The following is a 137,735-nucleotide window of genomic DNA, read 5'->3' on the forward strand; positions in this document are numbered from 1 at the left end:
CCCCTTGTTTCGATGGCCGACCGAGTGCTCCCATCGATAACGGTTGCGTGGTGGTTACGGTCCGGAGTTTCCTTTCGCTTCGTCATCGCTGTTTTGACGTTCACTCGGCCCGACCACCGGCTATACGGTGCGGTGCCCTCACTCATGTTGCCCGCCAGACTATGACGATCAACGGGAGCTACGGAAAAACCAATCTGCACAATGAGTGCGAAAAGGTATAGGACACAGGTATCAGATCCGCCTAATTGGAATGCGATTTCGAGCGTTTCTGGAGAAACATCTTCGCGAAACAAACCACTCCAACGATGGCGTGGCGAATTAATGACCCGGTGAACGCTTCCCATTAGAGGGTGTCGTGAAAGCGATTCCAACGGTTCACGGGCACCGATGCCAGTGACGACTTATTATGGCGTTTGAGATAAAATTTATCAGCCGAAAAGCCGCTGCTGATTTATGGTCCGAAATTGCTAAATCACATGTTTGTCCAAGGAAAGTGAACGATGTTTAAACTAATTGTTTAATTACTGCATTACGTTGCATAACAGACCATTGCCATAGCTAGAAAAGGAAGGTAAGAGCCAATTTCTTATCTGCCTTTTTGGTATGGGTATTTTGGTTTTTGGTACAAACAAGAAACACGTTAAATTTGGCTGCCCATATAGTCTGCACTCCACCGTTACATGGAACCTAACACTAAGGCTTCTTTTAATCGTGGACTTAAGGGCAAAATGACACATTTTGATTCAGCTACCTGTAATTTCTGTCTGCCATTTCAAGCTGTTCCAAAATGAAACTACTTTTCTATTGCTGTGTTTTCGCGAATAAAAAGCGGTTATTAATATTCAACACATTCTGTTCTCTTCGACTGAATCGTTCTGCATCCACCATTTGTAATTTTCATCTCATAAACACTTTTCAGCGCAATCAAACCCGTTTTTTGTTCGTTTCGTCTTCCCGGCCGCCGCCGTAAGCCAGTCCGGGGCAGGGATAATGTTTATGAAGTAGATTGAAGGAAAAAGTAAAAAATATGCTTTTCCTGCGAACCGTCCCAAACCCGTCGACAATGGCAGTGAAAGAGGGGAGAACAACAAAACTACTCGCATAATACGCTCCCGACTTTCCCCGGGATCGGACCGTGCCGTGGAACGTGCCATCTTCCCCAAGCACCGACGATGGTGACGATGGTTGAAGAAAATTGTTTTCCTGTTTCCTTTGCGCGCTGTCGGATGCGAAAAACAGAAACTCTGTCACCATGCAGGAAAAACATTCGTCACCATCTTGATCACCACCACTCGGCCACGGACGAATCCACCGTTTGTCCGCGCTTGGCTGTTCCTATTCTCCTTTTCGCCACTAGAAGGTGATACCGATTGTGAGTGTTTTTCCTCGTTTTCCGGGTTCCCTTTTCATCTACACGTCTACAATCTTCTCTCGTTCCGAAGGGTGTATAAACGGCCAAGGCATAAATAGCGCTGAAATGAGTCGGTACGCTGCTGTCACTATTCTTTTCAAATTTTTATCGTTGCCAAAAATTTGCTATTAGTTGTAAACGTTAGCTTGATGAAAGGACGAAAAATGGATTGGGCACACGTAGGCAAACCGTAACCGAGGTATACGCTAATCCAGTAAGGATTCTTTCCATTTCCTCTTCGAAGCTGGTGTCGTCGTTGTGGTAGTTGTTTCGTTTACATAACACGAAGCCGAACAAACACCGATAGAGGCTGTCGAGAACTGGCAAAGCCCTGGTGTGGCGCCATAAGAGGCCACAAACAGTGCTGTTAAAACACGCACAAAAACTATTTACAATCAAGTTGACTCTTGCAATTTTGCCGTGCAATCAACAAATTCTCGCGCATATTGTTTTAGCGGCAGAGGCCACCATACACTCCGAAGCCTACGAACCGTCCATAGCTGAAACCATCGGGTTCGGGGTGTGGAACTTTTATTTTCCCTTTTCTTGTCGCCACTTGGTGCCACTTTTCGACACCGACGGCTAAAACTGCTGCATCAGCGTGCAACGGCGTACAAAGATCCTTTTCTCGTCCTGTGGCCCCAGCACACGCAAACACCGCCACTTTGGCCCATTCTTCTGTGGCCTCGCCCCCTGATACGGCGGTGTCAGCGTTATATTTGCCCAAGGATTTGATTAAATTTATCTCCACCACCCTAAATCCGCTAGCTCCGCCGCCGCCGCCGGCGAAGAGCGTTCGGTCTACAGAAAATGGACGCTTCTCGCGAATTTGGCAAAAAACCGGATCCCGTTTGGGTACGACAATCCCGACAATCGGTTAGAAAATTGCTTCACCCGCGTGTCGGTGGCAGAGGGAGAGTGAAAAGCTAATGAAAATTTGTAATACATTGGTTGGTGAACCTTTAAGGTTACGTATCGAGCATAAAATTGGCCAAGGGTCCGGAGACCCCCAGGACGGCATTCGAGGGACACTGAACCGACCGGTGGAGATAAGGATTACGATATTTTAAATAAGCAGTTATATTTTGACATTTTTTATAAAATATGTACAGATATGTTTTGTCAAAGTTTCATTATTCGGAACAAGCTATTTGGTTACCAATCTCCTTCACGAATTGCATGCGATATTTCTGTAGTAATAGATAAAATAGTTCTCCAAACTTTTGCCCAACCAACACTGGTCGAACACATGAAAATAAAGCGTGGAAAACAGTACAGAACGCTGCGCTCCAACAATGTACGCAGGGGGATGACTCAGTCCACGGAAGCGCATCTGGCCGCCCTTTTCCCGTCATCGCCGATCGCCACACCGTTGAATTCTCGCCGAGCGTCCCACAGGATTGCAAACATTAATCTACACTCCACAAACGCGTTTACAAACGCAATTCTTGTCCATGATTTCGTCCTTTTTTCTTCCGCTTCACTCAGTCCACAACCCGTTCCAGAGTCGCCCGGGAAATCTTCGCGCCACCGGAATCGTTCACCATGACAAAGGATACTAGCCCCCGCGGCGCCACCCGGGGTTGCCTGCTTGGGTTCCCCCGGTTGTGTGTCGGGTGGTGACGCACGACATCTTACAAAAGATGACTCCCGCACAGGGACGCCATTATTCCACGGGTACAGAAAAAGCAATACCCCCGCAGACACACGGCGCGTTGGCGCAAACCGATCCACAGCCTTCCGCTGTGGAAAGGTAAATAGATAACCTACAAATCAATTCTATTACTTCGCCTGTATGTGCTCTCACATTGTTGGGCTTAATGCGAAAATTTTCACAACAAATTTCATTACACCTCACTTCGGCTTCGATTTGCGCTTGTAAACGTGCTGCCATGTCCTGGCGGTTGGCCGCTGGTGCCGCCCTATCTCCCGCCTGAACGCGCCGCCCTATGTACTCTACGATCCTGCGAACCCGACAATCATGGCACCCGGTTTACAGCGCGTTGCACATAACGAAAGTCACAGGACCTAGTGTAAGTGTCCTTTCGCTGTTCTTCGCTGCACGTGTGTGGGTTTGGCCATACGGCCACAGGACGAAAGTGGCCAGCCAATAAGAAGCCCTCTTGTAACAAGGATTACGGATGGATGGGTCTCGTCCTACTCCAGTGCGAGTGAGTGAATAGAAACGAGACCACTTTCCCGCAGTCGCGATACACATGTATTGGTGTGGCAAGAGAGACACGCTGGCCCACAATCCTTGCCAACACCATTTGGCCAGACATTTTGGATCCATTAAGACGGCTCCACCGATCGGGCGGACGACACGGGCTCCAGGATGGGCTGCTACGAAGGCGTAGATAAAAATAATAACAAAATTTTTGCCCTGCGCAAATTTTTGTACCCTTGTCTGTTGTCACTTCCGTTTCCGCTTCGTCGGGCGCGTTCGGTGGGCAAAGTTTCTCTGTTATCGCCACACACCACCTATTCCGTTGTGTCCGTAAAACTAAAAGGGGAGAAAGTATTCGTACACACATGCCCACACGGGTCGGTAGATGCAAATACTTTTTTCTTATTCCGGGAGATTTGCCGGAACGAAAAACTAAGAAAAGCTAAAAACGGAAAAGCGTAGCTGGCGAATAAATTCCAATCCGGATCCGCCCGTGTGGGACTAAACCCACTGTTGTTTAATGGGATAATATTTAAACAGCGCACCCAGCGGAGAAAGCGAATTTCGAACGCTCCCCACGGCGGTGGCGAAAATGGATGAGAAACAATGGGTGGAAGGCAGAAAAGTTGAAATGTGCGGTGACGCCATCGTCGTTTCGCAAAGGACGCCGCGGTACGGATAATTCGTTTCGGTTGCTTGATACTTTTGATTGTGCACGAAAGAAGCGGCGAAAAGTTGCTTATTGGGTCGTGCGAAAAGTAAGCTTTTAGCAGTTATTTTATGTGTTCATCGTTGGTCCATTTTGCTACAGAGTCAATTAGTGTTCTTTGCACGTCAAACCGCGCATCGAACATTTTAAGAAGCCGTCGGCAGCTCCGATTCTTTTCATCTCACCCATGGTAACAAGGACAACTTACCGTTTGGCACCGTTCACCGTCTGCCGATTTTCTCTTCAATCAATATTAGTTTTAAAAGGTGAAATATTTACTCCACACGGCTAGGTCCTAAAAGCAGACGAAAGAGAGTGAAATTACAAATTAAATTATAAGAGTTTAGTTTGAAGCAAACTATCCTAGTGCAAATTCTGATTAAGAATGCTGTTAGCAGCATACCATCATCAATCGCAGGAAGGGGCAACAATCCTGTATAACATTCCTGTTCTCTGCGCTCTAACCATAGCAACCTGCGCCTTACTACTAACACAAACCAGCCAACACCAACCAGCCAAAAAAAGGATGGCTGAGGTTCCTTCCGGTCCCTTGTCTCTGCTCAGCCGAATACGGCACGTGTCGGAATCGATTATGAGCTGCATATTGTCACGCCGTGCCGTCTCACGCTTGACTTACTTTATTGAGTAGCCCTTATCCCTTCCGGTTGCCAGGAGCAACCGGCGCCCACGAATGCCGTCACGAACAAAGTGTGTCCCGCAAAACAAGCAATAATTATTCGCACCATTTGGCTACTGCGATTTCGTCGTCATCGTCGTCGAGCATTCAGGCAGCGAGGAGCACCAACGTGCGTTGGCTTTCTGACAGATACTCGCCTCGTGCAGCTTCTTCTGCTCATTCGGCTGAGAAGCGGCTCGCTGGCGACCGGAAAAGCGTCAGCGTTCGACTCGCACAGCTCTCATACGTTTTTCTTTCATTATGGCATCAAAAGGCCGCTTCCATCAACGCGACCGCTTGTGCTTTCGTTTGATGTTGGGCTTGCAACTCGTTTTGCTGCTCCTTGAACGGAGCAGCAAAACAAAAGAGCCATTTTGCCGAGAAAATGAGAAACGAACACATTTACGCTACCACATACACAGGCCCACAAGTGCCCCGGTCTAGGACACTAATAGTTTTAATAATTTGCTAATGTTCTTCGCCATGCCGGGGCGGAATTGCTTGGCCACAGAGTACGTGAGGAGATCCTTGGGTGATGAATTACCGCGGTGATGATGGTGGCAATGGTGCAGTAATAATAGATTTAAGTGCCAGTTGTGCCAGGACCCAGTGAAGGCATCGGCAACCGCAATAAACGTCTGTTTTTTTTCGTCTTCTTCAAAACAACCCATAAAAGGCCGCTTGTTGGTGAGGGAGTGACAACACGAGTCCCTTCGGCCGGCGACGGACGCTCATGTTTATAATTAAATACTTACTTTATTTTCATATTTGTTTTATGACACTTTGCCGCGGCCACTGGCCCTTAATCGTTGCCACTGGCGGGCGTAAAAAGGGTGCGCTTCGGAAGGGCCAACTTCGTCGAGCAATCGAGAAGGACAATAACGAAAGCGCCGGGAACTGGGTGCCGGGGATTAGAGCGGGACCAAGCGGTGCTTGGTTTTTGATACCGGTTTTACGCTTAATGGTTACGATGATGGTACCGGGAGCCCTCGCGGATGGCTTTCTGGATTTTACGGATGTCCCTTGCGGGCAAACAGAGGGACGGATGATCGGAACCCAGGAGGAAAGTGGTTAATGATTTATGCCGCTTTATTAAATTTCCTAATCGTCGGTAATCCTGTTGACAAATAGTTGATCGAGAGGGTGCGACGGCCAACCAAGCCGAACCGTGCCCTCACCCACACCGAGGACACTATTTGCACAGCCCATCCGCTTCCAGGGCACTTCCTTCTTTGTCTTCCCCGGGGCTTGGACTTTAGCCGGGGACGAAGTGCTATTTGTATCAAATATTCAACCCAAAACAGGGTCAAAAGCGCTTCCCGTGTTGATCAACATAATACGGACGATTGTTGAGCTGCTCTTTTATCGGGAATCTCGCCATATGGAATCGATTGCTCAGGTGACGGTTTTCGCTGGTTTAGGTTGGGTTTTATTGCCAAGCGTATGTTGAGTTCGCTCCCGCGGACCACGGCACAAGAATCGAGATGAATTTCGGAAGAATGCTCATTACTTGAGAATTTTTTTTTTTTGATTTTTGGGCACTTCCGAAAGCTCTAACGCTCATAAATGGGGAATGTTTTATGTATTTTAATGCTTTAAAAATCCAAACCCAGCGAGGGCAAGAAAATGAACACACGAAAGCCTCCAATCGGGCAACATCAGTGCACACAAACCTCGTTTTGAAGATAAAGTAAAAGTAAAGCGTGAGCTACACATGAGGGTACTAAAATCAACACGACTAATCTCTTGATGAGAGCGAAGAAAAACAAAACACGGGGCTAAAAGGACATTCTGCGCCCCCCGAGCACCGTTACACCGATTCTGTTACCGATACCAAAGTCCCGGAGCGCCCGTTCCGAACAAAGGTCTTACAAGAGTTTTATTTTTCTTTGACTGCTTACACTCGATGTTGGCTGTCACATACAATCCCCGGCACCACTCGAGTCTCTTTGCTGCGTGCTGTTTTCGTCCCACCGAAGGACGAAGAAAGAGACCGGCTCTTTAGCCAGCACCGACCGGTGTACGGCACAAAACACAAGCTAAGCGAGGCAATCAGGATGAGCAGGGAAGGTGGATACGAAATGTGCTATGTCTTTGGCAACAACGTCCGTATAAGCGCGTGCTTGCTGCTAGAGAGTGTGGACGGGCGAACAAAGTGGCAAGAATTGTAATCCGCTGAAAGTTCAAAAGCGGAAGCAGCTTAGGTGAAGTTGTGTAACATTTCACAGAGACACTGGTGGGGACAGATCGTGAAGGGACGATGAAAAATGTGTGCGTGAATCGTTACGATATTTTCCATTAGTTTTACTGATCACAGAAAAGCCAACAATTTGAATAAAAATATGTTGCATGAGTCTGAAATTAGTACGAAGGGTGAATATTTTGAATTATTTTGAAACGAGAACATGAGCTCCATTGTACGCAAATGCCCCTCACAACCAAATGCTTAGCTAAAAGTTTATTTGTTTGTCCAAACTGCCCACTTCACTTGACTCTTCGCCGGCACCCATCATCCTTTTCCCTCCGCTTAACGGAAACATCGCCCTGCAAATGCCGGAAACATCGTTCAACATCCCCGGCAACGTTCGAAGGCCCGTAGTCCGCCGTTCCGAGGTGCGCAAGTTTAAAATACCTTGGTGTAATTTAAAGGTTGTTATGATCGTTTGTTTTGTTCTTAAGCGGCCCTCGGCCCATTTCGACAGGACATCCAGGACATGGGACGCCCCTCGAATGATGGTGTTCTCCAAAGGATGGACCTTTTTTTGTGTGCTTTGCACAACAATTTCTCGACTCAGACAACACTACTCAGTCGGGCGATCAAGTGCAAGTGGAGAGGATTTTCCGGCCACACAAAGAAACAATCGAACGGCTTCGGTTTCGATCGGCAGGGCTAAGCCGCAAGGTAAACAAGGTATTTTCTTGAGCATATAGACACGCTTCACAAATCTGCTTTGCTCACGAAGTAAGCGCCGCGGGCGGGATGATGAGCGAGTCCTCGTTGCGATGGGAACGCACAAAGTTGGTGCGCAAACGTAAAAAATATTGTGAACGCTATCGACCGCTCGACACATTCCACAGCAAGTTTTGTGCACAATTATGCTCTGTTTTAGCAAATGTTTTAACCATCAAAGACAAGCGTGACAAAAAGAGCATGAAAGCATAGCAATCGGTTTTCGAGTGCATTTCAAACGAGTGAATCGCTTATGTAAATACACCTTGCAGCATAAAGGGTCCCCGGCACCGGAACTTACCCGCGGTTGAAAAGATTTTAAACAAATTCATTTCTATTCATCCACACCCAGACACTTGACCACGGCTGCTGCCGGTGGCATATAATTGAAATAATTTGAACGAATCGTGGTTTCAAAACTCAACAACCATCCATCTCTATCGGCGGGTCATCGTCGGCGTCTTCAAACCGTGGCCCATCATTATGCTCCTAAACCAACTGTTATACTTTTGCAGCCCCGGAAACCTGCGGCAAGCGTTGCGTTCGATTCGACCATGCACCGGTGCAGCATAAATCCACCCAGCACGGCGGCGCGCATAGAAATATTATTCCGCCATTAGCGGCTCACCGTTCGTCCCGGGCAAGGGGTGCATACAATGAGGGGTATTCTCTCGGCCTGCGACTTCCGGCGTTTGTGGGGCGCAAATTTTTCGAGCACACTCCTTTAGCTGGCGTTATTGTTCCGGCGAGTGTGGTAGAATCGCACAAAATTTCACCATATGATAAGCACCCTGTTGTGCCGGTTGAGAGATGGATCAGAGTTTATCTTTTTCCTTTATTACAAAAAAAGAGCGAAATTAACCGTCTCTCCAATTGTTTATCGAGCATATTTGTGCATCAATTCGCCCAGGAAGACATAATACTTTCGCCCGATTTATGAAAAATAAATATTGAAAATATTATTTCAAAAACTGAAAAAGAGAAGTCGGCAAAATGAAGCTCGAGGCTTAACAATTTTTACAGCACACCATCAAAGAGAAAAGGCACCACAAAACGGGAATCGTGACGAACCGGTGCAGAATGCGATGCGCGAAGCACGCACCGCACGCAAAGCAATGAATGGAAAATCGTCCCCACACACTCGAGGAACCGGGTTCTTGTTGCGTTTTTAAGTAGGATAGGATTATCGCTTTTATTTTGGACGAACGAGGGGACCGCAACGTGGAAGATGTTTGGCAGTTCCAAATACCCATCATCATCCCGAAAGGGCCGGAAATGGTCCCGGTGACCGAAATCGAGCGGAAAACATTACTCCGCTCGAAGCGGAGGGTTGGTCCGGCCGGTTGTTATCCTTGTCGGCTGGCGATTGTTTCCAAAGTGGTACACCGACGCGGCGCGAGAGGCCGCACGGTTGAGCGCGGCTGGAAATGGCGGCGGTTTGCGTGATTCGGGGCCTTTTTTATCACCCTGCTGCTGCTGGGCACTGGGCAAGGATCGGTCGATTTTTTCTATTGTTCCGTGTTGCGTAAGGTACGACGAACGAGGATTAACTTTAAATGTGCAGCCAATGTGTGTTTTTGTGTTTTTTGTCCTGCTCCGGTTTAGGGTTTGGTCCACACAGCTTTCGGATACGGATTCGCTCAATAATCCTTCCGGTGGTTGCAGGTTTTCAGGCATTTAACGATACTTTGTCCGAGAAGGCTATCATGCGGATAAGCTGGCGGGTGATCTTCGGGTTCGACAGTGACCACAGGCGATTTAATGCAATGTTTTGGAACTTTAGCATCATACTGTATGAGTGCAACCTGACAGACAATCCATAAAGCTCCATGGCGGAACTGTGCTCCAAAAGTCATACGGTCATACGTTTCACTGACACGTGAATCAATCAGTGGCCGGGTATCGAATTTCTAATTTGTTCCCAATCCGGTGAACCGTTATCTGCTACCGCTACTGCTGCGGTTAGGAATGAGCCCCGCAATCGGAGGGCTCTTCACCGGGAAGAAAAAAGGCCCAAAAAGACCCACTTCCTTTCGGGGCCAACCATGCCGCCAGCATTGCGCAATCGGCGGCTACATTCGAAGCGAGTGGCTGCGGTACGCTCTCTACTGCTACGGCTACGGATTATTTGACAACCTCTCGAAAACCAATAGTTCCTGCCGGCCGGCTTCGGCTGGGTTATTGGTTCGTTCCGACGAGTTTGCTCGCAATTCCGGACCGGAGCAGCGACGCGGTTCCTGGCCCCCACTCCTACCCCACCGGGCGTTGCGCAAATAGCGCCATCACCGGGAAACACGCGTTCCGATGCGCAATCGCGCATCCCGTTCGGTATTAGTTTCTATTCAATTTAGACAAATGCGAAATCGAATTTCCCCCAAATGAAGGGATGAACGGGCCTACGGGGTGGGCGGGCACGCACCGGTGCCGTGTTTAGCGAATCGCTGCGGACCGGCCGAGCAATCAAACTAAATTTCGTCGAAAGGTACCGTCGCCGACGGTCCTGGCGGATCCGTTCCCGCCATTGGTGGGCAATTGGATTGGAAGCGACGAATATTTGAATATTTGTACACACTCCCCAACGACCAAAGGCACACTCCCCGTCAAGGATGCGGCGTTTAGAATGGCGGGAACCGGGTGGTTGCGCTCGAGCTGGTGCGAAATTTATTCAAATCAGACACTTTTGTGCGGCACAATTGGGACCTCTGTGCGACATTGATTGAGAGGTCCCGTCCCGTTAAAAGCCTCTCCAAACCACCAAAATTCAAATCTTCCAACCATCCCGGCGGTGTTTGTCAATGTGCAAAATCAATCCGCTCTCGAATCATATCGCTTTTCATTTTCGGCTCCCTTTCGCCTGACCAACGGCTCACCCTGCGAAGGCGGCCACTCTGGGCGCAGGGATTAGAATCCCGAACAGTACCGCCAGCAGCAGCAGCAGGTGAAGCACGTTAAGGTGAAGAGCTCGGCGCAGCGACGGGCTGCGGGGCTTGGCCCCGGTGGCCGCGGTAGAATAGTTATTTAATTAAGTGCGATTTAGAATTTCCTCTCCGTCCGAATTCGATTTACGACAATCAAAGCCACCGGCGGGGGGTGCAATTGATTTAATTCGTTTCTCGTTACCTCGCGCTCGCGGTCCCGGTCACGCCGTCGTTTATTGCGTGGAAATGAAATCGGGGTGTCGGTCGTGAAGTGGTTTCATTCGGAGCTCCCGCTGTGTCGCGCAATGCGCACCGTGTCCGCCCGATGGAATTATTAGGCAATATCTCGAGAGTCGAGAGTGTCAGCTCTAACAACCAGGTCCGGCCCAGGGTAAGCTCCTTACACGGCCCACCGTAGGAAAGAAACAGTCTACTGGTCCACTCGAACCTGTTAACGCGAGCTGTCGCTTTTAATTTGTCCTATCGCGCCACACGATCCGCTCGTTTTGTGGGACAAGAATTTAATATTAAACCTTTTCCCGCTGAAGGCCAATCATCCGGCCGCGAGAGAGAGAGAGAGAGAGAGAGAGGGTGCGAGCTGGTACCGGTAGAGAGGGAGCCAGCACGGCAGGCAACACGTGGCGTGATAGCCGTTGCGTGAAATGATATGTTTATTTTCACACCCATGATGTGCGGCCCAATAACGAAGGTCGATTTCCGGCCGGCCGTGCGGGCCGTGAGAATGTAACCGAATGACACAAAAAGAAATGAGTCGTGGAAGGACCTGAAAAAAAAGAAAAAACCTGCGTCTCGAGTGCAAATTTGGTGTGTTGTTTGGTGTAAACATTATCTCAAGCATCGGCACGTGGACTCGGTGTCACGGTGCCGCTCGACTTCGACACGTGGACACGGTTGATGGCGGGCAATCGGGTGTTGATGAGTTGTATTGCATATCCTTGCCGCGCGCGCCGGAAGACTACGGAAAACAACGGCCCACTGTTGCCACAGCGCCCACATGCCTCTTGAGGGGGTTAAATAAAATAAATACGTACGCAGCGAAGAAAACGCATCCGGGTGACGATCGGGCGCGTGTTTGTTGTTGGACGTGATTGTTGAACAGGACGTAGCGGTGGGCAAACACCAATCACGTCATCCGAGCTTGCGCCGAGCCCTCGAAGAAGATCAAAGAAATGCTTCTTTGCAATCAGTGGGCGATAATCGGTTTTTAACATTTGTTTTCCTTGTTTGAAGAACTGTAAATCGTTCGGGCAAACATAAAATGATTACAATTTACTGATTACAGTCCAGTGGCTGTGCCAGTTGTGGGCACCCACAAAAGGATTATGTCGTGTTTCGTTTGCTGTGTTTAGCTTATTTTATTAATTCAGCAAAAAAGACATTTTCAATTTATTGATCTTAACTAACCTCAAAATCAAACCTCGGCACCCTTCGAGGTTGATAGAGCAGTCGGTAACGCTCGTCGCTGTCACGCAGCTGGTCGTCGGTTCGATTCCCGAGACCGGCATGGTAAGATTGTTGGCGCGAGGTCAAAATCTCCCTGTAAAAATACAACGTTACAGAAATCAATACAGAGGCATTTACACTGTCTCTGGAGCAGTCCCCAACACCACTTGGCGGTTGTAATTGTCGGATAAGAACTTCAAAATTAATAAGGTGAACATAAGCAGGCTTATATTATAAGATAGATACGCTTTGATTTTGGCTTTACTGGCTTTGAGTCAAAAGTACGGTTACTGCATCAAAGTAGACATGGCTCCGACCAGTGACTTTTGCTTCATTTTGCTGATTTAGTGTTTTCGCCCGCAACCGGTACATTCGGTGGAGCTTTATCAAAATTCCCCATCACCCGTTATGTCGTCGGGCGTTACGCTTACGGCCACTACCTTTGGCTCGCTAACGGACAGTGCCGGACGAAGCGTGGAAGTGAAAAAATTCACCTGGCAAACGAAAGCCGGCCTCAAGCTGGCCATCCTCAGCCTGGACGCGGCCATCGTCGAACTGTGGGTGCCGGATCGCGATCGGCAGTCGGCCAACATTCTTCTCGGTCCCGACACGCTCGAGGAGTACCTCCAGCTCGATTCCGACCTCATTTGCGGCGCTTGTTTCGAGCACGAAGGCATCGAATCCGGCGAGGCGAAGAAGCGACCGATTGCTGATCGAGTTTGGCAACCGTTCGTTGACGGAACGCGGCTCCACCTGAGTGTGCTGCTGCGATGCGGTCGGAAAAATACGGTAGCCACCGTTAGCGTGTCGGTCGACCCGACGAACGCGGTGCACTGCCACTATCAGACCTGCAGCACCGGGAAAGTGGTCCGACTGGCCCACCGGCTGCTGGTAAACCTTGCGGGCCGAGATGCAGGACCCGCCGGCACGTACGCACATGTTGTCCAGCTTAATGCCAATTCGTACGTCGATGGCCGCCGCAACTTGCGAGATGCCTCCGACGATGTGGCCGATCTACGTGTTGCGCAACATCTTGGCTTTTCCCTCCACCGGGCGAACGGGGGCACTAAGAACTTGGCCGGCGTTTACTCACTGCAAACCGGGTCCAGCACCGGTCGAGGACCACTGACCCGTGGGGGTCAAACCTTCGGTCTGCGACTGATCCACGGCGGAACTGGTCGCGTTGTGGAGCTTTATTGTGATTTTCCTTGGCTGCGCTTCAACACCCTCAACCACCTGCCGGACACGGAGGACTCGATATCGTCCTACTATCCGCGGCACGGGTTACGTCAATTGTCGCTCTTGTTCGATTTGAATCACTTCATCATGTCCATCGTCAACGCTATCGAGGGAGGCCCGGAGGTCCTCATCCAGGATAACAAACATGACAACAACAAGGAAAAATTCAATCCCGACGGACGGTTTGTTAAGCACTGCGGTTTCCTGGTGCACCCACTGGGCAACATCGTCATGATCGGGCCAGGAGGCGGCACGCGGACGGCGGAAACAGATCCGAAGTCACGCCCCACATACTTCAATGCACATGTGAGCCTGAAGTTTGGGCTCTGCAGGGAGATGCGATCCCGATCAGCGGTTCGTAAATCGGTCAAGTCCGTGAAAAAGGGCCGTGTTTAAAGCTGGTGAACTTCCAGACACAGGTTTAGTTCCACCGGAGTGCCACGGAATGGAATTCAACAGGAAAAGTGAATCTGAGCGTCTGAGGTCGAAATCGAGTCCGTCGATGGGATTCGAAACCAATCATCTCAGTTCCGTCGCTTTTGGCTATGAATGGTGTTGCCAGATGGCTAACTTCCTTTGCTTTACTGGGCTACAACCGACACATAATAACATTTGAACCCCTTTTAAAACTAAATCCAATTCCCATCGATAAAAAATAAAATGATGCCAATTTTTAGGTTTTATAACCTTTCATCGGCATTACTTGGTTATCTGTTACCTATACCTTTTATTTGAAACTGATCGTATTTTCGAATAATTTAATTACAATTGGAAAGTTTTCATTCCATTTCCTTTTCCACGGGTTAGAGCACACAACGGACACCAGTGTGTGCGGCAATAACTGCCGGATAAATCAGAAACGCTTCTCTGGAATTCGATTCCTGTCGGGTCACCATGCGTCTCCATCGAGGACGCCAGCATCGGCATAGCGTCACTCTGGACGGTGCCCGTACCCAGGAATGCTGTGGCCCTCTGTTAATATTGGTGTTGTCTGTATCAACAGTAATAGAAGCTCGAGTTTCGTGGTGGCTTCACTGACTCTGGCCAACAACTCCGGGGCATAATATAAAGTTCGTTCGATTTGTGTGCATACCAAACGAAGGGCCCAGCTTAGGATCGAAATCGAAATTGAACGGTGCGATCCGATTCCTTCCAACGATAGTGCTTCGAACCTTGCGCATTGTCGACCGGACGAACATCAATCCTTCCCGTCCCATTCGTCCATTTATTACCCCTCTTGGTCCAATAGAAATGGTGGCACGATACGGTCGACTTCAGAAAACCGATATTGAAATGAAGGCAGCGAAACTCACGGCATTTGGGCACGGTTTCGAATCAATTCCCCTCTCTAGCCGGACGGTTTTGCTTGGCAAACCAAAAACTTTCCATGAACCATTGTGTAAGTCGACCAAAGGATTCGTCGTTCCTCCGAGAGCGGGATTGGAAAACTTTTCCAATCGATCCTGGGCGTCGCAGAAGAGCTTGGTTGTACAAGTGCTGGACGCTACGCTGTTGGCAATCGTAGTCTAAATACCTCACCAGTGTGTGTGGCTAGGTTTGGTTAACTGATTGGCTTTACGCGTGGTTTGCTTACACGAATCGGGTTGATTCCAAAACCGAGAGGAATAAATCGAAATTTAAAACTCCTTTTGTGGATTTTAATGTTACTCAAAAACTGTTACCTGCTTTGATCAGGAGAATGCTCACGTGTGCTTTCAGTAATATAACTGCCCGAAGCAGAATCCGTAAGAACAATGTAATGTACGTTAAATATGTAAACTTCGTAAATTCGTTTATCATGTCGATAAACAGTTTTGCTTGTCGCTGCCAGTCGCGTTCGCGTCCAGACAACCTATGGCTCCGCCATGCAGCCGTAACATTCCCAGGCAACGAAGATAAGTGCTACGATATGCTGCAATGGAGGGCTCAAGCAAGTTGACAGGTTTTTCGTGCGCTACCAAACTCAGCATCCTGGCTGCTAGGTGCCATTTGGGCAGAGCAAAAAATCTCCACAAACAGCTGGCTTCGTTCACAGACCTCGGAATTGCGTCGCCTTGCGCGTCCGGCGCTCTGTAAACATTCCAGCCAGCACTTCCATCAACGCATGTTACGACCTTAAACTGCTGCATAAGAGGGCGCTTTCCGAATTGGGAAGAAAGAACCGGCGTGGGCCTTCGGGGCTCGATCACACCGCCGTTAATTGTGGAGACAGAAACGAAGTAAGCCATTGTTGACGGACTATTTGCACAACTGACATTTCGATCGTGCCAAACTTCTGTTCGCACACAACGGCGATTTACGCATACAATTTTGTTGGTCCTTTATCGAGTGGACGATAAGGGCAGGACATTTTGCGCGTTTTGCTTTATGGGTTGATTCCGATAACCCCATATTACGCGAATATTTTGTGTGATTCCATCTCGTTTCATCTGAGGCTCATCATATACTGCTGGCCACTGGAACAATAAATCGGGATGTTTAAAATGTACACATTCTTGTACGTTTGTATCGTATGGCAGCAGACAATTTTCTTCCTTCGAACAAATCTGTGAAATGCGACCAAAACACCACAATCGTGAAATATCCTTTCCCAAACGAGATCATCAATCTAATCCCGTTTGGTTGCCAGTACTTATCGAACGTTGCGTCGCAGGCTAAAGGTGAGTGAAATGTTTTATGAAGCAAAAAATCATCCCTTTTTGCATAGGGCTTCGAGTCCGGGCGGGTTTGCCCGAGCGTTTATTTACCGGACGGATCGTGGGCCCTTTGTGGCCCTGCATTGGCACAAGTTCTGTGCCAGGGCTGCGCTCTCGACAACAGTGTCCTGGGCAAATAGCCGCCGGATATTGTGTGACAAAATCATAATCCGGGCAAAATGATAATGTTGCAGCCGTGTGCGTACATGTTCGGTGTTCGTTTGCTTTTTCTCTGCCCATTGCCAGCCCTCGGGAGCAGCGTTCAAGCTTAAAACGGTTTCTCCTTTCAACGGCGAACAATGTTGTGTCTATTTACACATTTTCTTCATAAACCACTCAACTCTTTCGCATAGATAAAGGCGGCTGCTCGGTGTCAGATCCCGGTCGTCTAGCTGCGGGGCTCGGCCAGCAAACGGATGCTGTGAATCTATGTCAGTTTTCGTGCGTTAGCGCACGGCCAACGAAATCCTCTTTTAATTCCTCTTCCACTCGACGTCTGAATCCTTGTTAATGAAATATCCAACAATTATGTAATCATCGCCATATTTCATTGCCAGGGATTTATTGTACTAATTTATGTGGTGTTACAGTGATATAGATAAAATCAAAAAACGAAGATCGAATCACTAATTTGCTTATTCGTACAACACGGGCACTCCGAATCAACCAACGGACCAAAGAAACCAGTGAAGTCCGGAAACATCTTCAGAGTGCACACTTCAGAAAACCTTGAAGAGGTCGAAAAGCTTACGGACGACTTGTGTAGTTCATCGTGGCAAAAGGGCCACGAGGATCTTGAGCTCTTCTCGTTCGGCACGCTTGAATGTTTTTTTCCGCATCATGTCCATTTGTCATTTTTCCCTAATTCTGCCTGCCATCGGAGCCAAACTAAACCGAACGGAAAGCGTTCGTCCTCCGACCCAACAACTTTATCTATTTCGGTGCTCGGGACGCTCCCAACTTTGTCCGCTTCGAGCTGCCATGTTATGAAATTCACCGAAATTGCCGAATAAAAGTCAAAGCAACCGTTGTTGATACTTTCACTCCGTTGCTATGGGCCTGCCGAGATGGGATGTATTGTCCTGTCGGCCAAACGGTGAAGCGATGAATGCTTACATCTATTGGTATCAAACAATTACCCTGACGTTCCGACCGGCGCAGAGCAATTCAATCCGATGTGAATTCGTCCCTCGTCCGAGGACGTTCTTCGTGTTATGTTGTGCATAGGTTCAAGGACGTGGAAAAAATGTGAACCAATCGGGGTAAAGCAAGGGATTATTGTTGAATAAATGAACATATAACTAAGCAGTTTCTGACAAATTCCTTCAACAAACTTTGCCACCGCTTTACTGTGACACCGACGGCTACGCAAAGGACTACACAGCCAGGTGTATTCTACCAGCGATGAAAATGTTGTGCAAAATTCTGTTAAATAGACCTACAAACGCCTTCACACAGGGGCGTAATTGGTTTTAGCATCCTGGCCATTCCAGCACCGTCCCATGCGCTGCAACAAAGCGGAACAAAATTACTATCTTTTTTCAGTGAACAGCAACCAGCTGGCCGCTGGGACATTGTTTCGTTCCCGCAGCAATACCCGTCCTTACATGGCACGATCCGGCTGGGTTCCGACTCTTTTCATTTTCATCCCCAGCATACAAATTATCACATGTCGTCAAATTGAATTACTTCCAACAACGTGCACCTCTGAGGACACCGCTGCTCCGCACCTGACGACGATGCCAATTCGTGTACGTCCTGCACCCTTCCGTGCGCTTTAAGAGCTTTGTTGTGCTTTGCCTGGCGTGGAGCTGGCCGGAGTAGCTCCCTTTTTCCGATGATGGCCTAATGTAAGGCCTATGTGGCAGCAGCACGGGTTTTCCCTCTGTAACGCATAGAATCGCAAGGATCGTTGGAAAACTCGACACAACTACACGCGCAAGAACGCCCTTTGTGTGAGCGTAACACATCCTTATGTACTCCCCGGCCCGGAAAAGCACCTTCTGGTGGTCTCACTCACGCACAGTAGGTTCTCTTTTCTGCTCTACACGGTGTAGCGACTGAAGGGAGAGTATTAGGACACTTAGGACACACCCCGAACTCGCCGAACAGGATGTGGCTCTCTCGCACACATACACCGACCATCCACGGGTCAGTAACACGCACTCACACAGGCGCCTCGTGCTTCCGGAAGCCAACAGTATCGCTCTCACTTTCATCCGTACGGCGAGCGTGGCGTGGTTTGGCCAAAATAAATGTTTTACTTGCCAAGGAACACAGTTTGTACAACTTTTTTCCACCGTGCCGCGGCCACCGCCAGGGAGGAGATGCGGGGCACGGTGGAAACTCGCGTGCTTTGCTGGTGTGTGTTTGTGGCGCAGTGGTGCAAGTGAAACTGTCGAGAGGACGTGGAGAGACCTGATTATCACATTACAAGCGAACTTCTTGACGAAGGACCTTCGGATCAGAGAAGGCCATGCGAGGTTTGTATACCTCGGCACACAACTACAGCAGCAGCCCCGAACCATCCACGGAGCCATTGGGCGAGTGAGCGAGAAAAGCGAGTGAGACGGCGCCATTTTTTCTCCGTCTCCCTTCGGCGCGCGCCACATGCAAACTGGCACTGGAGTTCTGCGCGCTTTTCTCCGCCCTTCAACCACCCATCCGACACGACGTGGCCGCGGAAGGATGTGTAGCAGCGCGCGTGCAAAATTTTCACAATTTTCCACAAAGTTAAAATAACATTTTCATTCTTGCCGTCGTCGGTGCCGGTCGCAGAGACGTCGGTCGGACGGTTGCGCTTATCACATCCCGTTATCACGTCAACCCGGTCCGTTCGCGGTCACGTTCCGGTGCAAAGTGGAGTTGGAGTAGCTTTTCCCAACATCCTTCCGACGGGTTTTCCGACATTTATTACGAAATTGGTCGGTTCAGGCTGTATGTGAATGTGTCGTGCAAAGTCAAATTTGTCGTGATTCGAAGTGATTCGATAAAATGTGCCCCGCCATTTAAGGAACCGACAATGAGCTGTTCGAAGACCAAGATTCGTTCCAAGCAAATTCGAGCAAGTTGCGTTACGGAATGCGTAAAGAAGCGTGAATAAAGTGCAAACTACCGTGCAATTTCCGATTCCCAGAAAGCGCTGGAAATAAGGTGACGATCAAGTGACGAGTATGAAATGGCCAACCAGACAAGAACGCAAGGAGAAGTGTAAAAGTCTAGTGAAAAAATCGGCAACCGAAGACACTGCTACTGACTGAGAGACTAAGGACCGGTCGAAAAAAATGATGCATCCGGCAATGGCCTCCCCACTGGATCTACGGCCGGCGGGATTACTGTCCATCAGTTCGGCCGCTGCGAATAACGGCCCGCTGGGGTCGCTGGCGGTGGATCCAGCAAACACCTCGCATCAGCAACACCATCATCATCACCTGCAGCAACAGCAGAGCCATCAGGCACCGTCGAACCGGATCGGTGGTGGATCGTCACGTAACCGGAGCCGCAGTAGCAGTAGCTCGGAAAACGGTGCTACCGGGCATTCGGGCCTTCTGGCTGCCGAATCGGAAGGAGCCAACGGTGAAGGAGTTCCGTCGGCCGGCGGCGGCCCTAGTGGTGGCTCGACGAGTGGCAAATCGGGAAGCCACCGATCGCAGAGTCTCGTGAAGCCCCCGTACTCCTACATTGCCCTCATCACGATGGCCATCCTGCAGTCGCCCCAGAAAAAGCTGACCCTCAGCGGCATCTGCGAGTTCATTATGACTAGGTAAATTATTCGCTGTTATCCGTTTAGGGCACGGCGCGATTCAGATTTACAATGAAACCTCAAACGCCTAGTCAGTACGTTGAATGGTGTTACTTTAAAACTAAAGACCCATGGTGTAATTCAAAATGTAATAGCTAAAAACGCCCGTTGGCCATTGGGCATCCGTTCGTTCCATCTCCCCTCGACAGGTTTCCGTACTACAAAGAAAAGTTCCCGGCGTGGCAGAACTCGATCCGACACAACCTCAGTCTGAACGATTGTTTTATCAAAATTCCTCGCGAACCAGGCAACCCCGGGAAGGGCAACTTTTGGACTCTCGATCCGCTGGCGGAGGATATGTTCGACAACGGTAGCTTCTTGAGGCGCCGGAAGCGCTACAAGCGCACTACGCTCGCCCAGAGCATGGCGTTTCCGGGTGTGTTCGGCCCGTTCGCCCCGTTCTGGATACGCAAACCGGTGCCGGTCATTCCGATGCACCAGTTTGGCCCGGCGCACGCCGGGTCGCCCGCCATGACGCCCGGGTTCGGTGCGGAGGGTCCCGGAGGGCCGTTAACCTCGCTGGGGGCCGGTCGGACGGCGAGTGACTTCCTGTTGGACAGCAAGCTCAACCTCTTCGGCACGGTCAAGATGGACGATCTCAATGTGGCCATGATGGAGAACAGTGACTTTCTGCAGCGAAACGTCGACAGTTTGAAGATCTCGAGCGCCATGAACAAGTTCTTTCACGGCTACCACCAGAGTCAGGGTGGCGGGGGCGGCCCGGTGCTCGATCTGTACGACGATGGCGTCCACCATGGGCCGCTCGGTGGAGTGCATCACTGCAATGGTCGCGACGGAGCGAGCTACTATGGAGGGGCGGCTAAGGGAGGAAGCCTCCTGCCTGGGGGCCTCCCAGCCGGGGCGATGCTGCCGGGAGCCGCTGAAGTGGACTCAGCCGGTGGCAGTCGCCGGGGGCACGAATTTCCCGACGCCGATTTGGATGTTTCCAGTGACGACCGCATTGACGTGGAGAGTGAAGACGATTACAAGTCACCGGCAGAGAGAGGAAGTGGCCTGGTCTATCACGAGCTGCTTTTGGATAGGCACAAGTCGGAAACACCCACCAGTATTGCACCCCCATCGCAACACCTACCTAGCTCCCCCCAGCATCTCGGGCGACCATCTTCCGCCGATGGTCCACCGGTGGATCCGGAGGGCTATTCGCCACGCTGTAGCCCTTCCCGCGCTGGGCGTGATCCGGACGAGTATTATGTGGACGAAGACGAACAGTCGGACAAGGTTAGCAGCGGCTCGGTCGAGGAACGAGGATCCCAGCACGAACAGTCGGTCCGGAGTCACTTGTACGATGACGTACACCGCTTACCGACACCAACGGAACCGTTACCGGATGGGACGGGTTCCAACAATGGCACGGATGGCGATTATCCCGCGCTGAGAAGCGACAGCTACACCGAGACGGCAAAGATGCTCGAGACGACGTTTGCGACACGAAAGCGCAAATTTGGCAACACGAAAGGTTTCAGCATAGAGAACCTCATCGGCTGCAGCGTGGAGGACAGATGAATCCGATGTGCCGCGGCAATCGGTGGATCGGTGGATTAGCCAACAGAAACCAAAGAATTTCGGATTTTACGGTGTGTAAATACGGCCAATGTTGCGAGCCAAACGCCGTCTAGCTTTAGGGGGGGTTAGTACCATTTTCATTTTGTACAGAACCGGTTTTAGAATGCCGAATGTCCTATCGCGAAAGCGACCACGTCAGATGCTATGGTGTATAAATAAATCGGCAAGATGGTTTTAGTATTTTGACTACTCTGTGCGTGGCTCGAGAAAAGCAATTCATCCCCAACGGTTTCCGTAGCTCCAACTAAAAATTTAATGGCTATTTTTTCGCCGCAGGCATTTCATTACTCAGATTTTTACGTGCCGCTTCGGTGGTACTTTTACCTAGCCCCGGCGGATTCATTCTGGCCGGGCACACGCTTCCCGATCGGAACACTTTCTCCGGCGGGGCCACCTTTGTGTGACACCCTCCGGAATGTCTGGCTAAAGTTGTTCGAATCGATGGAACAGACTTCCTTGAGGCAGGTACGGTACTGCGGTTAGTTTGAAAGGTGGTCCGAATTCCGCACGTCAAGCAGTTGATTGATTCCGATGTGGCAACCTTAGCTCCTGTCACCGACACAGCGGCCGAAGGTCCGCAGCTGGCCAAACTGGGTTGTGTCGCCGAAAACGAGCGTATGTTTTTCTCGATTTGCTGACATCGACCGTGCAGCTTAAACAACTGCCTCCGCATCTCTGTTAGGTCCTGTGCTGAAGCTTTGACGGTAAGCCCCGTCGTTAGCTGGTAGTGTACCGTCTTAAGGTTTTCTTCCACGCTGTGCACTTGCTCCTGAAGCTGCGTCAACATCCTGGAGAGATCACGCACCGTGTCGTTGTACTGAGCGAATGGAACACGCAACGCCACATCGGTTACCAGCGCGCGATGCTGGAGCTCTGTCTGCAGTTCTGCTTTGCTTGCCTTGACGGTATCGACGTCATTTAGCCGTTTGCTGAGAGCATGCATCTTTTCGTTGGCCACATCATGATTTTTTTCAATACGCTTAAACGTCCAATCGATCTCGCGCACTTTGGAGTCGTGTTGCTCGAGCTGCGTCTTAATTTGGGTGAAATCTACTTCGTAGTCCGACACTAGCATCCCGAAGCAGCGTGTGTCCGTTTCCAGCTTGTCTATCTTCGGATCTAGGATTGCAAAGCGACCCAACAGGTTGTCTAGCCCGTCGGCCAGTTGGAGCGAATGTTCCTGCTGGGTCTTCCATCGGGTTTTTAGCGAAATGATTTCCTCCTTCAGTGTTTCCATGTGACTCTTACAGCCTTCCAAAATGGCGATATAATCGTGTGGCTGTGCTGGCAAGCTGGACTTTGGTTCATCGTCATGAGTAAGCTTCGAACGGGAAGTAGTTCCGGGTGAGCTACGATCGGACACATTTCGTAAAGTGTCTTCTCCGGCGTACAGGTCAGGCATTGTTGGATAAGAGTTTTCATCGTTCCCTTCAGCAAAAGTACTCTGCTGGGTAGCATTGTTAGATAGTGATTCACTTATAATGGGCTGTACACGGGAACCAGATGCACTTCGAGTGAGACTGTTTGCTTCCGAATTGGAGTCAGCTGAAGAAACTTCCTTCGAGATATTTGCATCCGACGGCGTTTTCAAAATGTTACATTCACCAGAAGAGGCAACCGACGGAATGTTTTCTTGGCTAGGCTGAGTACCGTTCGTTTCTTTTCCAATGGGATGCTCAACCTCGGTATCGTTATTACTTTCCGACTGTATATCCTTTGAAACATTATCACTCGAATCTTCTGGTTCGCCGATCCTGGTGGTGTTCGCTAAAATCTGACCACTAGTGTCGATCGGATTTGAAACAGTGTCCTCACTGTTAGGATCTTGTTGAATAATTGTTTTCGGGGCGATGGTAGTGCCTCTCAATAGTGGCAGGCTGGCAGGCTCAATTCCTGCAGCTGGGGACAACGTTGCTTTGTTCTCAGCTTCAACCATGTACTGTTCGTGCAAGCTGATCAAACCGGTAAGTAGTTTTTCCAGTTCACAAATATTAATTATTCTGTTGCCGGAAACACAGCATAGTGCCGCGCCAAGGTATGCCTTCAGGTGTTCAACAGCTTCCCTCTTTGTGCCATTACCTAACGCCGCCATTTCCACGATTTAATCCGCGTGCAGCTGCAGCTCATAGCTTACTACCATCCAAGCGGTGTCTGCCAGCTGTTGAGTGTAGACTAAAAATAATACAGTCACCGTACAGTCCCTGCCGGAAAATGGTATATCTGGTCCATTCTGTCCTTCTCCCAGTCACCCAGGCACACCGTAGTGGTTCGGTAGTTAAATATTAAAATATTATTTGCCCTCCGATGCGCCAAGCGTGACCGTAACGCTGTATGTACTAACGGAGAACAATAGCACGGCGACGGTTTATTGCATTTCGTGCATGTTAATGCGTCCCGCTGTGAACAATCAAATCGCGGAAATCCTCCAACCGCCAACCAGCACGAAACCGGGGAGGAATGTGCTCCTAGAGTCCTAGAGTGCGGCCCGATTCGGATTAAGCGAAGGACGGCCCGCAGACAGGACAATGTCGGGACGGACCGTGGCATGACAGTGAACGCACAGGATGGTAACGCGTAATCGCAACACGCTGACAAAACCCTCCCGGGGCCTGGCATTCTCAGCCGTACCTGACAAATCGAAAGGGAGGTCAGTCGAAAGTCGTCCAAAGACGAACCACAGCCCACACCTTTTCTGAGCAATCTTACTTAACTCTATAAAATCATCCACCTTTTAGCTATCTCGTTCATTCGCGTTGTCTCGCCCGTTGCAAGCAGTGCAATGCGAGAGTGAAACTTGATTGTTATTTAAATTACACTTCAATTAAACGCTCGATTGCAGATCAAAATATTTTCCTCTCGGTGTGCCTCATTTCGGCTCAATGCGGATGCGGATTACGGTGTGTGGTGTTCCGAATTCAGCACCCTGCCATGGCATGACTTGACTCAGCGGGACCAAGCGGAACCAAGCGGACCCTGTGCTTAATCCTTGAAACCTGCCCTAACGATTGGAGTGCCATCTTTGATGTTCTGCTGCTCCCTATTGTGCGAACACCCTTCGTTTGGTGCTACAGACGGCGAACCGACGTCAAGGATATTTCGACCATGAGACGGGATAATCGGTTGGATTTACCGGGTCCAAAGTGGGCCAATCGACGGCGATTCGACGGTGATCGAAGGCAGTCTGATACGGATTGTTACACACTTGATTAGCGACGAAGAATAATAAAAGGATTCTCGGGTAAATTCCCAAATTAATTTTTAGCCTGCCGAAACTGCACGTTTGCGCGGAAATGAATCAATAAATTGTTGAATTACATTTGTTTTGGAACGTAAATTTATCAAATTTCAAAACCTTAACTATGCAGGATCCACCATCAAATCTGTATAGTTCATCGTAACTTTCATTGGTTGCCAAAATGCCGGAACCGGTACTTCAGATGTTCAATTAAACCCACCGCTGGCGTCGGTTGTGATAAATTATCACGCCCTAATTGTGTTCCCTTTTTCGCACTACGAACCAATTGACTTATCATCCTCTCGCCGTGTGAAAACCTCTCTAAACAGGAGTAAATAGGTTAACATATTGCGGGCTGATCCTTTTTAATGTGGCCCCTAATTCCCGATGCCTTGCCGTCGTCAATCGGTCGCCTAAAACCACAATAAATTGGTTTCCCTTTCCCGGATCGGCTGGGGCCCTGTTTGCGGGAGAAATGTAAATAAATATCACTGGTACCGGAGCGAAGCTGAATCCCTAGTCCACAGAAAAGCAATATGTCACGCGAGTCGGTCGTTTATTCGGTTTCTCTCCGGTGCCCCGTCAGCAAACGGTAATCACTCATTCTCGCTGATACCAATATTAGTTGGCACCCCCTACGCTCCAAAGCGCTAAATGTCGCATTTATGAAAACTGTGCATGAATGAAAAACTGCACCCACTGATGACGATGGTAATCCGTGCCATAACCTCGGCTGATGCACACGGTAGTGCAGCATGCACAACTTTTGTTGCTTATCCTTTTGTGAGCTCGCCCAATGATCGGCCCATCTGTGAACCACAACGTAGTCCAACGGCACGGAGGGGCTTCTTCATGGACAAAAGGATTACGGTCGAAAACAAACACCCGGTACTTACTCGCTTGTCCTAGAATTCGTCTTGCGCCGTCACACTAGCGAGTGGATTGAACCGAGGATTCATTCACACCCGGCATTTCGATGCGTCGTCAATAAAACGGAATGGAGGGCGGCGATGTTCACGCTTTTTGGACACTTTATCCACTCGCAAAACAATCGACCACGAATCTACGCCACCTTTGTTTACTGCTGCGCTTCACTGAACCATTTGTCATACAATCATTCTCTCAACGCTACGGCAAAGTCTCTCTAATTTATTAAGTAAATTTACTTTGAGGTTAATCAAAAACGAACGAATAGTACAGTACATTAACTTAGTGAGAACAATGAATTTCAAAAAACGTATAGAAAAGGTCGGCGCAGGGCTCTTCTACTGTTTGGCATCACAATGCCAAAACTCACCTGCTCTGGGGTGCTATAGTAACCTTGGTTTTCCAGACGTCAAACGAAGCGGGATCAAAACATTGTTTCCCATTTCTCGCAATTGAGTCGCAAACTGTAGGAAGTTGCCGTGCCACGGGTTTGTAAGTTCGCGCAGCCAAAAAGTTTAGCAAACAATGAGCCAACCGGCGGAGGAAAAGATGGACGTGGACAGTGAAGGAGTTTTGGCCACCGCCAGTACATCAGCCGCAGCGGCCGCTGTTCCTGCGATCGCTTCAACCTCACAGGCGGTTCCATCGCCGGCCCCGGCCGCCGCCGGTACTAGCGGTCTGGGTGGGAAAGCATTAGCGGAGGGCAAAAATGTAATGGCCGGCAGTGCCACTGTGCCGTCCGTGACGTGCTCGCTTCACCCACTGGTCATTATGAACATTTCCGACCACTGGACGCGTACTCGGGCGCAGAAAGGCAGCAAGCCGCTGGCCTTCGGGGCGCTCATCGGGAAGCAGAAAGGACGAAATATCGAGGTGATGAACTCTTTCGAGCTCAAGTACGATGTGCTCAACGACGATGACATAGTGATCATGATGGATTACTATCACGTAAAGGAAGAACAGTGTAAGTAGTGCGCCTCGAACCTGGCGATGGCCGATGCTGTTCACGATTTCCGTTGTTTCGTCCCCTCAGACAAGCAGGTGTTTAGTGATCTCGATTTTCTCGGCTGGTACACGACCGATGCGATTCCCACCGACAAGCACATCAACATTCATAAACAGATCTGCGAAATCAACGAATGCCCCATAATGCTCCTGTTAGATCCGCTCAGTCGAAACATGAACGTAAGCACTTCTGGCAGCGGCCACGCTGGTGTCGTCAATCATTGTTCTGCTTTACTGATTGTCCCCCTGCAGCAACTGCCCATCTCAGTGTACGAATCTGTGATCGACATAGTACAAGGTGAGGCCATGATGTTGTTCGTACCGCTCAGCTACACATTGGCCACCGAAGAAGCGGAGCGTATCGGCGTTGATCACGTTGCCCGCATGTCCACCAATGAGTCGGACGAAAACTCCACCGTGGCCGAACATCTGTTGGCGCAGTACAGCGCGATTAAGATGCTAAACTCGCGGGTGAAGATCGTCTTGGCCTACATTAAAGCTGTTGAGAGCGGTCAGCTGGAACCGAACCAGGAGATACTGCGTATGGCCTATTCATTGAGTCGCCGGTTGCCCGTGGTGCAGAATCCTTCATTTAAAGAGGAATTCTATACGGTAAGCTTTACTATTTAAACAATATTATTCCGAATATTTATATTCTTTCGGTTTCTGCTTTCCCAGCAATCGAATGATGTCGGACTGATCACTTACCTCGGGGCACTGACGAAGGTTTCGAACGATATGAACCAACTGGTGAACAAATTCAACGTCCTGTATGACCGGCAAGGAATGGGCCGACGTTTAAGAGGAATGTTCTTTTAGGCGTTTTGAACGTCAGCCGCTGCCGCAGGTTCATTTTTCTTTTGTTCAATCACCCTCTTAGTTGCCTTCAAAATATTCATTTTTTTTTATTACAATCTGCTAGCCCACAAAATTCCCGGCCAAAGCCTAGCGCAATCAATAAACGCTCCCAACTCGTCTACGATTGGTGCCGCACATAATTACTAGCTTACTGAAAGAAACCATTTGCGTAGAGGAACGGGCGGACCAAACTGGAGGAGCTATGTTTTCTTCTGCGCCCCACTGGTGCTGGCGGATTCTTTATCCGATTCTCCGCTCGTCGTCGACTCTGACTCGTCGTCGTCATCGTAATCTTCATCTGAAGAACTATCCGAAACCTCGTCGTACTTGTTCCGGTACGCCGTGTACTCATCGTCGTACGCATAATCACCGTCCTCTCCTTCATCATCCAGCCGTTTCCTTCCGTACTTGTGACTGCGAACTTCAGGTTGAGAAAAGAAAGAATGTCTGTTAGCAACCTATACCGCTGTATTCCGCCGATCAACATGATCGTACCCGACATGCTAAGATCCTTCGTTTGGCTCGTCTCGTAGTTACACTTGGGACACGGTATCGGTTTGTTCTTGTCGTACTTGAAACCTTTCCGCCGAATGTGATCGTCGCAATAGCACGTCTTGCACCGCAGACACGAGTACTGGCCAAGCTTGTTGCACGACTGACACTTGTAGGATTCGGATTCCAACACCTGGCAGGAGGCCTGATGCTCAAACTGGTCGTCCTCGCACAGGAAGTTGTCACAGAAGCTGCACTTGTACATCCGTCCTCCGTGATCCCAAACGCCACGCTCGCATTCAATGCACACAGCGTCCATAAGTGGACAAACGCAGGCATGCGTCTGCAGACACTTCCTGCCGTGGCAGATCCAGGCCTCGCAGTGATCACAGATCGCTCCCACCATCTGCAGGCCTGTCGTAAACACGCCAGGATGCTTGATCACACAATCCCCCGTCTTCAGCATGCACTTTTGCTTCCCACACTGCGCACAGACCGGTAACCGCTGGACACTCTGGCAGAAGTAGCAGAAAGCTCGGGATTTTTGTTTCCTTTTCGAAGGGTGCAATAAAAGGGAACCATGGAAAGAGAGAGTAGATACACAAGCTCAAATATCGAGAACGGCACTTCTCGGCCAACACGTACTTGCCACACTTTTCGCAATCCATCGCTACGTTGCATGGTTGCTCCGGGAGTTGAGATTCGCGGTTCCGGATCTCCTTCTGGCGCAGCTTCTGCTTTTCGGCCTTCTTCCGCTGGCCTGTCTTCTTCTTCGGCATCTCGGGCTACTACGATCGATACGGATGGATGACGATGCTTGGCCTTTGGTCAGTGTTGCAGTAGCATTATTCAATTATTGGACACCGGATCGGCCGAAAGAAATTACGCACGAAAAGGCCACCACACCGAAAAGAAACCCTGAAAGATTGACAGTTTGCCGTTTTGACAGCTCGCGGGTGACAGTTGGGTTGGCGCGTGAAAACTCCGGTTTTGCACCAAGGACCAACGCCTCGCCATATAACTCGATCCTTTTTGCAGTTGCAGTTCGTGGTCTCGAAAAATCGCCTAAATGGAAGATAATATCTCTGCCGCAGCAGCGGTGCAGTCGCCGAAGGACAACTACAAACGAAGGGACACCATCGATTGGACCGAGTACTTTATGGCGATGGCTTTTCTGGCGGCAAAACGAAGCAAAGATCCGTCGACCCAGGTCGGTGCCTGCATCGTGAACGAAGAGAAGCGAGTGGTTGGCCTCGGGTACAATGGTTTTCCCACCGGCTGCAACGATGATGACTTCCCCTGGTCGAAAACATCGGACGATCCGTTGGAAACGAAGTACCTCTACGTGTGCCACGCGGAGGTGAACGCAATCCTGAACAAAAATAGTGCGGACGTGAAAAACTGCACCATGTACGTGGCCCTGTTTCCGTGCAACGAGTGCGCAAAGATCATTATCCAGTCGGCGATCAAGGAGGTGGTGTACATGAGCGATAAGCATGCGCTCAAATATCAAACGATCGCGGCGAAGCGGATGTTCGATGCGGCGGGCGTTAAGTACACACAGTACAAACCGCGCCACAGTCGAATTTTGATCGATTTCTCCGAGATCGATTGGGACAGCATGAATCAGCTGCCAGCGACACCGATGAAGAACGATGGGACAACAATTTGAACTTGTTTGTATATTTCCAGTTTACAAATCGCCCATTTTAGTTCGAGATCAACCAATTTGAGCGATGCAGTTAATAAATCCTTTGCTTTGTGATACGCTACACAAAAGTTTAAAATTTCTTCGTCACCGCCTTCCTAATGACACCCTTTGCCGAACGTATCACCTTCCGGCGTTCTTCTTTGTGTTTCTTAAGTGCCGCCTGATAACGCGACCGATCCCGTTCTTCGTCCTTACCGCCACGCGATCGGGCTGCCGTAGTGAAAGTGATTTCTCGCTTTCCGATACCATTATCAAACTGAGCGGTTGTCGTGGTGTGATCCAGTTTCGTAACGCGCTTGCCAAGTGATACACTGAAAGCATGCCAGAAAGCGGAGCATATTAGGACAATTATGAATTACGAAAAGGCCGTCAGTTACTAACGTTTGCAGTTTCCTCGATGGCTGAATGATATTAAAGTTGGCACCTTCTTCCACGTCTAGAGAAAATTCAGCTTCATCACCTTCTTCGTCATTCCGAACACCACTCGATTCTTTCCCGCGACCATTGCCAAGTTTTTGTGGTCGAACATTTGCCTTTCCATTTCTGGCACCCTTTCCGGGACGTTCTTCGTCCATTCCTTCGTCTTCCTTATCGCCCTCCCGCTCACTTTCGCTTTTTTCGCTGTACAGATCATCGTCCGTGCTCTGCTCATCGTTCTGCTCTTCCTCCGGATCGACAACCACATTCTCCTTGCGCCGTGCCTTGTCCCGTTCTGAGCGCTGCAGAACGGCACTAAGGATACGGTACTCGTTTGCTTCCTTATCCACTTCGAAATCGGGATTTTGGAACATGCCCTTGAATCGATCGTCTCTTAGCAGCCCTTTGGCAATGGCGCTTCGTTTAGCATTTCGCATGTGTTCCTCTTCCATCAGCTGCTGGGCAAGGTCACGATTTACCTCGGGCAGGGCAGACTTCAGCTGAATACGAGCCGGACGTGCGGCTTCAATCTGCTTGCGTATCTTCTCCTTTCGGAATCCATCGAAAGCAAACGTGTCGGAGACCGATTTGGCCTGTTTGTACAATCGTATGTCGATAAAGAACCTAAAATTGAGCAATAGAAACAGGAATAGTGGGGCATTCAACACTCGTTTGAGTCTTTTCCATTCGCTCACCCATGCATGTACGCTCGAAGCATTGACGTGCCCTCCAGATGGTCGAGCTTCAAGTCGGCCAGTTCCTGTTTCGTAACAAACTTGTAATCGTCGTACAAATTGTGTACCGTTTCCGACTCAATGTCCTCCACGAGATTGTCGAGGAACGAGCACCAGCGCGGTGCGGGTCCCTCGCTCGGCACGTAGTACGGAAGCATCTTGGTGTCCTCCTCTGCAAACAGAAACAACCCGCTGCCGGGAAAGTGTGCGAAATCGTTGAAATTGCTACTCGATTCCACGCATGCCTTCTGCTTTAGCGTGCTTTCGTCCCAAATCTTCAGCATGGCCGCATCGAGCGAGTAGACCGATTTTTGTTCTCCCTGGAAGCGTATCTTTTTAATCGGCAGCTGGTTGAGATGGTCCTTCACGGCGATTGGACTGCGACCACGAATGTCGTAAAGTAGCACGTGGCCCGTCGATGTGCCGGCCGCTATCGTAAGTCCATTTTTGAACTCTAGCGCAGTAATTGATGGTACCTCTTTACTTGGCGGTAAGTTCCGGGCAACATCCAGTGTTCCACAGCACGCTTTATCACGATAGTCCCACGCCTCGATCGTACCTTCCTGAGTGCCGACGCATATCATTTGGTGTTCGCGATTCACCGTGACGCTATCAATTGCACTGGCTGCGGTAGTGTAAGGCAACAGGAATTGTCCGCGCTCCAAATTCAACCGGTAAATGTCCGCCGACGTACCAACCAGCAGGAGATCGCAGGTCGGCTTGTGGTACACTATATCTCTGCCGAAACGAGGAATCCGCAACCGATAGTGTCGGCCGGGTGCTGCGTGTATCTCAACGTATCGGTCCGCGTGAAGAAAGGCCATCTTGCTGTAGTCATCGCTAAGGATTTCGAACTTTTCCACCTCCGAATCGAAGCAGCGCTCAAACTTTAGAGACAAATTGCTCACTTCGAAGCACTTGACACGTGGTTTGTATGTTCCCGTTGCCAGGACGTACTGTCCATCTGGAGTTATCGCTATGGCCGTTGCAACGCCGGGCATATCGAAATCCTGTATTAGCTCTATGCGGCGATCCGAACTGGCCTGCTTCTTTTTCGAGCCTTGTTTTCGCTTCCGATCGACTAGCCACTATGGCGCAATGAAATCATCGTAATGGAATGTAAGTATTGCCCGAACTAAGCCAGTCAGATGTTGTACTTACTTCCGGAATTGATTTGCCACCGCTGAGGTTATAGATTTTAACATTATTTATGTCGGTTACCAACATTTTTTAAACATTCAGCCACACACCGTTTCGAAGAGGACTTTCGCATCCAAGCACACACCGCAAAACGTGAACACATTTGTAAACATCGCGTTTGACAGCCATCGGACCAAGATGCATAGAACTTGCGGTAGTAGCAGAATGTCAGGAAGAAGCTTGCTTTACAAGATAATGGAACCACAGAGAATTGGTTTGGTAGGCAAATTAATGCAGTTTTTGTTGTTGTTTAGATGAAAATATGTTTATTTTTCGGTAAAATTAAACCACTACCGTTCTTATTGTAGGAGGTGTTCTAAGTGGTGAACTCTAAGCATCTTTCTCAGCGGAACATTTCCTACGCTATGCTACACAATTTCTTTTTTTAACATTTTGCAGAATTATAATGTTTCAATAACTTTCGTTATTACTCCCTTACACTTATGTATACTTTCACAAACAGAATATTCGATGAGAATAAGCTTACGTACAATATGAAATCCTCCCATTGTTCCGTCGGCGTTACAAAAAATTTTGCTCAGCTTTGCTCAGGTTGTCAATGATTCACAAAACAACGACAAATGGGGCAAAATGCTCGAAAAGAAAACGGGTAAAATTTCGAAAAATTATAACTGAAGCAAAGATAGAAAAAACGGCTCGTAACAAAGTTCCTCGACTCGACTTATCTCAAACTACAAAAAAAAAATTTCGTCGAAAAGCTTACATTTAAAGTAAAATATAAAATATTATGACTTGGTATATGCCGCCATATCCGGCATATCTGTTACTCTCTTTTTAGATAGAATTACTACAACAAAACTTTGCGACATCTAGGCAAAATAAATCAAGCTTGTATACCTATGTATGCTCCATTACGTATGCTAATTTAGATTTTACCGGCACAAATATTAGTACAGTATGTACGTGTCCACACATGAGGTTTTTGGTTAGTTTTATGCGCTCCTCTTTGTCTACCGTATGTTGGACGAAATGAAAACTCATAGTTGGGAGTTACCGCTACTAAATCAAATTGAACCAAATTGCGCCGCGTATGATGCACGACGGCAAACTCCTTTACATTGTAGTTCCTTTCCGTCCCTTTCGAACTTACGCTACATGTATTGGTGATTTAATTTCTAACTTCTTCCTGAAAGCGCCCGACTGCTGCACCTGGGTACACTATAATGATTTCATGTTGACATGAAATCACTCATTGCATCTGCGATGGCCTTATGGGGATTGGTACGAATCATCAATCCACGCTCACGTGAGCTTATTTATAAAAGTTCAAAGAGCGTGGCTGAAGAGACGTTTTCTTGAGACAGTTGTGCGCCTGCTGGGCAATGGTTTGCTGGTCACGTGTTTTGCCACACGCGTACTTCAACCATTTGTGGTCGACGGACTAAATGAGACAAACAAAGAAAATGATGAACCACTTGCAATGGGGGACATTGCGCAGCACTCACCGTTGGTGTTGTGGGTTTGTTTTGCAACCTGTTGTCCGCAGAATTACCAGCGGTTTCGTGCAACCCAGTGTAATCGTCAAGCAGTACTTCCGAATCGCCCAGCCGATCGCGGATTGACGGAGAGTAGGGTACACCCGTTTCTGAGATGACCGACTTGCTCTACAGCCAGAAGAAGCAGAAAACATGATGTTAGTCTTGCACTGAGCCTCAAAAAGCCTGGATTATGGAGGTGTCATTCACTTACAGGTGTTTCCGCAAAGAAACTCATGTCCGAGTTATCCCATTGCTGCGAGAAGACTGAGCTGGAACCCTTTTTGTGCATCCGTGGCGAAGAGGGCGGAATTTTGTTTTCCTTCAACTGCACCTTGCTTGCGTCCTGTGTACCATTACTGGCCGTCGTTTTGTTGGCGGCGGACGATGAGTCACTCACCAGCGACGATTCGGACAAGCTTTCCTTTTCCCGCTCCTGGTGCATGATTTCCGCGATGTCCTCTCCGATACCGGCAGGGCTTGGTGGTACGTAGCTAAGCAGGAGCGACAATCGAAAATAAGTTTCTGCGATTTTCTTCTGAATCAATAAATTCTCAGCCCAAGCTTCAAACACTTACACTTCCGATCGTCGTTTGCCCACTTCAGCCATTGCATTTTTAAACGGCGTTGGTGTACGTGGTTCAAACAATCGCTTTGCATCTTTCAACGGGGTTTTGTTCTTCTCCTCGTCTTTGTCCCCGCTCTCCTGCTGCTTCGTCGACGACGGAGGTTCTTTTTTGATCATGGAAAGACCAGTGTCCTTCGCTGGAACCGGGGTACTCAATAGACTAGTGTCGTTCTGTGTAAAGCATACGATCGTTAGTAAAAAATCGACCTTTTTCATCTCCTCAAATACCACAGCCGTATAAAAAAAGTGATCAATCAATGGCAAAAACGTACTTTAAGTGCGGCCCGTTTGACGGGTGTACTAGCGGGAATCTGATCAAAGGACACATTCAAGCTGGGAGAGTTCAGGAACTGACTCGGCGAGAACGGAAGCGGCTTAATGGGCGTGATGGACGGCGAGAGAATGTGGGAACCAAAGCCGGGCGCCCCATAGCCATAGCCATTGCCACCGCCGGCCGCTGCGCCTCTTGCGATGTGATCGTCGTCGATCGGATTACCAGCACTATCGACCTGGTATTGCGCCTGTGCTCGCAGCATTTGCAGCTCGTTCTAATCGAGTGGAAGGAAATAGTTATTCAAATGGTGAACGTTGACATTTCAGTTACAAAAGGCTAAGGTGCCATTAACATCGCTTACCATTTCATCCCCAACATGTTTCCTCTTGCGCCGCAGGATGTTGGGGGTTACCTTGCTGTCCATCGGTTCAACATCCTCGCAAACCTTTTTCGGTGAGTTGATCAGTTCGTGTAGATCGATATTGGCTGGAATACACTGAGCCAACTGCTGAATCCCACCATGGTGCTTCTGTACGAGCAAGGTGGTGCCCAACACGTGCCTTGTTCCCGGCGCCGTCGGAGCATTTCCTTCGGCGATTGTGTTATTGTTGTTCAGCGGCATTTTTCCCGACTGATTATACAGGAGCTTCAAATCCAGCTTCGCTGAGTACAACGGTTCGATAACGTAATGCTTCTTACGATCGGCGACGGGGCTGACGAGGAAATCGCCCCGTTCCGTCGACACCGCGACAGTTCCATCAATAATGCTCTCTTCCGCCGGAAGGTTGTCGTGGAGCATGCTATCATCAAGCGTCGATTTTTTGCGATTATTGCGGATAATGTTCTGCAGACTTTCGCGCTTTGGGAGTGGTTGTGGGCCACTGCTGGCGTTTCCATCCGAACCGTCGCCACAAGTGCTGCCACCGGACAGCGGTGCCGAATAGGACAAGCTTGGCAGTTTTCCCCGGCGTCGTGTTGCTTCGGGGCCTTCATATTTGCGGCGCATGGTCGAATTCCAGTGGTTTTTGATGGCGTTATCCGTCCGGCCGGGCAGAAGTTTCGCTATCTTGGCCCACTGGTTGCCCCACTTCTGGTGCGCCGTATAGATCATCAAGTCCTCTTCCTCCGTCCAGGCCGACTTGATAATATCCGGGTTCAGGTGGTTATGCCACCGTTCGCGACACTGCTTCCCGATGCGTCCGCGCAGGTGCCGTGCGATGACCGTCCACTTTTTTGGTCCATATTTTTGCACCAGAGACACCACTTTGTCGTCCTCCTATGGTAATGAGCAAAGACGGTTCGTTACTTATTGCAAGCATAAGACATACGATTTAGTCAATATTTTCGACAGAGAAATACATTTGATTGAAATTTTGGAAACAAGATCCACCTGTTTACGCGGTCTATGCCACAGCCGGCCAGTGGTAGGTACGCATCCTATAACAAATAAACGCACCTAAGGCAAAAACAAAAGCGCTGCATCATCGGAAATAGGATCGGCTCCAAACGCCACTATGCCGATCGTATGATTTGGGTTAGTTTGAACGATGGTGCCCAAGCACCAAGCGCCGCGATGACCGATGGAATTATCGTAATGATCCAGTTCCGGCATAGCTACTCCCATCACATATCGTTATGCTCTGCATGAAGGCAAGGGCTTAACAACTCCGTTTCCTGTACTGCTTTAAGCTTTTCGATGTACCTCGCCTCTACCCATTGCAAGGAGAGATCGATACTGTAATTCACACGCATCCAAAGTTCTTCAAAAATTTTATGTCAACATTTCGTGTCACAGCTCGGTGACCGTATTTCATAACTACGACACGGTTGCGTGCTGGTTCCCGGTGACGGCGAAACAAAGAACAACAACCACAGAAACCAACCAACCAGCAGAAAGTTGGTGGAGGAACTTCTTGTCGTTTCCTGTCGCTGGGGTCTACGGGCGTTACGGTCCAGTAGGATCCTTGGTCCTGGGGGAAAAAGAACATCGTCGTCGCACCACACACCTTGTGCGGCAATCTTAAACCTGTGCCCTGGGAGCGGGCCACACTAAGGGAAGTACATAAAATACGATCGACGAACACATGGGAGGAAGAAGCAGAGCTAGAAAGTGAAAAAAAACCGAAAGGGGTACACCGCCGAGAAATCTTCTTACCCTCTTTCGTAGGGCAATTTGTAGGATTGTGCAATTTGCCCCCTATCTTCATACGCAAGGGGTAAAGACAAAAAAGGCGAAAAGATATTTCTCCGTTGGGACGCTTCGGTGACTCACGATGAAACGGGGTGTGTTTTCGAAATCATTTTAAAATTCGGGCATACCCCAAGACACTGTCGACGTGTCCTGGCGAAGCCGACCAGCAATCATTGTAGCGATTAGATGGTTAGATTTACCTGAGGCTCAGAGATATCTTTGCTTTCACCCTTACCTCTTTCGTCCAAGGGCCCTTGATTAAATCCGGGTTGACCACCTTGGTCCAACGTTGCTGGCATTGCACATCGGTCCGGTCCTTCAGCAGTCTCGAAACGATTTCCCACCGTTCACCGTACTGCTCCACGAGTGTTTTCAGTGCGGCATCCTGCGGACAGGGATCAACACCATGGTTAGGCTATGACTCACGCAACACTTTTCTGGCGCCTTTCTGCTGCGGTATCTGCGAAATTCCAAAGCCTTACCTCGTGCTTGCTCCAACGCGTTTTGCTCAACCTATCTCCCTGCGAGTGCTCCGAGTTATCGTCGTCCGAAGAGTCCATTGTGGTGGTGCACAGGCCCTACCGCTTCAAGGGGAGTCGGTGAAAGCAGTTCCCCTAAGTTCCCAGCGAGATATTGGAACGCACAAGAGTTCAATCAACTTTCTACAATGCGGCGGATCGTCCTATCCTTTCATCACAAGCCTGTGACTATACAAATTCGGGCGTCTCACATACAAACAACTGAGACTTCGTCTTTGGGCCAAGAAGGGATCAAATGATCCTGGACTGTGTTGTTGCTGCTTTATTCGATTCTTGCGTATGCCGCCGTCGGGATGCGCCTGGCGCCCGGGTGCGTGTCCCGGACCGGAGACACGATCTCCACGTCTTCACCCTCACGACCGACTGGTTCGCCCGTATCCTTTGCTGTCTTCCTGCGCACCACTACCAGTGCAGTCGCCACCTAGCACATATGCAGCATAATCATCGTGCCGTGCCGTGTGTTTAATTATTATTTCCACGGCAGATGTTTTGTTTCCGCTCGCGTTCTCATCTCCCTCCCGGTGTGGCACTTCAGCGCGCTGCCGTCTGTTGTGTTTTGCTTCCTCTTTGGCCCATCAATTCACCCACTAGCACTGTCCCGGTCGCGCACACGCAACCGTAGGGCACTTATCCCTCGCACTCACCTAGGCTACGCAATGGCTCACCCCGTCACGTTCCTCATCGAAGGGCGCGCCTATGTTGTGTCTCTTTCCCCCGTAAACGCACACACGCGCACACGAATGGGTCACTGTTGCCAGGACTTGATCCCCTGGCCCGCACGTGCAGCAGGGTTCGGTTCTTTTTTTATGCTGCCTCAGCACTGCGCACACACCTAAACACGGTGTAAGCGCACACAAAGTGGGTCCCGTTTTCCGAGGGTACCGCGAGTCCGTGGGCCGAGAACCGACGAGGGATGCGACACTATTCAAATTTATGAACGGCGCTAAAGTGGCTGGCGCATGCCCGCGCGGATGAAGCGGATAGTAGAAGTAACTAGTAACCGCAGATCACATCCATCTCTAGCAGGTCGGCGACTTCAGACCGTGTTATTTTATTTTATTTCATTGCGCTCCCAGTTGTCCCAGCAAAAGATGCCTCGCCGTACGCCGCACAAATCGAATCGAATCGCAACGACGACGTAACGAGGGTCGCACCGTTTTTACTTCCTCCGTCCGTGAAAATGTGTCCCTTTCTTCCGGCCACAGCCAGGGGTGCCGAGCATAGCCCGCGGCCTACGGAGACGAATGGCAAAGTTCCCCCTCCTCCCTCGGACCGAGCTCGGTCATTGATGGTGGTAGCCGCTGCTACTAGGCGCTGTTTACGCCCAACCCTTCGAGGGGGGTTCGGAGCACGGCGGGAAGGTACTTGTTCGATGGTGCGGCACTAGAACTTTGGGATGCTTTGCCAGACAAGTGCGATTAAGCGAGCCCGGTTCGCTCGCTAGCCTTATCAAACACGATATTTAGTAGCACTCTATCGTTTCCTTCGCTCTTGCTCTCTGTTTTTCTCTCTTTCTCGCACACACTCTAGCAATCGTTGCAACTACGCTAGAGGAAAGAGGCCAGAGTTGCGCAAGCTTCCGTACGGATTCTTACGTTACACTACACACTTTGCCGTTCAAATTCGAACGAAAGGTAAACATTCACGAGATTCCCACGAGATGAGCCGAGGAACGGAGGGGCTTATCGGTAGCAGTGTTAAAAAGGGTTACGCACGTAACACACGACAAAAACACCCGACGGACAGTAAACACGCACGCTGTGGGGGGCGGGGCGGCTTCAGGAAACACACATATTCCGTTTGACTAAATTCCGCTCTCGGAGTCGAGAACACTGCGGGGAACGATTCCGCCCGTGACGAAACGACCAAAAGTGGATCACAAACACTGAGTTTTCACTTCACGCAACACCGTCCGGCAGCTGCTACTGTCGCAAGGGCCGAGCACTATTCTACCATTCTGCGTCCGTGGAGAAGACCATATTCGTCATTCGAAAGCCAGCCGAAACTGTCCGCGACACTTGCACACGTCGCGTAAAGTAACCAACGACGCACTTCCGGTAGAATGCCGTGCGTGTGACGCAGATAGGACTGATAATTTTGCGAAAAACTTTCGCGTCGTTATGCGTTTTCCGACCGTTTTCGCTTTCCGTTCTGAACTGGCTGGGTTTCAATTTATTTGACAGCAGCCAGCAGCAACATCAACAGGGAGCATCTTCGAGTTCGAACATCGCAAAGCCTTTTCGAAAAGCCTCTCACGGTAGACGGACGCTTTTTCGTGAAAATGGTCCACAAATCTAGCTCATTAGCAGTTTGGAACGAATGCAAATGGAAAATTTAATAATACACAAAATCTCCAGCAATCAAACAGCATTCGAAAAGTTTTGTTTTCGTCGGAAAACTAGTGCATCCATTTTCGAAACTGTACGCACCCGTGGGCCGCACCTTTTTCATAGGGCGTGTCGAAAATTTGGCGCCGTGATCGAGTTTTGTTTTCTCTCCAATCCTCCGATATATTTTTGTCGCAATGTCTAATAACAAGTTCTTTTTTGTTTTAAAAGGTAATTTAACACTCAAAACTAACCGCATTCCGGAAAATTCTCAACTATCATGTGTTCTTGTTACAGATTCCCTCATTGGAAGTGGTGGCTCCAGTTTACAAATCGTAGCTCTACGAAATCCGGCCACGACGAAGGCATCAAAATATCTGTTACACCGGGGAGGGCCTCAGGGACAGAGCACTCTGTATGAAGTGAATTGTTTTAATGAGCACCACAGGTCCTGGTTCATTAACCAGTCCGTATGTTCTAATGGAAGGATATTTTTACCCACGCTTATCGACCCGCTGTTTCTGGTTCTTCCGTATTTGGAGCAGCATTGCACGAAACGAGCGGTTCCGCTAGAGCAAGCATTGATGGACGATGAATTTCCACACCTTTCTCTACTAGCCGATGTTCTGAGCCCGGTTGGGTTGGGTTTGATATCGGACGAAAAGCGTGCCGGTGACATCATTGCTTACAGATACAGTGAAGCAAAGGCTTTGGCCTGGTTGGTCAGCAAATGCCAGCGGTTAAGCGGAGCCGTCAGTAAACAGGATGGTTCCGCGGCACGCTCCAAAAATTTTGTCAAAGAGGAAAAGGAGAACGCAGCGGATTTAGATGAGAAAGAAGCGTTGCACACGGCGTACGGCATCGTTAGTGATTATCTCTCGCTGGATATGTGTAAAAAGCTGTCCATAGCGCTCGGTTTTCCGGAGGATGAGAACGTTTCGAAAAAAAGAAAATCCATCGCTGATCTGGAATCGGCGGTGTTGAAGAAAATTAAAAAGGAAGAACAACACGACACCACTCCCATCAAGTTGCAAGCACCGGAAAGGAAAGTTTCTGCCAAGTCCAAAGCGTTGGCGAAGGCCGCCAGTGGGTCGAAAAGTATTTCAAGCTTCTTCAAGAAATAAACGCACTCAGTACCATTGACGAATGTTTAATGAGATGTACAGTACAATTATAGCTATTTCAATCACGCGCCTAGTTCATCAGAGAGTCGAAATTTATGGCTCGGCCGTTCCGGGATCTACTGTTTGTAGCTCCTGCTGCTGGCAAAGCAGCAATAATCTTTCTTGAGCACCTTGCAAAATGTTCATAATCACCACCACTTTTTGCTTTATGCGCACCATTCGCTTAAAGTATTCATGCAGCACAGGATCGTTCTCAAAGTTGAGGTTCTTCATTTCACCAGACAAATCATCGAGCACGGACCGGAGCTCATTCTGCGTGCTGCTTGCGTCCCGAATTTTGTTATCCAGATCGTCTATCACGGGCTTAAACAGACGAAAAAAGCCTTCGGTCAGGATGTCGCGGGTCGGGTTTTCACAGAGGTTTTCGGTGTTGTCGGTACGTTCCTCGTCGTCGATGGACGTTAGCGAGCTGTCCGAGTGCTCCTCTGCCATGGTTTGTGTCGCTAATCTGCTGATAACACAACCTTTGTTATGCAAATGCATGCACGCAAATTAATGTTGGTAATGCATTCCGCTGCAACTATGGCACTGAAGAACGACAAAGAAATCTACAAAGATCGCCTACGAAACAGTGGTAATTCACTTGATTCTACTAAATAATATGCGATGCTTGTCTGTGACCTTTACTAGCGAATTTCGTAGCAAATAAGGAAAAGGGTTAAATTGCAAACCCCTGGAAAAGGCTGCAACTTAGGGATGGGCTGTTTGGGTGACGAAGAGCAATCAACTGTGGCTTTGAAATGTCAACCACGAACAGCGTGCTTTTGTTGCCGGAATGTCAAAAGCATTCGAAAACACATTTTATCGCAAGCGGCCAATGAAGCTACGAGCAGAGGCTTTGCATTAAAGTGTTAAGCCTATATTACCTCATTCTACATTGCATTCCTTGTGCTATTTTCTCTCGAAAACTCAAAATGGTGAGTACTTTCCGTAGCAGGCGAAATGAAACATGCGGAACGCACTTAATCATCGGTGTGGACGAAGGTGAAATTCTAACCTCGTGGCGGCATGTTTTTTTCCACAGACGGAGGAAGTTAACCCGAAAGCCTATCCTTTGGCGGATCAGGCGCTTACGTCGAAGATCATGACGCTGATCCAGCAGGCCGTCAGCTACAAGCAGCTACGCCGTGGAGCCAACGAAGCCACGAAAACGCTGAACCGCGGTCTGTCGGAGTTCATTGTAATGGCAGCCGACGCCGAACCAATTGAAATCATCCTACACCTTCCTCTGTTGTGTGAGGATAAAAACGTGCCGTACGTGTTTGTGCGCTCTAAGCAGGCCCTGGGTCGTGCCTGTGGCGTTTCGCGTCCTATCGTAGCTTGCTCAGTTACGATCGACGAGGGCTCGCAACTGAAATCGCAGATCGTATCGATCCAGCAAGAAATCGAAAGATTGCTCGTCTAGAAAGACAAGGGACGGACAAGTGCTGGATTACCAAGTACAAAACGTATTCCGATGCACTTCCTGCTCTTAAAGGTTGATGTGCGGGGATTATTATTGCTAGATTTATTTTACGAATAAAACGGTTCGTATGATGCGGAATCGAAACGCATTTTGCACATGAAGGAAAAGATCTGCGAAATTTTATTTATTTTCCTCTTGTTCGAACGGTCCCTAATCGTCGTCATCATCGTCAAACTTGATGTGGCTATTGATCTTACGAATCAACTTCGTACGCCCACGAACCTTCTCCGTTTTAACGCGTTTGTTCAGTTTGTCCTCTCGATCGCGCAACATCTTGTGCCAATACTGTTGCTCTAGCTCGCCACTGAGTATCAGAGCGCTGTGTTCCGCGGAGTTGTATTCCTGTACTAGCGCGTTGGCGTTGGTTTTACTATCGACGCGAACGAACGCCTCAAAGTCACCTTCTTTCAAGTCCACGTATTTCACATACGCATATTGTCTTAGCTCGGCTCGGAAGTCCTTTATGTCGACACATGGTTCCCGAAACTTTATGCCCACTATAAGCCCCGGTTCGAAGGAGAATAGGGGATGCTTGGACATAGCGGCACTCGTCTCAGTGACCTCCGGCTCATCATTACATCCTTCTGCTCCGGGATGCTCCTCATCGACAGGCATGGCACCATAGAAGTTGACCCGTGGGGACGACTTAATCGATTTCATTCCACCGCTTCCCGATTTTCCATTTCCTACTCCGGAAGCGTTCGATTTGGACTGCCCACGTTGGTGATGCTTTTCGGACTGCGCAAATAGTCGCTTGAGCTTAATGGCTTCATCGCGTTGTAAGTTGAGATATTTGTTCCGTAATCGTCGCCATTCTTTCCTATGCGAGGGCGAAAGATGAGTTAAAATTTTAAAACTCGGAGTCCGTTAACAAGTTATGACGTGAACTGCAGAAAATAGAGGGAATGAACTCACTTTGTCATTATTTTCAACTCATAAACCTTATCGTCCAACTGCAACTCTTTCTGCATGGTACTGCATCCTTTCCTTTGGCGGCATTTTTTCTTCCCATGAGCGATCGTAACATCGTCCACCGGTTCCAGTTTTTGTTCGTTGACTTGCTCAACCGAATCAACGCTTTTGTGTGGCTCCACTTCTGCCTGAGGTCCGTCCTGTGACTCATCTTCGTCACAATCTGTATCCGTTTTAATTCTTTTCGGTGGTGGCTCAACGCTGTCTTCTTCATCCGGAACAACGGATTGTTCTGCGGATTGGGCGAGTTCTGGATTACTTTCCGGCTTCACTTCAACGTTTACTGTTGTTGTTGAACCGCCTTCATTCTGCACGATCGTTTCCGCACCAGTCTGCAGTTGCGCTAGTTTGTCCTGTTCGTAGCTTTTGATGCTGGCCATCTTTCCCGCGTCCGCTGCCTCGTAGGCGAGAACTCCTCCGAACGTCTCGAACGTCTTAAGTGCCTTCTGAACGCTGGTTTCCTCTTCAAACTCGACGAAGCCAAATTCTTTGATTTTCTTTGAGTGCTTAAATTTTGGTAGCGACACGTACGCTACCTTGCCGTAGCTGGAGAACACATTACGCACCCAATCGTGGTTTGCCTTCGGTGGCAAACTTTCGACGTACAGCGTACATTCTTCGCAGTTCGCACGCGCTACTAGCTCGTTTTGACGACGCACCTTCAGATTATCGTCCGATAGTGTGAGAAAACTTGACTTTTTGAGTGCAGTAGCAATCTCCTCCACGCTCGTGGTAAGTGCCTTGATTTTGTTAAACTTCAGGAACTCTTCTACTGGTATGACTGCAAGGTGAACAAATATTTGGTCAAGAAACTGGTTGGTTTGGATAATATTTTATTCCTTACACGAATCGTTGCGCAGCAGCTGTCCCATGTAACGGTCCTTGCTCAGATTGGCATCGGAGAAATAAAACTCAATCTGTGTCCTTATTGCGTTGTACGTATGTTTCTTCCGATGACGTCCTTTCTTCTTATCATCGTTATCTTTAGCACTCTTGGTGGGCGTCTGTTTTTCCGACTCCATTATCGAAACAAACCAGTAATACACGGCTTCGAAAGCAATTTTTGCAAATCCAAATTCGTGCACGGTTTACGCTTCCAATGTTTATGTTTCGCTTGTTTGGCGTGGACGTCACAATTCAAATGTACGTGAACTCGGCCCCGAAGCGCCTGACAGCGCAACTGACAAGCGGGTTATCAGCGAAAGCGAAATTGCCTACTTGTCTCCGTAAACAAATCGGGCACCAATCAATTTCTACCACGATTACCGATGGATGTTTCGTCTTACTAGGATAGTGCGAAATTTCGGAGTGATTGGAATAAACATGGAGCTACTGTTTCTACTTACTCTGCTGGTGGCGTTCCCGCTGCTGCTGGTCAGGAGCCACGATTTGAAGGGTTTCGACGATTCGGTACTTTTCAATCTTGTTTGGCACACCAAGGATGAGCTGGTGGTGAGACTCAAATCGTCGGCGCAACCAAAAATACAAGCCTTTAGTGTGTCCGTTTCTCCACAGCCATCTGCGCCCGATGCGGAAGAGGTTGTGATAACGTCGGCTAACAAGGAGAAGTATCGCTGCATGATCCCGTCGATCACGGCCAAGGAAAGTACCAGTGACGTCGAGTATAGTGGCCCTACGCCGTTGGAGCTGCTGGAGCCTCTGTTTTTGTCGACCAGCTGCTCGTACCGCATCGAGAGTTATTGGTCGTATGAAGTGTGCCACGGCAACTACATTAAGCAGTACCACGAGGAGCGACATGAGAAAACGAGCAAATTGCAAGAGTACTTCCTCGGCCGCTGGGACAAACAGAAAACGGAAGCATTGAAAGCTCGGCTAGCGCAATCGGACGCGCAAAACGAACAGTTAAAGTACAAAAAAATCGAGGGCTTCAATCTGCCGTACCTGGAGCTAGAAATGGACTCCGGAACGGTCTGCGATCTTAACGGGGAGCCGCGCGTAACGAAGGTGCTGTACGTGTGCTATATGTTTGGCAAAAACGAGGTGTATTCGCTGAAGGAAACTTCCACCTGCAACTATGAAGTAATCATTCTGACCGCTGTACTGTGCACTCATCCAAAGTATAAGCCGCAGGATACGGAGGAAAACAAAATCAACTGTAGTCCGATTGGGGACTCGCCCCGTAAACCGAAGGCCCTGCTGGAGATGGAAATTGAAAAACTGAAACAAAAATATCAACAGCTTTCTGTAAGTTTTCGTCAGTTGGAGACGTTTTACTCCCTCACTTTTCGTTTTCCCCATAAGTTACTCATTTGTGTGTGTCTCCTACTTGCTTTGTATCGAATTGGGCGCAATTTCTATCGTTTCTTAGCTGATTGACTGCCAATCATTGCTGATGCTTTAGTTTGTTGCGTGTCTTACATTATCCATTTCCTTAGCTTACCACTTTGGTTCATCTTTTGTACGTATTTTTTCTTTCGTTTTCCGTTTCGTTTCCTATTTTATCAGGTGACTATAAGCGACGTGTTGGGATTTGAAATGCCAGAATTGAACGAGGTTGGTTTCTATTTTCTTCAGCTTTGGGTCGCACTCGGTGCCAAGGGTGTGACGCTTGTTGAGTGATACAATTTTGCTAACACTGTGGCGCAAGAAGTTCATCGCTGTTGCTCATATGCAACTTAATGTTACATTTTGTGCGTTTGCAGGACGGCTCGGCGCGAGGCGAGCCGATACGGAAGGACACTTCGTACTCGTTCGATTGGAAAGTGGTCGATGTGGCGGACGAGGGCACTACGCCCGTTTCATCGATGACCAGACGTCCGAAAAAGTCTAAGGAACTAACTTCGCTGCTGGAATTCTTGGACGGAGCATACTGTTTACCGGGAGTGAGTAACATTGGATAATGAAACTAATCGTTGAGAGAGCGCGATTGTAATGTTCCTGTCCCGCAGGGTTCTGGTTGGTGGAAGTTTGAGCTTTGCTTTGGCAAACACGTGCGTCAGTATCACAAGGATACGTCGATCTATTTGGGATACTTTGACGTGGACAAACACCGCGAGTGGCTGGAAAAGAATCCGCTAGTGCGCTTCACGCGAAAGAACGACAATCAGATCAGCCACTTCTACACTGGGGGCGATGTTTGCGACAAAACCAATCAGCCTCGTCACGTGGAGGTAAAGCTCAAGTGCACGGAACACTCGGCCACGTCGGACGCGATTGGCCTCTATCTGCTCGAGCCGCGGCCGTGCGAGTACGTATTGAACGTGGAATCGTCCAAGATTTGTGATATCTTGCCACTGGCATCGGACGACATGCTGCTACCGGAAAACTTGCAGCATCTCGATGAAGAAACCCTTCTGGTCATGGATAGTTCCAACAGTAATAGTAATGTTAATGATTGAATAAATTTACCACCACCTTAAAGCTAGTTCCCTTCACCATAAGAAACGCCGCGTTAGTTGCTAAACTCGGCAACGGGTGCCTTCGTTTCGGTACTTATTTTAACCGACAGCTGAGTAAACAGTTGGTCCCAGCTCCACACTTCGTCCGGCTCCTCGATGTCTTCTTCGCTTTCCAAGCACTCGGTTAGGATGGAAATGTTGATCTCGTCTAGATTACCGAGTGCCGAAGCTTTCCCGTTTGCAAAAATATCCGAACCAAGATCTTTGTACGTCGTTACACTAAAAATGAGTGAAAACAAGTGGAATCCATTGTTGGTTTTGCCATTTCTTTCTCCAGTCAGTGTAGAGTCAATTGTTTGATCCACAGTGAAACGTACGTCGGCAGATTAGGACTCTCGTTGTACAGTAAACTCTCGTGAATATCGTCCGCATCGGGCAACACGGGAATATCATCAATTGGATTGTGCTCTACGACGGCGTTGCTTTCGTCCAAGGACTCCACGTTACTGTTGCTAAAACGCTCCCTGTAACGGATCCACGCGGTCGTTAGTGGTACCTTTCACCGATCGTCGACCGTCGGTTACTTACATCTCCAGAATGTTTAAGAATTTGCGTCCGCTCCTGAAAGACAGTGAAATCAAAGTGCATTCGTTAATGCAGTTCCCGCGGGACGTGTTTGATCAATAATCAGCGTGAAAGCGCGTACGTACTTCGTGGTAGCGCTCGTTAAGGTCGACAGTGATCGACCAATCGAGGCGTCTTCCATCCAACTGTCCGTTTTTACCTTCGCTGGTGTGGCAGCAGTCGGGGACGGTTTTTCCTGCATCCTGCCGAGGAGGTGTGCCGTGTTTCTTTATTGACGACCCGTCAATTACCACCGTGCTCGTTAATTATTGTCACCCGAGCGGAAAAACGTAACCCTAGCTGCTAATTCAATATTGATGTTACGATTTGGTGAGCAGATAGCATCACAATTCTGCCGTTATGTTTTGGTTACGATGGCAGAATCGTTGTCAAGGCAACGCTGAAAGCTTGAGCTGTCAAACGACGCACACAATATAAACAAAACGCCTGAACCTGTTTTTGCTACTCATTTTATTAAGTCTTCTAATCACATTCAACCCTTATCCTACCAGCTTCCGAGCATCGACAATTCCTCTGCTAATATCGCGTTTTGTTATGCAAAGGCTGTGGCCGTAAAATAATGAAGCTACCTTCACCGCAAGACTAACTTTTATTGCAACGAAGAAAGGTCTTCGGTTCAGCATTTACAGCCAAAGTCACGCACCATTCGAGATTTAGGATAAATAAATAATAACAAGCTAGTCAAACAAACTTGAAGGAACAGTTTAAAATATCCCTGGTACAGCTCTTTCCCGCATTGTTGGGATTTGTGCTTCAGCTAGCGGACTGAAAAGGTACACCATCAATGGCGCGCAATTGACGATCAGGCCCGTTCCTCTACACGGGACACGCCGACTTCTTCATCTTTTTCACGGTCTGGAAAAATAGGAAAATTGTGGATTATTATCAGGTTACGATTGCATTTCTTTAAACCTACGGCATGCGATTAGAGTGCAATAAAAGTTTCGAGGGAATATGATTACAATGGATAAATGAAAAATGCCCGGACTGAAAACACATGCTTATCCGGACCCAACGATACCATAACAGCGACATGAATCATCTTGGAGGGTATACTGTTCTAGTTCAACGGGGTTTATGCTATGCAACGGCCAGCTACTGAAAGAGTGAATTGCCATTCGCACGTACTTACGCGAATGCATGTGCGTTTCAGAAGTCTAACCAAACCACTTGCTAGCGTTTGCCTCGAAGGCCAACCGATACCAAGCCACGTACGATCTCTACACTACATACTCCCGATCGCTAATGACCTTAATGCCGTGTTCGGTGAAAACAAACTTGATCATATCGTCGTAGCTACGCGACGGACTGATTCGCCCAGTCGAAGCAGTCGGCGATGCGATCGGACGATCGGTGGTGCTGGTGCATAACGTAGCCCCTAGACTGTTGGTCGTTTTGGTGCTCGGTTTGGTCGTGGCAGAGGCAGTGTTCTTGTTTGCTGGCGACACACTGGCGACTGTGCTGGGAAGGGTTGTGCGTTTGATCGAAGTCGTGCGTGTCGCACTGTCATCGTTGGTGCTGGTTTTAGCGCGTGTACTAGACCTGCCCACAACCGGCGAGGTTGCTGGTCGAGGGGATATTTCTGCTGCCGCATTATCACCCACCTTCTTAGCACTCATCCTGCGGTCTTGTCCATCGTCCAAGGTAATATGTTGTGCGGGTTTTGTGGTCCCGTCCGGCGATGTTACCGATGGTGGGGCAGGCGTAGGCGCTGAAGTCGTTATTATTTGCACCGCACTTCCTGGCCGACCCGTGCGAAACAGTCCGTTGGAACTGATACTGTTCGGAGGCGCCGATTTGGTGTCATTGGCGCAGCAGAAGACTTTGTTTATGGTGACTCCGGTGGCCGGAGCCGGAGGCGAGGGAAAGTCCGTCTCATCCATCGCTTCGCACGACGAACCGAGTTGATTTCTCCGATTCTGGTGCTCAATGTATAGGTCCGGATCGTTGATTGGCGATATTGGCGAAATGCTCATTGCCTCCGCTGTGCTACCCGGTGTTAGAATATACTTACTGCTTGGCATCCCCAAACGAACCAGTGGTACAGACATGTGGGAAAGCGGATTACGATTAGGGGTTTGTAATGGGATGTGTTTTGGACGAGGTAGTTTGGCCAGTTAGAACTGCACACGCGAGCGCACACACAAACTATCCTTTTCGCTGTGTGGAATGGATGATCGATCGAAATACGAAATCATTTTCCATGGACTCTTTTCCCCATAGAGACCGCGAATAGCTGTTATGACAAGAGCGACCTTTATACGGCACCCGCGGTACTTACGTGTCATTGTTGCAACCGAACAGGCCAAATTTTTTTATGTACTCCGTAACATGCTCATCCAGCAGGTACTTTACCGACAGTCCGCGACTCAACAGACGCCGGATTAGGGTGGAACTGACATCGTTGGTCACCCAGTTCGTAACGATCGTAATGTTACGCTGCAGTTCGAATGATAGACGAAAGTAAGTACGAAGTGTTGGCAAGATGCTACGTTTACGGAGAACTTACACGATAGCGACTTAGCAGATCCGAGTTGAAAATGAACTGCTCCGGATTGGAACCTGCTCGGGAAATCACCACAATGCCGTGATAGCCAAGAATGGCTTCTAGGTCCTCGTCTTTCCATAGTCCCGGTGTGGCAAACGATTCCAGCAGGTCTGCACCACACAGAAGCTTCAGGTGCACTTGGCCGGCCGTTTTCTTGATGCCTTCCGGTATCCAAGCGGGTATGTGCTGATTGTTGATGGTCCCATTGGCGTCTTTCAAGTAGGAATTTATGAAGTTCTGTAAAGAAATGTCAGCATGTCAGCATGCGAACTAGGTTCATTCGGAGGGCCAACCTACCTGGTGGTATTGCAGCACCTGCCGCGTACGGGTCCACTCTTCCTGTTGCGTTTCCCAGTCGGACAAATTGATCCATTCCGATGACTTCAATCCGATCTTTACCATGGCACACCGGTGTGTGGCCGACACGAGTCCTTTCTTCGCGTACGAGTCATGCACCGGCGACACTATCCCGCCAACCACCTGCCCCAAGCCCATCTGCTGAATGTGGTCCCGGGCAATTTCTGCGTAACAGGAAACGTCCCGGTTCAAGCAAACCTCCGCTGAGAACGGTCACCGTGATTCAGACTTACCAAACATTCGGAAGTGCATCGGAGTAGGCGGACTAAACGACCCGCAGGCTATCAGCATTATTTTCGTCGACGATGTCATTCTCATTTGTTTAGGTTTGAAGGGACTGGAACTTGCACAACTTGCCGCACGTGTGGGTTTTGCTCGGCAACACTAGGAACCGCTCGCCACTATCTCTTCAGGTGCTTAGTGATTCAACATGATGCGGGAATGTTTGTTATCGGCAGACACGAACACGCGATTTGTTTACTGCAGTAAAACCTGAATGTGCGCAAGCAGAATCCGTTGTTACATCAATAACTTTCTCCTTTTGCAGTCTCTCCCTTCCCTCCTCTGACTAGACGCCGAGCGAAACGGTCTCGGGGAATGTGATGGAAGAAATCCGCGTTGATGCTTAAAAGTGTCCTTTGCGAGGACAGGAAACAAAAAGCACAGCACTAACAAAACACAAATAGAGTAATTTCTTCCTGCAATTTCGGCATCGCCTTCTTTACACACAACGAGTGATGAACTAGCACGTATAAACGATGCGAAATTTGACAGTTCATTGTTCAGGACAGTGCACACTCGTTTGTTTTCGGTGATTTGAAATTGATTCGTTTTCTGCAATAGAATTGTGGAAGTTTTTCATAAAAGAATTCTTCAAACCTCTGGATAATTGGAACTGAATAAATGGTTTACGTATTAACTTTTTTCACAATCCACCTTTCGTTTTGAACTCGTGTTCATTCTCGAGCTCGTGAACTCGAGCGACGGGCATGGTTCGATTGAAACTAAGCATCTCCTAGTCCGTTTTGTTGGCTAGAATTTATTCCAGCCACATAAGTGAGTTCATTTCAAGAAAGGCAAACGGCTTATCCTTGATTATTCATTATCTTAACCCTTCGCTCGTTTCAGGTCGAGAACATGAGCGCAACACTAGCCGGTGGAACTACCAATGCCGACCCTTCCGGCAACTGTGAACTATATTTACCGCTCCTCATCCTTTGCTGCAGTTCCGATTTAATTTCAGATTATGCTTCCCCTTTTCCCGAGATGCATTGGGTACGCAGGGTAAACATTTTGACGCCCTGCCAATGCTCGTCATCGAAGCGTGGTAAAGTTTTCCCATCTCTGGAAAAATCTGCACCTCGGCTGACGAATGGCGCGGGGTAACGCATCATTCTTCGATGCTGGAACAGAATATCTTCGCGGAAAGTTTGAGACTTCTTTTGACGGCCCCCAACGTTGCGGGGTGTAGCCTTGGGATGGGTAAAACATTGATTGATCACCTCTTTCTCCGGGACCTGCTTTCTTCCTAAAACAACATACCTCGTCTTGAGTCGTACCAAGGACTCGCAAACGATGACGAATCGAATTGACTTGCAAAGGAGCAAACGAACGAGTTCGGAAACATGAAGTTTCGGATCAGCTCACGATTGCCGGAAGGCGGACGATCCTGTTCACGGCTCTGTACTCATCACGCGTACTAATAATGGAATTAACGAGCGGGTGCTTAGGCCGCCGATTGGATTTTGTTTGAAAGGAAGGGACTCCGGAATACGAAATAACGCGGCGGGAAACTCATCCATTTTGATACCGTTTACCGCTGCTCTCTTCCGCCATTGGCCGCTCTCAGTTTCACAGTTTCCGGTCAATCTTTCCTCGGCGTTCCGGAAATACCGTGATTAATTCTCCATCGATTTGTATTGCACTTAAGACTACGCGTTCTTTGGCGGCTCGGCGAAGCTGCAGATGGAAGGAGTTCAATTTCCGGCCGCGCTGAGCGAAACGTTTAATTTCCATTTAATTTGTGGCAAATCGACGGGCATATTTTACTTTACTTATTGTTAAATGAAAAATTAGTAAGAAAATAAAATAATGCCACAAGTTCATTTCAGGACGTTTCCTTTGCAAGGCATCCCCAACATCCGATTGATCCGACATCGATCTCGTGATCGGATCCAGCGGGCATCCGAAGTGATGCTGATCATCGTCAGCGATCGTCGTTTATCTCCTTCTTTCGCGTACGGCGCCGCAGCAGATCAACGAGTCTTCTCGAGCTCAGGCCCCACCGAAGATGATCTCAGGGGTTTTCTCTTTCGTGCACCCGTTGCCGGGCGCGGGGATTAATTAGCATAAATATGAAATGATTCCCGGAAAGGGGGTTGGTCGACCAGTTCGCCAAAGGGTGCCAGCACAAAGACCGGCGATCTCTGTCCGTCGCTAGTTCCTCCACCTAATCTGCCGACGCTTCTCTCGCTCTCTCGCGCCTGTTGGTCGATGCCCAGCCCCACGGGCGCCCACCACCACCCCAGAGTCCACCTCGGAAATTCTTCCGGAAACACGCCACCCCAGTCTGAATAATTTTCTTCCCTCCGGTGTACGTGCCCGGCTTTCCGCCGGGGCTTCCGGAATGATTAAGGAAAATTACGCTGGGCGTGCTGGGTGGCCACACTGTGGAGCGCCGGGCCGCCCCGCGAGGATGGTATGGAAATTGAGCATTACATTTCATATTGTGTCAGGATGCCATTGAACCGCGGAACTCGAGCGAGCGAAAACAACAGGAGGAAAACAAAAACACGCAAAAAAAACGTACAAAATAATGAAGGATGAAGGGCACCCAATTGTTTAAATTATGGCCCGGGGCCGGGCGCGGAGATGCGGGGATTCTTATCCGCGGAAACTTTTCTTTACTGCCTCGGGCGGCGCAAAACAACATGGCGTGGTGGTGATGGCCGTCCGGAGAGGAGATTAGTAATTTTTCTTCTCCCCATTTCCGGCTCTCGGCTCGGTTCTTTTGTCTCAGGCGCACGGAGGAAAAAGTTTTTCACCACCCCCCCGGGCTGGTGGTCACTTGCCGAGGGAAGATGGAAGGCCAAGACAGGGACGAAAAAAACACAGGGATAACATTAATTTATTCCATTTATTTTATCTGCTATTTACATAAGTATAACATTGAATTTATTTTTCTCTGGATCGCCGCCTTTTTCCTCGGCCCACTCTCTCTCTCTGGCCGTTGTCCTTCCATTAGACTGCTACACTTCCGTTTGGCCGAATGTAATCGCAGGGCCGGACACTAAAAAGGGACGCCGATTTTTGCGACTCCGGGAAGGGAAGGCCGGTTTATGTTTTCGAACGAAGCCAACGGAACGATTTATGCTGAAGAGGGAATCCGTACGGCGACGGTCCGGGACAGGCGACGGTTTATTCTTTATGTTTATTGGTTTGACAGATTTTTTTCCTTGGCTCGTACTGTTTTTCCACCCCGGTTGGGCTTTTAATTAACGAATTGGGGAATTGGCCGGCCGGCAGGCGCGAAATGAATGAGTGAGTTTGAAAGTGGCACAAAAACAACGAGTAATGATGGAGAATTTCGGCTCTGTTCGCCGTGGTGTACATTATTTACCAGGCTTTTGGCACTGCTGATGCTGCGCAATGCTGAGAAGGTCTTAATGATGAATGGCCACCTTGAGTGACAGCATGGCTTTATGATTGCAAATGTTTATCTTACGCACTAAATTAACGGGACCAGCGAATGATCTGTGGCTCGAAAGGAAAGCACAATTTATGATATAATAACGGACGACAAAATGAGGACTCATTTGGTTTGGCAATCGGTGGCGCCATGCCGTGGGCCAACTAATTTGTGCCGACACCGAACCGCTTCAAAGGATCGCCGGTCGGTCAGGGTGCAGAATTGTTTCAATAAATCCCGAATATTTCCCCAAACTGCTCCCCGTTTTCCGAAAAAAACCTGGTCCTCGCGTGTGGCTTTGCGACTGACAAATTGGTCGATCTGGTCGCCGATTCCCCGGTATTGCGGGCGATTAGGTGTTGATGAGTTGGTTCGTCTAGCTGTGCCGTGAAGAATGCGATCGTTAGCTGCGGTTGCTATTTTCGTACGAAATGTGAACCGATCGCACCGACATTGTGTGGCGAAGGACCATACCGTGGCAAGGCATGCACTTTAGTCGCGAGTTTTTCTTGATGTGTCGACCAAACCGATCGAATGGGGCTGTTTTATGAATATAGTAACTTAGAGTTTATGAGTCGCTCATAGGGCGAGTTGTTGCAATTTGGGTCAATTGGTCACTGAGTATGAGATGACATTTCTTCGAATTTATTCCAACTTTACTACTTTTTGAAGCAATAAAAAAATCGGTAAACCAAATCCTGATTCGAACATCAGCGGCCGGGTATAAAACACGAGAAAGACGTTCGAAGACGAAAGAGTGACGTGGTTCTGATTTATTAAATGACTGATTTATGGTCGTTCATCAAACGCCCCGGCCATCTCGGCTCGGCGACGAAACCACCCGACGATCGCCACAGAGAACACAGGGACCCAGCTCGGGGAGGGGGCAGGGGAAAAGCGGTTTGGCGCTTTTCCCAGTGACAATCGGATTAATCCCCACGGTTAAAGTCAACGCTGACGCGAACAAATGGCCGGCGTGCAAGAGAGATTCGCGGTTTGATGGGATGATTACGGTGGGCAAGATTGTGATATGTTGATCCCACCGTTCGCCCGGGGGTTCGGCGGAGGAGGTGCCCGCCGCTTATGACAAGCCGGGCTGGGTGGGTTTACCAAACCCACCAAACAGTTATGAACTCTTTTTTCTGCCGATACGGACAGGGCGACAGGGGAATGATAAGGGAATCGCATCGGGAGCACCCCTGAGGGTGGGGCCATTCTACCGATATTTGGTTCCTGTTGCACTGCACCCTGTACCGAGGGTTGTGCGGCACGATAACAAGCGGAAGCTGCTCATTTCGGCATTTTATTTATTCTGCCATCCCATCAGTAGCCGCCGCGGTACGCTAATTGTTTTGATGAAAATTAAACGGCACACCGAAAGTGTCAACGACGAATTACGCACAGCGAACGCAGACGATGACGCCATAGAGTGTCAAAAAGAGTGTAATCACGTTTTGCTGCGATTATTCTAGCTCGTTCCCACCGGTCCCAAAAATTATGGGCCATTTGTTTCTGACGACGATGGCTAAATGGTTGATTATTTGAATGCATTTCGGGCGGGCGAGTTGAAGAATTTTGAACCAATTAGCAGTGGTGAGTTATGAAATAATGTAACGAAAAATAGATTACGTTCCTTGTTCTGCGAATCGAGCGGTGCTGCTGTAGCTCCTCAAAAATCCACTATGCTTGCACCTATTTTTGTTACATTGTGCCACAATGAAAGGGGATATTTAACGGGGTTTTAGAATTGGAATATCATGGGAGCTTCGTATGAAGAATGGCCACAACGCAGACACGGAACCGACGTGGCCGGGTTGTATCTGTTCCTTCCGATTTTAATGCCTCTCCACGGGGGTCATTGGCTTTCCACGAACTAGCGATTTTATGTGTGGGATCGGTGGATCGACCGGTGAGGCTCCTGGGGATCGTTTGATTGAATTGGAACTTGATCGTACGTCAACCGGCCCCCAGTCTCACACGGGGCGGCCTCAACAACAAACTGTTGCTATTGGCACGGTCGAAAATTTATTTTTATTACGCACCGAGCGAGGCGACAGCGTTGATCCGGGGCATAAAACAATATTAAATCTAATTTATAATTCATCAAACCAAGCCCAGAGATGAAGTGACACAGGACAGCGAAAAAAGCGCGAAGAGGACAGGGGCCAAGGCAGGCGAAGTATAAATCGTCCGTACTCCGCAGGTCCGTCCGGGTACGTTCATAAAACCATAACAGAATTCAATAAATCACTATCATCGTGTCACCATCGCCCGGCCCATCGTGGCCTCGCGGGTTCGCGGTGAAGGAATTTTTTGACACCACCGCCGTGAGCATGCAATGAGAGTCCATTTTTCCGTTTTATATTATTCAATGATAATCACCCGTTTGGGACCTAGTGTGTGGTGCGTTATTTTCGTTCTGATCATCATTTTCGGCCGAACGGCGCGGGCAATGAGCAAGCATTGTAAGAAAAGAAATGCTTTTATTACCGCCACGCCGGGACCACGGGCCAGGATGTAAAATTGGGCCATGAAACATAATCCCATTCCTCGCCCGGGAACGAATGGAACGGCGTTAAATCACTCGTACGCTATAATTTTGGCCATTCTCTACCCCTTTTCTTTTGCACAGCGATCACACCAATTAACCGAGCCGTTGGCCGTAAAATATTGGAAGAATGTCGGGTTTGCGTGCGGACAATTTTCACAGCTGTTCCTTCGCTAATGAAAGGTGATTGAGAAAGGCGTCAGCCGTTTAGGAATCGTTTTTAATCTGGTGAGCTGGCGATTAGTGGATTCCCAGAGAGAGTCCTTCGCACAGGATCAAATACCGAGCTTCAAATCGCACTGAAAGCTTTCAGCTCTCGAGAAAGCTCCCCCACCGGTCCGCCAACGCGCGATCCGTGGAGCCTCGTGGCGTGTCCTTCGGATTCCAGTTCGATTAACGTCGAATTCGGAGCGGAGCGATCGGTTTGCGCGATCAGTTATCAGATCAGATCAGTTTGCGCGATCAGATAAGGGTTTCAATATACTGCACTTCTATCCGTCTGCAAATTACTGGGTCACGGTCAGAGGTCAGTCAGAGCTTACAATTTATTATCGCTATAATTAGTGTTGTTCGAAATGGCGAATTTGATGTTATTTACAGTTCCGACGAACAGTAAACTTAAAAATAACATCAAATTACATTAAATATAAGACTTTTTGACATATTTTTCTCGTCTCTATGTCGTTTTTAACTATGAAGTAAACCCTCCACTACCGAAGTAGTTGAATGTATTTAAATCTCTAGATAACACCAGAACCCAGAACTCGCCAATCGAGTATCCCTTGCAGGATATTCTCTGCAAACTGGTGATGCTTCGAGCAGGAGCAGGACGAATATCGACATGTACTCCTATGTTCGAAACCCTTCCAAACGAAATTCCATAGAGCACTAAGTAAGTAGTGATAAGCAATGATAAGTAGTGATAAGCAGTGATAAGTAGTGATAAGTAGTGATAAGTGACAATCAAAAATATTAAGTCTCAAATGCTCAAATAAAAATTCTAAAAATAGATCTGGTCTGTTTCAACAACAACAACAACAACAACAACAAATGTGCGATTGGACTGTGCGAACAAATTGGACTGTGCGAACTACCGTGCGATCACTATCTTGAATACCGCCTACAAAGTGCTTTCCCGAATAATCTTCTGCCGACTCTCACCGCTAGCCAACAGATTCGTGGGAAGTTACCAGGCCGGCTTCGTAGAAGGCAGGTCGACAACGGACCAAATCTTCACAATACGGCAGATCCTCCAAAAATGCCGTGAACACAGAACCCCCACGCACCACCTATTCATTGATTTAAAAGCCGCTTATGACACCATCGACAGGGAAGAGCTATGGAAGGTAATGGACGAAAACGGCTTTCCCGGGAAGCTCATCAGACTGATAAAGGCCACGGTGGATGGGACGCAGTGCTGTGAGCGGATTTCGGGTGGATTGTCGAGCCCATTCGAAACCCGCAGGGGGCTTCGACAAGGTGATGGCCTCTCCTGCCTGCTGTTCAATATCGCGCTACAGGGTGTGATGAACCGGGCGGATACTAACACGCGGGGCACGATCTACAACAAATCCAGCCAGTTCGTCTGCTTTGCCGATGACATGGATATTGTCGGCAGAACAACTGCGGCGGTGGCAGAGCAGTTCGCCAGACTAAAACGCGAAGCAGCGAAGGTTGGATTGCTGATAAATGCGTCCAAAACCAAGTACATGCTAGCCAGCGGAACCGAAGCCGACCGGCAACGCCTAGGCAGCAGTATTGTGATCGACGGCGATGAGTTCGAGGTAGTCGACGAGTTTGTCTACCTCGGCTCACTGGTAACTTCGGACAACGATACCAGCCGTGAGATCCGGAGGCGCATTATCAGCGGTAGTCGTGCCTACTATGGGCTCCACAGGCAACTGCGGTCACGCAGACTTAGCCTCCGTACGAAGTGTAACCTGTACAAGACCCTCATAAGGCCGGTTGTTCTCTATGGGCATGAGACGTGGACCATGCTAGAGGAGGACCGGCGAGTACTCGGAGTCTTCGAGCGACGAGTACTGAGGACGATCTTTGGCGGCGTACAGGAGAACGGAGTATGGAGGCGAAGGATGAACTACGAGCTCGCGCAACTCTACGGCGAACCCAGTATCCAGAAGGTGGTCATAGCCGGACGGATACGCTGGGCAGGGCATGTTGTAAGAATGCCGGACAACTGCCCTGCGAAGATGGTGTTCGCCTCAGATCCGGTAGGGCGGAAATTAACAACAACAACAAACCATCCAGAAACAGTTTATTTACTTTCTCAGAACAACTCAACGATTTAACGATTTTTTGAACGAAAAATACGAAATTTAACGACATTCATTCATGAATGCTATAATGAATAATGAATTTTATGCTATAAAAATGAATTTTATGCTATAAAAATGAATTTTATGCTATAAAAATGAATTTTATGCTATAAAAAAGTAGGCGTATCTAAAATGGCGGAGGGTTATATATTTTTGTTATTTACTTTTGAAAGAGGAAATGTGATGCCGGATCGGAAATGTGTTTCAGTCATGTTTTGAAGTTTCGCGCGCGAACACGCGACGAGTCGAGGATTTATTTTCGGTTGCGCCAGCGTGTGCTTCGAACGAGTAACTTAGCGCACCGGAAGGGTTTTGCGTTGTTCGAATGTCCCGTGAGTGCAGTGTGTTAAAGTTTCGTGTGGGTTATGAAATCAATCGCTCATGAATCTGTATATCGGCATTTTAATTCCTGTAAGGATTAAAAACTGAGGACATAGAGAATGTCCCTCGCGGAGTGCGGAAAACGGTGGAAATTACGGCAAATCGGTGCTAGGTTCTGGTGACAGGATTCATTCCTACGTGGAGGTGCAAAACTGCGATACGAAGCCCCTGAAAGTGGTGCAATGAGGCTGATTGCGTGAGGAGGCCATTACACCGGGTGTGGAACCGCGGAAGAGTGGAAGATTCAATTACATTTCAAACGTTCGGGTCTTCGGATCGGATCAGTGCACGAATCGGTGGTAAAATATCCGAAAACACCCGCTCGCGAATAGTGGTGCGAATTCCCCCTTCCGATCCCCAGTGCCTGGGTGGGACCATGTTGTGTGCAGCGGGGCGAACAAGTGATCTGCAGCAGGGTACGGCCTTCGTCAGGATCGTCGTCGGAACCGGAAGCCGCCAGTAGCAGCGCAGGCAGCAGCACACAAGCAATGATTCAGGTCGACTCTGTTGGATATCCGTCAAACGTTAAGGATGAGTCCAGCGCAGATGAAGGTGAATTTTTGAACCCGTTATCATTCCACCCCCCTGCTTCGTCGCAAGGCCGGTTCGGCGGCCGCCGGAATGCCGTCGGCAAAACGGTTGCAAAACCCGGGTCCTGCTGAGTGTGCAATCGCTTGCAAAACAATGCACGGCACGGCACCATAAAATGTGGCACCGAATCCATAAAACAGCCCTCGGTGCCACGCCACCACCCGACTGGGATGGGACAGGGCGCGTGAGACAGACATTAACAATCAATTATATTTATAAAATAACATTTACTCATTCGGCACTCGAAAACAGAACCCACCGCGCTCGGGCGCTAGGGTAAACAACATTCGAGCAGCGCCCCCGCGGGGGCGAGTTTGGGAAATTGGGTGGAAAATAAATAAATTTTTCCCCGGACTTCCCGTTCCGTCTGCTCGGCCGATCGCCGGCCATCGATTATCGGATGGCGGATCGCGCCCGTGGTGGTGGTTTTCTGCAATGTGGCACCGAATAAAAAGCAAATGAGAACGAAGCATTCGCCGCGTTCCCGTGGCAACCGGGAGATCGGACGAACCGAAAATAGAGCCGCGGCCGGGCCGGGTGATGTGAGCGATTTCTGGCGCACCGCTCTGAGATGGTTTCTATCTAATCGATTTATTTTATTTTTAATCGACTGCGGGCGTGGCGCTGCTTTTCCCATCAAGCTCGTGGCCTCAAAAAGTTTTCCCCGTTCGGGTTCGGGTGTTCCGTGTTTACGATTTATTAATCGTATTTCGCACCATTTCATTCCTAATAATGCAATTAATAAGCGGATTTCATGTGTGGCCGACATGTGTTTACCCGCGCGCTGAGCTTTATGGCCGTGGGGTCTGTCCGTCTGTTGTGCCGATCGTGTTTAACTTTAAACCGAGAGGGTTGAATAGTTGCTTTTCGAAACCACAAAATGGCCATGTTTTCGGGGAAAACAGGAAAATATATATTCGCCACAGATTCGAATGGTTGGTTTGTTTGTGGGCATAACCTGGACAATGAGTTTATTTTCTATTGCACTTAGGATCAGTAGGGAGGTGCAATAAAACAATAGGTTGCAATCCTGTTAACCATCACATTCAGACACATTCCATCGCACACGAATCGAACGCTTTGATTACCCGCTTCTCTCGATCGTTGGTCGTAGATCGTTGATTGTTTGATTGTCCCAGGCGATCATTGATAGTCGGACGGTCCATTTACTAATTACTTATTTTTATATGCTTCAATAATGCAACCGGAGGTATGCAGGGCATTGTCGGTTGTTCTTGTAGGGATCGGCCATTGCGATTTTCCAGTTCCGGCCACCAATTGAGCTGTCAACAATCGCACCAATCGACACCGCGCGATTAGACGATCGATTTGATTGATTGATTTTGGATCACTTTTAGAAGTTTCTGGCATCATCTCGGCTGGTGGTTTCCCATCACAACCCGATGACCGATCCCATCACATCTCGCGGTACGCGATGTTTTTAATAGCAATTGTGGCTGTGGGGTGCAATATTTGTGGGCCACGAGCCGCCGCCCTGTGGTTTCTGGCAAGGGTTGCCGCTTCGGCCAATCGATCCGATTCACGCGCTTCGCGAGTGAATACGACCAACCGAGCATCGGTCGTCGGAGGAAATTTGAGTAACGGTCGCGTGATGAGCGGGACCAGAAATGCATCTTGAGCCGTTGCCAAAGCGATCTGCATCGCAAAACGCCAAGTTCGAGCTTCATTAGTTCAACAAAATTGCACACCCGTTCTGACGTTGCACATTGTATAACAGTCCTTTGACTGCCATCGCTCCGTATCGATCTGCGCCGTAGCTTTCGGTGCCCCACGAGATTATGGTAGAGAGATAGGAGTAGATTACTTTTGGAAATATTAAACACCCCAGTTCCGCGCACCCTAATTTGCATTTAATTATTAACACATCAAACAGCGGCCATTCCCCACGCGGGATGAAGCGTTCACAACACCGGCGGAATACCGGCAATTCTTCGTGGAAAACCCCAATTTCCCAACCTAGCCCGGAAGCGGAAGAAAAGTCCTTTCCGTTCGTGTCGATTTAACCCTCCCAAAATGGTGGGTTCCGGGGACCGACTCGCCATTAACTGTGCGCACTTTCGCGGGAGGAATGTAATTTGCCAAGACGCTCACCGAAAAAGGGTTTCCGGAGGGTGCCCGGAATGACCCGCCATTAAGAAAGATAACGCTCCGGCCACGGTGACATCCTTCGGCCCGCGAAAGGAGCAGCCTGGGTCCGGCATCCTGGGAGTGATTAAAAATTAAGATACCTTCCTGCCCGAAGTCCACCGACTGGCGGGGTGTCCTTCGCGGGGTGATTGGACGGCCAAATGAAGGCAGCCGTTTTTTTGCCGTTGAGACAGCGCGAGAAGCGAACAATAAAAATGTAATCCCGTACCGTCAAACGAGCGGGGATGGAGATAAGATGTTTATTATTACTGTTATCCGGTTAAGCTTGCTGTTCCCGCGTGTGTTTTTTACGCTGACAGTTGCATAGTAGTTCCAGTTTAGTGGCCTCGATTTGGGCCGCGGATTTGTGCGCTCGAGCGATGGCAACAGGAACCGGGAGGAACCAGCGCCCTAATCAGCAGCCCAAATGGCGTCTTGGGCCCGAAGAATGGTCATTCATGGCGTTGTCGAACAACTGTTCCCGCGAAGCATAAATTCACTGCCCTGGTGAGTGTACGATCGCTTGCCTTCGTCTTCGGCTTCTTCCTACCAGCGGATCGATCGGCGATGGACGATGATCTGTCGATGGCGAAAAACAGGTTTCTTTCGCAACGATGACGTGTATAAATTACCTTCCATCGCTCCGGGAACCAACTCTTTTTGCCCGGCTCCGAAAGTGCACGCTTTAACGGGGGCCGACCGACATGATCATCCTTGCGGTACGCCTTGCGCTGGTTAATCTGCGCGAAGCGAAGGAAGGGAAAAACACAGGACGGCATGTGCCAATCGTCAAACTTCGCAAGAAAACACTCTAATCACACCAGGCCTGGGGTGTCCGAGGCCCGGAAATGGTCATCCCTGGAGTTGCTAATCCTCCGCGCCCGACGACAGGATCGCGAGAGAGGCATGTGCCCGATCGAATATGGACCCGGCCCGGGGTGGGCTGAGGGGCCCCGCACTGGGCCAGTAATTGAAGTCAGTGATTTCGTTTTCCAATGCCTCGTTGCCATCCGCGACGCGACGAACCCGTTTTGTTCGCACCCGATAAGCCGGAGCCAAAAGAAGGACCGACGAGAGAGAGTGAGACAGAGAGCACGAAACCAGAACCAGGCTGCACGGCTGGGGGGACTGGGGGGGCTGGGGGTTCGCGGGAATGCACGTGCGCGCCTTAACTGGCCAAATAATAAAATGGTCGCCGCCGTTCGGATGATCGATCAGCGAACGACTGTTCCGTTCTGTTCGTTCGCGATCGTTGTCAGAGTTGCCTGTGTCCTGTCATCGGATTTGATCGGAGCAACATTTTGTCCGCCGGCCGCGGGAACGATTTTTTGCTTTGCTTCTTGTGCCCTTTCTTGGCTCGCCTCGTTTTCGGGGTTTTCGGGGTGGCCCGGACGCGGGACGTGCCATCTGTGTCCGAAGGCACCGATCAATCGCCGGCCGATTCGTCCACCATTTTGTCGCGGGCCGTTTTTTGAAATTAATAACTCGTTTTTGGTCAACCATGCTGCTCGAATGCTTGAATGGGCAACCAGTGTGTGCGATCGTTTTACGTTGCTTCGCCGGCCAACGACCATTTCGCATTCGCGCACGTTCGCAGCGGGACCCGAAGTGCACGTCAGCACGTCAAAAAAGCTCCGATTTAAATCGAGAGCATCGTTTGTTTGAAAATTCCAACTGCCAAACCCGCTAGCAAATGCAACTCGGCCACGGGTTGCAATAAATAACGGAAGGCAGGCGAGGGCCAAACGGTGGCCAACCATCGCCGTAAATTCGCGCACTGCTGGTGCGTTGATTAATAAGTTTAATTTGCCAGACGAATTGTAATTAGGCGACCGAAAAAGCTGGTTCACCGAAAAATTTCACCAGCCGGCCAAAGTCGGCCACGGCGGCCGTTTTTCGGCCGAGGCATTTGCATAAGGTGCATAATAATTTGGGGCCACGCCACGGTGCGGTTCAAACTCCGCCATTATCCAGTGCTCCGGGTACGTGTCGGAAGGTGGTGTCGCTCGAAAATCGCCGTTTGCGGGTTGCGGCGATTTGCATGAACGGAAACGGCTGCAAGCTAATGACCGTGATGGGCCACCCCCCCGGGACAGCTTTTGGGTTGCCACACGGCCATGGACGGTAAAGGTTGGAAATTTGGCCAGGATCATCCCGGGAGCGGATCGGGCTCGTTACTTTGCCGTCGACATTGAAGCATCTTCTCTGGCTACGGCCGAACTACGGTTCTTGGGGTAGATTAAAGGCCACGAAGTGCATTCACTTACATTCAATTGATAATGGGAATGAGCTTCGTCCTGGAGCGCGTTTGATTGCTCTCATACACGCGGACGTGGGGAAAAAAGTGTATTGGCCGAAAGGAAGTTTTGCCGTTGCCGTCCGGTTGGGAGCAATGAAATAAAAGTCTCCCGCAATGCCATATCCGGGCCCTCGGGGAGTGCACATGTGTGTGTGTCAGGAATTGACCACATCACAGACGAAGTAACGTGAGCAAACCTCAGCAAACCCGGTGCCCGGGTGGAGAAAAAGAAGCAGCAAGAAAATCAATTTACAACGCCCTATGCTTATGTCCGTGGCAGGTCCAGCCGTCCAGGTCCCTGCTCCTGCTCCGTCACTGGGATGATGCCGGGCGGGTGAGGTGCGGTGGTCCGACCAGTTGTGACCAGTGTACATGGACACACGTACCGATTGGGGCGACGGACGGACCCAACGGTTCTCCATCAGAGCACCGAGGGACGATTGAAGTTATTGCATTCAATTTCGGAATACACTTTTCCTTTCTGGACGTAAGCATCAATCCCCGCCCGCCCTGCCGCCGCATCCTTTCCGTGGTCCGGGTCGGGCCGGATCGGACTCTTTTTATCGTTCGATTGTCAAACAGTGTTTTTATGAAATGTGGTGCTGTGGTGGCCCCTTATGTTATCCGTTCCGTTCGCTGCCCGGGCCCGGGAAATCGGTGTCGAATCCTGCGGACGTTGAAGTGTCGGAGCCCGGAGGTGGGCATTTTCTTATCGTCCCCACCGATGCACCGCCGGGACCGCTGGGCACACAGATAGAGGAAGAAAATAAATTAACACTCTGCGGTCGGGGCCGCCACCGTAGAAGGTACCGCAGTCCGTGCCATGATTTCGTAGCCATCGATTGGGGCTACGATGCCAAAGGGTGCTGTGGTCGGTGTTGTAGAAGAGGCAAAAATCGGATCGCCCCCAAAGCGGGTGCCTAGTTTGCGGACCTTTCTCCTAATTGGGAGCCCGCGGTTAGCTGAAAAATTCGCTGCGGCGTGTTATTTAAATTTTCAACAAAATATGAACCCCACGCACACATCAAGGATGCCGCACCGGTCCGGCAAGGATGCAGCAACAAGCCACCGCCGGTCAATAAAAGTGCCCATACACCGGGCCCAAGCTTGCAATAAATATGTCTTGGATCCCTTTGGCAGCCGGTCGAAGTAAAAGCAATGGACGAGATACGCACCTCAGGACTAAGTGAATCGAATGCAAGATATTGCCAACGGAGGGGGAGTGGACACGCGGGGCCGTAGCGCGGGACATCGAGAACATAAATCCAAAACGGGGCTTAAATTTATAATAAATATTATATATATAAATTTAATGCTCGGGACAGACCAATCGGGCGCAACATGTATACGTCGGGGTTCGGAGCGGAGCGCTTTTAGTTCGATTTTGCGCACACATACGGCGACCGGTTATGTCCCCGTGCGTGTCCTCCTGCGTGTGCCTGTGTGTATCTGCTCATGTTGTTAGTTTTTATTTTATTTATTTGTTTTCGGTTTCGTTTTATTTCCTTCTCAACCTTTAACGGCCATTCCTTCGCAAGGCGATGATCTCGATTCTCGAAACGCACGGGATTGCCTCCCCCCGTGCGGGGGGGCCCGAGGGGGCTGGGGTTGATGTTTGCAGTGTTTAATTCTCGCCTGCCTTTTATGCCTAATAAACGAAACCTAAATGGCGCGAGAAATCGTGTGCTCCACCATCACCGCACCGCCGATCATCGCCGTCATGATCATCGTCATCATCGACATCTCGGATCTCGGGGCGGGCCGGCTGGGCGGCAGCTCCATCGCTCCCGGCCGCGGTCGGAATCGATCGCGATCGCGGTCCTGCGTGCGTGTCGTGCCTTCGCATTCGTGCGTGCGTGGTCTCCTGGGGATTCGCGAGCCGGCTGGTGCCGGTGCCGGGACACGATGGTGGAGGCCGGCGGCAATGGCGATTTTTAACGTGGTTATTCATGCAATGGATTTATTCCCTTTTTGCTGCCTTCGCTCCGTTTCTTGTTCCGTTCCTTTTTCCAGCGCAGCGCAGACTCCTCGTTGTGTCCTCATCGATTGGGGGTCCAGGTTCTCCATCTTTTTTTTTTCCTATCCCTGGCCCAGGGTTTTGCTTTTCGTTTCGATGTTCGTGTCGCGCCGTGTGTCGCTGTTTGTTTTCTCGTTTTATGCATCGTTATTAAAATATGGAGTCGATTGGACGTTGGCTCTGCGAAAGTCCTTCGCAGGTAATTGGGCATTTGACGGGCGAACGTGTCAATATGTTGGGCCCACCGGGAAGTCCTGTGGCGCGTTTTTGAAGCAGTGCAAAATACGTTACTCTTGCAATACTTTGTATACAGGTGATCGGTTACAGGAGTCCTTGGCACTCGTCCTGAAAAATTTTGATCCTAAATTTCCTAAACCCCCACCATCCTAAATTTTGATGGACTCTTTGTGCTTGGACGTTACAGTCTGAGGCAATGCTAATACAACACCTTCGTTGATTTTGTCTTTCAAAGTGGTTTGCTAACAACTGTTTATTGCTAGGTCTGGGCTTTTTTAATATCTTGAAAATTTAATTGAAGATTTACAGACAAATGGCCTAGTCATTTGCCAGTTGCTGACAAAACCTCCCGGGGCTTCTTTCGTTATTAATTTCATTTCAAAAGTTTTTGAACATTCGTCCGTTACAGTAACATTACTCGAATTAAATTGGTCTCGTTCGAAAATACGAGAATTTCGTCCAACTCTCGCAGAAACTTATTCACTTTCGGCGATGCACTTGCAACGCATTCGCATATGGACTATGGGCCGATTCTAAAAAAATGTTTTATCTGGCCATTATCTGGCCATGATAACAGATTTTGTGATGTCGATTGTTCGTGAACAAGAGAGTGACAGGTTCGGACAGGATGGTGCCAAAGTCACACAGCTCAACTCATTTCGAAAATTGGCGACTGCCCCCCGTGATCACCAGACTTTTATTTGTGGGCTTAGTTGAAATCCAAGCGATACGCTTACAAGCGAAGGAGCTGCCCTCAAGAACAACATTCGCCAAAAAAATCGCCGCCGGAACATTGCCCAAAGTGCTGGAAAATACGACTTATAACCTCTCAAAGTTATTGTTAATCGGGTTTTTGCATCTTGAACATGCAGAAAATGGTGACGCACTTTTCCGTAGACCCAACAGTCTTCATGTTATCCTTTGCGCACTCCACTTGCGCCTGGAGCTCGTGAAACCCGCCCGTGTGGAGGTGGTGACCGATCTGTGGCTGCTCCGTCGATCCGATCAAAATCGACCAACGCAATACCAAATCAACCGTCAACCTTCAGAAAGTATTATACATACCACCCCGAAAAAACCCGCACCCCTCGGTCGGTTCTCTTTCAATAAATTGTCGATCGATCGAATCGGAAGGGCAGGCCCGAGAACCCCGTTCATTAGCTGGCTGAGGGCTCTGACTGTATCAAAAAATGTGATCCCAATAAAGGCGGCCTGAGCTTTTAATGGAAGCGCCAGGATCGGCCGAAGATGAGTTTTATGTGCCATCCATCCCGGAGGCCCCCCCCGCCTGTGGATAACGCCGAATAACGAAAGCGCATTGGTGTAAATGCAGTCCCGGCTATCTCGGGCGCATAAACATGCCAAAGGTGTAATGCGAGCGCGGAGCTGGGGCAACTTTTATCATCAGCCCGACCGGGGGCCGGATCGATCGTGGAACTGGGCGGGAAGGGCGAATGCAAAGTACCTACAGTACGGTGGCCGGTAAAAACCAGTTCTGGGCCGCCCGCGGGAGGACCATAATTTGCGCTGCAGCCGGCCTTCGACCCGAAAAAGGGCCGATTGAAGTCAGAATCGGGGATTTCGGACTGATTTCCTCCTTCTCTCTCTTTCTCGGCACAGATATGAAGGAGAATGGTCGCATCGACAACGGCAGCCCAATCGCGAAACCGTCGGTCCAATTGTTAGCGAAGATGTCGGAGGAATTCGCCGAAAAGGCGGCAGGGGTGGCAGCGGCGGCAGGACGGTTGAACGACCATCATCCTCATCGGCACCATCATCATCATCATCATCTTCGTCACCACCGGGCCAGCGGTCACCACTATCAGTCAGCGGCCTCGACGGATCGCGACGAGATCGGGGCGGCGGCCGATCGGCGGCACAGCGAGGCTGATTTAAGTGACGACGAGAACAATGAGGACGAGGAGATGGCCGAGGAGGGGCGCAGGGACACGCCGAACCGAAGGGCCGAAGCTGGCCACGATCAGGATGACTGCGGAGGTGACGGCGCCGCCGCCGCCGATGAGCACGACGAGGACGAGCCGGAAAAGCTACGGCTGATGGCGACGGAGGATGATGGGTGTGCCACGGGGCGTAGTAGTCCTCGAACGCCTCCGCCGGCCCCACCACCCTCGGTCCACCGAACACCCGACGGTCTGGCCTCCCTTCTGGGGGGTTCGGTGGCGGGTGATGACGCGGCGGCCGCAGTAGCCGCCCTCGGAGGACCGGCGGCGGCTGCCATTGCCGCGGCGGCCGCTGCAGCGGCGGCCAAGGGACCGAACGCGGCCATCACCGGGGCCCTCGGGGCACCGTGCGGGGACTTCAACCCGGCCGCCTTCGGATTCCCACCGGTGCCACCCCCAGCCGCCGCGGCCCCGGGGATGTCGATCCAGGCGTTCCAGAACGCGATCGCCCAGTTCACGGCGAACGCGCTCGCCAACAACGTCGACAACGAGACGGTCGTCAAGAACCTGGCCATCCTGCAGTCGGCGCTGTTTACGCTGCAGCAGCAGCAGTTCCTCCAGTTCCAACTCATCCAGCACCTCCAATCGCAGCTGGTCAAGAAGCACACTCCGGAGAAGGAGGACGTCGGTAGCTTGCTCGGCGCGGGAATGGCTGGCCTGGCGGCGGCGGCTGCCGCTGCTAGTGGCGGCGGGATCGTGGGCGGCCTGGCCGGACCCGGTGGAGTAGATAGCGCAACGATCGGTTTCCTCAACAACAACAATAACAATCACAGCCAATACAATCACAACAACCACGGCAAGGGCAGCGGCAGCCGGCAGCACCACCACAGCCAGCACCACCATCCGCACCATCAGCAGCAGCAGCAACCGCAACACCACCACCATCACCACCACCAACAGCAGCAGCAGCAGTCGAAGAATGAGCCGCAGGACCTGCGGAAGTCAGCGCAACCCGCGGCCGACGCGGACGAGGAAGAGGAGGTCGAGGAGGAGGGCATTGAGGATGCGTTCAGCAAGAGCTACCAGATGGCGAACATGATGGCGGCGGCGGCAGCGGCCGCGGCAGCCGCGGCCAAGTCCCACCACCCACCGCCACACGTCAGCGAGCTGCTCCGGCCGTCGATCCACCCGATCCCGGAAGAGGAACTGAGGTAAGTGCCCTACCCCCCTGCCCCCGCCCGTTCGAAGTGTGTCGCAAAGAAGCCGGACGCGTATTTAACGTGGGGTTGAAACATTTCAATGGAAATATTTCACAGGAAACCGAAACCCGCGGATCCGAGCTACGGCTCGTCCTCGGCCGACAAACCGTCGGCTTCGTCGGCCAGCTCCGTCACGCTGCCGTCCTCTTCGTCGTCCGGTCCCACGGGGACGTCTTCTTCTTCGTCGGCGACGGCAGCTACGCCCGGTTCGTCCAGTGGTCGCTCGGAGAAGGACGAGATCCTGCCGTACTCGCACCAGCACCCGGACCACCACCTGCAGGGCAGCTTCTCGTCGCTGGCGGCCAGCATCATCACCGATCACGCCCCGTCGATCCTGGGCGAGCCGAACTCACTCGCGATGCTGGAGAAGAAGGCCCAGGAGGTGCTGAACTCGGCCTCGCAGGGTATCCTCTCCAACAACCTGCTGGACGAGTTGGCGTTCGCGAACGACAAGTCGTCGCCGAATGGGCGCAACGATGCGGCACTCTTCAAGCACCGGTGCCGGTACTGCGGGAAGATCTTCGGTTCCGACTCGTCGCTCCAGATCCACATCCGGTCGCATACGGGCGAGCGGCCGTACAAGTGTAACGTGTGCGGTAGTCGCTTCACCACCAAGGGTAACCTGAAGGTGCACTTCCAGCGCCACTCGGACAAGTACCCGCACATCCCGATGAACCCGAACCCGGTGCCGGAACACCTGGACAAGTACTTCCCGCCACTGATCCCGCAGGAGGCACTCAAGGAGCAGCAGCAACAGCAGCAGCAAGAGCAGCAGCAACAGCAACAGCAGCAGCAACGACAACCGCCACCACCAGCCAGTCAACCCTCGTCCCAGCCGCCCACCGGTCCGCCCGGGTTCCCGGGTGTGGTCGATGGCCGGGCACCTCCATTCCCACCGCGAGGCTTCTTTCCGGACTTTTACATCCCCCGGCCACCGCTGCAGGATCTGTTCGGTAGCGTCGGCGGTGCGAGCGATGTCGCCGGCCGCACTCCGGTCGATCTGTCGCAGATGAAGAAACCGGAACCGGCACCACCACCAGCGCCACCAGCGTTGGCGGTGCGGGCGGAATCACGGGGAACGCCCGAGATGCGGTCGCCGCATTCACCGCTCGACGCCATGCCCAGCGAGCGGCCCGGCTCGGCCAAGATCAAGCAGGAGCCGATGGACGAGTCACTGGATCTGTCGGACAAGTCCACCAAGATTATGACGCGATCGACGAGCACCCCGATCCATCAGCTGCACCACCACCACCACCACCAGCATCACCCGCACCACCAGCTGCGGGATCAGGATGAGCCGAAGGAATCGGCGGCGGCGAGTGTCCGTGATCGGGAAGATAGTCGCGATGCGATGGAACGCGATTCGGTGGATCACCTGAAGGATGACGGTGCCAGTGGGGGCAGCAGTGGGGCGGGTGCGGTGAACCACGCGCTCAATAGTTCCGCCAGCGAGAAGGACTTCCCGCTGAAGCTGAAGAACAACTCGGTGGAGAACCTGGCCACGGTGCCGTCGGTGTCGCCACCGTCCAGCTCGTCGTCCGGCTCGCTGTACCAGGACACGGTGCTGGATCCGTCGTTCTACGCGGCGCACCTGCCCCGGCCGGACAGCAACGACAGTTCGTGGGAGAACTTCATCGAGATCTCGTCCGAGACGTCGAAGCTGCAGGAGCTGGTGGACAACATCGAGAACAAGACGTCCGAGCCGAACCAGTGTCTGGTGTGCAAGAAGGTCCTGTCGTGCCGGAGCGCACTCCAGATGCACTACCGGGTGCACACGGGCGAGCGCCCTTTCCGCTGCAAGATCTGTGGCCGGTCGTTCACCACCAAGGGCAACCTGAAGACGCACATGAGCGTGCACAGGATCAAGCCGCCGATGCGCACGCTCCACCAGTGCCCGGTCTGCCACCAGAAGTTCTCCAACATCTTCGTCCTCCAGCAGCACATCCGGCTGCACACGGGCGAGATGACGGATCTGACGCCGGACCAGATCAAGGCGGCCGAGATCAAGGACTACGGCGATGGTGGGCCCGGTGGACCCGGCGGTCCCGGTGGCGTCGGTGGCGTTCCACCGCCACCCGCAGTCCATCCGGATGCGCTCCGGCTAAACCCGTTCGGGATGCGGTTGGCCAGTGAGTTCCACCAGCAACAGCAACACCTCCAGCAGCAACAACAACAACAACAGCAGCAGCAGCAACACCTCCAGCAGCAGCAACAGAACAAGCGCACCCTGGAGCACTCGGACGAGGAGAACGAGAACGATGGTCCGTCGATACCGCCGGTGGTCGAGCGGGTGACGCCGATCGGGAAGCTCCCGAAGGTGCCGATCCACGAGAAGCTGAAGGTGAAGGCGGGTCTGACGTCGCCGGCGATCGACAGCCAGGTGGAGGACCTGCGGGCGATGAACTTGCAGCGCCTGTCGATGCGCTCGCTTCCGCCGGCGGCCGATGACTCGTTCTCCCGGGACTCGTCCTCATCCGCCAGCCCGACGGCGGCGGCGGCGGCGGCGGCCGCCTCCTCCAGCAGCTCCGGCTCCGAAGCGAAGCGCCTCCGCTCGTCCAGTCCCTCGCCGTCGTCCCGACGCTCGCCCATGTCCACACCACCGACGATGATGGGCGGCGCGGAGCAAGCGAGTGCGGCGGGTCGGGCCGCGGCAGCCGCCGCCGCAGCCGTCGCCTTCCCGTACGGCCCACCGTTCCTCGGGATGCCCCAGTTTCCGCCCTTCATCCAGCGGCCACCATTCCTTGGCAGCGTCCCGATCGTCCCGCCCGGCGCCTCGATGCCCCCGTTCGGCCTTTTCGGTAAGTACCGCTCACCCTCGCCTCCGCGCTCCGCCTGCCCGACCTCCCTCGCCCTCCCACACATTCGGCCACCAACCCCCCCCGGTTCGTCCTTGCCTGCCTTGCCGCGCTTTTCCGCCATCCGCCGCTAACGCCGCTGAAGCCGCTCTCTCTCTCTCTCTCGCTCTGTCTTCTGCGCTGTCGATCTGATCCCCCTCGATCCTCGAATCCTCGTTCCCGCACCGTCCCGCACCCCGTCCCCCGTCCCACCGTTAATCATATCGTTTCAGAACATTCAGATTTCTTATTACAGAAAATTTGATTAATTGTAGGCGTCCGTGGAAACACAACAACTTGTAATATTTGCTTTAAAACTTTCGCCTGTAATTCCGCACTCGAAATTCATTACCGAAGCCATACGAAGGAGCGCCCATTCAAATGTACAATCTGCGATCGAGGATTCTCTACCAAGGTAAAGGAAACAAAAACAAAATCCACCCACCCCCCCCGAACCCGAATTCCCACCCCCTCAACACACCCCGGCAGGCCCGGATCCCCACGTGTCGCGCTGTGTTCCCTGTGTACTTGCCCCAGTTCCGAGAGCTCTTTCGCCCCTCTGTGTTTGTCTGTTTGTGCTCCTGTTTTGCTCTCTTTCGTTTCTTCTTTGTTTAGTTGTGTCCACAAATGTGTTTTGTATAAAGTTTTGGAATTTTTTAATGTTTTTCCGGTTTTGTTTCCTAAACTGCCTCAGTAGCGTGTTTCGAGCAGTTGTTCTTATTTCAAGCTTATTGTTTCTCCTCTCTCTCTCTCTCTGTCTCTCTCTCTCTCTTTGTCTTTCTGTCTGTCTCTCTTTCCTCATTTCTCGACTTTCACTTTAGCGTCCCCCTGCCGCGTGCCCACACTGTCCTTGTCCTTTCTTTTGAGTGAGTGTACTTTTTGTATGGCTACGAACTTGGCATCAAAAAAAAAAAAAAAATGCAAGAAAGCAAAACACAAAACAAAAGCAAATTGGGAAGCCGGAAAATGAAGCGAACTCGAACTATGAATATGGATATCCTTTCACCGAGAGCCACCGAGCTTCCGCTTCGCCGTATCGCATCGCACCGGGCAGAGGCAGATTATTGCTATTAAAGGAGCCTGTGCCTTTCTTCCTTTCTTCCAACCCGCGCACTGGAGTGAAAAGTAGGCGCTTCTTTGATTACGCTTTCGTTTGACAAAAATTTGACAACTGTCAACAATGATGCTGACAGTTATGAGAGGATCGCAGCGCGCATTGTTGAGCAGAAAAAGGATCGAGTAGCCCGGGATCGGTCATAATCGGGCGAGTTCGGCCGAACACAAAGCCCAGAGAAACCCGGACGGGGGATAAGAAAGCCCGAAATTGGTACTAAACAAACAACCGAATAATGGTAGCCCTTAATAATGATTCGGTTCGGTGACAAAGAATGAAACGAAACCGAAAAAGGTGAAAGATGGTCCGAATCGAATTCCCAGTTTTGTCACCGCTTAGAAAAGGAAAACCACCCGGGAGGGCCCAATCGCTCGCTCTCGTGCGCTCGCTCTACGCAATTATACACCTCGGTGGAAAGCCGGGGTCGGCACTTCTTCAGCCGGCGATTAAAATAGGCGATTAAATGTCATTTGGAAATGAATCTGCCGGAACGGAAGACGGCGGCGCAAAGGCGGCGGTGATTGTGAGATGATCGTTAAGCCTCAACGGGGTTCACGCGGGATCGACACTATTTTCGTCGAGAAAGTTCAAACTTTGCCCGGGCTTTCGGGTTTGCGAAATGCAACGGAATTGTTTCATCCCGGCCGGCATGCAGCGAACAATCCGGGCGCACTTTCTCCCGCCGGTCCGATCGATCCGCGCCATCAAATTGACATTTCGGGCAGCTCATCTGCCCAACGAGGGGAGGTTTGTTCAGGGCGATCAGGACTGGGCCTTCGAGCGATCGCTGCCGCATGGTTCGGCAACAAAATTGCGCGAGCTAAAATTACGCGCACGCAAAGCGCTGCACACCATCATTTGAGGACATGCGAGGATGCTAAGGCTGCCCGTGGTGATATCGACGGGCCGCGGATCGATTTCCCCGTTATGGTTTGGTTCTATTTTCCACCCCACACACCGCAGGACCTCCTCTCATCTGCTTGTTGCTTGCTTGCGCCCCGCTTGCCACGCTTGCGCCCCGCTTGACTTATTTTTATCGTACCGCACGCTAGTTTCTGTTGCTCCTGCGCTTCTTATTTACCACTTTTTCCTTCCTCTTTGAGTGCCTTGTTTGTGGGTCTGCGTGTGCTTTCCGTGTTCTGTTCCCTTGTGGCCGATGCATGCCGTCAAATTGTGTGCAATAAATTAGTGAAATATTTTGGGGGGCATCCTGACACACTGGGACTCTACTTAGCGAGGCAATCTGGAAACACAATCTTTTACGCGGTCCTCGTCGGCAATATATTTATATCTCGTCACGGATTAACGCGTTCAATCCGTGCTTACCTCTCGTTTTTTTTGGGTGGGATTTTCTTAAAGCCTCTCGTGGTTCGTGAGGTGTTACCGCCAACTTCTGATCCTGATTGAGCTGATTTTTCACAAACTCTGCCGAGAACCGGAGGACCGTAATTAGGGATGTTTTCTGTTAGCGCTTTGTGCTCTGATTGTGTTGTGTTCCTGTGTCCAATCCCCCACCTCTTCCTTGCCTGCCTGCCTGCCTGCCTGGTCCTACTCCAAGATGCCAGAAAGATTCGTGTCCCATGTGCGCAGTCGTCTAACTAATGGATGTCCGGTCCGGTTTCGTTCGGTTCGCTTTTCACTCCGCAGGGAAATATGAAGCAGCACATGCTCACTCACAAAATCCGTGATATGTTCGGCAACTCGGGTGGCAACTCCGGTGATGAGTCGCGCACGCAGACGCCACCCCAGGACAGTCACTCCCAGTCGTCGAACGGTTCCGAGCAGAACAACCACAACCAGCAGCAGCAGCCACAGCAGGACGGATCGTCCCAGGACTTTTCGCCATCCTCCGGCGGTGGCCATCGGTACGGCGGTGGACGGTCCGGCAACCGGGAGCGCTCCAAGTCGGCCGGCAGCTACGACGACGACGGGATGGCGATGTCCTCCTCCTCCGGCGGGCCGGCTCTCAAGCGTGAGCAGCCCACGGACGGAGCTGACCATGCTGGCCGAGAGAACGGGCAGCAAGGGAGCAGCCTGCAGTCGGCGAGCGCCTCGGACCGGGGCAGCTCACCGACGCCCCTGATGGCCGGCAGTGCTGCCCTGGCGGCGGCGGCCGCTGCGGCCGCCTCCAACAACAACTACAACGAGTACATCGGCAAGGAGGTGGTCGATCTGAAGAACTGGTGCCAGAAGCTGAAGGAGATGCCGGAGAACATTGCCGCGAGTTGATAAGTTGGATCGCCGGCCCCGGGAGGCGGGTGGCCTCGCCCGATCGACGACGACGGCTCGTTGATCAAACACAATCGAATTTCTTTACCAAAGCGACAAGCGGAAGCGACACGAGTCTGACGGCCTTTTTTTGGTAAACTATGATGATGATGGCGGAGAATCAAAATGGGTGGGCAGGGAGCGTGGCAGGGCCGTGTTACATATCAAAACCCCGATTTCTACTCCCCGGATCTTTTTGGAGCCGGCTCGACTCTGACTGGCGACCACCCCCCCTTAGGAAGCTTGAGAATCGGCCCGATCGGCTCCGCTTTGTACATAGGGAACGGGAGGCTCTTCTGGCTCTTTGAAGATAAATTCCACAGGACCCCCGAAGCAGCGCGGGTGGAGGAACGCACGGTGTGTTACGTAGTAGAACCAGTAGCCAGCGGCCAGGGCAGGACATTGAACAGGCCGTCAAACTGGCCAACCATGTAAACTCAAACTAAAACCCCGCTCTATGTGCGTGTCGGTGTGTGTGTTTGTGTAAGTGTGTAAGTGTATGTAAATGTACAATGTCCCCGGATAGCATTCGGAAAGCTGTGAACGGGAACGGGAAACGGCGCAGGAAAAGTGCAACGCGAAGTGACGAATGCAAATCAAAGTGACGTTAGAGTTGTTAGGTGCAAAAAGGAATGGAAAGAGAGAGAGAGAGAGAGAACGAGACAGAGCAGGAAGGAAGGAGAGAGAACGAGAGAGAAAGGATGCAATGTTCGAGCGACAGATCATACATATATTATCAAAGACTACAGAAAAACAACAGAAAAACCACTTATATGTAGCATTAAGTTTTAGGTGTGTGCGTAGCTGGGGGACAGCATAAACAGGAGTATCAGAGGTCTAGGATCAGAGGGACTGGGAATGCGGGAAGCAGGGCAGAGCGGAGTAGCCAAAACACAAGACGCAACAAACCTTGAAAATCAATCCTCGGTCCGGGTTCCGGTGTGTTATGATGGTGTAACAATGTTTTATCAAATCAAATCAAACAGGCAGACTGTAGGCGATAAGGAACCGGATAAGGACGGTGGCTGAGCTACGCGCCGGAGGCGAGCCTCGGAAGGCTCGATGCCCCGATGTCCTTCGACCCGTCGTAGTCGTAGGGCGCCGAACGGGAAACTGTGTTAATCATGAAATGAAACAGCACACACCACGGGCTCCCACTCACATGTTTTGCCGAATGTTTTTAATGAGACGATCGAAACGAGGGAGAAAACAGGACATTTCGGACTCTTATTTGGTTTCGCGAGCCATCCGGTTCAATCCGTTCGATTTAGTTTGACCCTCTGCGCGTTCGTTCATCAAATGAAGAGGAATAGGACCCCCGTATGGATCGAACCTCTGGGAAACTGAGGTCCGAAATTGGGACGAACGTTGGATAGGTTTCCTGTGGGGGGGCGCACATACACATGCACGCTGCACTCTGGAAAGGCTAGCCCAAAGGCCAACCGCACGCTGACCGCCGGAAATGCAATCGAATCGAATCAACATTTTTGTGATAATTTACGTTATTAGCGACTCGGATGTATACTTAGGTATTTATGCTCTATTCCTTAAGGACCCTCTGTTTTTTTTATTTTTATTAATAAACCAACCACGTGGATGAAAATGACGAAACATAACACTTCTGGCTGCTTCTGTTGTTGTGTGCTTTGCACGGTCGTGCCCCATCCGAAAACCTTTCTCGGCGATCCTTTCTAGCCCTCCTTGACGGCGCGCTCGTTGAACTATTTATGGTTTGCTCTATGTTTAGATCTATGAGGTTTCTAAACGATAATTTACGGAGCTTGCCAGGGACCTTTGCTGGCATGATGGGCACAAATGGTGGCCCTAATTTTACTCTGTCCCGTTAATCAACGTTCGTCAGGATGATGAATGCTCGATGCGCTCTCAAACATTATGTCAGTTTTATATCAACTTCCACCCGAGCACGAGCGATTTGGGCTTACTAATTTCACTCCGATTACAAAGGCCACCCCGATTCGGGGGGCGGGAAGATGAAATATGTCCGGATTGGGGCCATTTTTCATTCCAAATCTAATTTGCGCAACACGAAAGATGATCACAACCCTCGGGCACGGTGCGCACACGTGGTGAAGAAGGCGACATCGGGCCTGGGTGAGGTTTGCGTAAAAACACGGTACGCTTAATTAAGCCCGAGAGTCATCATGCCGAAGCCTCCGTACATAATCTTTCCCGGGTCATGAGAAACCAGCTTCCACCGGTCCACCGGCCGGATCGGCCGGATCGGCCGGATCTACCTGCCAATGGGCACGGGGCACGGCAAAATGCAAAATTGGATTGTGAATTTCCATTTTCACCACTCCGGAAACCCCGCTAAAAACGCGCTGCTGCTGCTGGTACGGTGTCCCTTCGTTCCGGGGGTTCACCGAAGGAGAGGAAGAATAATTACTGCCCAGCATTCCACGCCGTGTGCCGGCCCTGGACCCCGGTAGCTACGGTGCCGAAAAGATGAAAGTCATGTCGAATCATCGTTTATTATGTAATTTATTCGTTACGCCAACGCCCGCCGTCCTGGTATGTGTGGTGCCCGCGGCGCCCCGTTTCGCACTTGAGCCACCCGAGCGGCAAGTTCGATTCGGTAGAGTTTTGGATTTTAATGAAAAATTTAAATGATTTTTCACCCAACGGTCCCGGGGTTCGGCAAGGATCTGTGACGAAGCATCAAATGGCCGAACCCGCATTGGACACGCACTTGGCCGGGTGGAAATGGAACATAGTGGCACAGGAGGCACAGTTTAGTGCTTTGATAGTGCCGATGATGTAAACGATGAGCCTCCCGAATATCAATTACACAGCCGAGTTGAAAATAACTAATTTGGAGGATTTCATTAGCATGGCATTCGTGGCCTGTTGAGTGTGGAGAATGTTTTATTTTCATCTCCTCAGAGCTGTATGGGGTTTTTGGTGTTGTGAAGGCGCTTTCATTACCATAGAAACGCTAGATCATAAACCTCTCTTGTTGAATGACGGCACTTAGGCGCTGTTGTAATATTTGCGATGCTATAGCTGGTTTAATAACATCGAAACACTGAAGGATCTTCCATTATAATACATGGGTTGATAAGTCCAAAAGTAAAACACACCCATGTACTACTATCTCAATTTAGTGTTTTTATCTCCAAAAGAAAAAAAATTAATATTATTTGTCACTTATATACTAGCCGCCTAGTTATGAAGCAGAGAGCTGTAAAAGTATGTCCTCCGATATAAGGTATACGGAAAACAATAATCAAATAAACTCTAATGACCACAAGCCCTGGCAAAACAATGGTGAAACGGTCGCGTCCTTCCTTGTGAGCCGAAGAATTGGGAAAACCGTTCGAGATAATGAGCTTTACGAGGACTGGGACCATGGGACCGTGTTTTGCCTCCTCCTGGTCCTTCCTCCTGTGGTGCCTCCAACGGCCCCGGAACTTGGGGGGGCCCGGAGTTTTTGGGGCGCCCTGTGGTTATATATGAAAGAGCGCCATCCCCGGCCGAGGGTGAGAAAATATATGAAAATACATTACTCACATTTTTCTCATTTTCCCTGCCGGGCGTTCGGCCGAAGTTCCTAAGTATCATCGTCCGTTCCGACCGGGACCGGGGGATGAGACTTTCGCAGGACCAGGGCGGAGGGTCCTTCGTGTGCCTGTGTGCGTGCGTACGAGCGATGAAGGTCCGATTGTTATTTCTGGTCGTAATTTTGGATGTGTCCAGCGCAAAACTCATCAACATCTCCGTGGCCGACCGGGGGAGTCCCGGGTGAAGGTGGGGGACTGGGCATTTGTCGGCCCTCTCGTTAGTCTCGACACTTTGCCTCTGTCCCATCGACGGTGACCATCGGTCCCTCTCTCTCTCGCTCGCTCGTATAGATTCTAATTTTTATTCGCTTCGCCTGCGCGGCCGGACCCAGCACGGTCCGGGGTGACCGAAGGACTCTTGTTAGAGTGGTGCCGTTTTTGGGGAATGTTTATGATTCGGGCAGTCGGGATTCGCAGGCCATGCTTCGTTTGGTAGATTGGTTTTCTCGTTGCTATTTTCCACCGTGCATCCTTCGGTGTCCGGGGGCAGTTAAGAGATTGTCGTAAGTTCTATTTTGCAACCATTTTTGCGCCTCGTTTGCTGGCGACCGTTTTTGGGGGGCCGGATTCCCAGCATAACCGCCGGTTGCGGAACGGGATGGCGGTACATAGCACAACTGTGCAGTCGACCCCCCGCTCGGGCCGTGGGTTAATATTTTATGTGGGCCCCTCACCTCGGTCGGTATCAGCCCGCTTCGGTCTCGGCGTGCGTAACTTCCGGAAAACGGCATATTGCGCAAAACGCAACGCTTCAAAGATGGCCGCGATCGTCCTTCGATTGGACGCTTCGGGAAAAGAAGCTCCGCAGAGGAGAGCAAACAAGAAAACGGCAAACGTCATCGGAAAGACTGTCCGACCGCAGGCCCCGGCGCCGGCTGCCGGAAACGTGTCTTCCTTTTTGGGTGGCAACCGGGCAACCCATCGCTTTTCCCCTTTTTCCTCCGGAGGGTTGCGCCGAGTGCCAGAGCGGGAAAGGCAAAGATGGATTTTTATTATCGCACCCATCTTATGTCGCAAACCCGACCCTTCTGCTTCTTCGTCGTCGTCGTCGTCGTCCTCGTTGGGAGGGAATCGCGCGCGATGCGCGAAAACTCCGACTCGGGCACCGAGCGGGCCAATGATGTCCTGGCGCCCGGGCGCCGGAAGATATGGAACGAAATTTATGAAATATTTTGACCGCATGCGTGTATCTCTATCGCTATCCCTCTCAGCGGTCGTCTCGCTCGGTCCCATCCGGTGTCCTGCTCGCCACACAGCCTGGTGCCGTTTCTTTTTGGCCTCTAGCGCAGGATGCTCGGGCGAGCAAGAAAAGACTCGGCGCGTTCCTTCCCGGGGCTTCCGGGGTAGGTTATGTACCGTGTCCCGTGTCCCGTGTGTCCAGCACGACCCCGGCCCGGCGCTCGTTTTCCGATTTATGCTCCGGGATGGGAAATCGAGCCACAAAACTAGCGCGGCTTATTACTTAAGCGCCTCGGACACTCACGGACTATATACTCGGCTGCGCACTCACACGTACAGAATTTACCTCATAACGAAAGCGGAAGTCCGGATCTTGAAGGGATCCGGATACATATAGGAGGAGGAAGCGAAAAAAAAGGAACCGAAAACCAAAAGAAGACGAGAGCGCGACGTCCGCTGAGTCCGGAGTTGTGTATAAAGAGAGTGGCGCCCGGGGTCTATCGTCCTTATCTTGTGCTGGTGGTGAAGATCCGCGTATCCTTTTTCCGGCTAGCTGTCCACTACCACTACACACACTAGCCGTGGAGACAACCGCGCGGTCGCTTTCTCTGTCTCGCAGCGGGGCCACCGAGAAGCACTTGTTGTGGGACGTGGGAAGATGGCAGCATTTTATTTTTAGTACAACATCTTGGCGCTTCGTCTTTCGTTATGCTTTTTATCGATCGTTCATTTCGCACTCATTTGGGGCGCCCTGCGGACACCAATACCGATCCAGGGGGATCCATTCGTTCCACACCAGCGAGAGGACCAGTCCTGGTCGGTGGTATTATTTCGAGAAAAATCTGTTCCTGCAGCCGTTTCGGGTCACTTCTATTGCTCGGGTTACGAGGGTTTGGCAGGCGAAGCTAGTGATGTTTTGCTTTGATTTGAAGATAAAACTGAACTGTTGTAATCAATATAAAAAGGGACACATTTGACAAATGATACGATTTACTACGCTGGCCAAAAAATACCGGTAACCAATGGGAGTACTATGATAGGAATTAAAAAAGACTATTATAAGTTATGCAGATCGTTCGATACGATATGGCATAGATTTAGAAACAATAGTAAAAGATTTGTGAACGAGTTATGAACGAAACCTCGAGAGGTTTCAGCCACAGTAGTATGAGTCGCCCGCGAACCAAACAATAGAACGTGTTGCGTATTGCTCTCCATATTGATCCCTCCGAGGAAACCAAACCCAGCACCAATCTCGGACCTAATCCTTAATGCTGGCGAAAAATTGTCGCCCAATCGCTTAACCTTTGGCCTCCGATTGTCTCCCTCCCGGATGGCACACATATCGTCGACCGCACTGGTTCGGGGGAATAATTCCAATTATGTCCTCGGCCATCGAAAGCAATCGACAAAAAAGGATGTCCATCGTCCCGGCGGCAATGGTTATCATTCAGCAAACAACCGTTCAATAGAGTCGCCGTCGCCGGCAACATATGCAAACATCAATAAATACGGTACGGTTCGTACACTTTTTGTCAAATTAATATATTGAGCAGGTCTCAGGTTCTGGGAGGATCAACCGTTCTGTTCCCCCCGGTTCCCGATCGAACCGGGGATGAAAAGTGCGTTCAATAAACTCGCTCGGTACGCAGTGTCCCGGGCTCTTCCGACTAATGGGCGAGGGTAATTTTCTCGAGATAATGTTTCCCCCGGCAAGCGAGGGAATCGGGCGCCCTGGTCGGTCGGCATCATTAAACCGAAACCCGGAACCGACCGCGGAAATGACTCCGAACGGACCGGGTCCTGCCGAACGGACAAAAGATTAACTCTAAACCACTTTACCATCTGGACGCATTTACGGACACTGTTGTTACACTGTTGCTGGCACGGGAACGAACCGATTGTCATTCCTGCCTGCCGGAGCCTGGGGAGCCGAAGTGACACACCCCACTTTGCCGGAGAGGGACTGAGAATTTGAAAGGGACACAATAAAAAAAACAGCTCACATTCGAAGCAAAATTGGTGTTTGTTAAATATAGTTCACAAGAGGAACGGGGAAAGCAGATTGTTTAAAAAATTAATAAAAGGAGCTGGACATTGCTGAAGTTCGAAACATTTCTGAGCCTTTGTGGAAGTCTTGCTCCGTAACCTTGAGCTACAAGCAGTAGACTCTTGTCGCAGTACTGTTTCCGGGTTAATTCCTGGTTCCGGGAGCTAGTGACGAAGTTGCCACCCTTTGAATGCTTCATCCTTTTGCCCAAAAACGTCCGGCAAAAGGGAGAACCGTGTGCGCACACGGAACATGTGAGGATTCCGATCAGGGACCGGGGAGTGTCCGCGCCGGTGTCGGAGGCCCAGGAAACCCTACGCCTGCTGATGGGTTCTGTCTGGCGAAAATTCCCGTCCGTCCGGTCGGCCCCGGGGAAAAGGGCACACAAATTGAGGAAGCGAACCATACGGAAGCCAACGGGAACAAGTGTACAATTTCACAGTCAATGGACCGATTGTGACCCGGGGCCGGAGGGATAGAGTCGTACAAAGGGATTAAAATAATCTCCGGAGTTATTAATGGAAAATTGTCATCTTTTTATTTTCCGCACCCCGGCAGCTTAGTGTCAGCGGGGCGCCTCTACTTGACAGCCTCCGGTGCAGACGGGGTGGCGAACACCACGCTTGTTCCGTCCACTCGGATCGGATTTGAATCCGGGGAAATCATACACGATGCAATTATCTTCACCGTAGGAACTTGGCGCGCGGCAGGAGTAGTGTGATAAATCTCGGCCCAGAATCACGTCCTCACGGCTTATCACGGCCGGCCGGGTGGCGGACCGGGCGGATGAATTGGTGGTTTTCAAATTGTGGAAACGGTTCCGTCCGGTGAGGGTGGCTTTCGAGGCCCCGCTGAGCGTGCGGCCTTCGGATGGCCATTTTTGGGTTGAAAAAAGGTGGCCTTCATTCTTCGGCCCATTTGCCAGCCGGGAACGAAGCATCCTTCGGCCCCTGGGGCCCGTCGCCGGGAATTCCGGAAGGCGCCGTAGAGTGGCGACCACAGAGTTGCGTAAATTAATCAACTTCAGCCAACATTTTCGAGGGGGCGCCCAATCAGTGTTCCGTTTGATGAGCCAGAGCTGAGCAAATTTATGAAATGCAAAATTACGGTTTGCAATGAGCCGTACCGTGTTCCGGACACCTTCCAGAGAGGACGACCCCACCGGCCTTGGTGAGGTTTTTCTTTTGATGTCAAGCTTGACGTCGAGAGGCGTTCAGCAACTTTTCTATTTGTTTCATCATCCACCTTTCTTGGGCCGGGTTTTCCCAAGACCGGCCCGGAGGCCCCTTCCGGTATGGTAAGTGATCCGGGAGCGAAATGAAAAACACACTCAGCGTCTTCGCCACTTCGCTCGGCCGATCTAAGAACGTGCGGCCGGGGAGAGAAAAGCACAAAAAATAACAGATTTTCTTCGTCCGTTCGTTCCGTTTTTCTTTCGGCAAACAAAACCCAACGACAAGCGGAGTAGATTAGCCGGGGCACCGGGGTATGGGGTTGAGCCGGCCAGACGCCGGATTTTCCCGCTGCTCGAAAAGTTTCGTTCGTTCGATGCTAATTTCACATTAAGCAACATAAATCATAGAATGTTGGTGGTGGATGGCGGCGCAGAAATCGCTCGGGAAGGCATCGCCGCATGGATGGAGGTCCTGTGACGAGGATGAGGTTGTTTTCGTTCCCGGCCCTGTCGTACAACGGATTTGGTTGTCTTAGAATGGGCGTAAGACGACTTTTGGCTGTGGTTCAATTTTTTGTCGTCGTCTGCCATTAGACAGAGAGCGAGAGAGTGAGACAGACGATTTATGGAGACGTGTCCTTTTGAAAGGCGATTCTTTTCAATTCTGGCTTCCGTAATGTAAACCCTATGGCATGGGTTGGCAACTTTCGTTCTGGCAGCCAAGAGATTCATTAGAACCCTGTGCGGCTGATGCTACTAATTGAAGCCGGATTGGTTTTAAGGAAAACAAATACTAAATCGAAAAGATAAATGCATTAAAATAGTAGTTCGTCTTGGAAGCCTTAATCTTTCGTACTATAGTTTCTGCTATGAAGATTGATAACCTTCGAAAGGTTGTTCAAGTTAAAAGTCGAATAAAAATGTTGCAAGGTTTCAGCAACCTCACGTGGATTTTTGGGAAGCTTGTGGTTGTTATGTTGTGGCCGACCGTAAGGTTATGTTATGTTGTGGCCGACCGTGAGGTAAGATTTGAAGAAAGTGGTCCAATACATGGCACAGGTGATTGATTCTGAGATCTACTACTCAGAACATACCAGATTTCCAGAAGACATCAACCCAGAACTGGTTCCCAGAATCAATCCAGTGAAGTTATCCTTTCTCTTATAACACGCTAAGGGCCCGACTCACCACGGGACGTGCAGAAAACATTTCTGTTTGTTTTTTGGACCATAGGAAAGGATAAATTTTGGACCATAGGAAAGATTCCTTAGAACTCTTGGAAAAGTTTAGATAAGAAACGGCCGAAGTTCTAAATCGAAGGAACTTTCATTTATGGTTTTTTCCAGATTAAGTCATCGCGGGTCAAGCGACTTAAATGATACTCGGATATAGCAAAAGAAAAACTTAAAGCTAGATACAAAGAGCTTACAAAAAAGAAAGAGAGCAGAGCCCAGGCGATTGTCAAAGAAGACGCTGTAACATGGCAGGTTGTGGTCCGGAAACCAAGCAGTCTTCGGAATGCCGAAATTACTCATAAAGTGATAAAACGCTGATGATAGCGGATCACTGCTTAGGACGGGATTGTTTTATATGAAACAATTCATACAAGACACGCAGAAGAGCAGATGTTTTAGCGGATTCAAACTGTCCATTTTTGGGTCCCCCCTAGACTATTCTGCCTCCGATATTTTTACATTTCAACCGCCCGCGAATGCGACGCTCCCCTAGGCGCATTATCACCGCCATCAGGGCGCGTTTGTTGGGCCGAAGTGAAACAAATGCAAAGAATATCGCCACCGCCACGGGATAAACCGATTATTCGAAGCGATTTCTCTTCCGCGATATCTCTGCTCGCCCGGCACCGGCCACAAATCTTACATCGCGCTGCTCGCTCCCGATCTTGGACCCTTTTGGACGCGGCGGCAGGAATATGTATTTCGCAATGGCACTGGCACACGAATGCCGCCCGGTCTCAGTAATGCAAACCCCGGTGTCTTCCGGCCCTAAACCGAACGCCATTTTTCTTATCCACCAACCGAGCCAGCCAACGCCGTCCAGTGTCGTGGATTGGGCGGTGGAAAATGAAAGGGAAAACGGCCGCGAAAGGTATAATCTCGAAAATTTGCATAAATGTATAATAAAATAAAGCATTTGTCTTTTATTTTTTTATCGTCCTGCGCCGAGTGAACACCGAAAAAAAGTACATCTCAATTTTATTTGTCCGGGTAAAGGACCTCTCGGGCAGGCGGGCTAGGGGGCTGGTGAAACGATTCGAAAGGGACGACGAGCCGCGCGGCTTTTGCAACATGTACTTCGGCCGGCCAAGGACTGCCGGTTCCTACCCTGTCGCCCGAGAACTAGAATGGCGAAGTTGGTAAAAGAATCTCCGGCAGGCTGCGGGTCCTTCCTTCCGGGACGGTTATCGCGGTCTTATTTTATGAGAAATTTAACCATCGCCAGCACCACCACCACCCAGCACCATCCAGCGCGATTAAGACCCCTTCTTTCCGGCCATCGGTGGCCATCGTGCAATATTTTCTTTTTCCTGTTCTGTTGGCCGTTGGCTTCTCTGCTGCGGCTTTCATCTTTTTTGGGCGGCTTTTTACGATTGGGTTCGCCTACTTCGACTTTTCCGCTTGAAACGTGAGTGAGCAGGACGCTTTCCCCAGCGCCCACTGCGATGGGGAATGAAAAGCGTCCATCCACCAGGACGCAGCATCCAACCGCCCGGCCGTGGTCGTGGCGTTTGCGCCATATTTATGTTACTCAGGCACCTTTTCTCGGCGATTCGACGGGGTTTGATCCCTTTCTCCGCTCACGGTGCCGCCCCACGAGTGGCGGAAAATATTGATCTTCTATACGGCCGCTGGTGGAGGGTTGGACAAAAATAGCACACAAAAAACAGGCAAAAGAAGAAGGGCACCATAAACCAACCCCATGAAAGACAATATAGGGAGCCGAGCACTGGGCCCGGGTAGGGTCGCAAAAAAACACAAAACAAACACACAGGCAACGGCCATAAGGAACGGAGAGCGAAATAAAAATAAGTAAGCTCATCGGAAGTGAACGGAAAATCCCTTTTCCGCCTTGTTCCGGTTGTGCTCCGCTCCGGGCCCGTTCCGGGCTCAGGTCTCCGGAAAGGGCCCCTTCCCCTCCATCGACCACGAACCCGGCACAAGGGCACGGGCGGGCGAGGCGGACGAAGGATCACTCGCGGGGCTTGCTCCCCGTGGCCGTACGCTTTTATTGTTTTCCCTCATCTTTTGCCGTCGACGTCCATTTTGCAATACTTTCCACCTCGCCCACACGCCACCCGTGTGGGTGGCTGGTGGTGGCGAGATATTACATTTTATCCATACAGATGAGATTTTTATGGCAATTTTTGTTTATCGGATTGCTCGGCTGGTTTTTCGCTTCGGCCCGGGTCCCGGGACCCGCCTCGTTCGGGCGGGCAATTTTGAGAACCCCACCCGGAAGCGCCGTGCTCCGGGATCTTGGTTTTATTTATTTGAAAATTTATTGTTTTTGATAAAACGGCTTTCCGGGTGGTGCCCTGCTACGCTGTTCCGGCCGGAGTACGCGCGCGCCCGAAAAGGATTTGTTTTAACGACGGATAAAGGAAAACTCCCGAAGCCCGGGACGCCGGTGACAGTTGATCGGTTTATGGCGCCATGTCCTGGGCGCCGCCCAGGGCGAACGAAAGGTGGCGCACGGGTGGTGCTGCGATTTTTATCGCCCCGGCCCGGCTTAAGAGTTACGTCACGGAAACTTGAGATGCAGCACGTGCATGCTCGGAATTGTTTTATCATAATGGAACGCTCTCGGTGAGATGCGCCCGGCCGGGATGTTGAAGGATCCACCATTTTGTTTCTGTGCTTTCCACGGCATCCAAACACATTCCCATTTCGTCGGTGTGCGCGGGCGATGGCCAACAGATGCCTTTCGAAATTCGTAATAAATTGCTGGTAATATTTGGCCAATTTGTCGGTCACACTTCACCCCATCGCCTTCGTTTGCATAACCCCGTTTGCTCCGGAGGGGGAACCGGGAACCCGAAAGGACCTGCGCAGGCGAAAAGGGTGCCACCCGGTGTGAGGCGAGCAGTCACTTAACTCTCGACGCGGACAGTGCACAGTTTCAAATACGAATTTGTCATATTTCTCCGGCAGAGAGCCGAACGAAACCGGAAATCCCCTCAATTTCCGTCGTCCTTCTCTCGGGGCCTTCGGTGCGGTGCGATCATCATAAAAGTAATCGACACGACTCGGTACTTATTTTAATGAAATTTAAATAATTCAATCGCCACGCAAATGCGCCTCTTTACGGTCATTTTCACCGGATTCGGTTCTGGCCGTTTATTAATTTGTTTCCGAGATGCCAGCTATCTGTCGCGGGTGTTTTTTTTTTACTCGCGCCCAGAGTCTTCCCGGCAAAAGGCGAAACCGTGGCGAAATATTTAAATTCCTTGCACGTGGATTGGTGAAATGGTTGGGGGCGCCCGGTCCCGGTGCTGTGTGTGTGGCCAGCGGGAAAATTGAATTTGCATGTCGCAGCCTAAGCCCCGGCTGGGAGCGTAGAAAATCGCGCCATCGCCCAAAATCCTCGCGTGTCTTCTCGGCCGATTTGGGACACATAAATGGGCGCAGTTAATAATGCGTATCGATGTGGCTTCTTTTTTCCCGGCCACTGACAAGTGACTTGCCGGGGATCAGGATTTCGGGGCTACAGCTCAATGGTGATATCTTTTTAAAATTAATGTCCTTTGATGCCTGGTCCTAGTCCAGGGACATAAATGGGGGTCGTTGTGGGTCTGAGGAGATTTTGAGGGCTAGTTCGTGTGCAACCCCAGCGCGAACCTTCTCAGCTATGTTACGCGAACCTTCTCGTTGTTAATGCTAACCGTTGACCCAAGATAGAGGAAGCTTTAGGCCAGTTCGACCTCTCGACGAGCAATGCGCATGTCATCAGCATAGGCCAGGATCTGGCTGGACTTGAACTAAAAGATCCCTGCGGTCTCAGTCCCGGAGGGCTCGATTCACCTGGCTTCGTCATAGTAATTCTAATAAATCTGGAAAGTTTGCCCGACATTCCGAAACTAGTTCTCACTAGGCCTCATACAGTTTTACTTATTGATGATAAGAACCGCAAAAATCACGCTCGGAATGAGCCACTGTCCTTCCCATCTCGCTTTTCGCACGGCACCGAAAGTGTCGTTTTCTGTCGTCCGGCCCGAAAATTTGGCATCCATTTATGCGGCGTGACCATATTTTATTTGTACTGCCGATCATATTTCTTCAGCCCATTCCCTCTCCGAAGGGCCATTGTCCACGAAACGATGACAATCAAGGCGACGCGCTCCGGTGCGATCATATCGGGTGCGCGCAGCATTCCGGTCCTGTCATTCACTTCCCGACGGAAACGAAACCAAAGGACGCCGAACCACTGTCGGCGGATGCCGGAGAGGTGCGAAAAGAAATGTTTGCCCAAACATTCGCCAAAGAATCGATGTTTGAAGGTGGGACCGGAGAAACAAAAACAAAACCAAATGCCCGGGGAACTCGCCATTTAGTCCCCTAAAACGGCGACGGCGAACGTCAGAGTGTCGATCGACTTTCCATAAACGATCCGGGCGGCAGGATGCAGGGTCGCCGGGGCTGGGGATTTATTCGCACTGTATTTATAAATTTATAATTTAAAAAAGGCTCAGGTGTTCGCCGGGAGACCGACCGAAAGGCCGCCCGACGAACCTCAAACGGAATGCGACCGCACATCCGTTCCATTCCCGTTCGCGGAACGTTTAAGGGATGGGACCGTGGTGCTCCACGAAATCCGGCCTTCGGTTCTCCCAGACAGAGTGGCATTATTTTACCCCTTCCGCTGGCCGCCCGCCTGTCCCTTCCGCCTTCTGGCCGGCATTTGTTGGAAATTTTGAAAGATGCCACCACCGCCTTCGCGAGAGATCCATTTCGAAGATATTGATAATTCAATGAGCCGCAGCCGGGGACCCGTTTTCGGCATCGGGCATCGGGCCGTTCCGTTTCATGTGCCCTGCCCCAGAGAAGCCCTTTGATCCGAGGGGCGAATCAATAATTCTTTCTACCACTTAAAATTGATGTGAATCAAACTTTTCCCCGACCCGGTCGAATTCGGGATCGAAAGGGACAACCGAGAGGCTACCAAAAAAAGAAGCAGCAGCGACGACGTGCCAGATTTTACACAATCCTTCCACTTCGGGGAATCTCGGGGACCTTCCCCCCGTGGAACGTTCCCGGGAAGGCGAAGGATGTCGCCGTGCAGTCTCTCTCGGCTCGGCGCACAATGCACGGCGCGCGGGGCCACGTGTTGACACTCTCTCCTGGTCCGTGGCGCGGCAAAAAAGCGGGATGGCCCACGCTGGCCTGCCACTGTTCAATTATTCACGAACGGAGTGTCTTCTTGACGTCTTGCGTTCAGGGGTTTTGCTTTGGCCAGCAGCAAACGACAGCAAACACCGGACAGCCTTTTGAAGATGCAGCATATTTCCAAGGGGGTTTCTCCGACGCCGACACTCGATTTCCGGACCGCTGTTGATACATTTTAAACCGAAAGCGGAGGCCATAAAACATTACACAATATTGTGGCCATTCACCGTCGCACGTCGTCGCGTTTTGCGATTTGATTGGATCGCCGAGCCGAGCCGAGTTTGTGTTTGTTAAATTTTTGACGACGGACCCACGAACCACGATTGTTTATCGTCCTCGAATGGTTCGCGCGGTTGCAACGCACGGGGTGCTGATTGCTTAACGGCCACTGCCATCATTATTGATCGGTTGCCGCTCGCTCTGTCGGCAGATATCGGAGAAAAATCGGTTCCTCGCAATGCAGTTACAACTGACCACCCTCGAGTGAAGCGCCCACATGCACCCTACGGTCAGTGCGTGGCCATTGGGCACTCACGGACCGAAAGGCAATCAATTTCACGTCATGATTTATTCAGTAATTATCCCCGGAATCGGCACACCAAACTGCCTTTCTGGCTCGTCCCTGACCCGGCACGACATTGTCCCGGGCACCAAACTCCGGTCCATCATACCGGATGGCCAGTCCGGTGGGCCGGTAAGGGTGGGACAAAGATCGAACGGTCAACCATTTCTGGCTCATCTGGCAATTCTCTTTGAGGTCGGCCCTTGGTGCATCTAGTTTCATGCATATTTTATTACAAATTTATATCAATAAATGCATACCAATGGGCAAACTGGGCCGTGCTGTCCACTCCGTCGGTTGGCAGTTGATTTGATTTGACTATCGTACCGGCCATTCCCGGGAGTTGTTTTTCCTGTTCACCCAGGTCCTGTTTGACCCCCACCGCACCGATTGACTCAAATTCCCCCTGGGGCGCCCAGTACACACAATTTTGTCGTTTCGCCATTTGCCACTCCCAGGACATGGCTGTTACAACAACGGCAGTGTGTTGAGTGAGAGAGAATTTGTGCAGGGATGATAATTGAAAATATATTTGCAATGGGCGCTGCACACACGCGGCCCCGGCCGCTTCCGATCGATCCTTCCCAAGGGGACGCCACCGGATAAAGAAATAGAACCAGCCTGTCGACAGCCCTACGCGAATTGGGCGCCGGTGTGTGACAAATGTACCGACCGAGCGGAAGGTAAATATATCTTTTCAAATTTATCCTACCGTCCTTTATTAATGTTTACTCTACTTGGTCACAGTGTTTCATCTTCCCCATTGTGTGTGCTTTCGGTCCGCGGCTCTCCTATCACGAACCATCAGCGTGACAGATCCGCCAGGGATAGGACCCGGACACAAAGCGGCACGGAGGACACTTTTTCGCAAGGACATCCAGTTCGGGGTATTTTTTACGCTCGCTCAAAAAGATGTCCCTTAGGGTCTCGAGAACCCGATAAGCGCGTTCCGGTAGGTGACTTTCACCCATTTAACAAATAATATGTCGGTGCGACATCATCACTCTGCGGCACCGGTTCGGCGGCCCGTGTGTTTGATCCTTTTTCCTGCGGAAAGCGGAGGGGACGAACGAGGGCTGGTTTTGAGACTGGTCCGCCTGGACCAACGACAATAAAACACGTGCTTTTGCGCGCCTTCCGTGGGCCCCACGAAGACATCTGTCAAATGAATTAAGTGTGAAATTATAAACAAGTTATTGGGCCAACGATCCCATTTGCTGAGGGCACGCGGCGTTCCCCTGGGGCCCCCCAGAAAGGACGAGGAACTATGTCCGCGTCCCCGGAAGGGATGTCCTGACACGACCGAACCGCACCGGAGAATGCGCGAGAGAGAGAGCGAATGATGGGACCTGCCAAAAATTGTGAACCACGTCATCATTTCCACAGGCCGACGAGTCTGTGGCGCACACGGAATGTAATTATTTGTAAATTTATGTAGGGACTTTAAACGCCGCAACACACACACAAGTATTGACGCGCCCAGGCGAAAGATTAATGGTTCGGAGTAGTGTGAAAATAATCTGCCAGAAAAATAGAGGAATAGTCCGGCCCGGAAAAAAGACCAGCATAAAAACTGGGGAACCCAACATAGAAAGGACGAACGGTGGCGGTGGCGGGTGAGGAAATTAAAAGGATAATGTAAACATTTAATCAAATCAGTCATCCGAGAACCGAGCGCACCATCCATCCGGCACCTTCGGGTGCGGTGTATTTATGAAAAAACATAGTTCATAAACGCAGCGCCCGAGTGCGAGTGTCTGTGTTAAGCTGATCAACGCCGCCGTGCTGGGGTGCTGGCGGTGGTGTCCTGGGGCACTGTATCAATTTCCTCGGCGCGCAGTATCTTTGTCAAAGGGATGAGCCCGGCCAAGCGGAACCGGATGAGGCTCATGTTTACCGATCGTGTTTTGCACCGTATCATAAACCGGAGTAGGCGATGTGATTCGAACATTGTCACGCTCCGTGTGAGATCCGGGCGGTTCGGGGACATCATCCGGCGAGCGAGCGAGCGAGTGGTTCGTATCTCCTAACGGTTGTTATATGTTAATGTTAAAACAAATTTCAATAGCGAGTTTGTACAAAAAGTTCCCAGAAATGTACGATACCTGCTCGTTGCTCCAAATCGAAGTTTGCCAACGCTTGATCCAGTTCTCCAAAACAAATTTTAAGCTTGATGTTTGCTATCTCCATTAAGGCCATCTCCGAGTGTTTTTTGGCTAAAAACAAGAAGGATACAATTCCCAAATTCACCTGATTTGAATCCCTGTGACTTTTTCCTTACTTCGAAACCATCGAAAGGAACAGCTGACTGCAAGGAGCGCCACACGGCGGTCATTTCAGGAACTTTATATATTGGGTTCTATAGGGCTCCCCGTTATCACGCAGCTGGCCATGGGTTCGATTCCCGAGTGATTTACATGCCAATACATTCGATCCAAACCTGTTTTTTTTTTTCGGTGGCCTACCGGGCCGTGAAGTCGAATACGCACTTTTCCGGTTGACCTTTTCGGCTGTCATAATTCCAACTCGAAAACGCGTTTCTGTCATAATCCGTATAGTCGTATTTCGCTTTACGCTCGAACCGTGATAATGGGAATCCACGAAGGCCTTGGGTTAACCTCGCACAGGTGCGTGGCAGCTGCCCTTCTTTTTGGGTGAGCTTCTGGACCGCTCTGGGTGACCGGTTTGTTGTCGGCAGACTTTGTTAACGATCCAGCCACCCCGCGGTCGGAGAGAGCAGCGTAAACATGCGTGTAGAGCACCACTTGTGGCCGGCCGGGAGTTAGCGAGGCTAATGAACCGCGGCACTTGAGATGTTACCCTCGGGCTGGGGATTCGCGCAAAAAATGGACTGCCTTGCAGAACGGAACCGACGGGTAACGGTTTTGCGAGGCAACCGGTTTCGATGCCGCCGGTTCTGACGGGCGAGCCAGTGAACCGCGCGTTCTGGACGCCAGAACCATCCGGGTGTTTCTGGTGTGCGGATCGCGAATTTTGTGTGCGAATAGTATTCGCAGTGTCCTTCCCTGGCAGTGTCAAAATGTGGTGCACCAGTGTAGTGGTTCTGCTGCTGTCGTTCCAGGCGTCTATGGCCATCCTTCCGCAGAGCCTTCTAAACGACCTGGCCGGTCTGGTGGCGGGTGTGGCTGATCTGGACTACGACAGTGGTCCCAGTTTGCGTGACGTGTACGATTACGTGATCGTCGGTGCCGGTCCGGCGGGCTGCGTACTGGCGAACCGCCTTTCGGAGGATCCATCCGTGACGGTGCTGCTGCTGGAGATTGGACGTGGCGAGCGACCGGCGTTTGCCGAACCTCCGCTCCTGGGACCCATGTTGGCCGCGACGGACTACAATTTCGGGTACATCACCGAACCTCAACGGTACGGTTGCCAAGGACTCACGGGTCGCCGGTGTAACTGGGCGCATGGTCGCGGGGTCGGTGGTTCGTCGATCATCAACAACGTGATCTACACGCGGGGCAACCGGCGTGACTTTGACAACTGGGCCCGTGCCGGGATGGAGGGTTGGAGCTGGGACGAGGTGCTACCGTACTACAAGCGCATCGAGGACGCCAACCTGCGGGACTTCGATCAGAACGGGGCCCACGGCAAGGGTGGCCCACTGTCGGTGGAGGATTGCCCGTACCGGACGCAGGTGGCCGAAGCGTTTGTGGCCGGCGCTCAGGAGGCCGGCTATCGCTATCTGGACTACAACGCCGGGGATACGGCGGGGGTTTCGTTCCTGCAGGCGCACACCAAACGCGGGCGACGCATTACCGGAGGGACCGCCTATTTGAAGGATGTCCGCTACCGTCCCAATCTGCATATCTCAACCCGCTCGTGGGTGGTGCGGATCCTCTTCGACGAAGGTAGGTAGGCCACGAGGGGGTACTTCCAGGGATCGGGGTCTAATCGTTGGAGTTTCCACCGACAGCAAACCGCGAGGCCGTTGGGGTGAAGTTTACCAACAGGAAACGCTATCGAACGGCCAGAGCTCGTCGGGAGGTGATCCTGTCGGCGGGTGGATTTGAAACGCCCAAACTCCTGATGAACTCAGGCATTGGACCGAGGGCTCACCTTGCGGAACATGGGATTCCGGTGCTGGCGGACCTTCCGGTTGGTCGGCGGATCTACGAGCACGGCGGGGTGTTCGGTCCGATCTTCATCGTCCACAATGGGTCGGCCGAGGAGCGTGGTCTGGTCAGTCTGGAGAACGTGGTGAATCTGGAGGAGATCCTGCGCTTCCGGCGGGGCAGTGGACCGCTGACCTCGAACTCGATCGAGAGCCTGCTGTACGTGAAGTCACCGGTTGCGGCCGATCCAGACCCGGAAATGCCCGACGTCGAGGTGATGCAGTCGTTCACCTCGTTCAGCTTCGATTCTTCGCTGGCGACTCGCGGCGCTTACCATCTACCCGACGAGCTGGTCCGCCGGTACTACGGACCGCTGGAAGGTACGCGCAATTTTATGTTTCTGCCGATGCTACTCAAAACCCACACCGTCGGTCGGCTGGAGCTCAAGTCGCGCAATCCGTTTCACCATCCGATCTTCCGGTACCAGTACTTTGAGGACGAGCGAGATGTGGAGTCGTTGGTTTACGCGATCCAGGAGGTGCTACGGATTGCGCAGACGGAACCGTTGCAGCGGCTCGGGATCGAGCAGTACCGGGTGCCGGTGCCGGGTTGCGAGAACCAGGAGTTCAACACGGCCGACTACTGGCGCTGTCACGTGCGCACTTTGACGGCCACGTTCGAGCATCAGGTGGCAACGTGCCGTATGGGACCGGCCAACGATCCGGATGCGGTGGTCGATCCACGGTTGCGGGTGCGCGGAATCGGGCGGCTACGGGTGGCCGACGTGAGCATCATCCCGGAGCCGCCGTCGGGGCACACGTGCGCCATGAGCTACCTGATCGGCGAGAAGGCGGCCGATATGATCAAGCAAGATAACGGAGGCCACTAGGTGTAGGTTAAGTCCAAGAACCCTTTACTAGAGCAAGGATGATAATTCTAATTCCATACTTATAAGTGACTTCGGTAATCTTCCTTTGAAGAACTCAATAAACGGATCGGTCGGGTTAGTAAAAGTAATGAATGAATTTTTCAACGCAACGAAGGTGTGAAAAGGGGATACCCAGAACATAAAATTTTTCGAAAAACGTACCGAAAAACGATAAAAAAAGAAAAAGTGGCCACACCGTCGTCGTCGTGTGGGGATGTGAATTCTAAATCGCCTATGTTCACACCATCCGAACCGGGTGTCCGCATCTTGCGCCTCTCGGGGATCGTACGTGGGCCCGGGAGTCTCTTGGACCACGTCCTCCTCCTGCAGTCGATGGTCGCTTCTTTCGCTTTCTCTCTCCCTCGTCGCGTTAGTTCCTCGTCCGCGCCTCGTTTTGTTTTCGCGTATCCCATTTGTGGTCAAAAATGTCCGTTTTTATGATTTTTCTTATGAACGAGAAATTTATTGGATACTCCATTCCGGTCACAACCGAACTCGGCTGAAGGATTGCCCTTCGTCGGCGAGAGGTGTTGATGCTCGTGACGTTTCGGAGAACGTCGGAAGAATATCAACCACCCCGAGTCCGAGTCTTCTGGAGCCGTTTTTTGTCCGTTGGTTTTTGTGGAGACCCCAAAAGGCGCGCCGTTTTATGGGCGCTGCGCTGCGTTTGGTATGAAGCAATCATAGGACAACGGCCCCGCAACGGCCGCTGGTTGACGAAATTTATTAGCTAATATATTCCGAGTCGCGAGACGAGCTACGCCCCGAAGCTCCACTTCCCACCTGGCCCGACTGACTGGCCGTGTGTGACAATCGTCCGTCAAATCGTGAGACGAGTAACGTTCCCACCGGTCCGGGGACAGGAACTTAATTATTTTGAGGAACTATCGGGTCGCTATCGGGTTGCGGCCAGATTATCGACATCGACGCGATTTTGTCGTTGTTTTATTGGAATCTAATATCAGTGGTGCCGCCATCGCCGTGGGGTTGAAAGGCCAGACCACACCGTTTTAAGACCTCCGCCGGCACCGAAAAGTAGTCAATTAAATGGGAAACATAGCAATAGCAATCCACCGAAAGGCACCGTTTGCCCTGCGCCATCATCGAGTTTCTACTTCACCGGCCAACGGACGGCCAACGGATCAGTTAGTGAGAACGGGTCGAAAGCTTTTCGGTGGGAAAACCTCGATAAACGAAGTCACCGGCAGTTTAGGACCTATCGATGAGTTATGAAGCAACGGCCGATGCTTCGGCTGCCGTTTCGGAGATGTTAGCAATTAAACTTTGGGGGACTTTTCTCCGAACTCGGCGTCTTGTGCCATCCGGGGCGTGAGAGTTTTATTTTTCCTTGCGAAACCGAACCGACCCGGGGGCCGACCACGGTGGAAAGCCGTTTCGTCATGTTCGGCTGAGCGTTTTATTAGTTTCTCAAGATTTCCACCATCGTTAAGGCATTGATTACGCACTAGAGCCGCACATTTTTATAACCGTTTTCGCTAGAGCCGTCCGAGGACTTTTGGTTCCCGAATCGCTTCGAACTTCTCGGAACTACGGAGTCTCTAAGCAAAGTAACGTGGCGCCCGTAGAAAGTTCGCCGCCAAGGCAAACTTTCGTCAACGCTCAGTGATTCCGGTGGGACCGGGCAAGAAATTAATCTTATCACTTGCGAGGCAGCACAAATTTATGCACATTCATTCGTCCCGTCCCCGTTGCTCGCTGCGCCAAACGGGCGAAACTTTTGGCGCTTGGCCGTTGGTTCGCCCCACGGTAGCAGCATGTGCAGTCAACGAGCATGAAATTAAAATTTTGCTGCAGTTTTGCAGCACACGGCACAACTTTGCCGGGGCTCTAATTTAGAACCCGGCCTCCCCCTTCGGCCCCGGGGGCCCTCTGCCCCGTCCGTGACACTTTAATTATTACATTTCGGGGGCCGTCTTCCGTTTTTGCTTTTTTGCGAGCGGCCAAAAGTTTCGGCTCAAAGATCGGCAACTCTACGGCGGCCCAAAATTCGTTGCCGGCTGTCCGTGTTGATGGGTGTTCTCGGGGCTGCCCGGACAGTGACAAAATAATGTGCAGCAGCGCCCAGCACGGGTGCAATTGCACCGGGAGACGTGCAACAGGCTGCTAGAGAACCGTCCCGAAAGGACTACCCAAATCGCCCAGAATTATAGCGCTAACCTGTCCCTGGGTCCAACCGGGGGAACGGTGCGCGGAATGGCTGGCCAAAAGCGGACGGAAGAAACACGGTTCCGTCACTTTCGGTTTCGGTTCTGCGGCCCGGAGTCCCGTCCGTCTGTGGTTATTATAAATATTATTAAATCATTATCATTTCACAAACGGTCGGAGTGGATCAAACCGTAACCCACCATTTCTGCAGGTTTGATGGCGAAATCTGTAATTATCGCTTGAAACTGTGTGGCTCCACATTTGCATAAATGACCCTCCTAAGCCCTTCCAGTGACAGGCTGACTCAAATCAGGGGATTGCAATTTTAATTTTCCAGCGCAGTTTAGAAAATGGCTCCGGGAGATGTCAAATTATTTTTCGTTTTCTTGTACATTTCTTGTTGCATTATGCCGCTGTTGGTAAGTTCTTATTCATCGCGATCCCTCTTGCTTCGTAGCTCTGTTTGGTTGGCATGTGAGGTCTTAAACCCCTTTGTCTAATTGTAAATTATAATAATGAGTAGATCTTCCTCTTTCGATAACGTAGATTAACACTATCTCAGTTGTAGAACAAGCTTCTCCGGGCTCGGTGGTTGTAAATGCCGGATCATAAGTCGTAATTGAGACTCTCACAGCATCTAAAATGCTTTAGAGTCTAGCCTCTCGTGGAGCCTCTAAGAGTGGTTGAATCTGAGGTCAGCAGCCCCAAAAGACGAAACAAACGTTAACAGAGTTTTGGTCGATGTTTTGGGAACCCGATCCGCAGCAGCTAGCGCCATGAGAGCTCCTGCAAGGCTGCCATTATCCAGTTTCAGTTCCAACCTATATCATCTCTTTTTCATCGCATTTTCCGAATTTTCCTTTACTTTCTTATCAAGAATTGCCCCTTCGAGGAACATCGTGTTCCATGTCGCTTCGCAAAAGAAAAACAGGAACACCCAAAGAAGTTGATGAAACTTGGATTCGAAAGAACCCTATGAGACTCGCCGAGTGTAGCCAGCTCCAAATCGCTTCATTATTCCGATAAATAAGCAAACGAATGCCCCATTTCAGCAATTGTTCGCCAGCCGATTACATCGCCCCCTCCCCCGCCCCCGGTGTAATGTTTAATTGTCCCGACAAAACGTTCCGGGGATCGGGGCGTTAAAACCAACAGACAAAACATTGGCTACGAGCGCCCTGCGTGACTCCCGCGCACACGGGAAGTTGAAAATTATGACGAATTTAATTATGCGTTATTACTCCCATTTGGTTGCGATGCGAGCGATAAAAGCGACGGTTCACGTGTGGCCCAAGGACGGCCGTATCCTCGAAGCGAACAATGCACGCCAGACACGCACGGGTCGGGTTGCCAAAAACCCGCGGCCGGCGCTTCCATTCACACCCGTCAACCCGTTAACTCGAGCTCGTTTTATTGTTAATTTAGCAACGGGAGCGTTTTGTTTCCGGCGCACGGCGAAGGGTGCGCTTCAAGTGATTCGAATGCTTCCGGCAATTATCAATTCTTTTTAACCCCATCTTGGCCGGCACCTTACCGGCACAACGGGGGGGAGGCCCGGTTGCGGTCCGCTTCTTTCTAACCGGCTCGTGAAGGCACCCACACCGACCGTGTGGGGTGGATCCCCTTCGCGAATCACCGTGAATCGGTTCCGGGTCGTCCTCGTGCGTTTAATTGATAATAATTTTCTGGTCTATTGCAATCTGCCTTTGGAGAGCATAATTGGAGCTGGCCCAGAAGGAGGCCCCAGAACTGTTATCCTTGAGGTGATCTCGGGCCGACCGACTGGACAGGAATCAATTAACGGTGGGCGGCGATGGCGGATTGATGCTCACGCGCCCCCCGCCTGGTTAACCTTCGTGGTTAACCTCGCCATCGACAACGGATCCCGGTGGTGACCTCAACCTCCGGAGGACCTCAAATTTCTCCAACCTCTCGGGGTGAGTTATTTGACAGCTGGAGCGGAGAGCGGAGTGGCAAGCCATGTCGCCGAGTCAGTGTCGCTGTCCGTCACACCGCCGGCGTCTCCCCGATCCGCCCCGACCCGGGGGTCGTCGGGGTGAAAGTGTCAACCAAAGCCGACTGGCGTGTCACGCGTGGCACGGTGGCCGAATATGAGCCACATTCATCAGCGTTCTGGCGAGGGCCGGCGCGGCGGTGTCTTAGTAAATCAAAAATAGTAAACAATACTCGAGACCCGGTGCCGTGCATATGGCGCGTTGTGGACCCCAGCGGCGGCGGTGAGTTGCATTGTGTCTCGGCCGCCGCCACCGCCGCTAATAATAGCCGCCAGGCGGGGCGAGAGTGACACGCGTTCGCGCGGGAAAAGGCAGCGGGTATTTATACTTCGCTCCACGCGATTACTACTTTCGTCCCGGTGTCGGCTTTCCCGGTTATTATAAAACGCCATAACTGTCGCTAATGGGCCATCGCGCCCATGGCGGGGCCTGGCGCGAGGCCATATGGGACGCGCGGAGAAAAGCGAACCCAGCCGGCTGGCGGAGCCGCCCCGGCTCTGTCATTTGTCGCTGAATAATGAGCCGGGGGTCCAGACCAGACAATCGCCGGAACTCGCGAAGGGCGGATTATGGAGGGCGATGAAATATGCCTGACATTTGCACACTACATTTGCCGCTCGGCTGGCTGTGTCGTTGTTTGAAAACTAAATATTGCATTTTTCACGCAATCTGTGCGCCAGTGAGCCTGGTGATTAAACGACGCGAAGGCCGAACGATCATGCGGTGGATGCGGTGTGGTACAATGTAGCAACAAGGGCCATAATTATGATCACCATTTCTCAGCGCGCGCTTAGATAAACGATTCCCCATCACGGGGTCCGTGGCCCTTAAAGCGGGTGTTATGATTGATGTTTTTCAGCTGTCACACCCTGTGACACGGTACACGCGTGCTGACAGGCCCCTGACAGACCTCCGTGACCAGCGAAAAGGCAAACAAATCCGAACTCAAGGGGTTAACCGGGGTTTAGGGCCGTTCTGGGATGTAAATTAAGAAAGTCATCATAATAATCGATAGGATTACAAACGACCGACCCGACAACTGCAGCGACGCCGGCTCATCGCGCGCGCATCACCTTTCACGACATCCGGAAAACCTCCTCGTCCTCGGCCCTCTGGGGGTTTCCTTGCGTGCCGCGCTCGTGTCGGAGTGCACTAACGAGTTGGCTCACTAGCCGTCATCGAGCTAATTTTCCCCTTCTTGGGGTCCTTGTCGGTTGCCTTCGGTTTTATGGGAAACAATATTTCATTTCGTAAACTCTTTCGGGTGGGCCCCCAAAAAAGGGTGACGGCTGTTTAGATTGTTTTATTTGTTTTTTGTTTTCTGGCTAAGCAGATCGCACCTCGGGATCGGCCCAGGGGTCGCCGGAATCGCGGTGTCGTGCGATCGGCGGGCGGTTTGAAAATAGATTTATGGATATTTAACCGGGTGTCTATTAGTCAATTTTGTCACCATTCGGGCGCGCACTACGCTCTGACAGCTGGCTGACGGGAGAAAAGTCATAAAATTGGAAACTTTTGATGCCCCGGAGTGGTGTCAAAAGTGTTCGTGCGATCGTGTTCGCCCGTTGCTTGCTGCTTTTTTATGGCTTTATGCGCTCTTCCGACCTACGGCTGGCGCTGCACCAGATGGTGGGCCATATACTATACTGCACTTCGGAGGCGGAAATGGAACCCCCGAGAAACGGGGGCTATTTAGAGGCAGGAAACCATCTCGCCGATCGTGTCGATCACACATCAGCACGGTGAGCTCGGAAAAGAGCTCAGCTACGTTGCCATGGTAACGATGAATTGTTCGTTTATGAAGCGCCCTGATCCCACTTCTGTCATCTCGTTTTGTGTACGTTCCATCGATGCCACGAAAGCCCTTCTAATCGGTCTGTGAGCAGATTCACTTCTATTTATTGTAGAAAACCCATCTAACTTTGCCCGCTTTGCCTTTTCAGATCCGTGTCCGACACAACTGTATGAAAAGTTATCCAATTAGAACGGCCGGGTCCACTTTGTGATATTCGCGGATGAAAGTGTTTTACAGTGGTAAATTGGAAAAATGAAGCCACCTTTCCCCACAGCAACATTCCTGCGGTGGAGCTTAATTCTGAGTGATGGTTTACACAAGCACACAACACGTCAAAAAGAAGTGCGAACGCCATTTACTCAAAACCGGACAAAAAAAGTTCCGGGCCAACAGAAAACCAAAATGTATGTAAAAGTTCTCGAAATCCCTCCTCGGAGCTTCTTGACTTTTCTGACAGCCCTACGGTCCCCTAGACCACGAGCGTGTTTATTATTTTTCTATCCTTCTCGTGCCCGCCCAGGTCTCCCAGCTTTTTAGTGAGTCGAGTTGGGAAAAAGGAACCTCCTGAAGCTGCCGGCAGCTCGGTGAAATGATGTAACGCTGCTATGTACCCGACCTTTCGCTGCTCCTTTCAGCGTGTCCAGTTGTGGCTATCACGGGGTGCATGTGGCAAGTATTGGACAGAATTTGATTTAAGCTCCGCTCTGTCTGTTGCTAGGATGGACCCTGGCTCCCGTTGGAGCTCCGTCCGCTCCGGCTGGACGGATCGCTGTCCTGCTCTGCCGCCTTTCTTCAGGTGGCCCAGTTCAGCTTCTTGACAGGCGTAATATTTTTCCAATTCGCCACCACGCCAGATACCATGTAATATTGCACTCAGAGGCGTGTCTAAACTATTATATCATATCATATTTTATACCTTCGGTACATAAGCGCAGAGTGGAAAATGAAAATTTATCCACCTACATCCACCCACACACGCTCACGGAGAGATCCACCTGTGCAGAGGGCGACACACACCACGAGCACACGAGCCATGGGTGCGCAAGGATTCTCTCTTCTGGATCGCGCTCTCGGCGTTTCTCGGCGTTCCACCGGTATCCCGGCGGCCATCGGAATGCTGATGATGATGAGTATCCTTGGAGCATCGGAACTTTGCCTCTCCCGAGCCCGAGGTCTTCAGGTGTTCGGCGCCACGATTCGCTCACCGTTCTTATCTTTTGGCTTTTATAATTGTCGAGTACCGCAGCTTGGCTTTCGGAATGGGTTGGGGCGGGTGGGGGGCTCCCTTGAGGTGACCCTGGTCACCATTTTTTGGCCTTTGTCTTACAATTACAAGTCGTCCAGTCCACCACAGAGGGCGCTGGGTGGGAGTCCTTCGGAAGTGCATATAAATCATGCCATCACGGGGAGTAAATAAGAAACGCGTGTTGTTCCGAGCACAGAAGTCAATGCTACCAAACCCCGACCGACCCACCGCCCACTTCCACTTGCGGCAAGGACCTCGGGTGGGGTGGCGAAACCGATGTATAAATATAATAACTGCGCTCCGGGGATCCTTGCTCCGGGGCGACACGAGCGCCCGAAAGACGCGCGTCTTCGTCGCTCGACGGCGGTCATCCTCGGGCCGAGCGTTTTCTCTCTCGGGCCACCCTCCTCGCCGTGTTTTTTGTGCCGAATCGGAAACGGAACGGGCATATATGAAAAACATAAATCACATTTTCGCGCAAGCGCACCGAAGGCGCACTCGTACTCGGCCTCCACCCGCTGGTCCCCTGGATCCTGGATCCTGGCCAGCAGAAGAAGAAGGAGATTTTTATTGAATATGATGAAAATTTGTTGCGCGTTGTGGCGCGTTGGTGGTGTTGGTGAGTTGGTTCCCTCGCCTTTGGCACGGCGTTCCTTTGGCCCGTCCTTTGCGCAACATTTTGGGCGGCCCCCTTGTATGTGTTTGCGTGTGTTTATTCGGGCCGTATGAAATTATGACATTTTCCCCAGCTTTTCCTCCGAGCGCCCGAGCGGAGGCGAATGTGGTTTGTGGCCTTCGTTCACTGCGGCCGCCAGGGAAGGAAAATTCAAAATGGTGGATCTGCTTTCTTGATGGGTTTTCGAAGGCACTTCTTTCGCCTGGCGATTTACCATCAAAGAGTGCCACGTGCCTTCGTTTGTTCGTTAGAAAGCAATTAAAGACCGTACCGTAGTTAACCCCTTTTTTCGCATATTTGGTTCCATTATTTGGTAGAAATTATGGACCAATCCGATCCAATCGATCGATTGATTCGTTTCTTATTTTAGAAACATCGAACGGTGGCCATCAGCACAGCAATGACCATGGCTTCGGAACGGGCGCTAAATAATGAGCACTCACTGATGAGAGTGCTGTCGGATTTTGAGGCCGTCCCTTGACGCACCGGGACCATTATCCGGGAGCCAAACTCCGCCTGACCACGGCCGAGTCCGTGTCGAGCCGAAGGATTCGGTGCATTCCTTCACCAAATAGTGTGCTCCCTGGGACGTTGTCATTACGGAGCAAAATCCCACTCAGGCCGTACTCGGAGGCTCGGCCGCCCGGCAGTGGCCATTACCATCGAATGGGATTCCACGCGTTCGTCCTCGGTCGCGCTCCGTCACTTTCCCGGGGCCCCCGGGGTTGGATTTCCATTTCCAGGTCCCCAAAAACAATCTGTCAGGCAACCGTAAAAACATAAACATTGAGACCCCGGGGCGCGGCGGCGCTGTGTGGTTGGTGTTTCGTTTTTTCTCCGTCACCCGGTCCCGGCCACCCCCCTGACCTGGCTGAGGCTTGTAGTTTTGAGTCGTTCACCAAATCCAAACAAGCCGTTAAAACGTATGTAGGACCGGTGTGCTGGCGAGGCGACGAGCGAGAGCGACGCAGCAAATCTCTCCGTACGGCCGTACGACAAATCCGGATTCGAATCCACGGACGGCAACGGGAGGCGAACCATTCCACTCCGCGCCTCCGGATGGCGTTTTTCCTTCCCCTCCCGAAACCTGAAGCCAGGGGCGGAAAGCAGAGTCGCAGGGGAGGACACATTTGGCCTTTTAAGATGGAGATATTAACGCCACACGGTCGCTACTGCTTCGCGCCACGCGATAACACATAATTTGGAAATATTTGAAATTTCAATCCCAACTTTGTCGTCGCCGTCCCAACCACAGGGGGGTTGGCCTCAGTCGGCGGAAAATCGGAAGGCAGTCCTCTAATACCGATGGCCGCAGTCGAAGATTTTCCTGGCGAAGACGACGGAGAAAGTTTCCAACGCTTGGGAGGTGATTGCGGATGGCCTCTTTCGGAACGGAATTCCTTTCCACGGCCAGGGCGAGTGATTTGGGATTTTCTGCGGGTCACTGCTGGCGTCCCTAAAAATAATCGAAAAATTAAAAACCAATAATAATTCCCGTCGCCGCCCGCCCGTGGCGTGGCGCATTCTTCGGGTCCCGCTTGTTTAGACAAGCGAACCCAAGGAAGCGAGGAAAGTGAAAGCCTTATCCTGGTGGTGGTGGTGGGGAGGCGGCTTTAAAAATAGCCGACGATTTATTGACGCATTGTCGGAACAGCTGTGTGGCCAACTAATCGGTAGCGAACATAAGTAACCTGAGGAAGATCACATTACGCGGCGTCGGTCGGTCCCGGGGCTCGTCCCGATCTCGATCGATCGATTCGTACGAGATGATGAAACCGAGTTCCACTACTTGCCCTTCTTAAAGGGCTCTCATTTACGTTGAATTACTGTTTGCCGGAAGGTTCCCTTAAACGTCGACGATGTTCCCGTATTTCCGAAACCGAACCCGACAGAGAGAGAGCTGTCATCTTTGACGACGACATTCTGACAGCGGAGGGTGACAATTCGCCCACCACCGCCCCGGCCCCGGATCGAGGGAAAACAAACCCCCCCCCACCCGCCGCTGCCCGAAACGCCCCGCGCCGGAAGGGCGACTTTCTTTTGACAGATTTATAATAATTTTGTGAGGAATCTTCGTGGCGCGTGCTGGGGTTTTGTCTAATAATAACAAATCTCGGGGTCTCGGATCTCCCGGGTGCCCGAAAGCCTGACGGAATCGGGCTCGGGGCGCAGGATACGGTGCCCGGCCATAAATGTCACTGTCGACTGGCCGGCCCCGGGACGCGCCGCTGGCTGGCTCGATGGTTCGGTCTCCTGGCGGTGATTTATGGCGGAGCTGCGCGCTACGCAAACTACGCAGACCCTGCCTCGCCCGAACGGAGTATTCCCGTCCCGGAAGGTCGTGAAAATCGGAAACCAACTCAACCCAAACCTCGCACGCGCGCATATGGCCCCGGCTGTACGGTGCGAGGGCCATTTCCAAGGGGCCACTCATTAAAAGGTCGGCCGATTAGAAGCCGAACCCAAAAGTCGTTCCATTTCGAGTTGCGGGTCGCGTGTGTTAATGTCCAAAACTTGGCCGTGCTCGGGTCGCGTCTTCGTTGGCCTTTCAAAATTTAGCATTTGTTTCGATCCGTTCAACAGTTTTATGCGCCGGAGGGCGCAACTTTACCGAACGATGAGGCTACATTAGGAATGTTTAGTGGAGGGTCTTTGCTCGAAGCCGCATAATTACGCGAGGGAGCACTGTCCGTCGGCCCTCCCGGTATTGACCAACTAGTAACACTACAAAAACAGTCCTTTCGTTTGTTTAATTTAATTTCGAATCCGCAACAAAAACGAATCGCCAATCGTCCTGACGGCTGATCGAATCATCGATCGCTGTGGAATGGGCGTGAGCAAAAAAAGGGGACAAGCAATCAGCAGGAACTCGCCGGAAGCGGATTATGGTGAGATCGGAAACAAATATTTTGATAATCGCCCGATGGAAGGATGTACAAAAAACAAACCGGGAATTAAGGCGAGGGAAATTTAATTTAAAGTTCTCGCTGCTGATTGCCAACCAAGCAACGTGTATGTAATCTTGTGCTAAATTCCGTCGCCTCAGATTATCGATTTGCTTAATGACATTGAACGCCCGATGCAAAGTGTGTCGAATTCGGCCAACCGTCCAATGTGTCCCTTCGATCCTGCTGCTACACCCTCCAATTAGTGTGAAGTAAACCGTTGCATTTGGCGTAGTTAGAGTGGATGAGGATACGGATGAGCGTACCAATCCCCCCCCGGAAACCGGAAGATCCGTTGACCAACGAGACCCAAGAGCCGCTTCTCAACCCAGTATCACTTTCCCCGGCAGGTCCCGGGTGGTACATAAAGTGGAAAATTCATCATCTACAAATGGCCATGTCCATGCCAGGGAATGACCGAAAAAAGCGGAATCGTTTTTAACGAGCAACTCTGGCCAGCAACAAGAAAAAAATACACAAATGGCGAGGAATTTATGATTTTCTGTGCAGTTACTCCCGCAATTTATCGTTTCAAGCCCCGAAAAAAGGGGGCCATCCAACCCACACGGACACACGTGGGCAAATGGGCGATTAAAAAGAATAAAGGACCGAGTGAGTGAGTGTGGCCAAAAAACGGTTTGGCTCACACCAAAACTGCATTCCACTCTGCCGGACGGGAGTGACCGGAATACGAGCGGCAACCGGACAACTAGGTCCGGTCCGTTCGCGTCTGGGACGTACGGGACGATAATCATGCTGAAATGATTGCATTTCAGTTCAGGCTCATCAATGAGCCGACCTTTTGGGGCAACAGTTTCAGCACACAGACTCAGCCAGGATATTCGGTCCTGGCGGCCATTACATTGTTGTGACGCTCGACGCGAAAAGCGGAACAATGTAGCGTAGCATTGCAAGAAACAGATCTCGGTCCGATTCCCCCGGCAGTTGGCAGTTGTGTTGGTGGACGCTTCCCCCCGTCACTCATAAGTTACATTCGAACCCCCTTCCGGATGGTCAGTCTGGACCGGAGACCGGAGTGATGCTCCATTTTGCCATCGAACTGCACTTGCGTAAGGGTGTGCGAGTGAGAGACCGAAAGGACTCGCCGGAGAACGCCGGAGAATTCCGGCGCGCGCTCCACCGGAACCACCGGGCGCTCTCTCTCTCTCTCTGGCCGATGAAGTACACAGGACACAGGGTGGCCACACCGTAAGACAGCGCTCGTTGGTGTGCGTGGGGTGCCTTATGCGCCGAGCGAAGACACACTGGTCAGTTTCGGGAAATGGTGGATGACGAAATGATGAGTCGTCCTGCGCTGGTGTGTGCGCGTCCTGCGCTCGTGTGTGGGCGACTGTCCCCTCGGGCACTTGCGGGTGGAGTGTGGGTGGGGTGTGGGTGCGCACATAGCGCGGTCAACTCCGGCCCCTCCGGCCGTGTAAGTGAACGAGCGAGATAGAGCCGATTGTGTGATAAATTTAATACATACTTCAGCCCAGGCCCCCGAGATGGTCAGCAGCGGTGTCGTAGTGGTGGTGGTGGTCGCTTCGTCCTTTTCCAGCCCGCAGACCCGACCCGAGGACCGGATGTCCTCTTCTCCGGTTTCATTGTGTGTGCGGCGGGCGCACGATAGCTGACCATTATCTTCGTCCCAAGGATGCGCCTTTCCGTGTGGGATGCGTGATTTACGTCGCTATCGGGCGTTGGGACCGTGTGCGGCTCGTATGTGTCCACTCTCTCCACACACACAAACACACACCCACGGTTACTGGCTGAGGAATGAACCCTAAACATGCTCGTTACATATGAATATGTGCATTAAGGCTCGCCCGGGGCTTTTTTACCGCATTTTTGTTGCGCTTCTTCTAATCTTTTGGGAGTTGTTTTCTTTTTTGTTTTTTTTTTGCTAGGACCATTTGTTCCATTTTCCCGGCGCGGGGGGGTCCGTAAGAAAGAGGTGATCGCAATGGAGCCCCGCGCACACGTTAACGGTGGGTCCTTGAACGAGAAGAACAAAGCCCGGAAGGTTGGTGCGATTGGTTCGCTCGGGTTGGTGGGGACCCCCAGGCGGGCGGTTGGGGGGGAGGGGGTGGTCAATAAATATTTTATTCACTCGAAATCCCTCCGGAGTCGGTCCAGTCGGCCCCCTTGGTCCTGGCAGGTGCACACCGTTACGTACGCGTTTCCCCTTTTCTTGTGAAACTTTCCATCCGGGGAATGGGGTTTTGATCGGGAAAACTGCTGACCATCGGTGGCCGGGGCACCGCAAGAGGATGAAATATGGCGCGCACCCACACCCAAAGGGTGGCACAAAGGAGTCGGCGTGGTTTGGCACTGATTTACGGGCTGCAGCGGTGGCGGCGCTGGAGGGCGGCAGAAAATACTTTCCAATCGAATTTCCACTCCATAGTTTGGCTTCTGTAAGCCTGGAATGCCTGTTGGTGGCTTTGACCAGCGCTGAAGTAGTGTCCGAGGTGGTCCGAGCAACGGAGCGAGAGAGAGAGAGCTAGAGCATTCCGGTAAAGTTATTGGAAGTTATTTATTATCGGAATTTTCGGTGTTTTCGCCAACAGCTTCGCCAACTTTGGGGAGGCTCCACCTCGGGGAGGGTGGCCCGGTGGACCGGAGGTCGGCGGCTGTAGTGCAATTTTCCGCGAAGGTGTGCGAGGATTGGATTGAATGGAGCGAAAGCTAATGGAATTTCAATTTTGAAATTGATTTCGATTCAAACGAGAAGATGTTTGAATCATCTTCGGCTTCACCGAGCATATCCTGGGCCCGGGATAGTTGGGATCGATCGATAGTTCAACAACCGGCACTGGTGCAGGTGCATAGTAATACACAAATGACATTCCTTTCTGCAGAAATTACAGTCCTTTTAACGCTATTTTAGTATAATGGAGGGACCAATCCCGGATCAACTTCTCAGCTCATTCCTTCTTTTCTTTTACGCTACAGTGGTAACGACCAAAAAAGCTGGAACAGCCGGTCGCTTCATTCCACTCAGTTCCTAGATTGGTCTAGTCTAGTTCTGAAAAAAAAGAACCACAGCCTAGTAACTGCGCTGCTTGTTCGATTGCAGTAGTTGAGTTTGTGATCATAACACATAGTTTGGAACTGGTGATCGGACCAAGGATCTATGGCGATTTTCGAGCACACTTTTGATAAATCAATGACAGATGACGATCGTTGCTAACTAATCTACTTCCTGTGAACCCGATTAAGAACGGCCCGTTCTTCCTGGTCTTCGAATCACTGGCATATAATTTAATCAACAAGTCAAAACGCCATCATCATCATCATCATCATCGTTATCGTTAATGCACGGCTCGCTTTGCATATCATTTCCCGGTGTTCCCGATTCGGCTCGGTTTTCAAACGTGGCACCCAGCAGAACAGAAGGGCGAACGTGCAACATAATACACCATCCAGCCGCCCCCTTTTCGGGAAAGCGGAACCCGACCGCCTCCGGTAGGCTTTCCGGTGACGATTATGACTTTATTGAATTCCTGTTGCCCACTTTTTGTCCACGGAAAACAAATTGAATTTCCTCACCCGACGATTATTTAGACACGCATTTTAAGTTTATTTTCCACCCTTCCACCCTGACTTCCACCCTCCGACGCAGACTCCTCGCAGAGCAGCAGCAACAGCATTAACGGTCTCGGAGGATTTGCCGAAAGAAGTCCCCGAGCGCGGCGCGCCCGGTACGCTACGCAGTCGTTCAGATTAGTCACTTACACTTTATCAAAAACGGATTTCAGCTTCGGCGGTGATGGCAGCGGGGACCGAAAAGTGACAATCCCTCTGGGCATACATAATTCACACATTTATTTTTTATGCACCGACCCGGCCTCTTCCATCTGGCCGGCGCCCGTTGTAAGTGACTCTCGGCCCCGGTTTTTTTTGTTGTGCGTGTTATTGTTGTTGTCCCGAGGTCCACCCCAGCTCGGGATGGCAACTTGCACAAATTAATAAAACATATTCTTCTCGCCCGGTGCCCCGGTCTAGTTTTTACCGGCGCGTTGTGTCCAACATCGCCGCGATACGGTTGTTAGTTTAATGTTGATATTGCTTCATCCGAACCCCGCGCACCGGAAGCTGCCTCCTGTTCACACTTACCCTCGTCCGCCCGAGGCAGTGGCACCGGCCATTGTTTTGCGCCCGTCACCACCCGGACCCGACCCGAGGGGACCTATCGATCAGCACTCAAAACATGTTTACGTTGATGCTCTGCTCCGGGGCTTCGGGTCTTGGCACAGTGCGGCTACCAAGTACCGGGATTCGAAGCAGTATCGGACAGTATTCCCATTGTCCGGATGACAACATTAACGCATAAATCACATCTGGCGTGCGAAATCCGGAACACTGGCCGCAGTCGTCTAGGTTCGCGTGGTTCGAATTTTTCAGCGGCCACCAACGCGGATGATGAATCAGAGGCCGAAGCAGTAGGACCAACGGTGTGGCGGAGTCCGCCGCACACCATCTGCCGATCGGATCGGGGTTTAAAATAAACCCAACCCAACGTCGGGTTGTCGAAAACCCCGGCCATGGGTCGCCGGGGAAAATATTATATTTTTATGATGTCTGGCGCTCGAGGGCCCCCGGGCGGCCGCGGGGCGGTGTAGCGCCGTATAAATTTAAGTTTTATCAGCTCATAATGTCACCAATGGCGCCTCCGTCCGCAGGGTTGACGGTAACGCGGGACGACCCGGCGCAGACGCACCGTCATTTGTCATTATCGTTAATTTATCTCCGCCCGGCCCGGGATCTTGGCCACACGGTCATCATCTTCGCTCTCTCACTCTCTCTGTCTCGTTGTTATTGAATTTTGTTTTTTAATCCCATCCACATACCTGCGGGTCTGGGTCTGGTGGCAACATTAGCCCAAGTGCCGAGTGCCACCGAGAGTAGCACGGAATGTGTCCTTTTTCTACCAGAGCGTATCCTTCCGAGCCGGTCCGGGCACTTGTGCAATGGCCGGGCTGCCGGTCACCCGGAGTCACATAATTTATGAGCATCCTTTTCAAGCTCGTCCCGTCCGATCCCACCCGATCGCCCGGTTTCTTCCGTCCGGGCAACCGGGAGAAGGGGATAAAAAAGCCACTTGTCCTTTCCCGGACACGCCAGGACATTTTTCTATGACAAACAGCAACTCGCTACGTACGCGTTCGCATTCCCGCCTGTCTCTCCTGGCTGGCATCTTCGATGACGAACCGTGAAAACCCCTGGAATGGACGGAGAGATAAACTTATAAATTATGGATTCCGGTTCGTGTTTTTATTTGTTTTTACTAAAAATTGATATAAAAAGGACACAGTCCCCTCGATGCGAGAGTGACGTGAGTGACACGACATGGGGCACTGTTTTACGATTTTTATCCCCTCCATTTCGAGTCCTTGGCCTTGATTTGATGGGCCACGATGGACACACATTAGGGAACAGAGCAGGCTGCCACACGGCAAGTGTCCGGCAGGCGAAGGCGAAGCACTTGCGCATGTGTTCCCCGGGTCCTGGCGCTTCCAATCGACGTGGAGCGTCGTTGCCGAGGTTGTCAAATAAATAGTTACAATGCTCATTAATTTAATGTATGAATCTTTAATCAACGCCTCTGTTGATGGTCCTTGAGGATGATGGTTTCGAGTGGAGCCCCGACACTCGACCGAACAATAAGGGCACCGGCCGCGGGAAGCGGCTTTCGAGTGCGGGCTTACAACGCACACGCCGTCTTGGGCGCTTTGTTGACGCTCCTTGGAGGGTGGCTGGGCGCACTCGTTTGACAGTCCCTAGGGGCCGCCCAGAAGCGGGTCAGATTGAAGCAGCGAATCATAATCGCGGTAGGGACATCCTTCAAACATCCTGATTTCGGTGACAGGAAAATACAGTGACGTCCTGCGGGTAGCGAGCAATTCTTACAATTACATTCAAGTTGTTGAAATGTTAGCGCTTTGTAATGGTTGCAGGGTACTAAACAGGTATTTATTGGTGTTGCAAATCATGAATTTCTCCAAAAGTGTACAAACTGTCAACACAAAGAATCATATTTGTTGAGAAACGATTCTTGGTTCTACTTCCTCGTGAGGATCAGATCGTTCAGCATCTGGCGAATTCGCCTGATTCGCCACGTGATTTCTGGTCATTGGCTAAACTCGAGAGACCGATCCGAGGGCATCTTTCACAGTCAATCGTTGAGATAGGACTCGAAACGAAGAATGTGTCGAAGGCTATTCCAATAGGTTCATAGGTGTATTGCATAGAATTATGATCTCTCTTTAGGTTCAGATTCAGAAGATAAAATATAGTGTTTTAAATTAATAAATTAATCCCAGATATTTTTTGAAAACATTAGTATGGCTTAGTTTGCCGAAATAAACGTCGTTTGAAATTTATTTTAAACGGATTGAGTCCTTCTTAGCCTGCAGCCTTCAGGAAGGACTAAAGCATAACTCTTCCCACTTCATTTCTTCCTTCTTCCGATTCTTACGTCGTAAATCCGGGGAGGTTTTCCATCTGTCCGTTTTGAGCAATAAAGGACCTGCGTGCCTGCCAGTCGAACCATATGCCAGCATAGAATGCGACTGGACCAAACTGGGCCAAAAGGATGCTGTTTCTGTGGCGTACAACTGGATTATTGGACCGTTGGGGGGTTAAAGTAACTTGACCTTGGACAGTGTACACGAATTTCTTGTCTTTTGTATCCTTAAAACCAAAAAAAATTAATAAATTTACACGAAAAGCAACGCACTGTAAATCACTGTGCTGTGAGTCATATTTCCAGCACCGAATCGCGCCGTTGACCCACCAAAGCGAACAACACGGAATAAGGAAACTCGCCCAATCGATTATTTCCCTCCGGCGATGGAAAACTTTTTCCTTTCCAACGACACACACAGTCGAGATGATTTTCTCATGTCACGTTTCTCCATTCCGAAATGCCGGAAGTTTTCCCGAAACAAAAACACTCCCCGGAACAGTGCGACTGCCGTTGTTATGGATGAGTGAACGTCCTGCAGAACACACGGGGCCCGCTGTCGGTGGCAGAATTTTCCGCAAACAAACCAGGATAGGCGGATAGGATCCGCTTGATCCTTTGGCCCCGTCTTGCGTGCGTACAAACAAACCCGCTTCCAGACACGAAGAGATGAATTTCTGATTTGATGAAAAATATATCGCTTTCGATGCTGAATAATCACCGGAAATCCGGTAAACATTCGGCGTCGGCCCCCTTCCAATAATTTCGGGTGAACACGTTTGGGGTGGCCCGTTTTTGTCACTAACTCATCATCCGCAACGCAAACCCGGCGAGTCGGAGTCGTTTGTCGGGAAATTACTTCCGGCCCAGGGGCCGAGTCAGTCCCGGGGGGTAATTTTCATATTTTAATACGAAATAAATCGCTGGCTGATCATAATTCCCGCCCCGGCACGCACGTTCCGTAAACAGACGCAGCGTGTGGCCGGTTGACGGCAACCGGAAGCCCCGGCGGCTCCCGCCATGGGTTGACGATGACAGCAAGTGGGCAATGAAATGAAATGTGTTTTCCACCACGCCCAGCCGTTTCGAGCGACGGGGTAATTGGCCACGTGTGCAGGTCGTCCCGAAGGCAACGGAAGGTTTCCTAAACAGTTTCCCGACCCGGAATCGACGGAACAGGAATGGAATGCACCGATCGGAAGCAAGAATGTAGCTGCCTGGCTAAGTGGCAACAATGTGTTTTGTTGCCCCCGAAATAGGGCAGAAGGGAACCACGGCGTATGTGTGGCCAGAGGCGATAAGAAGTCCGTCTGACGCTGAAACGGCCGGCCTCAGTCATAAAATAATCGCGTCCATTGCCCAGCACTAGACATGAACTGACGCAAACGAACGAAGCGAGTTGGCAATCAATTTAAAGAGCGTTTTCAATTTCGGCCCGTTCGATTCGGCTCGGCCACCAGGCTCCTCGGTTGCTAGCCAAGCCTGATTAACGCCAAAAGGTGCTGACATCATCATCCGTTTCCGGTCGCCCCGCGGATTCGCGGGTTCAATGTTTCGCTCGGGGGCAGCGCGATTTGGGGGCCAAATTCCAATTGCTTACAAGTGAACGCAGGTTGACAAGAAAAACAGGCGTCTCATAACACACTTTACGCAATGGACATTTTGATGCCCCCAATCGCTCCCAAGCCTGGCGTGGGGCAAAAAGCACACGGAGTGGTGACGCCAAGGTAGGCAAGAAAAAGGCCAATTGAAGATTGAATCCAGCGGCCATCGAATCGAATCGAAATCGCGCCACGAATTTCATGTGTCCGCGCGTAACCGTCGTGTGTTTGTTGAGCAACAAATGGACTCGAGTCCAGCTTCTGCGACGACGACGACGAATTGACAGCCGCCGAAAGTCGGCCGCGCGCACGAAGTTTAGGAAAAGGGATTCGGCGTGCTCTGTGTGGCGCAGGTGGCGCAGGTCGATCGTGAAACCACGCGGGACCTTTTTGCGCTTGCGCCTGCGTAATAATCGTTACACGTTTGCAAGAATTTTTCAATCTATTTCACTTCCTGTTTATTATTATTTAGTTCCATTCAATAAAGATTTTCTATGTGTATACAAATCAATTTCGTGGCGGAGCAACGAAACGGTCCCGTTTTTCCCAGTGTTTTTCCCCGTTGGCCAGTGGGGGTCGCCCCTCTGGTGTTCACACCTCGTGCGCGTTGCCAATCGAGCGATCGCGATCGCCGTTGCTGCTGCTTGACGCGATCGCCGTCTGTTTTACGATCGCGCTGCAAAATGTGGCTGTCGATGATGTCGAAACCGATTTATTTCAGCCGGGGCCAGCCGGGCAGGAGACCCCGGACTCGGGAGCGGTGCGGGGCGCGCAGATGGAGATGAATGAATAAATTTGTACACTCCCCGCGCGCGCCCGCGCACGCCACCTTGTAACGTGCGGGTGTTGCTGGGTAATTTTCTCAACCCGCCGGTTCGGATTCGTTCCCCGTGCTCCGGTGTGGGAAGGCCCGGGAGCGGGCGCGGATAAGAGGCGAGAAAAGCGTAAGCGTAGCGACATAGGAAAAACTAGACCGCGGCAATAGAGAAAGACGTACAGAGAGAGAGAGAGAGAGAGCGAGAGAGAAAGAAAACGGCCCCCAACATAAGGAATATGTGTTTGGATTCTGAAGGAAGAAAACCATTACTATTACCCACTGGAGGGGCTCGACCCACAGTGACAAAGACAATCACGAACGAGGCGAGTCGCGAGGAGAAGAAATGTCTTCACCATTCGATATGTGTGTGCCGATCTCGCGCGAGGTGAACGTACACAAGTGGCTCGCGCCCGATGTTTTTCTTTCCCATCTGCCCATCGGGTGGACGGAAATCAAACGATCAGCCATGATAAATTTGGCGTTAATCAAGCGACGTTATCCGGAGCCGGAGGTTCGGTGGCACTCGTCGCGTCTCGTCACGAGTAACCTGTTACAGCGTGTTTCAGCGAGAGGAAATGGAATCTGCAGGAACCGTTTAGGCACCCCTTGGGAAGCTACACGAATGGCTTCAAACGGTGCCGTTGCCGGTTTTTGCACAAACATTCCGTCCCGAATTGTATCACGAAACAATGCCAAATAGTAACAAGATGGCATACCAAACAGGAACGGGCGGTTGCCTAAATTTAGGCGCCCAGTTTGCTTCATAGCGCACTTATTTTTAAGTTTAAATGTATGTTCGGAATAATTTGCCAAGAAATTAGTTGAATAGATAAAAGTATCTCCAAGTACAGCATGGAAAACATAAAAAGTAATACTCCGATAATGGCGCCTAGAGATAGGCACTCTGCATTTCAGAAGAGTTCTCATCACGTCGCTTAGAACTTTCTTTTTCGATTGTTCGATTTTGCGGTACCAAACTCATGGCCACCTTCAACTTATAATCGTTCACCCTCCTTAGGCAGATGAAACGCTGGCGATATGGACGACTAATTTAACGGAAAATCGCGCACTTCTCCTCTTCGGGTCCTTTGGCGAGGGTGCGAGCGATGGCCACGGCGGAAACGCGTACTTTTTGCTGCTACTACAGTCACAAACGGTGGCAGACGAATACCATTCCCCTGTCACTACCTTTCGACTCGATTTGTACTCCATCATTAAGTCGGCCAGGGAACCGAGGCCAGGGAACGAGAACGGGAACACTGGCAGCCAGGCTGGGGAGTTTCGTGGCCCGGAAAGGCATTGATGGAAGTCGTACAGCATCGGCTCTCGGTCGATTGGCAAATGGCAGTGTTTTGGCTCCGAGCACGCTCCAGAATGAGCGAGCGAGAGAGCCTGAGAGAGAGAGAGAGAGAGTGAGCGAGAAGCGAAGCTGGCTGGCTGGCTGGAAATAAAATATAATTAAGGCCGAATGTGGGTGATTTACGATAAAACATAAAGATAGATAATATCGTAATTATTTAGCAAGAAATTGGAGCATTACTCGAACCGTCGGAGCATCGTCGGGAAATGGAATTATCCCTCGGTAGCCCAGGGGGGGTGGCTGTAGTGCGATGACACGGCGCTGCGGTAGGCAGCTGGAGTCACCTTGGCGGCTGACTAATGGATGCCGTTAGTCTACGGGATCGGGCAGAATGCAGAATTATTAAAATTGTATCAGGATAATTACACGCCCCAGCATCCTGCGGAAGGGAGTCCTGCGTGCGCGGCAAACAACGACCGACCCTACCACGCACCTGAATAATTCCCAGTATCGTAAATCATTTGGAGGCTGTTCATTACCGGGAATTAATCATCATTTGCAACGTGGTTGGCCCGGACTGGCCAGGATCCGGGTTTGTCGCGAATTGATCCGGCGCTTCGGCTGTGGCGTAATAGTAAATTCTAATCCCGAGCCCGTTTGAAGGATTTGAGCGATGGTAATTAGTGGATCGCTGGGGTCGCTCGTTCGCTTAGTGAAATTGAACAACGTATTTGATATGCCGGCTTGCGCTGGCTAAGTGCTATTTATGTGATTTGTTGGAGAATGCTGTGAGCGGACATTTATCTTGGAGCCAACGGCGATAGAGAGAGCGTTACAAGGCACTGAGTGTAACGTTGAGCTACGTTTCAATATTGAATGTATACGAAGAACGATGACGACACAAAAGATATGTAGAATCCTCCCCGAAACATGGCGATGTAAGTAGTAATCGGTACACATAGCGTAGTACTTGTTTACTAGCTTTTGTACAATGTCCAGGTACTAGCTATAACCGACACCCTGAGTTATTGATTTCAAGTGAATAATATAGTTAAAATGGCAGAATGAATGTGACAGGCGGATAAGTGCTTAAGTATTGCATTCAACTATGAAGCTAGGCTCATCCTTGTAGGTCCAGTCTTCCAGTCATTCTTCAAATCCCCGGTGCACGCACCAAACCCCGGTCTGTTACTAGAGAATACTATTTCAAGTACTGTATTTCCGCACATTTGAGTAAAACGAAACGGAATCGGTCACTTCGGACCTAAAATCCTCCCAAGAGACACCGACGGATTAGGCTAGTTGTTTATAAATCCGTCACAATGTCCACAGTGATAAGCGATCGCTGCTAGGACATCAGGATTTTGAATCAATTCGCCCCAATCACGGCGCGTACTTCATTCGCCCAATCTTAAAGCTACTGCTAATGCCCCGTGTTTGGTCAGCTCGGATTTCAGGCGACCGCTACAGCACCGGCTAATTGAATAAGTGACAAATTATGTACATAAGTTGGATCAAATTTCTAATCCGTCTGCCGAGGCACTTGGGCACAGACAGCCAGCGAGCCAGCCAGCGAGCCAGCCACCGAACCCTCGCTCAAGCTTGGAGGGGATTTGGCTTCGAATGAAATATGGACCGGCGTCGGGATTCGTTCCGGGTTCCGGGCTGCGTTTCTGTGACGTTGCCGTTTCCGAGGTGGCCGTTTCACAACAGCGCACATTCCATCGGTTGGTCCTGGTTGGTCGAAACTCGAAACAAAAAGCTAATCAATTAGAGCCATTTCCACGTTTGCATCCAAACTTTCGCGCGTCCCACGGCCGGTACCGAGGTCTCAAGTCGCCCAGCCCAGTCGCCGGTTCCCATCGGGCCACCGTGTAGGGTAAATATTTTTCCCCGCGAACCAATGGCATTCCATCATCGGTGGCCGGCGTAGCGTTGCGAGCCCCGGGCCGGAAAGTACGCATGATCGAACAATTCGACCGATCGAAAACCTCATTTCCGATCGGGTGCGCCGTGTAACGCTGGTAGCCGCCTCCGATTGGTTCCGCCCCGAACGAACATAAACCGAAAATTAATAAAACCCTGTTGGACTAATGCGATAAATTACACATTTTCTTTCGGAAGCGCTGGTTCGGGTATTCGTCGGTGGCTCATGGGCGCTCAAGTGTAGAACCCGGTTGGACCAACCGCGCGCCGACCTGCATTCTTCGGTTGAGATTCTTTCCCTTTCTCCTCGTAAGGGTGTTTGTAAGTTTTTGTGTTCCTTTCGAGGACCGAGCAACGACCGACGGAGATCCACTGCCGAGGTTCGCCCAAAAAAACTCCAAACTCATGCCCGGGGGGCGGGATAGCAGATCGACGAACGAACGGGTTTGTCGGAGAGGAAGTTGGAACGCTAGATTTCGGTTTTATGAATGAGTCGTCGAGGCATGATTTGAATTTTTTCCCCGACACAGCCTTCGATCGATCGACCGATCGGTCGAAACCGAAGCGAAGCCGCGCGAGATTCATTCATTCGAGGCCCCCATGAAGATGGAATTGCTTGCCGCGTTCCGCCGCCGCGCTTGGTATGTAGAGAAAATTGGTCGACGATTGGTCACAGCTTCTGGGTGTCTGCCCCGAGCTTTCCGGAGCAACACCTTAACCCGTTAGCGCGTAGCGCGTCCATTCAAGCCGCCGGGAGATGCCGGGAAGTCTCCTCAATGAAGCTCCGGTCCGGGATCCGACACCGAGATGCACGATATTTTATCAATGAAAAACTGCCGGAAATGGCCACCCATCTTTGTTTATGAGATAACTCGGTGTTCCAGCGGCCCATCAATATTTAAACAGCCCGAATGTTTACCTTGTTACATCGCATCACATCGGTCGGTTGCGTGGCAATAACAATGGTATTAATTGATCATTTGCTGTCGGTCGGTCGGTTGGTAGGACAAATTGTGTCCTTTTTTTCGCCCCACACCCAGGGGAAAAGATAAAAAAAAGCAACGAGAGGAATGAAAAACCGGAGCACAAACAGAAAAATAAATACCAATCAGTACCGGTCAGTGGCCGAATGCAACAAATTTGCAAACCTTCAATCCTCCCCCCCCGTCTCCCGCATCCCAAGTGCGGAGAGCCGTTAAGGTTCGGGCAGTTAACCAGCTTTCAGCCTTCGCTCGACTTCATCCCCATGAATCATGCCTAAAAAGCCATCCGCCGTGGACGCCATTACGGCGCGTCGTTCGAGGCTGCATATCCATCGCAACAGGCGATGAAAACCAATAAAAACTCGGCGGCGTAACATATTTATGCACAGCCTGCTGCTGCTGCTGCTGCGGCTGCGATCCGCACCGCAATCGCCATCCGCACCCGGTCGCGGTCCCACTGGACGCGACCTCCGTTATCAGATAGTAATTTAATGAGCAGTCTCATTAAAGCTTTTTGGTGGATCGGCGTTTGGGGCGCATTTTTTTGTTTCGTCGATTTCTGTTATTTGGGTTTGGGGGTCCGTCCGGCTCTGGTGGCAGTGGTCTCGGATGATAGTGATGTAAATGCTTCGAACGCCAAATATTAGGTGTATTAAGTAAAACGTTCCGACATGTTGTCACAATCGTGAAATGGACGAAATTTGCTTACTAATGATGCCAAAATGTAAATTCAGCCACGGGCAACAATCTTGCCTTTTATTGCTGCTGGCGTTATGTTTATGCTTATTTATGCTTGCGTTATGCTTACGACTTGTTTCATCGCAACCCGCCGGATTTGGCTTGGTTTTGAACTGTTATGAAGGATGAGAGTCGAACAGATGAGCAAAAGGAGCAATGTCCCACCAGCCTGGGAAGATCCTTTTAAGCAGACACCAGAAAGTTGATGAAAAACATTCTGAATCCCTGACACTGCTTTCAAGCCTTTCAAGCCTTTTCACTTAGTGGGCCTATGCAAAAATGCAGCCCGAAAATCTTGATCCAGGATCGGTCTCAAAATATCCGGGTCTCTCTCTCTCTCCCCCCAAAAAGGCAGCCACTATATTTACCATGGTGTCCGTCATCGGCTATCGATATTGTAAAAATCTGTGGGGCACAAAATAAACAAAAACCCCCATCCCGAAGACTGCAACTGACGCTGCGGGTCCGAACGACGAATGGCGGTCCGCACGTTTGTTGGCCCACGATTTCGTGTGGCCTGGGGCAGGATAATTTATGGCCGATCATGTGCATAAACGTTTTCATTAATAAAAAGTCAAAAGGCGCAGGGCGGAGCCGGCCAAACAGTATGCTGCCTGCAAGCCGAACCCGGACCAATAATGAAGCTCGCGAAAGTCGCGATGGAATGCAAAAGTCGTGATTGTGGGAACGCTACAGAATATCGATCACGGGAGGAAAAATTGTACCAAACGGTGTCACGCAGGTTCGCCCGACACCCGCCAACACGGTTATCAATCTTCCTCATGAAATGTGATCGTCTTCCCGGAGGAACCCCGGAGTCTTGACGGTCCTTGGGCCGTTTATGCGCACCATATCAAGCGGGAAGAAAGTAATCGACATCTCCTCGACAATCGACCCACCTCACGACATTAGATTGATCATGCGATTTTGAATCGTTCCTCGCCGTTACCCGTTCGAAACCTCCTTCGTGGTGGGTGACACGGGCCTATTTGCGATATGATACATCATCCGGGGGCCACTCGTTCCTTCTGCCTGACGAAAATAGGGTATTTTTTTCATTCGTCCCGTTTCTCTCTCTCTATATTTTATTGATAAAAAAGTGTTACTGAGAAGCGTGAAAAACGGAAGCGTTGAGTCACAGAGGTTGCAGGGCCCCTCGGGGGATGAATGTGTCATCCGAGACGCGACTCGTTCAGAAATTTCCTTTTCGTTTGCGCGGGTCGAACGGGAGAAAGATCTGCCTTCAGATTCGGTGTCTGCTTTGTTGGGAATTCTTTGGGGAAGCAGTCGACAAGAAATTGATGTACGGCTCCCTCTAGACTCGGGCCGGGACTTGCCAGTTGCCGTCTCCTGTCGGGCTGGCGGCTCCACCGTTCGATGACGATGATGATGATGATGGTTAATGCGTTCGGTTTTGTCGAATAACGACGAGTAGCCACCACCCTTGGAGACCTTGGCTTGGTGAAAAGGCGAAATTAATGGTATAATTTCGTTCGACTAAATAAATTACTCATTTCGAATAGATTAACGTTTGGCGGCCTCCATTCAACGGTCGCCATTGTAGCCGAACTGTTTGGCCTACCGGAAGACGATGGCGAATCGCTGTCGCCGACACCGTCGTTCAATTGTGCGCTCGAGACCGATTGTTGCGCCGGAAAGCGTGCGCCTTTCATTCAAATTCATTAATTATCTTCTGTATGATTAAACGATTTAATTTCAATAATTCCCGGCTAACGGTTGAAAGCGGCGCCCGGACACGGTTCGAAGCGCCCGAAAAAAAAAAACGGGGAAAAAGTGTTTTCAAGTACCACTCGAGGAGAAGCACTTATGCTCACCCTAATGCCGGGCGGAAGTGCGGGCGAATCGCGGACAGAAATGACCGCTCCGACGAAGGCCTGAGAAATTCATGAAGCAATTCAAATAAATCATTGCCCGAGGAACGCTTCCGTCGATGCCGCCACCGTCAAACGAGGTTGTGGTGACGCGGTGGAAGCGATCACATTACCTTGCGGCCATCCGGACCGCGACCCTCCCTCTCTCTCGGGAGTGCTGGGGGGGGATCAATATTTTATGTCAATCACTCGATATCATGCGTGACAGATTCAAAAACTTTATGGACGTTTCATGTTATATTTCGCTGCTATATTATTCAAATCAAATTGAATAACCTTTCCCGGGTGCTCGCGCGCACAGCCTCCAAATCCTTCACGGTGACGGTGGCCTCCGAGGACCTTGGCGGACGGGCATTACATATGGGTTGGTTACACGTACGCACGCGGATGATCCCGGTTCGGTCCCGGAACACCCGGGCCGTAGTCGGCCCTTTTAGAGCCAATTTTCTTGTTCTCTCCATATGTGCACTTTAGTGGCAAGTGACACACGAAGGTTCGCCGTCTAGCCGCCGCCGCCGCCGGCCCGAAAGTAGGGATCCTGGCTGCTGGCTGCTTCCTGGAAGCCGGGCTGCCTGACGCCTAAAGGGTCGGTCGAGGCCAAGTGTAGCGGGTGCTACGGCTTTTATTTCGTTTGAATGCGATACAGATTTTCGGATCGGGCTGTTTGGCGAGATGTGAATAAATATTGAATTAGATCTCGGCAGCTCCGTTTGCCGGCACTGGCGCCGAGTTTTGCCTGTTTTTTTCCGCCCCGATGGCAATGTTTTCCATATTGGTAAGGATTTGCTTTACGGTGACACCACACAAAGAGGTGAAAATCCTGTTTAGGTTTAAGGCGAAGGATACGAGATACGGGATTGTATCAAATATAATATTTTTCCCGCAAACTTCGCGCATTTGCGTTTTGGTAATTGAATGATGGACTTCTCGTGGATCGTATTTCCATTTCTTATCATCCAGCAAATAGTAGCTCTAGATGAAATGAATAGAAAGTAAAGTCTACGATACGTTGGTGACATCAAGAAATCAAACCAAAGCCTAACTTTAAACCCTTCTACTGGCCTCCTGGTGTTAAGTCGATTCAATTTATGGGGAAACCAAAATAAAATCCCCAAAAAAACGCATCGAACCTGAGTCCTCACTGTCCCGCTTGGCACGGGGGACACGATTGTGGCCACGTCTTTTGCCGTCGCTTGTGCAAACATTCGTGCTGCATTCTGCAACTTCTGCATCTGCAGTTGTCCTCATCTGCGCGGTTCCTCGGGAACCGGCCTCGCGGGCCCGTGTTGCATGTTATTTATTAAAACAAACTTATTATTATTGGAACGCGACGAGACGCGATTTGTAGATAAAAAGTCGACCCTCGGCGACCGGCTTCGATCCGGGCCGTAAGCCGTACGAACGGGCAGAAAGTGCAACGCTGCACCGGGCACCGGGTTATTGCGCTGTCCGTGGCGAGAATGTGGCTGCCGGTGCCGAGCCGAGGGTTGTTGCTGTTACTACGAAAACTGCGACTAATTAAAGCCATAAAATATATTAAAAATTATGTTTGATCACCCTCGGAAGGTGAGTAAGGAAGCCATTCGTTTATCGTGGCGTTTTAACCTTTTTCTCTTTTGCATTCGGTGGCCGCCGAAGTGGCCATTGGAAAGGATACCGTCACCGATCGACCACCGCACATTGGTTGAGTGTCTGCCTGACGTTTGGCCAAAAATAGAAGAGGAATTGCATCAATCGATTTCATTTTAAGGTAGAGCATGTAAATTTGGCGATCCCACTAGCAGCAGGATTAAGCAAACTCCACTAACGAAATAAATCGAAGATTTCATTCATAAAGTCAGCTCGAAGGCTCCGCAATGCAGACATTTTCCCAAACAACAAGAAAAGCCGCGATTTTGACCCATAATCAGAACATCCAATTTCAGTGTACGTTTGGCCACATCTTACTGCATCGGTCTTGAATGCTTCGGCCAGCTCACAGCTTTTTGTTTTTGCTTTTACCGTGTGTGTGTTTTGTGCGGCATTTGAAAATTCATTAGCACTTTCGAACACTTTGAGTGCAAACTTCTTTGCCCATCAATATTGGCCCCGAACCGTCACCACGACCAATCGCCCCGGGAGCATCTCGCGGCTCGAACCCGGGCTTTTCGGGCTTTTGAGAAAGCCCATTTCAGGACACGGACGGGGCGCGAGAACCGAAAACAGAAATAATCACAAATCTCACGATGGCGACGGCGAGCGAACGGCGAATAAAAAAACCCTCGACCTCGGAGGTTTAGCAACCGACCGATCGACCGATCGGTGGTCGACCGGCGGACCGGAAAGGTGACGATCATTTATGCAAGAGATCCCCGGCGGCGGCCATTCAGCAGGACTGGCCGTGGCGATGGTGGCGAGATATGCACCGCGAAGGTGACAAACGAAAGCATGATAGCGTGTGATCAATCGAGCGGAGGTTGTGTGCCGCAGGTTGATGCCTTCACCGGACCGGGAGCAGCACAAGGAGCAGCCGAAAACAAACACCCTTCATCCGTCAAGCGCGAAACGATGAGGACACGATGACAACTGATTGTCAGATTTTCGTCCCGCGACCGTTCGCTCCGAAGGGCCCAGCCAAGGACCACCGGCCTTCCGTGGCTGGTGGAAAGAATCGCTTCACATCCGCGGCATTCGCGGCGACCAAAAATGAGCCACGGGCCCCCGTCAGGATGGAGGCATAAAATATTGTCGATTATGAAAAACATCGGCCCCAAACAATCGGCGCGGGAAACGGATCCGATCGTTTCGCGTAGCGAAACCGAGCGAACGCGGACTGGGAGCTGCAGTTCCTCGAGACAACAGAATGCTGGTTCGAGAAATTTGAAGCATTATAAATCTTTTAAATCACACCGAATGCCTTCGGCGTCGACCGCCGCCGGGGACTTCTTAACGGGTGGAAAATGTCGCAATCGTTTTGATGTTCTGCCAAGTGTGAGGTGTACGCAAAAAAGGGAGCACGCGGCAGCAGCAAGTGAAGCCGAGGCCTGGGCCGTTTCTCTGTTCTTTTTTTGTTTGTTCTCTGTGCCGCATAGCGAAGCCAGAAGCCGCGAAGTGTCAGAAGTGAATAAAATGTGCCCAAGAATGAGCCGGCAGTATGTCTGGCCCCGGGGACGCCTCTCCGCCGCCAGCCGCCCGTCCTTGGGCGGGACATGTTGGGGCCGCGGGAATAAATCGAACTCTCGGGGAACCGGAGATCGAAACAATTCCCGCGCGCAGAACATTCATCTCGTTTGCAAGTGATATATTTCTCGCCTTTTGCCGGGGCTCGCACCGTCGCACCCAGAGGACACTCTTTTCGCACGCGCCCCGGAAATACGCACGGTTTCATGCGCGGTGGCCCCCGGGAAGCCCCCGGGCAGTCGGTAGCGGCCAGGGCCGTTTTGTTGCAGCTGCACTCGAGCTGCGACAGATTTTTGACTCCGTTTTTTTCCACTCTCCTGAGAAGAGTTGCGCATCGGGAACTTCTGGAATCTTACACCGGACCGTGTCGGAGACACCACCGGAGCGCAGAAGATGCTTTTCTTAGCGCAGGTTTACTACGCCGGCTGGCTGTTAGCTAATGCACTCATGTTTGTGGAAGAGGAATTAAATAAGCACTGGCAATTCCATGACTGCCGTAGTCACTCGAACTTCAGCCTTTCGATTTTTATATTTTTCTTCTACTAAAGAAAGACCATAAGGATAATCATTAGAGCTCGGACAATAAGGACCATTTCTATAGTTGAGTCATATGAGGGTGCAATTTGTTTGCAAACCCACTCCGAATTTGGGCTCTTTCCGAAAGGGTGCATAAAGAAAGTAAATCAAATGGCAAGAATCGAAGAAAATATCTCTTTGTCGCTCTCGGCGCAAATTTATGTCATATTTTATCGACACCGTTTTGTTTTCATATTTTCGGCATTCGATGGCCACAATGGGTCGGAAATGCACAGAAGTGATCGTTATCCTGTCTCGGTTATTTTGGTTTAATTTTTATGTGAAGGAAACTCCTCTTTACACGCCGCGATCGTTTGCGATCCTTTATCCCTGATGTGTCTGAACAAACTTATTACGTTCCTAATTATGTATTATGCTGGTGTTGAAATGGAAAGCACAACCGAAAGTAGCACCTCGCTGGGCAGCCATCCTTTTGATCGTCCCGCTAGGCCACCACCGTTCGGGGCTCCGATTTCCGTGAGAATCAATAGAAACGTTTCGCCAACCAATAAACAATGACATGCCGCATCCTTTTGCGTTGCGTTTTTCGGGGCACAAAAAAACGCTGCTCCATAACCGAAGGGACGGCGGGGCGAAAAATGATTTGTGACCGTCGCAGGACAAAGGCTTGGGGACAGCAAAATGCAAAACACTTAGCCCCGACCCGACCACAAAAGCCCCGCCGCGGTGTGCTACCTGTCTTCGCGGAACACTAAAACCGATCTGCGCCGCGGGAAGCCGACCAGGGAACGCTGCCACTGAAAAGTTCTGCACAGCTTCGGAAGCAAACGAGAAGGACTCGACGCATAGAAAGGTAGCATAACGCGCGCGCACGCCGACAGAAGGGCCCCCTGCTGGGAGCGCGATCGATGATTAACATCCCTCCCCGCACACGCCCCGGGTTCGGAAGATCCGCGAGGAGTCAAAGGCGATCCTCGCGAAAGTCAGACCGCCTCGCCGTCATCGAATTCCCACAAGTGTTCGATGACAATTTGAAATATGAAAGCGAGAGTCGCCCACCACCACCGCGGGATCGCGACGTTGATGGTTCCCCTTTTTTGGGTGCCGAGGCGGCCAAAAACAAAAACACGGCCTCGGCCGTTCGTCGGCAGGCTCTCGGGTTTCATATTTTACCGCTTCACACGTTGCCCGGTTTTTCGGTGACACTTCTGTGACCGCGGGAAGAAGCTCCTTAACGACGCGGGCAAGGTATTCGTGGCCGGCGCGGATCGATCGTTTGTTTGTTCGAAGGAGTCGCATCGATCGCGGACCTTTTTGAATATTTGAAAGCTCTAATTAAGCGTTGGTTTCCACGGGAAAGAAAACCGCAGAGATGTCCAGAGCGGACCGAGCGGGCTTCCTTGTTCCTTCCGCCGGCCCATTATCTGCCCGAATCGAGTGGGTTTTATCGACATCGGGACCATTAATTCTTTCTCCTTAACCGCGTGCCCCCGTCGGAGCTCGCTCTCGTGTGAATGGTTGGGGCAGAGACACCGAAGGAGATGATTTGTAGCGTAAATGGCTCGGACCCGTTCCGTGTGGCCACAGCTCGCCGGAATTTGAAGCTCACGCCATCACCTTCAGAACGCCTTCAACTTTCCATAAGTGGCCTTCATAATATTCATATTCAATTAAAAGCCGAACCTGTCGGAGCCGGACAGCCTGTTATCATCGCCGATGCTTTCAGCGCAAAGAAACTCAGCTTAATGAAAATTCATTCCCGATAAGCGTTATTATGGCGACTGAGACGATCCTCGCGGCTCTCGCCGGCCCGCTCGACTCCTGTGCCGCGCGATTGGGTAATATTTTTGTGAAATATTAAAAGCTGGCTGGCCCGGCGGCGGCGGCGAATGGCCGGTATGGAAATATGAACCCCCCCGGGCCAGAAGTGGTCGGATCATCGGTCGATCTTGGGTCGGTAGCAGCGACGACGACGACGACGACGCAGCTTATCAGGTTCCGTTCGCGCGGCTTTGCATTTTCGTAGACCACTTAGGCTCGTGCGCTCGTAAAAGGCCGCCATTCGGTGGCCTTCGAAAAAAGTGTCGCTTTTTCGGAGAGGAGAAACGGTACAGCGAATATGTCGAACCGAGCCGGACCGTGGACAAGATAATTAAAAATGATAATCTGAAACACAGTCACACGCTCAGCGAATACGGTAGAGCCCTTGCCGTCGTTGGTTGGCCGATTACCGGGGGCCCGGTTGAGAAATCGGGAAACCGTGGGCCGATAAGCGTATCATTTTCTTAAGTTGGGTTAACCCGTCAGCGTATTAATGTTGCACGCGCGCGATAATGATGGAATATTCAAATGTGGTGGTGCGCAGTTCCAGCCACCAGCAAGTGGGCGATGTTGAAATGTTTCGAGAATCGGAAAACGTGGCGTAGGCCGGGTAGGCAGAGCGCACACCTCAGCAACCAGATCAGATCGAGCGTTCGATCGATTGAGCCCATCAAACGGATCGACAGCAGCAAAATGTTGATTCATCAAAATCATCTGGCGATCAAACACTTTCCAACTCCCAAACGGTCCCGAACCCGATACACGGGCCACCTTTTCGGGAGTGCCGGAGAGCGCGTCAGCGTCAAAGATCGATGTTTATGCGCCGGGATGGGGATAAATATTTACCGGATTGTGGCCGCGTGCCCGAGAGGCCGGAACGCGCGCGCCTGGCCTTCGGGACTGGCTGATACAATCCAGATCATATTTTTATAAAAAATGGCCCTTTGATTTAGCACCGTCCGGGCCCCGGACCCGACCGGGCGAGACCAACCCGGACAGCGGGTGAATAATTTTACACAATTAAATTTATCATTTGTTATAATAATTTTCGACACTAACCGGCGATCGCCATATTTATTTACACGTTCGCCCCGTTCGCCCCGTGGATGGCGGCCAAAGATGGCGGCCGTGGATCGATCGGCCGTCGGACGATTAATCTCGCACTCACCGGCCGGCCAGTTGGCTGGCTGGACGGGCCACTCTTGGGATGGTCTTATTTTAATCCCCATCGCACCCCACCACCGTACGAAATTCGGAATTCCCGAAGCATACGCGCGTGTGGAAAGGCCAATTCTCCGGGTTCGGTGTCGGTTGTGAAATACTCCCCTTAGCCCCCCCGCACCACACACGCCTCGGCCATGCGCCTCGTCATGGGCGCACAAAGATTACGGGACTAATTAAAAGGCAAGGCAAGAATATTTCCTCACTCGGACTCGGGCGGGGTTCGGACGCGGCAGGCCGGTGTAACGCGGCCATATTCCTTCGCACCTCCAAGTGTGGCCGCCAGCCCCGCCGCCTCCACCACCGGTCCCGGCATACACATTAATCTTGGGAAAAATTGTTTGAAATTTGGAAATTTGAAATTCAATTAAACCAAATTCATTACGTCAAATAAATTTGGTAGCCAAAATAAAAATCAAATAAATTACCTTCAAGCCCGGCGGCGGCGGACGGCGTCGACGGTTCCTTCAACCGCCCGCCACCGCCACCGGATAAGGTTCGGTTCGGAACATTTTCCGGGCTGCGGCGGGGCGCGGAGCGCGGAGCATGGTAAAACGATGCTGGCCGAGTACGGTTTGGAAGAGGAAACATTTAAGGCCGCCAGTGGCCAGACGTGGTTTGCTGCGAACGGCATCGACTTACCTTCCGCGTTTCGGTCCAGCGAGATGGTTGAAATTGAAAAAAAAAAAACACTAAATTGTAATATTCATCCGTGTTTCCTTTTCCCATTCCCGGCCGGATCGCCCGGTGCGGATATTGGTTTATGCTGGAGAGCGGCCCTCGGTTGTGTATGTGGGGAATTGAAACAATTACAAAAAATAAAACGGTAAGAGACAGGGCCGCGTTCCTGGTTTGCGTAGCTGCGCCCTGCTTGAAGTAGCGTGTAGCGGTTGAAGTGCGCGGCTCCAGTAGACTTGGCAGGTAGACATTAGACAGTGTTTATTTCGATTGTCTAGACAATTAGAGGGTTAGTGTAACTAGCGGCGGCAGAGTAACTGCCGTGTTGGGCTGGGTGTTGGGCTGGTTTACTGTCGCGACACCCGTAAGATGAAGTGTTCCGTCGCCAGGCATCACGGCACCGCCGCGGCTTATCATTGTGTGATGGCGCCGCGGTTCCTATGCGGCCCTATTGGTGTGATAGACGATGCTCAATGACTTCGATGGTTTAAAATAGACCAAAGAATTATTTCAGATCGGCCAGATCGATAAAGAGCGAAAGATCACTAGCAGCACTGTTGAAATGAACTTCAACTGTTTAGTTAAGTTAAATTAATTTTGAGAAAATGAATGGCACTTAAAATATGACGAAAGTGACGGGAGAGCATACTGTTAAGGTGGATTGCATACTTTTAGGCGCATTTCGTTGTGCTAAAAAGTGCGCCTAAATGTAGCCATTCGGGTGCTGCACGGTGCAGTGTTCCCTCAAAACTCTCGCGAATTATCAAGAAAAACTTATAAACGCTGCCTTTTACGTAACTATAGCTGTATCAAAACGGAATCAAAACATGCATTTAGCTCCAAAGCCCGCCGTTGTGTAAAATATTTCCAATCACGATTATGAAATACGCTCATAACTCTTGCTCTATCGTTTCCTCACGTCGCATTGATCGGCGTGGCTAAGTGTTGTGCCAGTTAAGAATGATTTACCGAATGGCCTGCCTATCATACCGTGCATTCTTCGCCATTGCTCGGCCGAACCGTTTATTCCGTTCGTCCCGGTGAAACCGTAGACGATATAATAAGGATAAGATATATGCACCTGAACGGGTGGCTGACAGAAAAAGATGGCGATGACAAGCTGAAGACGTCCGCTCGGTTCCGTGGAAACGAAATCTGAAAGGTGTTAAACTGCCCATGATATTCTATAGCGAGGCGAAGCGGCCGCGGCTGCATTCCACGCTGCGGATGCTCTCGCGAGGTTAAATAATTTATAATATTTTATTGAATCAGCAATCATGTTTTCAGCGCATATTTTGCTCAACACATTCTCCTCGACGGGCCACACCGGTGTGTAGGTGTGTGCTTTATGGTTTCCTGTGTTCCGAGGCATCGTTCGACGGCCGATCTGCCTCTGGCTGGCAGGAGGCTCTATCGCTCGAACCCGATCGCTCGAATCCCGCTTTTGATCGAGAGGATCGTGCGTTGGGTCGTGCGTTGGCGCGCATTCGCGCATCTGTCACGCGGATCCGCAGCGCGTTTCGTGTGGTTTCAAATTTTCCCATAACTTTGCCGATGTGATCGTGGCGAGCCCGGGGCCCGACCGACTGGCCGATGACAGCAATCACCGGCAGGCGGTGGCGGATTTCAACGTTCTCGCCGCGGCCGAAAGAAAGTGCTCAACGTCACCGTCGCGGGCTCGATCGCTTCATTCACGACCGCGAGGTCCGGCAACCAGGAAACCCGTTTTCGATGACGGGTATAATTTTTGATTCATAATTTTGACCCCTGCCGCGAGGCGTTGAGCTACTGGTTCTTTTGGGGGCTCCTTTTAATAAAGGAAGCCGCTGGGGTGAACACTTAAATTCTCTTCTCTCACAGCGGGAGTTTTCGCTAATTGAATTAGACAACCAACCAGAAGGTGAAGTAGGAGAGTTTATGCATATTTTAACAGTGACCACAAAGCTTTGGGAGTGATTCTCCCGGGCAAGGTGAAACACTCGGTCGAATGTTCCCAAGACACCGCCGGTCGTCAGCGCCGTTTTCCGGTTCCAATCCTTCGTCTTCACCGACGGGCCATTAAAATTAGCCCGCGCGATGATGCGTCGTCTGTTTATTTATTTTCAACGAACATTAATTTTGAAAATAAACTTACCTCGTTGCTTAGCTTTTAATTATCGGGGGCCTACACACGGGCGGCCGGCGATCAAATTCGACGAACGCGATCGCCATCAAACCTGGAATCGTTCTCCGATCCCGCAGCCGCAGCGGTGTGTACCGACCAAAATTTACTTAAATGATTTTTAATGGTTATCTAAAATTTTATTTATCATCAGACGGAGAAGGTCGACTCCGGAGATTGATTTCTTCGCATGCGCTCGGGGCTGGGCGCTCCCCCAGAAGCACCACACCACAGACCATCCGGTGGCCAGCCGCGTTTTGAAGGTGACTCTCGGTCGGTCGGCCGAAAACGAGCCAGCCAAAAAGGTCCGATCCTCGGTCGGTCTGCCCCTGAGAGCTGGGACAATAAAACGGACCAAGTGCGCGTATTTCATCGTAACGTCGATCGACTCGGCAACTGGAGACTGGAGCTGGAAAAATACGGCGGAATAAAAAACGAGCGCTTAACGAGCGCGAGCGCGCGGTTGGAAAACTTTACCGATGGTGTGTGTCCCGAAGTTCCCGGAGTTATTGGTTTCAATATCTCATAATGGGTGTTCGAATTTCGAACGAATCGGATCGGGCTGAGCGTTGCGCGCTGGACTTCCAAGAGAGCCTCGTAAAACAACGGACAACGGCGACGACGCGTCCGGATCTGCGCTGAGGAGCTAGCGCTGATGACTGGAGCGCCTATCGCGGTGAGATCATCGGGGGTCCCAGAACAGAAAACCAAAAAAAAAAACCGACCACTTACCGGGAACTTCACTCGGACGAAATCAAATTTAGTTAATGAAATAAAAATGACAATAAAAATAAATCAAATAAAACGTCCGCGTGCGGTCACCCGGTTGGCGGCCCGGACGTCACTTTCGGGACCTCGGGACCCACCTAATGTGTGTCCGCGGTGAGTGATGTCTCTCCGAGGGCCCCACGGAACGCAGAACCGGATCAGTTATTATAGGAGATCATTTTTCAGACCCCGGACGAGGCGAGTGTAAGTCTTATTCACACCCAACGATAACTCAACTGTATCCTGGGTATCTGGGTGTCGGAACGCGAGCCCCACACAAACGGTGGAGCAAGAAGTTTTTCGAGTTCTTCTTGGAGCGCAGCGATTTGCTTAATGTTAATTATCGAAGTTTTCGTTTTACGCGCTCGACTCTGGGGTGGACGCCACAGGCTAATGTAACGGGGGAGCATATGATTTCTTCTGTGCCTGCCCACAGTGGCCACAATCAACGGCGAGAGAACAACGGCTACTTGCTACGATCGCTGTGTACTAAATAGAAGCAAATGAAACCTGGTGCGCTATGCCGGACCCGGGCCCCCGAGATGCCCGAGAAGGGAACGGTTGAAATAATAAAGTTTTTATTTTATCCCCCCGCAGCATCCCGGCCCCAGAAACCACCACAAACACAGACACACGCGTACGGAGTCCGACAGGGTGGCAATCAAAGTCGACATCCACGCTGGACATCGTTAGCTGGTTGCGTATTGCGTTATATTTTAATTGTCAATGTATGTTTATTTCTCTTATGTTGAATTTGGCCGTTTTTCTGTCCCTCTTCATCGCTCCCGGGGTCCGTAAAAAGGGGCCATTGCGCTCCACGTTGATCATATTAATTTCCGTTTTTCACCCGGCCGAGTCCGGGCTGGCTCGCTGTCCGAAAATCATAAAACCAACCACCCGTGATCACCTCGTTCCCATCAATCGTGCGTCAAGATGAGGCAACATATTTGGGGTGATCATCATGTAACTGAAGCGGACAACAGGAGGTGCACAGAGGGCGAGAGAGAGAGGGGAATATGATGTGTTTTTGTGTGTTTTATTATTATTTTTTATATTTCTTTTTTATTTGTTATAACAACAATCATTTCATTTGATTCGCTGCACGCCACGGCCACAGCCGCGGCGCATTCTCGGCTCCCGCTCGGTCGTTGTGTGGGAAAAACACCAATTTCGGCCAACAACACGGCAGCAGCGGCGGAAGGTTGTAGTGCGTCTGCAAATATCATCCTCCATTAGCCGGCGGAGGCTGCGCGGTTGATTTATTTCCTCCACTCTTATGGGCGCTTTTTTATCGCCACTAGACGAGAAGTTAATTAGATGTAAAGATGATCTTCAGTGGACGCTCTCTGTGTTCTGTAGTTTCGGTTCAATGGTAGCCCCCCAAGATAAGATGTCAACATTATTGCGGGGTGCAGGCCTGCGAGCACGGTACGCCGGAGCAGCGATCCGTGGAAGGATTCGGGCACAACATTGTAGATGTAGCTAAGCTCAGTTTATGAAACTTTAGCCATTAAACTATTCTAGTAGACTAGATTAACGAAAGGTTCATGTACCGAGATCGAAGAAGGATGAAATTTTGAGGCACATAGCGAGCCATTTCGTAAATGTTAAAGTTTTTACTAAATCGGTAAGTAAATGTTAAGTAATTGGTAGTTTAGAATCCAAACACCAGAAGGACGGACCAATGTATTAGGTGTTTGAATTAATTCTTTCCGTTTTTATTCAACATTTGTGACCTAGCTACAGCAACAACACGCATGACTACCTTAATGAAAGTATTGTCCATCGTCCAGCTACTACTTTCTGCCATCTTTTAGGTAGTTCCTCGATTCTGTGTCAATGGAACTTCTTATCTTTATCAGCGATCCCCTCAGAACCCCTTTTTTCAATACGTTCATAATAAGTGATCCGATGTGCTGTCAAATGTAACGGAACAAATACTATTCCGAAAGAGCAACATCTGGTGAATAATACGGGGAGCTTAACAGTTCCCATCCGACATTTTCGAGATAGGTTTTGACCGGTTTTGCGTCGTGTCTTTTATAACATTCTCGTCGTTTTATGGCCAAAGCATTGCTTCAAATGCATTTATTGTTGGGATTGTCCTTCAATAATTACATTAGGTTTTAAAAGCTCTAAGTACACCATACCTTTCATATCCCACCATAGGCACATCATAACCGTTGCAAAGTGAAAATTTCTCTTTGGTTGCGATGGACCTGGTTCGCCAGGCTATATCCAGGGCTTTTTGGGTTTAGGATTCTTGTAATAACTCTCCTTTTCCCTAATCCCTAAAGAATTCCTAATTAAAAAGTACTCCCCGCAAAAAACGCTTTATCAGGAACAAAACTTGACGCGCTCAAATGATCAAAACAGCTTGTTGTAAACACTTCGAACAAACAATCTATACCGCGTTAGATGCGCAATGATAGTAGCTATCAAAAACATATTTCATAAAAAAAGTGTTACATTTAGTGAGCAATCTATTGTAAAACGGAAGGAATTAATTCAAACGCCCAATATTAATGTAGACAAGTGATGCGTTTTACCCCACAATAACCAGCGTTTTGTGGAAAAGTGTATTCACTGTCCGCAAACATTTTTGCCCCACTGGGCCCAATGCACTCAACATGGCATCTTATCAGCCCTTACCTTTTCCACAACGCTGGGCACAGTGAGCTTCGAGTGCAAATAGTACAAACCAACAGCAGTACTCGCCCGGATGGTACGATGGCGAACGAATCTGAGGTTTCGCTTCGAAATGAAATGTTATTTCACTCGCTTTACTCGATCGCCATCCGCCAATGGAAAGGCTTCAGCGGTGGACTCTCCGGCGGTACGGACCAATACACAAACAGATATGAATAAATGAACAACACAATTGTTTTTCCAACATTACAGAGCGCTCGGTGGATAGACAGAGAGTGTGTGCGCGGAGCCCAGAGCCAGGTGGAGCGAGCCGCGTGGCACACATATATTTTCCTTCCATTTCCAAGAACCCGAAGGACGAAGTGGCGTTTTTCCCGTTTGTAGCACTTTGTTGTTCGCGGTGACGCAGGACAGGAATTGGCCGGCGGAGGGCGGAGGGCGGCAGTGGCACGGAGGGAAGGTAAATATCGTACAGCAAACAGCCCGGGAATACCATTGCGGGGTAGCGATACGGACCCCGCCCGGGCCGGAGCAGTCGAAGCCATCGGATGAGTTAATGCTCTCGATTTCATATCAAACAGAAGCCCCTCGCCGCCCCAGCGCCCTCCGGGGGCCCAGGTTGGGGCCGGTTGGCACGAAAAGGGCAACGCTGGCTCGGAACATGGGTTGGCATTTTATTATGGAAAGTTGCTCATGCTAAATTATTCAGATAAATATGTATACACGGGCTCAAGGTCCAGAGGAGAGGCACTGGCGTATGCTGAGCCGAGCCGAGTGGGGTATTACGACGACGACGACGACGACGACGATGACGATGGTGCATGATTGTCCTGCGATCGAATAAAATGAAGCACGGTGGTGAGCGGGGAGGCCCGGCCGGGGCGGAGGAAAACGAACCGCGGGGTGGGTCGTGTCTTTCGTGGGGAGGCTTTGATAAATCCAATAGCGAGGATTGGAATTGAAACAGAGAACCATAATGGAAACGTACACACGGCGCGGCCCTGGTGCTGGTGATGGTGCGCCCTTGTCACGTGGCGATTATTGTACGCTCGTCTGTATGTGTGCGTGTACGTGTCCTGGCGCTCGGATTCGGATTCACCAACCACATCCTCGCCCCCCCGCCGGGGAGGGTGGAGCGACTGGCATCGACGGGGCACGGGGATCGGCACATAAATACTCATCATATATCCGTAACGATGACGGTTGGCCGGGGAGCCCCCCCGCGCGACCCCTCCGCTGCAGCATCATCGCTCAACTATCTATCATTCCACACAACAAATACAAGCACATGGAAAACATATCGCACACACGGGCCAGGCTAGGCCGGGGGAGCCGGGTGGACGGATGTGGGGAGTCGCAATCTTTCCATCAACTCGTCGTACGCCCCGTCCGTCCGTCCCCGGCCCGTCCGGGCAGCAGGAGAGATTGGCTTCAAAAACACACCCAGGACCAACAGACAGACAAAGAACCTCACACCCGGGGAAACCCGGGACAGTGCGCTCGATAATCATCTCGTGTACCGTTCGTTCGTGGATTGAATCCCTAGGAAAGCTCAAGGCCCCGGCTCACACGGGAACCGCCATTCCGAGTGGTTCCAGTGCGACAGACAGAGCGATGATTTTGATCGAATGCTAATAACACGGCCAAGAGTTTTGTACCACTTTTGGTAATGAAATGTTAAAACTCAACGTTACGGTTCGGAGTTTGTCACCTTGCAAAAACTGTGCGCTAAAAGTAACAGGAGAGCAGACGACGAGAAAAGATGGAACGTTTTGTACGTAGCATTGCATACTTTTTGGCGAACTAATATGGCGCCTGAAACTATGCAATCGCTACAACGAAGACCCTCCTTTCAACGGGCCAACGAACGGCAAACGGTTGTACGAGCCAAAACTTGCCAAACGATGCCGTTTTACCGTCCTCCCTGTATATTAATATGAATGTATGAAGTAGAACGCCATAGCCGTGGCCCCTGGAACCGGCGCCCTACGCCAATGACAATGAAAGGACAACGCGCTTCGCCGTCGAACGAATTTCACGGTGTGCTGGTAATCCGTTCTCGCTCCCTTTTCGATGAATTCAAACACGCCGTTGGGGATGTGTTCGGTCGTAAAACCGTTCACCAACGTTTATGCTCTCTCTCGGTGGTGCTTTGTGTATGTGTTTGTGTGTGGGGGGGGTGGAGGGGCACCCACCGGGCCGCCGGGCGTTCCGACATCCTTTCGCATTCAACGCAAGGCTCAAATGGCCGATCGACACTCGGCCGTCGGAGCGTGTATCGTCGTGGTGCGCGAAAATCGATAAAATATACAACCATTTTATTTTCCCGCCCACAGATAAAATAAATTTAGCTTAATAATTTATTCAAATCATACACTCCCGCTCACGGCGCTGGCTTCTGGCCCCCCGGCTGTGCCCGACTC

The 137,735-nt window shown here is 50.8% G+C and overlaps 16 protein-coding genes across 22 annotated transcripts; 9 read left to right on the forward strand and 7 right to left on the reverse strand.

Annotated features, from left to right (window-relative positions):
- The first annotated feature begins 12,703 nt into the window (after window positions 1–12,703).
- On the forward strand, window positions 12,704–13,930 carry LOC131207968 (uncharacterized). The gene has a single exon (XM_058200605.1). It carries the CDS (start codon window positions 12,704–12,706, stop codon window positions 13,928–13,930), a length of 1,227 nt encoding a protein of 408 aa, XP_058056588.1.
- Window positions 13,931–19,517: 5,587 nt separating this feature from the next.
- LOC131210885 (forkhead box protein H1-like) lies at window positions 19,518–21,556 on the forward strand. Its single transcript, XM_058204195.1, has 2 exons — window positions 19,518–19,993; window positions 20,182–21,556. Exons 1-2 carry the CDS (start codon window positions 19,518–19,520, stop codon window positions 21,554–21,556), a joined length of 1,851 nt encoding a protein of 616 aa, XP_058060178.1.
- Window positions 21,557–26,256: 4,700 nt separating this feature from the next.
- On the forward strand, window positions 26,257–27,840 carry LOC131208587 (COP9 signalosome complex subunit 6). Of its 2 annotated transcripts, XM_058201386.1 has the most exons (5): window positions 26,257–26,435; window positions 26,481–26,742; window positions 26,812–26,963; window positions 27,036–27,395; window positions 27,462–27,840. In XM_058201386.1, exons 1-5 carry the CDS (start codon window positions 26,304–26,306, stop codon window positions 27,600–27,602), a joined length of 1,047 nt encoding a protein of 348 aa, XP_058057369.1. In that variant the 5' UTR covers window positions 26,257–26,303; the 3' UTR covers window positions 27,603–27,840. The 2 variants fall into 2 exon arrangements, with proteins under 2 accessions (XP_058057369.1, XP_058057368.1); XM_058201385.1 differs by having other exon boundaries at window positions 26,257–26,742.
- LOC131208589 (zinc finger protein 330 homolog) lies at window positions 27,666–29,035 on the reverse strand. The gene is made up of 3 exons (XM_058201387.1): window positions 28,779–29,035; window positions 28,137–28,684; window positions 27,666–28,062 (listed from the first exon to the last, which is right to left on the reverse strand). The coding sequence occupies exons 1-3, from the start codon at window positions 28,910–28,912 to the stop codon at window positions 27,842–27,844; spliced, it is 903 nt and encodes a 300-aa protein (XP_058057370.1). The 5' UTR covers window positions 28,913–29,035; the 3' UTR covers window positions 27,666–27,841.
- Window positions 29,036–29,152: 117 nt separating this feature from the next.
- On the forward strand, window positions 29,153–29,898 carry LOC131208950 (deoxycytidylate deaminase). Its single transcript, XM_058201896.1, has one exon. The coding sequence runs from the start codon at window positions 29,203–29,205 to the stop codon at window positions 29,803–29,805; it is 603 nt and encodes a 200-aa protein (XP_058057879.1). The 5' UTR covers window positions 29,153–29,202; the 3' UTR covers window positions 29,806–29,898.
- Window positions 29,815–32,262, reverse strand: LOC131208949 (nucleolar protein 10). The gene is made up of 4 exons (XM_058201895.1): window positions 32,157–32,262; window positions 30,957–32,083; window positions 30,226–30,885; window positions 29,815–30,155 (listed from the first exon to the last, which is right to left on the reverse strand). The coding sequence occupies exons 1-4, from the start codon at window positions 32,220–32,222 to the stop codon at window positions 29,915–29,917; spliced, it is 2,094 nt and encodes a 697-aa protein (XP_058057878.1). The 5' UTR covers window positions 32,223–32,262; the 3' UTR covers window positions 29,815–29,914.
- Window positions 32,263–32,450: 188 nt separating this feature from the next.
- On the reverse strand, window positions 32,451–37,531 carry LOC131208725 (myb protein). Its single transcript, XM_058201559.1, has 8 exons — window positions 37,267–37,531; window positions 37,020–37,169; window positions 34,955–35,869; window positions 34,592–34,867; window positions 34,270–34,490; window positions 33,906–34,185; window positions 33,662–33,820; window positions 32,451–33,597 (listed from the first exon to the last, which is right to left on the reverse strand). The coding sequence occupies exons 1-8, from the start codon at window positions 37,342–37,344 to the stop codon at window positions 33,469–33,471; spliced, it is 2,208 nt and encodes a 735-aa protein (XP_058057542.1). The 5' UTR covers window positions 37,345–37,531; the 3' UTR covers window positions 32,451–33,468.
- Window positions 37,532–39,785: 2,254 nt separating this feature from the next.
- On the forward strand, window positions 39,786–40,815 carry LOC131209212 (ribonuclease H2 subunit B). The gene is made up of 2 exons (XM_058202222.1): window positions 39,786–39,881; window positions 39,948–40,815. The coding sequence occupies exons 1-2, from the start codon at window positions 39,848–39,850 to the stop codon at window positions 40,772–40,774; spliced, it is 861 nt and encodes a 286-aa protein (XP_058058205.1). The 5' UTR covers window positions 39,786–39,847; the 3' UTR covers window positions 40,775–40,815.
- LOC131209213 (SNAPIN protein homolog) lies at window positions 40,793–41,530 on the reverse strand. Its single transcript, XM_058202223.1, has one exon. It carries the CDS (start codon window positions 41,315–41,317, stop codon window positions 40,868–40,870), a length of 450 nt encoding a protein of 149 aa, XP_058058206.1. The 5' UTR covers window positions 41,318–41,530; the 3' UTR covers window positions 40,793–40,867.
- An 83-nt stretch (window positions 41,531–41,613) lies between these two features.
- On the forward strand, window positions 41,614–42,400 carry LOC131209126 (NHP2-like protein 1 homolog). Its single transcript, XM_058202116.1, has 2 exons — window positions 41,614–41,751; window positions 41,859–42,400. The coding sequence occupies exons 1-2, from the start codon at window positions 41,749–41,751 to the stop codon at window positions 42,237–42,239; spliced, it is 384 nt and encodes a 127-aa protein (XP_058058099.1). The 5' UTR covers window positions 41,614–41,748; the 3' UTR covers window positions 42,240–42,400.
- Window positions 42,401–42,449: 49 nt separating this feature from the next.
- On the reverse strand, window positions 42,450–44,295 carry LOC131210262 (la-related protein 7). The gene is made up of 3 exons (XM_058203483.1): window positions 44,116–44,295; window positions 43,215–44,052; window positions 42,450–43,119 (listed from the first exon to the last, which is right to left on the reverse strand). Exons 1-3 carry the CDS (start codon window positions 44,291–44,293, stop codon window positions 42,450–42,452), a joined length of 1,686 nt encoding a protein of 561 aa, XP_058059466.1. The 5' UTR covers window positions 44,294–44,295.
- Window positions 44,296–44,502: 207 nt separating this feature from the next.
- On the forward strand, window positions 44,503–46,656 carry LOC131208707 (endoplasmic reticulum lectin 1). Of its 2 annotated transcripts, XM_058201533.1 has the most exons (5): window positions 44,503–44,723; window positions 44,787–45,476; window positions 45,738–45,785; window positions 45,935–46,114; window positions 46,181–46,656. In XM_058201533.1, exons 1-5 carry the CDS (start codon window positions 44,544–44,546, stop codon window positions 46,628–46,630), a joined length of 1,548 nt encoding a protein of 515 aa, XP_058057516.1. In that variant the 5' UTR covers window positions 44,503–44,543; the 3' UTR covers window positions 46,631–46,656. The 2 variants fall into 2 exon arrangements, with proteins under 2 accessions (XP_058057516.1, XP_058057517.1); XM_058201534.1 differs by lacking the exon at window positions 45,738–45,785.
- Window positions 45,696–47,549, reverse strand: LOC131208708 (intraflagellar transport protein 43 homolog). The gene is made up of 4 exons (XM_058201535.1): window positions 47,341–47,549; window positions 47,219–47,251; window positions 47,008–47,154; window positions 45,696–46,909 (listed from the first exon to the last, which is right to left on the reverse strand). Exons 1-4 carry the CDS (start codon window positions 47,454–47,456, stop codon window positions 46,684–46,686), a joined length of 522 nt encoding a protein of 173 aa, XP_058057518.1. The 5' UTR covers window positions 47,457–47,549; the 3' UTR covers window positions 45,696–46,683.
- A 191-nt stretch (window positions 47,550–47,740) lies between these two features.
- Window positions 47,741–50,898, reverse strand: LOC131209091 (nicotinamide/nicotinic acid mononucleotide adenylyltransferase 1). 5 transcript variants are annotated; one of them, XR_009156847.1, is made up of 6 exons: window positions 50,414–50,898; window positions 50,121–50,344; window positions 49,785–50,060; window positions 49,557–49,714; window positions 48,408–49,288; window positions 47,741–48,130 (listed from the first exon to the last, which is right to left on the reverse strand). XR_009156847.1 is itself a non-coding variant. In XM_058202077.1 (6 exons), the coding sequence occupies exons 1-6, from the start codon at window positions 50,496–50,498 to the stop codon at window positions 48,092–48,094; spliced, it is 1,545 nt and encodes a 514-aa protein (XP_058058060.1). In that variant the 5' UTR covers window positions 50,499–50,898; the 3' UTR covers window positions 47,741–48,091. The 5 variants fall into 5 exon arrangements, 4 of the variants coding, with proteins under 4 accessions (XP_058058060.1, XP_058058061.1, XP_058058063.1 ...); XM_058202077.1 differs by having other exon boundaries at window positions 48,526–49,288; XM_058202078.1 differs by having other exon boundaries at window positions 48,526–49,291.
- An 8,723-nt stretch (window positions 50,899–59,621) lies between these two features.
- On the forward strand, window positions 59,622–75,870 carry LOC131207969 (homeotic protein spalt-major-like). The gene is made up of 5 exons (XM_058200606.1): window positions 59,622–59,685; window positions 68,046–69,537; window positions 69,643–72,383; window positions 72,695–72,834; window positions 75,181–75,870. The coding sequence occupies exons 1-5, from the start codon at window positions 59,622–59,624 to the stop codon at window positions 75,760–75,762; spliced, it is 5,019 nt and encodes a 1,672-aa protein (XP_058056589.1). The 3' UTR covers window positions 75,763–75,870.
- A 17,918-nt stretch (window positions 75,871–93,788) lies between these two features.
- LOC131207970 (glucose dehydrogenase [FAD, quinone]-like) lies at window positions 93,789–95,710 on the forward strand. The gene is made up of 2 exons (XM_058200607.1): window positions 93,789–94,617; window positions 94,683–95,710. Exons 1-2 carry the CDS (start codon window positions 93,789–93,791, stop codon window positions 95,708–95,710), a joined length of 1,857 nt encoding a protein of 618 aa, XP_058056590.1.
- The last annotated feature ends 42,025 nt before the right edge of the window (window positions 95,711–137,735 follow it).

The sequence above is a fragment of the Anopheles bellator genome, chromosome 2 (genome assembly GCF_943735745.2).
Source record: "Anopheles bellator chromosome 2, idAnoBellAS_SP24_06.2, whole genome shotgun sequence".
NCBI lineage: Eukaryota > Metazoa > Arthropoda > Insecta > Diptera > Culicidae > Anopheles > Anopheles bellator.

Bases quoted from the DNA above. Each gene is read 5' to 3' on its own strand.
- LOC131208708 (XM_058201535.1), bottom strand. From the start codon at position 47,456: ATGCAGGAAAAACCGTCCCCGACTGCTGCCACACCAGCGAAGGTAAAA. The intron at 47,252-47,340 runs GTACGTACGCGC...ACTGTCTTTCAG, and splicing joins TTAACGAGCGCTACCACGAA to GAGCGGACGCAAATTCTTAA. The intron at 47,155-47,218 runs GTAAGTAACCGA...GATCCGTTACAG, and splicing joins TTCTTAAACATTCTGGAGAT to GGAGCGTTTTAGCAACAGTA.
- LOC131208725 (XM_058201559.1), bottom strand. From the start codon at position 37,344: ATGGACTCTTCGGACGACGATAACTCGGAGCACTCGCAGGGAGATAGG. The intron at 34,491-34,591 runs GTACGTTTTTGC...TGCTTTACACAG, and splicing joins TCAAACGGGCCGCACTTAAA to AACGACACTAGTCTATTGAG. The intron at 33,821-33,905 runs GTAAGTGAATGA...TTCTGGCTGTAG, and splicing joins GTTTCTTTGCGGAAACACCT to AGCAAGTCGGTCATCTCAGA.
- LOC131208587 (XM_058201385.1), top strand. From the start codon at position 26,304: ATGAGCCAACCGGCGGAGGAAAAGATGGACGTGGACAGTGAAGGAGTT. The intron at 26,743-26,811 runs GTAAGTAGTGCG...TCGTCCCCTCAG, and splicing joins TCACGTAAAGGAAGAACAGT to ACAAGCAGGTGTTTAGTGAT. The intron at 27,396-27,461 runs GTAAGCTTTACT...CTGCTTTCCCAG, and splicing joins TTAAAGAGGAATTCTATACG to CAATCGAATGATGTCGGACT.
- LOC131208949 (XM_058201895.1), bottom strand. From the start codon at position 32,222: ATGTTGGTAACCGACATAAATAATGTTAAAATCTATAACCTCAGCGGT. The intron at 30,886-30,956 runs GTGAGCGAATGG...GCTCAATTTTAG, and splicing joins CTTCGAGCGTACATGCATGG to GTTCTTTATCGACATACGAT. The intron at 30,156-30,225 runs GTTAGTAACTGA...GCATGCTTTCAG, and splicing joins CCATCGAGGAAACTGCAAAC to TGTATCACTTGGCAAGCGCG.
- LOC131210262 (XM_058203483.1), bottom strand. From the start codon at position 44,293: ATGGAGTCGGAAAAACAGACGCCCACCAAGAGTGCTAAAGATAACGAT. The intron at 44,053-44,115 runs GTAAGGAATAAA...TTCACCTTGCAG, and splicing joins GCTGCTGCGCAACGATTCGT to TCATACCAGTAGAAGAGTTC. The intron at 43,120-43,214 runs GTGAGTTCATTC...GCCCTCGCATAG, and splicing joins GAGTTGAAAATAATGACAAA to GAAAGAATGGCGACGATTAC.
- LOC131210885 (XM_058204195.1), top strand. From the start codon at position 19,518: ATGCATCCGGCAATGGCCTCCCCACTGGATCTACGGCCGGCGGGATTA. The intron at 19,994-20,181 runs GTAAATTATTCG...TCCCCTCGACAG, and splicing joins TGCGAGTTCATTATGACTAG to GTTTCCGTACTACAAAGAAA.
- LOC131208950 (XM_058201896.1), top strand. From the start codon at position 29,203: ATGGAAGATAATATCTCTGCCGCAGCAGCGGTGCAGTCGCCGAAGGAC.
- LOC131209091 (XM_058202078.1), bottom strand. From the start codon at position 50,498: ATGAGAATGACATCGTCGACGAAAATAATGCTGATAGCCTGCGGGTCG. The intron at 49,715-49,784 runs GTAAGTTCTCCG...TTCGAACTGCAG, and splicing joins ATCTGCTAAGTCGCTATCGT to CGTAACATTACGATCGTTAC. The intron at 49,292-49,556 runs GTAAGTACCGCG...GGGGATGCCAAG, and splicing joins TTCGGTTGCAACAATGACAC to CAGTAAGTATATTCTAACAC.
- LOC131207968 (XM_058200605.1), top strand. From the start codon at position 12,704: ATGTCGTCGGGCGTTACGCTTACGGCCACTACCTTTGGCTCGCTAACG.
- LOC131208707 (XM_058201533.1), top strand. From the start codon at position 44,544: ATGTTTCGTCTTACTAGGATAGTGCGAAATTTCGGAGTGATTGGAATA. The intron at 45,477-45,737 runs GTAAGTTTTCGT...CTATTTTATCAG, and splicing joins AAAAATATCAACAGCTTTCT to GTGACTATAAGCGACGTGTT. The intron at 46,115-46,180 runs GTGAGTAACATT...CCTGTCCCGCAG, and splicing joins GAGCATACTGTTTACCGGGA to GGTTCTGGTTGGTGGAAGTT.
- LOC131207970 (XM_058200607.1), top strand. From the start codon at position 93,789: ATGTGGTGCACCAGTGTAGTGGTTCTGCTGCTGTCGTTCCAGGCGTCT. The intron at 94,618-94,682 runs GTAGGTAGGCCA...TTCCACCGACAG, and splicing joins GCGGATCCTCTTCGACGAAG to CAAACCGCGAGGCCGTTGGG.
- LOC131207969 (XM_058200606.1), top strand. From the start codon at position 59,622: ATGATTCAGGTCGACTCTGTTGGATATCCGTCAAACGTTAAGGATGAG. The intron at 72,384-72,694 runs GTAAGTACCGCT...GATTAATTGTAG, and splicing joins GCCCCCGTTCGGCCTTTTCG to GCGTCCGTGGAAACACAACA. The intron at 72,835-75,180 runs GTAAAGGAAACA...TTCACTCCGCAG, and splicing joins ATCGAGGATTCTCTACCAAG to GGAAATATGAAGCAGCACAT.
- LOC131209213 (XM_058202223.1), bottom strand. From the start codon at position 41,317: ATGCATTTGCATAACAAAGGTTGTGTTATCAGCAGATTAGCGACACAA.
- LOC131208589 (XM_058201387.1), bottom strand. From the start codon at position 28,912: ATGCCGAAGAAGAAGACAGGCCAGCGGAAGAAGGCCGAAAAGCAGAAG. The intron at 28,685-28,778 runs GTACGTGTTGGC...CCCTTCGAAAAG, and splicing joins GATTGCGAAAAGTGTGGCAA to GAAACAAAAATCCCGAGCTT. The intron at 28,063-28,136 runs GTACGATCATGT...CTCAACCTGAAG, and splicing joins GAAGGATCTTAGCATGTCGG to TTCGCAGTCACAAGTACGGA.
- LOC131209212 (XM_058202222.1), top strand. From the start codon at position 39,848: ATGTCTAATAACAAGTTCTTTTTTGTTTTAAAAG. The intron at 39,882-39,947 runs GTAATTTAACAC...TTCTTGTTACAG, and splicing joins GTTCTTTTTTGTTTTAAAAG to ATTCCCTCATTGGAAGTGGT.